Raw genomic sequence first — 121,896 nt, 5'->3', positions numbered from 1 at the left:
TAAATGCTTTGCCTACATCTGCTGATCATGTGATTTTTCTTCTTTAGCCTGTTGATAGGATGGATTCCATTAGTTGATTTTTGAATATTGAGCCAGCCTTGCATACCTGGCTGTGGTATATAATACTTGGCTGTGGTATATAATTCTTTTTTAAATTTTTGGATTCTATTTGCTAATATTTTGTTAAAGTGTTTTTTTATTTTATTATTATTTATTTATTTATTTATTTATTTTTTTTTTTTATATTCATGAGAGATGTTGGCCTGTTGTTTTCTTGTGATGTCTTTGTGTGGTTTTAGCATTAGGACAAGGCTAGCCTCAGAATGAGTTAGGAAGTATTCTCTCTGCTTCTGTCTTCTAAAAGAGATTGAAGAAAATTGGTATATTTTCTTCCTTAAATTGTTTGTTAGAACTTACTAGTGAACCCATCAGGGCCTATTGCTTGTTGTTTTGGAAGGTTATTAATTATTGATTCAGTAGTTTCTTTAATAGATATAGGCCTGTTCAAATTGTGTTTCTTTTTATGAGTTTTGGCATATTGTGTCTTGCAAGGAATTGGTCCATTTTATCTGTGTAATCAAATATGTTAGCAAAGAGTTGTTCATAATATTTCTTTATTGTCCTCTTAATGTCTGTGGCATCTGTAGTGATGGCCCCTATTTCATGTCTTTTTTAAAAAAAATTTATTAGGGAATATTGGGGAACATTGGGGAACAGTGTGTCTTTCCAGGACCCACCAGCTCCAAGTCAAGTCATTGTCCCTCAATCTAGTTATGGAGGGCCCAGCTCACTGGCCCATATGGGAATCTAACTGGCAACTCTGTTGTTAAGAGCTCACGCTCTAACCAACTGAACCATCTGGCTGCCCACCATTTCATTTCTGATATTAGTAATTTACATCTCTCATTTTTTTCTTAGGATGGCTAGAGGCATACTGATTTTATTGCTCTTTTCAAAGAACCAGCTTTTGGTTTTGTTGATTTCCTCTATTGGTTTCCTATTTTCAATTTCATTGATAGCAGTCCAATTTTTATTTTTCTGCTTACTTTGGATTTAATTTTCTTTATCTAGTATCCTAAGATGGGAACTTCAGATCATTGATTTTAGATCTTCTTTTCTAATATATGCATACCACTATCACCATACCCCAAATTTGGGTAAGTTGTAAACGTACAGGCAGAGGCTATGGAAGGCGTTTCAGGCTTTGAAAACTTCATTGAGGAAAGCCTTTTGTTGTTGTTTTTCAAAGTATTCCTTCTACTGTGTTTCCCCGAAAATAAGACTGGGTCTTATATTAAGGTTTGTTCAAAAAAGATGCATTAGGGCTTGTGTTCAGGGGATTCATCCTGAAAAATCATGCTAGGGCTTATTTTCCGGTTAGGTCTTATTTTTTGGGGAAGCACAGTAAATAGTAACACCAGCATGAAGATGGGAATGAAGAAAATAAAGCACACTCTCCTCACTAACACATTCAAGTAGAGTCACCACCATTCCATTAGGGATTTAAGACATATTCTACTCCAGCCCAATTTTACACGTGAAGAATCAAGTTTAGGTTATAATAACTCCTAATTTTCTCTTAACAAATTGAAATGTATCATGTAACATGTAAGAGAAAAGTGTGTGTGAGCAGGATTCGCTATCCTCCCTAAAAGGCTTGCTGGTGATAGGTTTTGAACACTTTTTGAGCAATTATCCAAGTGGGAGGGTGCCACGAAGTCCGGGCGCCATACACGCAGCCCGGGGCACCTCCGCAGGGAAGCCGGCGAGTCATCGGTCGGGAGGTGGGAGGGCGAGGCGACACCGCTCCAGTCCATAGAACAGAGCATCAGCTCCCTTGGAGAAGCTGAGACCAGAAACCAGCTGAGCAATTTTACTGCCCGTTTCCAGGCTGTGAACCCTTTGAGAATATCCCTCCATCAAACAAGGGGAACGTCTCGGGAAGCGCAGGGTTGTTTTTTTTTGAGAAAATATGGCTAAAATCCTGAATGAAAGAAGACTCGGAGCGTGTTGTCACAGAGCGTCAGAGCGCACGCCTTCAGCGGGACCCTGATGTGCGGATGCCGTTGGCGGCGGCGGACGACCGACGCTGGAGGCGCTGAGCTCGGGCTGCACTTCCGGCGCCCGGTGGGCGGTGTCAGCGGAAGGGGCGGTTCCGGCCGCGGCGTAAACAAGGGCCGTCAGCGGCTAGAAGCGAGCCGGAGGCGGTGCTGCGGCGCTGGAATCTGGTGCCGGCCTTCGGCGGACCCCCTCCCCGCCCCGCGCCCGTCCCCGCCCCCCGCCGGCGACCCAGCGGCCCAGCCCGCCGTGAGGCTGTCCTCGCCCGTGGGGCTGGGCGGGCGCGAGCGGCGAGGGGGCCGCCTCAACGCCGGCCGTTTCTCCGCCGTGCATTTCTTTCTTCCTTTCCTTTGTCTCTTCCCCCGTCGCGGGCGTGGATCCGGAGAGTTGGTGGACAAAAGTGGAGCCTCAAGATGGCAGATGGCAACGAGGACCTGCGGGCGGACGACCTGCCGGGGCCAGCCTTCGAGGGCTACGAGTCCATGGAGCTCGCCTGCCCCGCCGAGCGCAGCGGCCACGTAGCCGTCAGCGACGGGCGCCACATGTTCGTCTGGGGCGGCTACAAGGTCAGTGTGTGGCCGGGCCGCTGCGGGCGTCTCTCGGCTGTTACCTGGGTCCCGGCCGGCGGGCCAGGCGGGCGGGCCGGAGCGGCCGCCTCCTGCGCCCCCCGCCGCCTCCCCGCCGCGACTCTGCCCGTTGGTTCATTTTCTCTCTTTTTCTCTTGCGTGTGGGAATCTTCTCACGAGTCCCCCAACCCTCCCCAAGGCTCCCAGACTGTTGTCACGCCAACTTTCTCCTCACGGAGCCCGCTGCCCTGCACCCCACCCCACCCCGTGGCTGGCGCGGCCCGGCCGGTGTTTGGCGACGGAGCGTTATTTTGGGGGAGGGCTCGTTGGGCGGTGCCTGACTACGAGACGTGTTTTTATTTAAAAGGGTTGGGGGGGGGTGTACGACATGACGCTGTGTGGTGTCATTCTTGCCCTTTTCGGGCCGACCCAGGGCACTGTACCCCCTGGAGCCGGGGTCGGTTGACGCACCGACACCGCCGTCCGCTGACCGGTGACGGAGGTGTAGGAAAAGCCCGTGGGATTCCGGAAGGTGCGAGGAATCGCCCTGCTGCCCCTTCCCACCTGTTCCCGGAGGCCCAGCTACCCCTGTGCCGGCGCCGGCACACTGCTGTTTGAACACGTCAGGGCGATTTTCCTTTTGGTTTCAGCTGAGGAAGAGCTGAAATGTTTCAGAAAATGAATGGAAAAGCGCCACCAATAACGAAAAAAAAAAAAATCAAAAAAAAAAATCGACGTTAACAATTGTAGCTACAGGGCGCAGCTCCCTGACCCCTAGTCATAAACTGTATAGTCAGTTACACGCCAGCGCCAGTTGCATTTCTTCTCCACCTCAGGCTGCGGACTCCTACCCAGCCGGCTCCTAGTTAAACCCTGCTCGCTAGTCCTGCTCGTTTGCTTTTGAGAACTTCCCAGTCACACACCACATTCTGGAAATGTCTCATTTTATTTGCTGGGGTGGCGCTAATCGATTCCTACCCAAACTGTTCTTTCTCGTCTAAACCCTGTGGTCTTAAACATGATCCCCGCCCCCGGTGGCGTGGAGTCTGGCCCGCGGCTTGCTTTGCGACCGGCACTCCACTGCAGTGTGTGGTACAGTCAGCCGCTTTGGGGATGCCTCTCAGCACAGACGGGATAAACTGCGGGAGCCATCCTAATGACTAACCACAAGTCTTTGTGCTTTGTTTTGGCCAATCCTAATTAATCTGCAGTTTTCCCCAGCCTCCAGTGAATAGGTGTTTAGTGGGTACTTGGTAAGAGGAAGGGGATAAGTATGTGGGGACCCTTATTAAAATGTAACTAATTCCCTTGGAGAAAAGCAAACCTGTTGGTCATCACACCTCAGTCTGAACTATTGGAAATTCTGTTTGTAAAAAGCAGCAGCTTTGAGGGCGCGGGACGTTTCTTTGGGGATGGGGAGAGGGAGGGTGGTCAGGGTGTAAGATTGCTGATGGTGTTTGGGAAGGGCGGAGGCAGGATCAGTGAACTAAGGGGGTGGTTCCAGTTCAGGCTGTCCCCACATGTAGGCACAGGAAGCCCTTGGAGATGTTTTGAAGGCAATAAACCTTAGATTCCTACAGTCAGTTTTCCTCCCTAGGCCAGGCTGATGTGCTCCAGGTCAGCCTGCTGTCTTCCAGCCTTTCCCTTTGGAAGTGGTGGAGTGGAAAGCAAAATGTTTACCTTGCCAGCCACTCTATTTCTGTATGGTACTCAGGCTTATGAGACGCTGACACCCTTTCTTAGTGAACTGCAGTTATTTACTGTATGTTGACATTGTTCAGAAGGGGGCTAGAGAGGTTCAAAGGCTGGAGAGGTCAGGCAGCGGTCGAAGCTGCAAAAACTCAGGGAAAGGAGGTTGAATTTGCTAAGTAACCTTGGGCAAATTACTTAACCTCTCTTAAAAAACCTGTTTTCTTATTATAGCAACTACTTTTTAGGGTTGTTGTGAGGATTAAATAAAGCAATCCGCGGATAGCACTCAGCTAGTTCTGGCATATGGTAAAACTCAGTCTGTTAAGAATTATTCCCTGAAGGGAAATGGAGCAGAACAAGGAACTAAAATTTTACATGAGTAGTTAATATTTGCATATTGCAGTTCTAGCCTGTCTTCATCTTGGTGGAGAACAGGTGAAAGGAAAGAATGGCTAGAAAACTATACATCATGTGTTACTGTGGGTCATGCACTTTCAAGGTAGACATTTCTTTAGTCCGTTTACGGTGGCACAAGTAATCTCTCCTGAAATCATGCAGCTGACATTTGGTAGTGGTCTGTTCAGGATAAAGTGGACTTAGAGATTCCAGTGATCTCTTCACTTCCTGTATCACTGCACCTGCACCATTGCAACTGCTGTATCAAAAATTTGAATTAAGAGCTGTCTATATTTAGCATTATCTTGAGTATATGGCATGGGGTGAGGAGGATTGTGCATTTGATAGAATTATAAGATCTATTTTTCCTAACTCAGTATCTCAAATAAGATATGAAAAAGATATAATTGTGCCTTTTTAGAATACCAATTATTTTTTATATTTGCAATTTTGGTTTTGTTTTGTTTTGGTTCTTAGAGTAACCAAGTCAGAGGATTATATGACTTTTATCTGCCTAGAGAAGAACTATGGATCTACAACATGGAGACTGGAAGATGGTAACTGTGGATATTATAAGGGGAACTCCATTCAAATAAGGTTGCAAACAAAAAGAAACTATAAAACCCATTCTAATGAATAAAAATATTTTAAAGATGCTAATCTAGCGATATGTTCTGAAAACTATGTTCTGAAAACAATGTTCTGCTAGTTTAGCTTAGCAGCTAAACTTAGATACTTTAGCATCTAGATACTTTAGCATCTACTTTAGCATCTAGATACTTTAGCATAAGTAGAACTATGCTAAAGAACTGAACAGTAACTAATAGATGTTTTTATGACCTTTGAAGAAATTGTTATTCAGGGCTCTATAAAGTATCAATTATATTAAAATAAACAAGCGAGGTTTCAGATCCTGAAATGGAAATATAAAACTTCCATTTTGCATTTTGTTTTAAGATATTGTATCTTCTGTTATACGTATCTTGAATGAGAAAAACATTGCTAGAATGTGTCTGCTAGAAATAAAGGTGATACTTTATTTTATGAGCTCTAACATTAAAATTTCTATGCAGATCTCTTTGAAATTGTTGTTTCAAAACCCAAACTAACTTAAATTTGCATCCCATACAAACGGGGGATATTTCAGAAGGATCCTTGCTAGTCTCACAACAGTGGTGCTAGGAGCATGTCCTTGGCAAAATTAATGTGCTTCTCTAAAGGCTGGATGGCCATGTTTGAGGCTTTATAAAGTCGTCTTCTCCCGCGGTTGGCTGTGTAGAACTTTGTGCTTTAGGTATATTACATATCACAGATCTCAGAATCGAATAGTACTCCCACTTGATGTAAGAGTTAAACTAAAACTAAATTAGGATTGTTTCTGTACAGAGAAAATCAGTGTTAATCTGAGCTATTTGCTCATCTTTTTCCAGAGAATTGGAAATTTATGGTATTCCTTTAATAGGGAATTCTATGTATTTTGTAAAAAATTCAGTCCCATAAAGAATTTTAAAAAATAAGCCTACCAATACTTACAGCCTTAGCATAGTGATATTGTGAGCAGACCTTGAGTGTCCTGTTAATATTCTGAATCTTAGATTTCTTAATTCATTTGGATTCAGATTCATTTTTAGATTCAGAATAACTTAAAACAAGCAAAGCACTGAGGAGTGCCTGGCCTATAGCAAGCAGTCCTGCGTGTCTGTCGTATTACATAAGGTCTGAACTGGATTTGTTTGGATAGCTAAACGGTATTAATCTGACAGGACTGGGATGTTGAAGTTTTCCTTTTGGCTTCCTGCCCCACTCAAAAACAAAACCTCCACTTATGGCCATTTTATGTAAATAAAGGCAAACAATTGAGTTTGAAAACATAAACTGGTAGCTCCTAGAATAAGCTACGACACTGAGGCTGTTAGCACCTCCCGTTCTGCCTGTGATAGGCCAGCTGGCACTGGCACACAGCCCGGGGAGTGGGGAAGGGGGCGAGCTCATCCTGTTAGACCTGGCCTTAGCCAGTCAGGCTGTTTCCTCCCCCACCCCCACTGTGGGAATAGAAGAGAAATGAATAGATGTTTGCATTTCTTTTCCTTTTGGGAAGCTTATTTACATTCATTTCCCTCCCCCCCACCCCCCCAGGAGAAAAATAAACACAGAAGGCGATGTTCCTCCTTCCATGTCAGGCAGCTGTGCTGTGTGTGTGGACAGGGTGCTGTACTTGTTTGGAGGGCACCACTCAAGAGGCAACACGAATAAGGTCAGTGTTGCTGAGGACTACGGCTCAAGGCGATTTTATTCTTTTCCAGACAACTTGAGACTTTTAAGGTCAGCCCGTATGTATTCCTGTCCGGTCAACAAATACCCGGACTCGACTGGTGTGAAGGTGCATCTTAGTATTTTGTCCACCAGTCTGTGTTTACCTAGGCCTTCTGTAAAATCAATTTTGGTTGGTCCCATCTGCAGTAACTTCCTAGGTTGTTCTCTTTGTATTTTTTGCAGCTACTTGTTCTCTTAGAAACCTGAAGTGTTAGATGAATAGTAGTAAATTAGATGAAAACAAGATGTAACATCATGGGGGCAGGGTAAAAAGTAACAGGCCATCACTCAGAAAGCCTTAAGGATAAATAACACTGACAAAAGTTTATATACTAACATTCCTATAAGGCGCCATAAGATACTGTTGTTCAGACTTTGTCCATGTTTTTTCCAAATAGGAAAAAGATAGCAGCTGTCCTCTCAGGCCCGTAAGAGACAGATGAAGTCAGTCAGAAAGGTGCATATGCTCTAGGTAGACTCTTATAAATTCATTTATTTGGCAACTTAGTAAGACCTGCTATGCCTAGCACAGTTAGACATTGGACACAGATGAATGATACAGTCCACGCCTCCTGGAGCTCACATTCTAGAAGGGATACATAAAATAAGTGATTTCGGTAGCTTATGATAAGGAGCTACACAGAGCCTGGTTCATAGTAATAGCTCGGTAGATACTGCTGAATCTGAAAAAGAATCCTTGACGTTGTGTTTGGTGGGATGGAGGAACAGAAAAAGTAAAGTCTTCACCCAGGAGGTGATGTGTGAATTGAATAATACAATTCGAAGGTGTAGCCAAGATGCTGGTATCAAGATGCAGAGGTGTAAGCAAATACGCCTTGTTCGTGGGAATGCCACGTGGGTCAGTGTAGATGCAGCAGTGGCTGAGATGGTTTCAGACGGCATCGCACCAACTCGAGGGATTTCTGATGCACTGGGACACCTGTGGGAGGAGCGTAACGGGGACAGGTAGGCTCCAGGCCTCCCTTGTATAGTTCTATTTTTGTTTCTATATATTAGGTTTTTATTTAAGATTTTGCTTGAAGAAAGGGTTCTGTGCCTAAAAGATTTTGTGAGGCACAGCTGTAGGCTCTAGTTGAACCATTTATTTTTCAGGGTTACGGGGGAGAAAAATAACTTGGATACAACATGAGGAGGCTTAGGAAAGAGAGAAGCTGTGTGGCTTTAGGGGGTAGTCAGAGAAATGGTAGTAATTAATATATCAAGTGGCTGGGATTGCGTATTCTAAGTTTGATCACAAGGAAGCTTTGGAGTCTTGAGTAAAAAATGTATATATTGGTCAGATTTATTCAAGTACCTGAATGTGAATCCTTTGAAAGATAGACCAATACTCAATCTTTTAAACATTAATCCTTAGCTCCTTGAGTTAAGTAGGCACTTAAGACATATTTGTTAAATTGAATTTGAAGGTGAAATTGCCAAGTGTGGTTTTTTGGTAATGCTATCCTGATACCCTTAAATTAGATCAGTACAGCTCAAAGCACCTATCTTAAGGCATAGAATGTAAATCGATACACTGCTTTCTATTCCTTCAACAAAAAAGTGTGGCTGTGGAAAAAAAATTAGCTGAACTAAACAGGATGTTTAGTGACTTAGGTAATTTACATTCTGGCACAAGTTCCTGATCTAGACTCAGACTAGTACCAGTTTGCAGACTGGTAGCCAGTCTGCAGTCACACTTCTAGTAGCATTGAATTAGATGACATCCTTATCATAAATCACAGTAAAATGAAATGCCAAGGTTGAATTTCTTTCACATAACCAAATCTAACTGAAATCATTGCTTCTGACAGTTCTATATGCTGGATTCAAGGTCTCCAGACAGAGTATTACAGTGGGAAAGAATTGATTGCCAAGGAATTCCTCCATCATCAAAGGACAAACTTGGTGTCTGGGTATATAAAAACAAGTGAGTTAGCAGCGTTACAAGTTTGGCTTTTTATGTGGAAAGTGGTTTGCCACTCGAGTATCCTTAGCCAATAACTGTTGTAACCGTAGAACATATCTTGTAGGGCCCATGTGAGGATTAAGTGATTTATACAGCAAAGCACTTAACATAGCACTTGAGATATAACTGTTAACCATATTAGCCATTACTATTTGAATAAGTATTTTCATATAACCAAGTGTGCCTTTTCGACTTATAGCATATGACAAAGTAAGAAGAAAAATCTCTTGTATCCTAACTTGTGGATGTTTGAATATTTAGTGTCTTTTTTTTTTTTTTTAAATAGGTTAATATTTTTTGGAGGGTATGGATATTTACCTGAAGAAAAAGTATTAGGAACGTTTGAATTTGATGAAACATCTTTCTGGGTAAGTGAAATTTCATATTTGGCCTATGTAGGATGTTGAAAAGAATACATTTTGTTTGCTAGTTTTGTTCATTTTGCCTTGTTAACAAATCTAAGGCTATATAGTTTTGCAAACATTTGTGAAATAATTATAAAATAACTCAGATTATTATTTTCTATAGAATTCAAGTCACCCAAGAGGATGGAATGATCATGTACATATTTTAGACACTGAAACATTTATCTGGAGCCAGCCTGTAACTACTGTAAGTTACTGAATAATGGATTATTAAAGCAACGCTCCTTAGAGGAGAGGGGAAGTTGGGAGGCGGTGTGTAACAGACAGCTCATTCTTGTTTTCTGGAGAGAGTAGAGCCATAGCTTTCATTATTCTCCAAGGAGTCTCAGAAACGTTTAATGAATGTGTAGACCAACGCAGCATCTATTATCTAATAGACATTAAGTGTAGTACTGTTTGTAAATAAAATTTCCAGTCTGAAATCAGCCTTTAGTACTGCTGTTGACTAGAAGTCTGCACTTCAGCCTAAAAAGCTCAAGTATCTTGCATATTCTTATCCCACATCCAGGGAAAACTCTATCTAGTAGTTACCAAAAGTGCACTTATGTATCAAATTGCTCCTATACCTCAATAGGGTAAAGCACCTTCGCCTCGCGCTGCCCACGCCTGTGCAACTGTTGGAAACAAGGGCTTTGTGTTTGGAGGCAGATACCGGGTGAGTATATAAACAGTTTCAATGACCTGCTTTTGAATTATTCAAAATTATAACTATTTAATTATCCCTTTTTAGGATGCTAGAATGAATGATCTTCACTATCTTAATCTGGATACATGGGAATGGAATGAACTGTACGTATCACTTCACATAATTATTTAGAAAAGGTTTTCAAAACGTCTCAATGGCTTTTTTCCTTATTCTGTATTATTGGTATATGTACTTGCTTAAATTTTCTGTAACTGTGAATTTAAATAAACATGATCACTAGATCTTAAAGGAGGAATTTTTTTATTTCCAGTTGTCATAACTGTGTACCTGGCACATAGCATGTGTCCAGTGCTTGTTGGGGAAAAAAAGTCTAAAGTTCACTCTTCCTTCAAAGAAAAGAGTACATTCTAAAGCATGCAGTTGTTAATACCAAGAAGCCTTTTTTAATTTAAAGTCTCTTTTTTTCTTAATTCTATATAAATATTATAAGAAAACTTCAGTATTTCTCTGCATTAACTATAGTAGCTGCTTTTAAACATCGCTACTGCAACTTCATTTTCAGAATCCCGCAGGGCACGTGCCCCGTCGGCCGATCCTGGCACTCGCTCACACCCGTTTCTTCAGATCACCTCTTTCTCTTTGGAGGATTTACCACTGACAAACAGCCACTAAGTAAGTCCTTTACAAATACGGTAAGAAATCATTATGTATCATTCATATATATAAATAGTTGGAAAAAATTAGTCTATTTTAGATGTATCAGGGCTATACTGTTGGTTGGAAGTTTTGCTATTAATTTTGATCCCGTAACATACACCTGTAATTGTGTTCATACTATGATGACATAGATCCATTCTGTAAAGAAACCACCTAGAGCGCTTTAAATCCTGCTGAAGGGCAATGACATGCAAAGGGCTTATTTGGTTAATCGCAGAGACAAAAAAAGGAATTATACTTTATCTGCTCACCATCTGATTTATTACCTTTCTTGCTAAAGCTGTGCCCTTTAAATGTCAATGTCACATTGACAGAACAACATACTTCATAGCTTTTCTGTTGTCATCAGGTGATGCCTGGACATACTGCATCAGTAAAAATGAATGGATACACTTTAACCATCCCTATGCTGACAAACCAAGGTATGAGCTGTTTCAAAAGGTAATTCTTATCCTGAATGACCGAGGTCCATAGAGGTGTACAAGACTGAATGAGGAAATTTTGGCTGCATTAAATCCATCATTCTTATAATAAATATCCTAGCATTTACTAAGTTTTAACATAGCTTTGAAAAGGAAACTAATGTTTTCCTAGTATCAAATGCTTTCTTTCCCATCATCTCTATGAAAAATAGGGCTGCATTTTTAATTTCTTCCTTTATTGGAAAATTACTGATATAGTTAAAATTTATAATCAAGCTCTTTACCTAAGTGAGTTGAACTGCATCTAGGCCTGTCATTAAAAAAGAAAGGGGAACTAGAAAGGAGAGAATTTCAAAACACTAATGTATATGGGGAAAAAAGATCAAGAACTTTCGATTAGATTTGCAGTAGCACTGTATAACAAAGATTAAGGTAAACCATCATAAAAAAAGAGCCTATTAAAACACTGATAGTTATTTTTGTTATTCTCAAAGTAAAGTTTTGACAAAGACTTAAAGACTGAAAAGGAAACGATACAGTCAAAATTGGTGTTCAAAGCACATTCAGATATGTCACCCTGAATTTTTTTCTAAGTCTCTAACCTAAATACAGTCATGCTATTAAGACTTCATTTGGCACAAATATTCTTTCCATAGAATTCCCAGGCCTTCAGATACTTTGTTTACTCAGGTAGATTCAGCATCCCTCAGATGTTTTGTGTAAGGCCAGTTGGCCCTGCCTATGAAAAGAGGAAGGAGGAGAGGCCATGTACCACTCACCTTCTATAAGATTTTATTGCTAACAAAGACCCAGAGAACAGTTCATTCAGTTCAAACCCCTCATTGCATAAATTACGACTGGACCAGAGACAAAATGATAATATCCAGATAAAATAGACATTGATTTTTCTAGCTTTGGCTACTTAATTGCTTCTCACCTTGATGTTTTGGTCTGAACTAAAGATCGCTAGTGTTTATTTCATCAGTCCTATTCTGTAGTGTAAATGACAAATTGGGTGTTTTGGGTGACTTCAAATTCAAACTTTTGTTTTAAATGTAGATTATGGCACACAGCTTGTGCCAGTGATGAAGGAGAAGTAATTGTTTTCGGTGGATGTGCCAATAACCTTCTTGTCCATCACAGAGCTGTGAGTATACTACCCTCTCTTAAGGGCTCTTCATCATAGCGCTGAAGTGTATTTGTCAAGTGCTTGCTTTTTAATGTGTTCTTATTTATTCTTCAGGCACACAGTAATGAAGTACTTATATTTTCAGTTCAACCAAAGTCCCTTGTAAGGTAAAAAAAACTTTTTACTTGGTACTTAGAGTATTTTAGATTGTATTTTTTTTTTTTTAACACTTTAAAGTAGTGATCTTGAAAAACCTGGTTTATGGATAATTTAAGGGCAACAACAAGCCTTCATTGATACAACTAACCAGTTCTTATGAAAATCTTTAAAGGAAATGTGTTTTTTAAATAATTCTTCAAGTGAATGTACTTCTAAACAGTAAAGTGAAATTATCTTTCTCTTTTCCTTGTTCATTTTCAGGCTAAGCTTAGAAGCAGTCATTTGCTTTAAAGAAATGTTAGCCAACTCGTGGAACTGCCTCCCCAAACACTTACTTCACAGTGTTAATCAGAGGTTTGGTAGTAACAACACTTCGGGATCTTAAGGCTTCACAGATAACGCCTCTGACCACCTTGCATGGACAGCGATTCTGTAAACATCTGAGTGGCATTGTTGATATAATTATATGCATTGTTGTAGTTTTACAGCTTTTTGGTTTAAATGTGCATGTGAATGGCCTAGAGAACCTATTTTTGTGTCTAAAGTTTACAATAAATGTATTTAACACCAATAACTGTCTCCTAGTAAAACATAGAAAATTAATACTTGGGCTTTGTACTCCAAGGTGTGGTTATTATAGTTCCTTTTTGGTAACTTCAAGATACATTATCTGTAGAAAACATTATACTAATTATTCTTACAACTATTAAAATGGTGAAGTTATTTCTTAAAAAAATTAATATTTTAGATTTCTTTAAATGGAAAGAGTAGTCTGTTGTACGTACATCAGATTACATAATTATAGTTTTTTAAACATTAATTTCAAGTGGAAAAATATTCTCAGTAGGACTAATATGTTGGTAAAAGGAATTCTGCAAGGCCCAATGGCTGTCTAGGACTTTGGTATAGGGGCTGGGGCAGATGGTCGTGCTAACTCTGGATCACTGCTGTCTGATCATTTTGTAGCTCATAAGAGAATGGAAGTAAAGTGTGACTTTATTCTCCATTCTGTTAGGAGACAGAAGAAAGCTGGGTCAGGAGACTTTATTGGTAAACCTAAAAGTGCACTTACGAGGTTACAGGTTAAGATACTCCATAACATGCTACTGATAATTACTAGAGGTGGAAAATAAAATGGTACAGAACTGAATGAGATTACAAAAAAAAAATTAAGACGAAAAGTGACGATGTATAAATGCATGGAAATGATTGACACCGCTTTCTTCTAGGTGTTATTTCTTAAGCGGAGTCATGGTAATTATTTGTATTTTAAATTTGGTCTAATATACCTTTGACAAGTATAAGTAAAGGCAGAAAGAAATTTACTCCTTCAATACTTAGGGTTTTCAAGACTTAACCCTAAATGTTTAACTACCCCCAATCTCAACCACCACCAGAAAAAAAAACACCAAAAAGAAAACTTGTGATTGGCCTCTGAGTAATATATATTAGACCTTATATACAGTAGACTACCAAGTCAATAGTCTAAGCAACGGAGCTGTTACACTATTCAATTTCTTTACAACATGAAATGAATACTTAATATTAACTCCCCAAATTTCAAGAAAATGTAGAATAACTACAGATGTATACAATTGGTGTTTAACTATCCACAAATATTTTAGGAAATCCTATCATAAACCTCTCTATAAAACTGGAAAAACAAGAATAAGTCCTTTTAGCGAACATAGCAAGGCAATGTTTAGTTAATTTTCAAATGCAGAAGTCTTATTACATGGTAGTTTCATCTCTGAACTTCGAAAAGGCTGTAAATCGAGTATTTTAGGATTTCATTTCAGCTATTTCCTTTTTACATTCAGAAGATTGGGTGCAGACACTTTCACTTTGCCAGGAATGTTTCTTGATAAATCCGTGTCCTAAAAAAAGAGAATTGCTAAATATCTTCACATTCTAAATGGTTAATCGTATTTCTTTTTATGATGATTATGTATTCTCTAACTGTCAGAACAAAGGCATTTCCAAAATTTTCACCTAAAGTGATTTTACTTATTTTATACTGCTTCTAGGAAGACAGCCTTTTCTACCAAAACAACAGCTGCAGCTTGCAACTACTAAATAAAGCAAGAACAAAAAATAGCAAATTATACTGCTGACATTTTTAGTTGCAATAACAATCTCCAGAAAGTCCTGGAGGAATAATTTACCTTAACACTGCGGAATAAGTCTTTTTCTCTTGCAGTTGCTTCTTTGGAATGCATGAAACTATTCAAGGCTGTTTTTGCAGCTATAAATAGAAAATAGAACAATCTACTTTTGTTCAGTCAAGAAATGTTTAAAATCATAATTAAAAAAATTTAAATACCTTTCCCCTTTTTCTGAGCTCCAGGAGTAAGTTTCACTTTGTATCTTTAAAAAAGAATTGCATGTGTTACTAAATAGAGATTACAAAACAATTTACAAATCACTATTGTGACAGGTGTTATGAGTAAATTTAGTGATGACTTACTTATAGTTTGCCATGGTGGTGTAAGGGGCACATATTGGAATGGCAAACAGTAGTACATCTTCAGGATGTGGCTGTCCTGTCAAAGAGTCAAACAGGTTTTCCTAAAAAGGGAAAACAGAAACAACTATTAAAGTAATTTACATCAGTTCTAAAAAGAAAACTCTAAAACCTGTCAAATTGATATGTCAACATATTTTTATCCTTTTCTGATAGACATATAGTCTTAAGTTCTGCTTTATAGCTCCAAAGAGTTTAAGAGCAATGGTGTTTAAATATATAGTTTAGTGCTTATAATTTTTGCCTAGCTTAATGAAAAATGAGGACAATGATTTTCAAAATGGCACTTGTAATACATTTAAGAGAAAGGGAGAAAAAAACTTGGATATTACTCGAGTTGCAGAAAACTACTATGGATTAAGATGAAGCACGAGAATGACCACAAATAGATTTAAATCCATCACATGGAAATTGGGCTGATACTTTGGCTGGACTGGTGGTTCTCAACCATGGAGCTGTACCTCCCAAAAGCCACTGGGCAATGTCTGGAGACATTTTTGGTTGTCACAACTGGGGGAGAGGAATGGGTGGCGGGATAGAGTGCTAACTGCATCTATTGGGTAGAGGCCAAGAATGGGCCCCACAACCAAGAGTTATCCTGCCCCACATATTCACAGTGCTGAAGCTGAGAAACTCCTAGGCTAGGACAGCCTTCTCTTGCCCGTTCTTAAGGAGAAGACCTAGGGCTTCTTCGAGTTCCCACCTGGTGGGCTGCCTACGAGATTGACCATATTTATTTTACAACATGAGTAAATTTTAGAGACCAAATGCTTGGTGCTGAGGTAGTGTCTTTACTATGTGCCATGAACTTTTCTATATGCTTTATGTATATTATCTTAGTTCTCAAAACAACTGTCTCTTACTGGGGACAACTATTACCCCATTCTTCAGATGAGGAAACTGAGGCACAAAGAATAATGTTTCCAAGGTTGCAGTTATACGTAACAAAGCTAGGATCCAAACCCAGAATATATGGATTCCCAGAGCCTGTAGACTTGTCTTAGCCCTTTCAGTTTTAATTAGTCAGGAGTTGTGTGTAAAACGTTCTGGGAACTGAACTGCAGTCCAGAATACGGTAGTGGGAACCCCAACCCCAAATCATACCTCATTTCTCTGTTGATCCAGATCTTGCTCTTCCTGCTCCAAACATAAAATTTACAAAGTCAGCTATAACTTACATTGAAATTCTACACCATTAAAAACTGAGAAAGAAACAGTGATGTAACCAGACCATCAAATCTAACCCACAGGATACGGACCCCAAGATTGTGTTCTTCAGTGTCCTAAAGACTGAGTGAATTAATTGTGTGTCTAATATTTCAGAAAGCAATGCCATTCAAACAGAAAAAAAGATTGTTCTCTGAAGTTTAAAAAAACACACACTTCCACATAGAGTATATACTAAAGCAGTCAATGTTATAAGGACAGTTACAAATGACCACTAAGCTTGATACATTTGACAGGGAAAAAGAAAATGGGAGAATTTTGGTGACCAGAGCTTTTATATTTTAGTCTCTGTTCAACAGTTTTAGGAGAAATTTTCACATACTAAGATAAGCTTAATTTTGTTTGCTTACATTAAACCTACCGGGAGATAACCTATCTGTGAAAGAACGCTCATAATTTATCACTTTTAACGAATACGTATTGAGTCTGGGGTTTACAGAATAAATTACAAATATGAGAACAGTAAAAATCTGAGGACCAAAATTAGTTTTAGTATTACTAAACAACACCGTTCAGCAGAGAAAAAAAAACAATAATAATTTAGGTCACCATAAACATTACCTACACTGAACAGAGCACACAAAAACCAAAACTTAACTGCCATAAATAAAAATACAGGCTGAACTGAAAATGTGTTACAAATTTAGAAAACAAATCCTTTGCTCAGAATTTCAAGAAGATGTATATATTCATGCAAAAACATATGCTTAAGGCTGGGCTTGCTGTATTCAGCCGACAGAACAATTCGGCAACCACCTTAACTAGGAAATGGTTAGCTTCTCATTGGTTTTTCAACCAGGGCACTTGGCACTTGAACTGAGCAGGCACTTCTAACATTAAGGCAATACAGCATATGTTCCTATATAAATCTTAGAGAAGTGCAAATTTATTTTCCACTCATCTTCAAGACAATCCCAATTATTTGTCTTATTTTAACTAAGTCAGTTCCTGCCAGATTCAAAAAAAGCCTCTCCAAAAAGTGATTATTTTATAAAGACTTGTGATAAACTTTTTAAGATACACTTATTAAGACTAGGGTTGCCACTCATCCTGGTTTGAACACTGTTAAGTCCCATGTCCTGGGAAGCCTGGGGTAATGGGGTCACCCTAATTAAGCAAAAGCCCACAGGTGTGTGGTAGTTTTACCTTGTCATCATGTAAATCATCTACTGCCAACTCTTGTAACTCATGAGTTATAACCTCTAGGGAGGGGGTTTCTTTTTTTATGCTGTCCGAGACACTTCGTCCACCTCTAGGCTTCTGAGGCTGTTTCTTCACTGGTTCATCCTTTATTTTTCCTTTCTTTCCCTTTTTCACTTTTTCTTCTCTGTTTGAACCTGCAGACTTTAATTCATAGAGGAAAGAACAAGTAATGTCAATGTTGTCAATATTTTAACAAAAATATATTGAATGCCTAGCATTTATGATAGGCAGTGGTCTGGACACCCCTTAGAAAGTTAAGCAAACGAAGAAAATAGGTTGAGTTGTTACTTACCCCCAGCAATTTCATGATGAGTTCACGGTCTTCTTCGTCTTGGTCCTTGTATTTTTCCTTCATTTTTTTCATTTTACTCTACAAAATCAAAAGACTTTGGTTGGAAAAATTTGGCCGTAAAGAAAGGACAACAGTTTGCAAAGAAAAGGTGCTTCTCTAGTTCTGTCAAAAATGCTTATTGATCAAGATTCCATCACAGAGATAAACCATAGGCCTCACCCTCAAGGAATTGCCCATCTGATGGAAAAAGATGATACATATAAGAGTAAGGATAAATTAATACAACATATTCTAAATAGTACAGGAGAGCTACAAACAAATTATTTTTAAGATAATTTTGAGAAAGGAGACATTTCTTTCAGCTTGAGCAAGAACTGTCGGGAAGAAATAAAGCAAAATTTGGAAGTTACTCTTAAAGGAAAGAAATTTACAGTATTTGGTAATGTACGAAAAGCAAGATTATAAGGTAAAGATGGGACAGAGCAGTAATCGCAAGTCACTGTATTTGGTTGGAGTCAGGATATACATATAATAGAGGAAGAACAGGAAATCAGGCAGCAGAGCGAGGTTGGGTACTGACAATGGAAACTCTTAAGACCGAACTTTATCAAAATAGGGATTTTTACTCAGTGTACACATCCAAATTACCCCAGCAGTTTTTAGAACTACAGATACCCAGGCCTCACCTCCAAAGATTTTTGTCTTGATTATCACAGCTGGGGCCCAAATAACAAATTTCTAAAAATTTAAAGATTTCTTTGAACAGGGCACACACCACACACAAAACACTATAAAAGATGGACAAGTCAGACTTCATTAAAATTAAATGCTGTTCATCAAAAAACTATTATAAAAGTGAAAAAAAAAAATCAAGCCTCAAAATGTGAAAAGTTTTTGTAATACATGTATCCAAGAAAAGACTTGTATCCAGGATTTCAAAGAACTCATATACACCAATGAGAAAGCTGGACGGCCTAGTTTTTAAAATAGGCACTTCAAAGAGTACATTTAAAGGTCTTAAACATGAAAAAGTGCTCAAATGTCATCAACATGGACATGCAAATTAAAGCCAAAATAATATTTCAGTATATACACACTTAAATGACCAAAACTAAAGAAACCACAAACCACCAACCAAAAACCTAATAATACCAAATGCTAGTGAGGATATGGAGCAACAGGAACTCGGATACACTGCTTGTTGGGAAACGTACAAGTACTCTGGAAAACCAGTAACATCTACAAAAGCCAACCACAACCTGCACACTACAACCCAGCAATTCCACTCCTAGCTATACACACCAAAATGCATACTTGTGGATCTAAAAGACACATAAGAATGTCTATCAACAATACTGTAGACTTAAACTGGGGCAGACTCATACAATGGAATGCAAGGCAAAATAACTGTTACATACCACACAGAATGTTGAGTGAAACATGCCAGACAAAAAGGTATGCATCATATGATTGCTTTTATATAAAGTTGAAAAGCAGGCAAAATAATCTACAGTGATTAAAGTAAGAATTTTTTTGGTGGGGGATACAATTTAGAAAGGGGTAAGCAAGAGTGAGTCTTCTGGAGGACTGGAAACATTCTAATGTCTTGATCTGGAAGGTGCTTCCACAGATATATGCATGTATAAAAATTCATTGAGCTAAACACTTAAGATTTGTGGTTTCACTATATACGAGTATACATTATGCCTCAAAAAAAAAAAATCTTGAGACTACAATGAACACTATTACCAATAAATTGAACCAAATGGAAAACCTGGTAAGAACAGAGTTTCTTGGAAAATATAACTAAGGAAAACCAAGTTGAAAAAACAGGAAACCTGAATGGACCTATAATCACTAAAGAAATTTAATTAGCACTTAAAAACCTACCATCAAAACCCTAAATATCAGGCCCAGTTTTACAAGCGAATGCTATCAAATCTCAAGGAACAAATAACTTCCATTTCATACAAAGGTCTAGAGAGCAGAAAAAGTCCCAAACTTACTTTATGAAACTGGTATAACCTAGATACCAAAATCAGACGGCTTCTCATTTAACAGAGGCCAATTTAACAGATTATTCTCAATTTACCACATTAATTAGGGGAGAAAAATAATAGATGCAAAAAGCATTCAAAAAAACTTAACTCATCACTATTAAAAATAAGTTCATAAAGGATATCTACTAACAACCCTCAGGGAACATCCCACAAAGATAAAAATCTCAGATCCAGTCCCCTTAATGTAATTAACGATGAACACTATTACTTCTGCACAGCACTACTGAGGTTTCAGCCAGTGCAAAAAACGTAATAACGGATATTAGGATTAGAAAAGAAAAGCCATTATTTGCAGACAATATGACTGCCTACAGATGAAAATAAAAATAAAAATTCAGTAAGATTGCCTAATCACTAGAATATGAAAATTGTCTTCCCACACACCAGCAACTAATCACTATGAAGTGAAAGTTTTCCAAATATACCATTTACAAAAAGTAAGAAAAGTTATATGTAGTAATATAACTAAGCTAAGTAATACAACTAATTTAATAGCTAAGATGGGTAAGACTCTAGGGGAAGATACATTTTTACTGAAGCATATAAAGTATTCTTACATAATTATAGTTCACACTCAGGAATAGGAAGACTCAATGAGGTACAGATGACAGTTCTCCACAAAATAAAAATTTAACGTACTTTAATAAAAGTTTTAATGAAAAGTAGGGTATTTCATTATATAAATGCAAGAACCATATTATTTATTGTTCTTTTGTATCATTGGACATTAAAGATTATTTTCCATTTTCTTGCTATTATAAATATCAACCTGATGAATATCCTTAGTGCATACACTGATTTCTTTTAGGATCAATTCCTTAAAGTGGAATTGCTGAGTCAGAATAAATGCACTGTTAGGACTCTTGCTGGGAATTCCCATGGTGTGTACTCAAACATTTACTGAATGTCACTGAACACACATGATCTATTAATTTGACAAGTGAAAAAATTCCCCTTGTTTAGATAAGCATTTCTTTTATCACCTTTTTTTTCAGATTTGCCATTTGTCTTTCAATTTTATTGATGGTTCTCTTCTTCACCGGATTTACTTGCATATTATTATATCTTTTTAACATGACTAGCCACTAATTTTTAGTATTTCATACCTTTCCTAACAATCTGTAACATTATTTTGTCATATACTAAGTTTTTAAATATACAATTAGTGGTCCTGTATCTAGAATTTTTTTTTTTTTTAAGATTTTATTGGGGAAGGGGAACAGGATTTTATTGGGGAACAGTGTGTACTTCCAGGACTTTTTTCCAAGTCAAGTTGTTGTCCTTTCAGTCTTAGTTGTGGAGAGCGCAGCTCAGCTCCAGGTCCAGTTGCCGTTGCTAGTTGGGGGGGGCTTAGCCCACCATCCCTTGCGGGACTCGAGGCATCGAACTGGCAACCTTGTGGTTGAGAGGACGCGCTCCAACCAACTGAGCCATGTGGGAGCTCAGTGGCAGCTCAGCTCAAGGTGCCGTGTTCAATCTTTAGTTGCAGGGGGTGGAGCCCACCTTCCCTTGCGGAACTCGAGGAATTGAACCGGCAACCTTGTGGTTGAGAGCCCACTGGCCCATGTGGGAATCGAACCGGCAGCCTTAGGAGTTAGGAGCATGGAGCTCCAACCACCTGAGCCACCGGGCCGGCCCCTGTATCTAGATTTTATTGTTTCACTTTTCTATCTGCCTGTCCTTATGCTAATACCACACTTTAAAAAATTTTTTTTTTATTGGGGAATATTGGGGAACAGTGTGTTTCTCCAGGGCCCATCAGCTCCAAGTTGTTGTCCTTCAATCTAGTTGTGGAGGGCGCAGCTCAGCTCCAAGTCCAATCACTGTTTTCAATCTTCAGTTGTGGGAGTTGAACCAGCAACCTTATAGTTGAGAGCTCGCGCTCTAACCAACTGAGCCACCTGAGCCCCGCCAGTGCCACACTGTTTTAATAATTCTAACATTAAAGGTTTTACTACCTAGTAGAGAAATCCCTTCTCAATCTTCTTTTTCAAGATATTCTTAGCTATTCTCTAGTATTTACTCTTTCAAATGAACTTTAGAATTACTTTATCAAGTTAATTAAAATCTCAATTCTGATTAAAGTCATGTTGAATTTACATAATTATACTGGGAGAACTGATATTTTTCCCATTCATATGTGTAGTACAATCCTTCATTTATTTAAGATCCACTGGGGAAAAAACAGGAAATTCTGATCACTACGGATGGAGGAAAGATCATGAAAGAAGATCTTTATTAAGATTTCAAAGGAATGTTTTTTTAAAAAGGTACACTGATAGATTAGCTCACAATCCCTTCTTTTTCATACTGCTACAGCATTTTAAAAAGTATGTTCTATATCCACTACTTCTTCTTTCAATCACCCACCTTTAATAAAATATATAAGAACTCTAACCAAAAATCGCATTTAACTGAAAAAGAAACTACTAAACTAAATTACCAATAAAGACCAGCACTGCCACTTTACTAGTCCGGTGTCTCTGGCAAATCACAACCTCCCATTCCTCTTGTGCATAAAATGAGATCGTTTGTCAAGATGATCTTAAGGAACATAGAACAGTGATCTCTATGTTCCGTCAACACTATCTTTTAAACTAATTTTCAGTCAAGGGGTGTCACATAGGATTATTTTTTTGCCTACATCATCTGTTTCACTTAAATTTTAAAATATTAAGAGGAACCTCACAGCTTCATTTGTGAACCAACTTGAACAATTCACCCCAAAGTTTTTTATTTTTATTATTAGTTTCAGGTGTACAAAACAAGATAATGATTAGACATTTACACCCTTCACAGATCGCCTCCCCCCCACGTCTACTACCCCTCTGACATTGTACATAGCTATTGCATACCACTGACCATATGCTGGACTTTACATCCCGTGACTATGTATATTATTTTTTTCACCCGTAAGTTTTCTTACCTTTTGTCCTCGCTTTATGGGCTGCACAGCCTGGGCATTTTTGCTTATGTTCTGATGAGTTTCAATGTGTAGAGCGTTTTCTTTTTCTTTGTCCTTTCCTTCTATCACTTCTAAATCCCCTGAGTCACTTGGAAGCTTTTTCTTCTTCATTTCCCTAAATATAAATGAAACGGAAACATCTAATTCTTACAATTTCAAATTCTTAGTGCCCTACAAAAACTACATGGGGAAGTGGACGTGTACAATATATAAAAGACAGTGGCTTCTGCTTAACTTGACAATCACTAGGCTACAGTACACAAAGAAGTGCAAATCGTGACACAGGAAACAGCTGAACGTTTTTCTCTCATGGATTCATCATTCTTTGTCTCACGCAGGCTCAACACATGGTCACCCTGGACTTATCCTTACACAGTAGCCACACTCAGTCCCTCAAAACCCTGATGACCAGGCACTGGGATTTGTAGTCTTTGTATCACCATGGCCTTGGCAGAGCTTAGGTATTCAATAAAACATTTGTTGATTGGTTAGCTGACTAAATAAATGGATAAAAAATAAGCAGATTAAGGAGGAAAGGGAAATTCTATTACTGCGGCATTTTTCCTGTGCAAGCGCTTCTATTTCAAATGCCGCCGCCCTAGGCCAGGTCCTCATCACTTCCCACTCACTTCCTCTGTGGTTTCCTCCATAATCTGTTCTACATGAACTTCCAAATTAATCTTCCTTAATTACTTACCTATGTCACATTCCTATTTAAAATCTTTCAAAAGCGCTCATCACCTTCAAGATAAAATCCAAAATACTTATAGCTTGTCATTCTAAGTTCTCGACTTTTGGTCCGAATTCACTTTGCCAAACTTATCTACTAGTTCACAAACATGAACTGCCGGCTCCTTTCACCTCAGTCTGTTTATTTATCATTTTCTCAAAGCACAATGCATACTGCTTCCCAATTCTGGCCTGCTTTGTTCACGCTAATTCTCCTTGGGAGTCTCTGTGTTCGACTTTATTATCTTCATTTACCTAAGTCCTAATATGTTTTCAAAGTAAACTTCTGATGCGTTTCCTAAGACACCTGAACTCACAGCAATTTCTTGCTCCTCAACTACTGTATCACCTCCAGGTAACACTGAAGTTGACCCTGAACGTGACAGGCTTGCACTCGGAGGCCCCGTAGAAGTGGACCTGCATAGTTTAACCGGTGTTGTTCAGGGCCAGTTGTATTTCTGATCCTCAGTGAGGAATCCACAGATGCAGAGACCAGATTATAGTTACATGCGTTATTTTCAACTGCATGGGGGTTAGCACCCCTAAACCCTGCGTAGTTTAAGGGTCATATGTATTTATAGGTTTATGGCTAGTTCCTGAATCCAGGACTCAAAAGCTTCTTGATGGCACGAACTTTACATGGAACCTCTCTGTATACGTGGTTTCTAGCACAGGCCAGTTACGCAGAGCTCTCTAATTGTTTAATAATCATCTTTCTCAAATAAAAAGGTGTATTTTCCATCCAATCTAGGGCCTCTTCCTTGAGTGCTTTACTAGTTTAAGTCTTTTTCACCCACAGTAGTATTCCTTTCCTTCTGACTCTACCTTTCTATGTGCCTCCCAAGTCCTGCTGTATTTAAAAACAAAAACCAAAAAAAACAAGTCTTCTCTCTTGCATATAAAAAACTTTCCTAGTTAATTTCAAGTATTCCTATTTATTCCTGTCAATGTTGTCCCCAAACCAGTCTATTTAATACATTGCAAACACTACTGTATCTATTTATGTAATAAAAGCTCTGTCTCGTGTTACTTGACCTATCTCACTGATTATAGAGACAGATTAGGGCCCTAAAACACAAAAACCTATCAGAGCTGAATATTAAAAACTAAACAAGATTTCTGCTAAATCTTTGTAATTTAAAGGGGGGACTTTAGAAAAGCCCAGTGATCTGTCATAACTGAATTGTCAATAAAAAATAAAAAAAATTACATGCTTTTCAGTTAGATAACACAAATATGTTTACCTTCTTTCCTTGGCTGACAAATGTCTCCGGCTCTGTAATTTACTGTCACTCTATTCAAATTAAAACAAACCAAAAACAAAACAAAAACAAGCCAATACAACAATATTACTAACATTCATTTTTCAAAAGTAAAATTAAAAATTAGAAAATTACTCTATTCATGGAGAAGAACATGGTGTTCTTCATAACACTCTGCAAACAGCTTACCATATTAGAAGGCTCCTCTTTTGCAGCCAGTTTCTGGAGGGGCCTATGAAAACAGAGGAGCGCACCAGCCTGTAAAAAGCATCCATTTACAAAGTCCCCAAACATTCCCATAGCATACTCTTCATTACTGGCAAGCCCACACATTTTCAAATTTGGTAAAATCAGGACAAATATAATCAAATCGCTCATTTCCTCACACTTTTAAATATATTCTTTAATAGCTGACATATACTAAATGCTTCCTATGTGCCAGGCACTGCCTGATGCTTTACATGCACGTAATCTTCACTTTCACCAAGCAGGAACCTGAAGCTCAGACATAAAGTAACTTGCCCAAGGAGACACCCTGAGACTCACTTTTGGTCTGTCTGACTCCTAAGCCATTCTTAACTACTCCAATGATAATATTTTTATAACTACGGTATTGCTTACTTGGTGATCAATAAGACATTAAAGACTGAAACACCTTATTTTTGGGGTGGAATTGCCTTTTCATATTATTAGCATTTACAACCATTTACTCGTTTCTGTTTTGACCTAGGTTGACCACTTTTCTATTTTCTGTATCTTTCTACTCTGGGTCCTGGGCATTTCTTTAGCGAGATCTACCCCAAAATCAAATGGTGAAAAGATAGGAAGACCCAGGATGATGAAGGGTAAAAGTACTAAGGTCAATCTTGGTATTACATTTGTAAGGATTAACTCTTCATCATTCCCTGCTTACAAAATAAAACTTAAAAGTATGGTTTTTAAATTACCTTTGGGACTGAAGGTGGGACAAGTCAATGGTAGTATCAGGGTAATTTAATGTCTCTTCCCCGGCATCCTGTATTTCGCCACCAGGTTCCCGATCTTTCACTACGTCTTCAGATTCTTCCTCATCTTCAGAGCTTTCCTCCTGAATGAGGGCTTCAGTTAGCTCACCTCCACCACTCGGAATAGTAATCTCCTCCTGATCAACCTGAGTCACGAGTTCCACTTCCACAGGAGTTTCGTGTAATTCCTCTTTCTCCTCTTCACTGCTAGTGTCACCCCCGTCTGTAGAATTACCGTGAGGAAAGTCAGGGTGCTACCACCACAAGAAAGCTAGGTGATCTCTGTGAAAATATCTCATTGACTCCACGTCTCCAAAAATCACCAGAAGAATGCCTGATCACGCCCCAAGGGTACTCTAACTTAGACAAAGGATATTCTGTGTCATGAATTGGTTAGAATAAATGACCTCCAAGATCCTTTACTATAATCTACAGTGCATTTCTTGGCCATCACAACCATTTCTACAATAAAAACTAGAACTTGTCATTGTTAGGTATTTCCAAAAAGGAGGACAACTGAAGTAGTTCTATAAATTCTGCTGCTTTTATTCTAATTTGCACATGAGAATTGAAATGAGACAATATGTGTTATATAATTGTCACACAGCAGGAGGCGTTCACACTTTTGCAAAAGGAACACTGTCTAGTAGTTATAATATGGTCTAGTTGCCTCACCTATAAAATGATTTTGCCACCACTCATCTGACAACGATGGTTGTGAGAATTCAATAAAAAATAATGTAAATAAAGCACTTTAAACACTATCAGGAACATGGTGAAAATTCAAAAAAGTAGAAATCCTATAGTACAATAGCAGTCGTAAATGAAACAATGCAATAATACTCCTAAAAAAGAATGATTCTAGCAGAAAGAATAATTTACAAGGCATATTTTCCCTAGTTCCTTCAGGTGGGTAGGTAAATTTATTTCAGTAACCATAGTTGCTCTCTATTGGAAGCAAACATATTATTAAATCAAGCTAAATTCTCATAAAGGAAATTGTACTTGTTAGAAATTCATCTTTGTATCGCTTCTAATTCCTAAACCCAAAGTAAATGCTCATTCATATATACCTGAGCCTATCTGTTAAACACATTTGTATATTACCCATTAAATACTGAAGTTTTACTACATAACCATGTACTTAACTATATTAGATATGGATCCAATTATTTTTATAATTCACTAGAATTATAAGTATATTTAACATTTCCCAAAACAAAGTTCAGTAAAACTGATATCAAATTTTTTTTTGAAATTTCAATTATCTCAAAGGAGACGTGATCTTCTAGGTAAGAATTTAGAAGCAGAATTAGACAACAGAAAACACTATAAGCTACTTTATTAAAATCCATACACTACCTAGTTGTTCCATTTCTTCTGATATGAGTTCACTTGTGCAACTCGCCAGCGTCTCCATGTCTTCATCCTGCACTCTGACTTTTCGCTCACCCCGATGTCTCCAAACACAAGACTCATCTACCTGTGGAAATAGTTCTTTTTCATTGATGGAACTTCAGGTCAGACTAGCGAAAGTCAGAAAAACAAACAAACAAACAAAACGAAGAAGATGAAGAGTACCTTAAACAGGAAGCTAAACCCCATCATTAGATATGAGGGAGGGAGGAAATTCTTTTTTCCTAAAAAGACAATGTACATAGATGTTTTAAAAATCTGTTTTCTTCATTTTATTCTTACAAGATATCTGACATCAACGGTCACATTTGTTTTGTTGTTTTTGTCATGAAGGAACATTTCCTATTTACAGAATTCGGCATTATGTAAGAAACAGGAAGTAAGAAAGAAAAAATATGATGGCTTGCTCTCATCCTTTGGGTTAGTCAGACCCTGAATAATCCATTTTTACAAAAAAGGTCGTGCTATACTTTCTTACCCTTATACCTTTAAACTATGTAAAAGTACATTCTCATCAATAAAAATACATGTGGAGATGACATGACAAATGCAAAATTTGTCATGACAAATAAGGCAAAATTTTCCTTATTTCCGAACAGACTTTATATATGAATCAACATAATTAGTGTCTGTTCTGAGAATATTAATAGATGGTCCTCAAACCCGTCTCCATAATCCACTGACAATTACCTCTTATCATGAAGCTTCCTGTTGTCAAATATTCTCCAGTTGGTGCTGTTTTAGACACCTGAGGGGCACAATAATACATTATACTCTTGGCTTAAGTATATTTTTATTTTCACTAGAGAAAGTAAAGTCATATTCAAGTAAACAGCACTATGCCCTGAAAAGCTTATTAATTTAGCAAAAATTCTCAACGTTGAAGGGGTAGATAGCTTTCTTCACTGACAGATACACCTTTGGCAGTTATAAAGAAAAGAAGTAATGGAGGATAGATACACTACATCGATAATTTTCAAATGCCTTGGACTAGGGCCAGGACTGGTCCACATGTTTCCTCTAACATGAGGTATCAGAAAAATAAAATAGTTTAATAAGCTTATCATAAAACTATACTTACTAGAAGTATATTTATTAAATAAAACTCTTTTCTGAGATAGTCTTTTTTTAAATAATAAAATAATCTTTCATTTTAGGAAATAAAGAGGATAGCAAAATTTTTCAAATATATTCTAATTTGTCAAAATAGGAAGTTAGCAAGATACTTCTACACTTTAAAAAATTTTTATACATCTGTGAAACCCCCAAAACATATTCGTAAAAGAATTAAAGCCACTTTTATAACAAGACTGAGGTAAAATATCTAATCTTAGAAGTGATATTAATTTCCTAAAATCACAGTATTACAGCATAGGAGAAAATAATACATATAAACATAAAATGAAACTAAATCTAAAGAAGGATAATGGTACTGAACTCTTTTTACCTTGCTGTATAGCTTTAAGACCTTGTAAAAGTATATCATTTATTATAATTCATTTTTAGTTTAAATGTTTTAATTTATATTCCTCTTTTGTACACATAGATGGGTATACGTACTTCACAGAAAAATATAACAATCTCATATAGCTACGTTTATGCCCTTTGCAACTTTGGGCAGGTTTTTCCTTTTAACAGTTTAAGTTAAATTGCTCACAAATTTTTTCTTACAGAGTTAAACTTATCTGCAATGTAACTCCTCATTTCTAATGTGTGCACACCCTGCCATCTCTATTTCTTTTTTTTCTTTATTAAGTTTATTGGAGTGACATTGGTTAATGAAATTTTATAGGCTTCAAGTGTACAATTCTCTAATACATCATCTATATACTGCATTTTGTGTTCACCACCCAGAGTTAAATTTCATTATAATTCTTGAAAATGTTGTCTCAATAGCAGTGTGAAGTCAAATATGGAATAAAACATCATCAAATAAAATAACATCAAGCACAAAGGAGGGCAATTACTAACACCAAGTGAATACAAAACCACTGGCTATACCTACTTTTCTAGAAGGGCCAATGAGAATTCAGGAAATTCCAGAGACGCATAGGAGAAAGACCTTTCAGGTCAGTATGCCAGTCATAATTGGGGCACTCGTTATCCCATATAATCCCATAAATGAAGAGATCATTCTCTCTTCATTTAGGTCTCTTCTGCTCAAATCTTACCTTCACAGAAAGTCTTTCCCCGACACTTTATTCAAAATGGTGGCCCCTATCATTCTCTCACTCTACTTTAAAAAAATCTTTATAGCAATTGCTACCTGACATTATGTATGCATTTTTCCTTCACCTCCAAAATGTCAGCTTCATCAAGGTAGGAACTTAGCCTTATTCACTTCTATTCTATACCCTCACAATTTGGTACACAGTAGCTCTTGATAAATTGAGAAGAAGGACCACGGCCCTTATTACCTGATGATGGTACACCCACCAGGCACTAGTGATAATTCGGGCATCCCAGGCAGCACTGTAGCAAAGTGCCATTGTGCCAGCTTCAGTCAAGGTCCGAGGGGGAATGGGTTCTCCTGGAACAACAACGCTACAATGCTTCAGTACCCATGCAGCCTTTCTATAGAGCAAGACAGGAAAACCACAGCCTGGCAGATTCCATCTTCCTGTATCTTACATACATATTACAGTTTTATTTCAGTATTACAAAAAGTTACTACATTTATTAAACATGTATTTACACAGAGGCTTTTAAATGGCCTAAGTAAATAAAACAAGTTAGAAAAGAAATATCCCCCTTATATCAATAATTGTAACTTCATTTGAAAAAGGAAAATTTTTAAAAATCTATTTAAAGTTTAAAAACTTCCAGAATTACTACAGATTGCTTAAATCATCAAAATGAAGAGCATATTAATACATGCTCTAGTTAATTTCAGATATTTTTAAGTTGGAATATAATTCATAAAATTCACCCTTTAATTCAATGGGTTTTAGTAGACTCATAAAGCTATACAAGCATTACCATCAATTCCAGAACATTTTCATCATCCCCAAAAGAAATCCTATATCCATTAAAATAAGTCACTTTCCATTTTTCCTGCCCCTGGCAATCACTAATCTACTTTGTCTCTATGGATTTGCTGATTTTGGAATTTCATATACCGCTGACTTTTGAACACAAATTTTTTTCAATCAATACTGTATGTGTATTTTCTCTTCTTTATGATTTTAATAACATTTTTTCTCTGGTGTGCTTTATTGTTAAGGGTACAGTATATATACAAATACATATAGCATATAAAATGGGTGTTAATCTATGGTTTATGTTACAGGTCAACAGTAGGCCATTAGTACTTAAGTTTTTGGGGAATCAAAAGTTATACACTGATTTTCAACTGCACAGGGGTGGGGTGGTCTGGCGCCCCTAACCCCAACTCTAAATGGATTCATGTGTCTGGCTTCTTTCACTTAGCATGTTTTCAAGGTTCATCCATGTTAGAGCATGTTTCAGCACTTTGTTTCTTTTTAAATCTGAATAATATTCCACTACGGATACACCACATTTTATCTACTCAACCATTGATGGACATATAGGTTGTTTCCATTTCTTGGCTATTATAAATAATGCTGCTATGAATATTTGCAAACAATTTTGTGTGGACATGTTTTCAATTATCTTGGTTATATACCTTGAAGTGCAATTGGTAAATTCTATGTTTAACGTTTTGGGGAACAGCTAAACTATTTTCTGTAGCATCTCGATCATTTTCCATTCCCACCAACAGTGTGTAAGAGTTTCAATCTCTCCACATCCTCACCAACACTTGTTATTGTCTGCTTTTGTATTGTAATCATGCTTTTCATTTTCCCATTGTAACCATTCTAGTGGGTGTGAAGTGGTATCTCATTATGGTTTTGATTTGCATTTCCCTAATGATGAATGATGCCGAGTATCTTATGTGCTTGTTAGCCATTTATATATCTTTGGAGAAATGTCTATTTGAATCTACTGCTCATTTTTAAATTGGTTTTTCTGTCTATCATTGAATCTTAAATGGTTCTTTGGATGCTGGTCCTTTACCAGATAAATGATTTGCAAATATTTTCTCCCATTCTGTGAGTTATCTCTTTTACTTTCTTGATAGTGTCCTTTGAATTAAAGTTTTTTTATTTCAATTAAGTCCATTTCATGTGTTTTTTCTTTGGTGGCTTATGCTTTTTGTGTCATCTAAGCAGTAACTTCCTAATGCAAGATTATGCCTTATTTTCTTCTAACCGTTTTACAGTTTTAGCTCTTAAGTTTAGGTCTTTGATGCATTTAATTTTTATAAATGGTATGCAGAAGGGGATCTAAATTCATTCTTTTGTCCATAGATATTAGTGGTCCCAAGACCATTCTGTCTCTCCATTGTTGAAAATCAACTGACCATAAACAAGGAATCTTAAGTCTCTTCATTGATTTATCTGTCCCTCCTCATGCCAATACCACACTCCTTTGATTACTGTTGCTTTGTAGGTTTTGAATCAGGAAGTGTGAGTACTCCAATTTTATTCTTCATTTTCAAGAATGATTTGGCTAATTTGGGTCCTTTGCATTTCCATATGAATTTTGGGATCAGCTTGTCCATCTGCCAAAAAAAGACAGTTGGAATTCTGAGAGGGATCGCACTGAATTTGTAGATTAATATTGGAAGAATTGCCATTAGAACAATATTAACACTTCCAATCCATAAATACTTCTTTCCAATTATGTAGGTCTTCTTTAACTTCTTTCAATGATTTTTTTGTTGTTTCAGGTGTATGTCTTGTATTTCTTTAGTAAATTTACTAAGTATTTTATTCTTTTTAATGCTATTACAAGTGGGTGGTTTTAACTTTCTTTTAGTATTGCTGATTGCTAGTATTTAGAAATACAACATAAGTGCTATCAGTCTATAGCTTCCTTTTCTTGTGATGTCTGTGTCTAGTTTGACAGGGTAAAACAGCCTTACAGAAGAGTTAGAAAGCATTTCCATTTCTTCTGGAAGAGTTTGTGAACCATTGGTACTCAATCTTCTTTAAAAGTTTGGTAGACGTAACCAGGGAAGCCATGTGGGCCTGAGATTTCTCTTGTATGTAGGCTTTTCTTATTATTAATTCAATCTCTACTTGTTATTGGTTTGTTTTGATTTTCTATTTCACCTTGGGTTATTTTGTTAGTTTGTGTTTTTCTAGGAATTTGCCCATTTCCTCTAGGTTCTCTAATTTGTTGCTATACAACTGTACAGTTCCCTCATAATCCTTTCGATTTCTGTGAAGTTGATAGAAATGTCCCCTCTTTTGTTCCTGATTTTAGGAATTAGAATCTTCTCTCATTTTTTTGGTCAGTCTAGCTACAGGTTTATCAATTGTGTGGATCTTTTCAAAGAACGAACTTTGTTTCTACTCATTTTTCTCTACTGTTTTTCTATTGTTCCATTTATTCCCACTCTATCACTTCCTTCCTTTCCTTACTAAGGGTTATTTGCTTTTCTTTTCCTAGATCTTCATGTGCACAACCGTGTTATTGACCTGAGATCTTACCTTTTTTATTATAGGCGTCACTGCCATAAATTTCTCTTTAAGCACTGCTTATGCTGCTTCTCATAAGTTGACACATTTTCATTTTGTTCATCTCAAAGTATTTTCTAACACCCCCTGTGATTTCCCCTTTGACCCATTATTTATGAGTGTTGTTTAATTTCCATATATTTGCGAAGTTTCCAAATGTTCTCCTATTAGTGGTTTCTAACTTCCATTATGGTCAGAAACTTACTTGGTGTGATTTCAACAGTTTTAAGTTTACTGAGACGTGATTTATAGACTATCATATGGTCTGTCCTGGAGAATATTCCATGTACATTTGAGAAGAATGAATGAGAATCTACTGTTGTTAGGTGGAACGTACTAGAGATATGTGTTAGATCTAGTTAACTTACAGTGTTCTTCAAATCTTCTGTTTCCTTATTGATCTTATATCTAGTTATTCTATCCAGACTGAAAGTTAGGTATTGAAGTCTTAACTATTATTGTTGAATTACCTATTTCTCCCTTCAATTCTGTCAGATTTTGCTTCATGTATTCTAGGGCTCTGTTGTTAGGTGCATGTGTTTATAACTGTTTTATCTTATTGATGGATTCACCCTTTTATCATTACAAAGTGTTCTTTATCTCTATTGACAATCTTTGCCTTATACTAAAATATTTTAAAGAAAGGAATTAAAGTTCTGAATACTAGAAAAGTACATTACCTGTTGGATTTTTAATTACACAGCTAGTAGCTCCATGAAGATCAGCATGTACATAAATGTCCCCTTAAAAACAAGAAATGAAACTTTAAATCCTGTTTTTAAGTTAAAATTATTTATTTATTTATTTGTTTGTTTGTTTAATCAGTTCAAAATCTTAAAGGGATTAGAAGGCATATAAAAAAAAGTCCATCTCCCACTCCTGGGAGATTTCTCATAGGCCTCCTTATAGGAAGGCAATGTTAATAAGGTAGATTACAAAAATGGTCACAATTCCTCTCCCTCCCTCTATTCACACCTCTTTGCTCTGTGCTGGTGAAATTTCTCCCACCAAGAAGTAGAGTCCACTTTCCCATCCCTTGAATCTGGACCTGTCCCGTGATCTGCCTTGGCCACTCGAATGTGGCAGATGTGACCAGGTGCCAGTTCCCAGCCTAGGCCCTGAGAGACCTGTGTGTTTCCTCCCCTAGAAACTTGCTGAGGTACCATGTGAGCAAGCCTAGGCTAGACTGCTGGAAGGTGAGAGACACATGGAGCAGGTGAGTCATCCCAGCAAGTGCAAAGGCCCTGAGGACTATGGGTGTTTGACATGTATGAAGAGCAGTCAGGAGGCCAGACAAGGCAGAGTGGTCATAAAGGCAGCTGGAAAAGAAGCCAGGAGTCTTGTAAGCCATGATGAGGACTTCCTGTTTCATTCTAAGTATGTGATAGCAATGAACGAACAAAAGAGCAAACAGATAAATGCAGGTGTAAATGCTCAGCCAGAGAAAAGCAAAGGTCATAGTTCCTAATAGGAAAAATGAGCAGCCATTGTTGCTGTAGACACGTCATCTGGGATCTGAAACTCAAAGAACAAAACCCATACTGTTCCCTGACTGGCTCAGTTCACAATGAACAGTGCTAGAGAAGACAGAGGCCAAGCCCTGGATACCATGTAACCTGATCCCTGTTGCTTTCTTTCCTGGTTGATATCAGCGGACATATCAGATTAGCTCTGATATTGGTTACTGATTTCTGATACCCACACTGAGGTTTTAGCCACTGTGAGGTGGTTATAAAAATTAATAAAAGGCCTTGCACCACAGGGTTTAAATACTGTTTCTAAATGTGAAAAAAAAAGGTTGCAAACTTCAGCACCTAAAAATTAAGCTTTAAAAAATTTGATCTACAATGACTCTGGAAGATTTAAGCTATTTTGTTAATAGAGTACAGAATTAAAAGTCCAATACTGCAGATTAATTCAGCATTACTATTTAGGAATACTCACTTAAAATGAGAATTAAGTGTCAAATCATAAACCATCAAGCATCAAACACTTTCTACCAATTAAATGTGTCAAAAAGAACTTTAAGACGAAAATCTATACTTAATATTGAATGTGTCAAAAAGAACTTTAAGATGAAAATCTATACTTAATATTGAGATAACTGATCCAATTACTTAAGAGAAAATTCTTTAGAGTTTTAATCTTACTTACCTGGTGTCAAGTATCTTTTCACAATTATTTCATTTTGTTGCTGATCTCGTCCACCTATAATCAGATAGTTCTCTGAGCTAATGAACCACAGAAATTTCTCAAACCTACCAAATTGAAAGAAAAAAGTTAGCATATCTTTTCCTTTATAGTTGTCTAAATTCACACACTTTTTTAAAAAGAAAACAAAACAAAACAGGAAACTGTCCTGTGTAGGTTTAGACAGCTTGATAATTTGATTGTTCTTAGGGCATCAAGTTGAATTTTATTGAAAACTTATAATTCAAATTGCCCTAGGACATTCTTAAGACAGTCTGAGAAGAAAGCAACTAAATTCTATGTTTAAAAAAATATGTTCTCTCCTTATCTCCCTCTCATGTAGATAACCTCTTAAACTCAAGGATAACCTAAAAAAATATGTTTTACATATTTACAACAACGAATTATACAAAGTAAAAGCATAAAATGTCACACGGTCCCTAGGTATAACTTTCTTTCGGTGGGGCACTGGATATGTTTTGGGACAACCACTGGTAAGAAAGAAACATTTTCCCTGTCCTCCATTAGTTAACTGAATGTTTATATATATGACATCTTTTATATTTTTTTTGGCTGACGACCAAAAATTGCCTTCATTAATGTAAAATTTTAATTTTTCTCAAGAGACAAAGTAATTTGGGTTTTCATGATTAACATGTACCATCACAATAAAAAGTAATGAGTGTATATTTGTGTGACATTTAGAAAATGATGTGCAATAGTGATGAACATAAATATGTCCTGTACTACATATGACTTCTGAGATAATCGTTTTCATGATTTAATCTACAATTTAAAAACTTCTGGCTAAAGATGTTAGATTGAGCACAGGGATTAAACCAAAATCCCAAAATATAACAGCAAAAGGATTTTACCCCTATTTTTGAATCTGATTTTTGACTGAGTAATACATACTCGTATACATGGCTCAAAAAAATTTTTTTTTCTTTTTTTAAAGATTTTATTGGGGAAGGTGAACAGGACTTTATTGGGGAACAGTGTGTACTTCCGGGACTTTTTTCCAAGTCAAGCTGTTGTCCTTTCAATCTTAGTCGTGGAGGGTGCTGTTCAGCTTCAAGTTGTCCTTTCAATCTTAGTTGTGGAGGGCGCAGCTCAGCTCCAGGTCTAGATGCCATTGTTAGTTGCAGGGGGCGCAGCCCACCATCCCTTGCGGGAGTCGAACTGGCAACCTTGTGGTTGAGAGCCCACTGCCCATGTGGGAATTGAACCGGCAGCCTTCAAAGTTAGGAGCACGGAGCTCCAACCACCTGAGCCACCAGGGCGGCCCTCAAAAAATTTTTAAATTATATACAAAGGTATAGTGAAGATCCTGCATCACTTTAGTTCCCACCACCACGTCTGAAAGGGAGCCATTGTGATTAGCTTCCTGTTTATCCCTCTCCAGAGTTTACTTATATATGCAAAAGCTAAAATAAAATGCTTATCTTAAACCTTTTTTTTAACACAACACACACTGTTCTGCATATTGCTTTCTTTTATCACTTAAAGATATATTTTTCTAATTGGTGAATTAATGTACTATACTTATTTAACTGCTTCCCTATTAATGGGAAAGAGGTATATAAAATCCACAAGGACAAAGAAAATGAGACAGATAAATCAAGGATGTATTTTGTAATCATCTTAGTAAAGGAATGTATAACACACCAAAGATAAAAATTTTAAAAAAGGCAATAAAGGTGGCCAGATGGCTCAGTTGGTTAGAGCACGAGCTCTGAACAACAGGGTTGCTGGTTCGATTCCCACATGGGCCAGTGAGCTGCGCCCTCCACAACTAGATTGAAGGCTATGAGCTGCCACTGAGCTGCTGGAGGGGTGGCCGGATGGCTCAGTTGGTTAGAGTACAAGCTCTCAGCAACAAGGTTGCCAGTTCAATTCCCGCATGGGATGGTGGGCCGCGTCCCCTGCAACTAAGATTGAAAACGGCAACTGGAATTGGAGCTGAGCCGCAACCAGATTGAAGGACAATGGCTTGGAGCTGATGGGCCCTGGAGAAGCACACTGTTCCCCAATATCCACTCCCCCCAAAAAAAGGCAGTAAGAAAGAACATAGAACAAGTGGGACACACAGAAAGCAAACAGTAAGATGGGTAGATTTAAACCCAAATATATCAGAAATTACATTAAGTATAAATGTAGTCAATTCTCCAGGTAAAATGCAAAGACTGTCAGACTGGAAAACAAGAATGTATGAATACTCCTTTAAAACATAAGGAGATAAAAAGGTTGAAATATAATGAGAAGAAAAAGATATACCACACGAACAGCAACCAAAAGAAAGCTGATGTAGTTTTAGTATCTCACACAGAACGAAAAAATAAGTTAAAAGGCATTTCATTAAAGTTAATAAAAGGCTCAATTCACTAGGAAGATATAACAATTCTAACTTGTATCATCTAATTACATAGCCTCATATATAGAAAGCAAAAACTGGCAGAAATAAAAGGAGAAATAGACAAATCCATAATTGTGTGATATTTAACATACCTCTCTCAATAACTGAGAAAACAATTATTAAAAGAGAAATTAAATTAGTAAAGATATCAAAGATTTCAACAACATGGTTAATAAGTACGACCATGGTTGATATTTAGAGAAATGCACTCAACTGTAGAATAGACACTCTTTTCAATTCTATCTGAAACATTTATAAATGAAGCTGACAATAAATATGCTGGGCCATAAAGCAAGTTAACCAACAAACGTCAAAGGATTGAGCTAATTCAGAACACCATCAATGACCATTATGCAAATTAAGCTAGAAATCAGTAACAAAAAAATAACCAAAAAAGCCCCATATATTTGGAAATTAATAAATATATTTCTAAATAATGCATAAGTGAAGAAATCAAAATGAAAATTAGAATATATTTTGATGTGAAAAATAATTAAAATAGTATATAACAAAGCTTTTTAGATGAAGTCAAAACCAGGCTTACAGGGAAACTTATTTCCTTAAATATACATTAGAAAAAAGGCTGGAAAAAAATATCAAGGTACTAAGCTTCCAACTGAAGAAATCAGAAAGGGAACTACAAGTGAATCTCAAAGAAAAGTAAAAGGATGAAAAAAAACAATAAAATACAGAGCACATATACAATAGAGATCAATAGTCAAAAACTGGTTCTTTAAAGATATTAATACAACTGAAAATCCTCTGGTCAGACCACTCAAGAAAAAGAGAAGGTACAAATAGCAATTACCATGAATGAAATGGAGATGTCAATAAATATCCTAGGGGATATTAAAAGTTAAGTGGAATATTATAAACTTTTTTGCAATATGTTTCAAACTTTAGACAAAACAGATAAAGTCTTAGAAAAAAACTGCTAACCAAAAATAGAAAATCTGAGTAGCCATTATATATCTACTAAAGAATTTGAATCGATAATAAAAAACTTGCCCATAAAGAAAACTCCAGGACTACTCAGCTTCACAGGCCAATTCCACGAGACATTTAAGAACAATTGATAAAGGAACACTTCCCAATTTCTCTTAGGAGATAATATAACCCTGATACCAACACTGAACATGAACATTACGAGAAATGCAAATTACAGGTCAATCCTATTCATCAATAGAGATGTCAGAGGGGTTTGGGAGGAGACTATCACAACCACATTGTGAAACCTGGAAAATAAATGAGGGATCATAGTCAAGAAGCTGGCTCCTGAGCTGACAGTGGAAAAAGCCAAGAAATAAATCAATTCACACTATGTAATCCACAGAAGGCTAAAAAGTAACAGCACAAAGTACTGCTAGAGATAGGGTTTAAGATGGGGTTAAAACTAGGACTGGCTGAAAGTCTAATGAGAAGAAGTTACTTCCCAACATCTTTTCAACTCTGAACATGGCAGTAACTGCATGTTCCACAGCCTGACAAAAGGCCAGAAGTTAATTCTCTAGAAAAGGTACAAAGGGAATCAATGGGGTTGGGGAAATGTGGCACAGCTATAAGTAGGGATAACATATGTAAAACAGAGCAATCAAGTAAACGTATGAAATACTGGACACTGCGACTCCCCAGCCCATTAGTTCCAAAATGCTGGACGACCAGATCTTCACTTTACAAGGAGGAGAGGAAAATAACCTTTTCTAGGAAATGAGACCAGCTCTTCAGCTAAAAAAGCTAAAGATATCAAGAGTTCCACACAAAATGGCTCACACAGATAATTTTATAAGCACCCACAGAGAACTTCCAATCAACTTTTTAATGCTCTATTATAAAATGTGAATAGACAATCAAGGATCACTAAATATTAACAAAGTCTCTAACATGAAAGCTAGAGACAAAACCAACAAACAGAAAAAAAAAAAAAAAAAAAAAAAGAAAAAAAAACCTCGGAGAAGAGAGAGACCAGAAGGAGTCTAAATAAAATTTAATATACCCAAACTATTCTCAGTACAAAGAAAGTAGAGCAGGAAATTTTTAAAAAGTAACATTCAAAGAACCATAAACAACTTAAAATTAAAAACATGATATAAGAAGTAAAAAATAAAAAAAAAATTCAGTGGCAAGATTAAAAGATAAAGTTGAGGAAATCCTTCAGAATACAACAAAAAAAGATAAGGAGATGAAAAACAGAAAATGCAAGAAAATTGGAGGACTGTCCAGAGGCTGCTATATTTAAAAAATAAGACTTCTAGGAAGAAAGAAAATGAAAAAGAAAAAAAAATCCAAGGGCAAGCAGTTTTCTAAGAAATATTTCAAGAAAATTTCTCAGAACTGAAAATTTCCAAATTAAAAAGGCCCACAAAGTATCCAGCATAATGGATAAAAAAACATCCTCACTGACCTACATCATTGTGAAATTCTGGAAAAGTGAGAGGAGAAAAAAAAAAAAAAAGAAAAAAAAAATATATATATATATGTATATCCACAAGCTCACAGAAAGGCAAAAACAAGTTTCCCATAAAATATCAGCTATTAAAATGATATCATACTTCTCAAGATCAAATCTGGAAATTAATACAATGGACAATACTTTTAAAAGTCTGAGAAAAACATAATTTGAAACAATTCTCAAATTCTATACCCAACCAAACTATTAAGATTAAACTCATTTTTTAATACACTGAATACACTCAAAAACTTTATCTCCCATATGTCCCTTCTCATTAAGCTTCTAGAGCACATAACTCCATCAACAAAGAAAAAGGAAGTACAAGATCCAGGACAGGGATAAAGAGAACATCCCTCTAACACGGTGTATTAATCTAACACAGACAGGGATAAAGAGAACATCCAGGATAACAATACAAGGGCATCTAAAGATGCTTAGAGTAACCAATCTAGAATAAAGGTCAAAAAGCTCCAGGAAAGACTTCTGCAAGATGATACTAATAGAATTTCATTTTGTTTGAACACACTTGGAAGAGTAGAGGTGTAATTAATAATAAGAACAACAATAAAAAGAAAGCAAATGAAACAAGACAACTTCAGGGAACACAAAAAGCTGGGCAGAGAAAAAGCCCAGAACAATAACTGTGTGTCTCAGCTGTGACTACAGTTTAAACATCCATGAATTATGCTGTTTAACTATACTGGAAGGCTGGGGTGTGTTTGTGTATATAATGGAGCACAAGTGGAAAGAGTAAAATTTTCATCTTTCATAGTGGGAAATCATTAATAGAGTGTAAAATAGAAAAATTAAGAAGCAGCAATACAACCACATTACTTAGAGAAATGGAGGTATATGCTAAAAGAATCAGCTAAAAGTAAAAACGGAGTTTCTTTGGGCAAGAAGGTAGCAGGAGTAGGGGTAAAAAATTGCAAGGCTATTAGTTTTTGTAACAAGCTTTGTAGAACTGCTTGATTTTTCTAAATAATGTCTGTATAATTTTGATAAAAACAAAAACTGTATTTAAAAAAGGTGGAACACTTACCAATATACTTTTCTTGCTTTTTGAATAGAGGTAACCGTTTGAACTTCTTTTAAGGTTTGCTTCGTTTTCTTTTCCGCTGATTTGAATGCCTATTTATAAGAAAAGCGTTTTTAAATAATCTGTCAAGAATGTATCTAAATAACACCAACTAAATGATAGGGCAAGAAATAATTTTTTAAATATCACAAAATGGCATTATCTACACACACACCATACACTCATGAAAGTAATGAAGAAATGAAAAGATTTTTGCCTTAAATATGAAAATAATTTAAATCAAAGATTTACTGTATACAAATATCTGCTCAAGACCTACGAATTAAAAAAACTATCATTCATTTACCAGATACTAAATGCCTACAAAAAATAGGTTCTGGGCACAACAATGGTGCAGGGGACACAACAGGAAGCAAGAGAAAAAGTTCCAACCCCACTGGGGTCTGGAAGAAACAAATATAAAATACAAATTATTCAAGTATCATTTGGTGAGTGTTTCTACAAGTGCTATGGAGTATAGCAAGGGAACCTAATCTGTAACTGATTATGGCCAAAGAAGGTATTTCTGAGGAAACGGCATACAGGCTGAAGCCCGAAGGACTGAAGGAATTATGGAGGCAAAGAATAGAAAGAAGAGCACCGTAAGCAGAAAGAAAAGACCAGCATGACCAGCAAGTAGTGATCACAGGGTAAAATGTCAAGAAACGAGGTTGGAGAGGTAGACAGAGGGCTAAGTCATGAGGGCTACTCATTTAACAGACATTCATGTGACCATGTTCTAGGCAATTTCCTAGGGGCTGGGACACAGCAATGAACCAAACAGACAAAGATCCTACTTTCATGCCATCTACATTCTAGAGGGAAGACAGAAAAATGCACGTAGGGAGCATTGTTTTTTAAGAAGATAAATGAAGCAGAGTAAAGAGGGAGTGATGGAATGTCCTACTCTTTTTAGTACTAAGAGTGGTCAAGAAAGGCCTCTCTGAAGAAGTGTCATGTAAGTGGACATGTGAATGAAGGAGGGATCAAACCATGGAAATTGTGAGGGAAGAGAGGTCTTGGTAGAAAGAGCAGCAAGTGCAAAGGCCCTGAGAAGGCAGCATGGATTGCTGTTCCAGGAACAGCTACTATGCCAGTGTAGCTGAAAGAGTGTACCATGAGGAGTGCAGGGGATGAGATCAGAAGGAAGCAGATTATGTAGAACCTTGGAGACCAGGGTACGGGCTTTGGATTGTCTTGAGTAACATGGGAAGCTCATGGAAGATTTTGAACACAGAGAAATGACTTCATTTTTTTATTTAAAAGGATCACTAGGGCTGCTGTGTGAAGAGCAGACTGCAGTGGGGAAAGAGTAGCCATTAAGAGGCTACTGTTACAGTCCTTGAGAACACAGATGGTGGAGACCTGGGCTAATGAGAAGTGGCCAGATTATGGTTCCACTCTAAAGGAAAAGCCACAAGGATCTGCTGAAGGGTTGGATATGGTTTATGAGAGAAGAGTCCAGGATGACTCCACCATCTTTAATCCAAGCAAAGGGAAAAAATGAAGGTGCTATTTACTGAGATGGGGAAGACCAGCGAGGCACAGGTTTGGGGCAGAAAATAAACACTGGAAATACATTTAAAGCAAAATTAAGTTTAAATATTTCTGAATTAGAAAATCTAACTTAAACAGAAGAAATAATTAAGGCCATTAAATTAGATAACAACAATTAACATTCACTCTAAAAAATACTAAGTACCTTCTCGGCAGCTTCAACAGTTTTTTGTGTTTTCTTAGCAGCGTATCTCTTGTGATCATAATACCTAGAAAAACGTTAATTCTCTTAAATTTTGAGTAAAATGTCTATTCTTTAGTTTTCTATTTGGTATTTCTAATTTTATAGACTCTCAAGTCATACAGAACAGTTTTGTGCGTTATGCAACTTTTTTTTTCTATGTTCTATATGAAAACAAAGTTGTAGGATGCACAAAATGAGATTTTAAAAAAGAATTTGCTATTTGAAATTCCCAGAATTACTATTTTGAGAAACAGGAATTTCTGTATCCTTTCTTACAATATAATTTTAAAAAACACCCCCCCCAAAAGTATTTTCACCCCAAAGTATATAAAGACAAAATAATGATTTTTTTTCTTATTCTTAACACCCTGAGTTATAGCAGATAACATTTTACCTAAAATTTTTACTTAAGTTTAAGACTTACTTTTTGGCATTGGCATATGCTGATAAGCTGAGATCAACATCAACAAGTAATGGCCTATTTTTCTGAGGCTTCTGCAGCTGTTTATTCTTTTGCTTTTTCTTTTTTCCTTTTGGTGGTTCAGTTTCAATTTTCTCAACATTGATGTCACCATCAACATCGTCATCTTCATCCTCTGATAACAAGTATGGATTTCTATTAAAAATATTCAATAGTATTTCACTAATGTCAATGACATCACTTTTTTTTTTTTTTTTAAATTTTATAAGAGTTTATTTGAGTCTGGGGAGCAACATCTCAAATGCTCCCGACATCACTTTTTCATTTTCATTTTTTTCTCAATGAAATCATAAATGGATTACAGTATTTAAATAGTATTATTTTACTGTACATTAATTTTTTCTGTATTGTTGAGTATAAATTTCCCAATAAAAGAGAAAATTTTTTTAAATGAATACAGCAATTACATAACAAAATAAAAATAAGCGTTTAACTGCTTAACTAAGAATCAAACTTACCTTAGCAGCATTGTAACATGATTTGTTTGTAATTTTAATTCTTTGATAGCATTTGCAACGGGATCTCCTTGAGTTTGGGCTTCTTTCACAATTAACCCAATTTCTGTCCAGTCTATCTGGTTGGCTAAAGCACTTCGAACAACCTGAATGGCTCTGTCAACTATTTGCAGGTTCATTTCTATGAGCTCTCCTTTAAGTTTATCTATTTCCTTAAGAAATAAACCAAAAACATTTACTACAATGTCAGTTGAAGTTACCATTTTTAAAAAAGCATCTGAAAAATCCAAACACAATACCTGAGCCTGTTGAAGAGCTTCTAATCTGTTTTCGTGATCCTTTCGAACATTATCTAATTTCTTCAATGCTTGTTTTTCCTTTTGTTAACAAAACAGATTTTTAAAAAATTAGATTTCATCTACTTCCAGCACCATTTCTCTCTTACCTGCTGAAACTCACTATCCCATCCCCCTCTTCTGCCCCCTCAATGTGGCTACCTTGGAGCTAAAGTTGCCCAGAGTCCACCTCCCCAGGTCCATCCTACCCCAAAGTGTTCCGTGCTCCGAAATTACCTCTCCTGTCCAACCACCTCCCATTCCCTATATAGGAAGGTATTTTGATTACAGGTTACACTGTATGTAAGATGTGTACTTAAAGCTCTTGCATTATTCAAGAAGGTAGAATTCAAGACATTTTTTTCCTATGGCATAAAAGTAAAGTTTGGAGGAATGTATTCTTAGCATAAATTACTAAAATAGCTTCTTTTTATTTTACTGCTGCCTTGAATTTTCTTAGCATTATTTCTAGTATTTTACTGATTATTCTTTCTCTTAAATTAACAACACAAAGCCTCATGGTAGTTATTTGACCTTCTATATATCATTTTATCATATATAATTTACATTTCAAAGTTGCTGATTTTGGGCCAAATTTTCTAACACTGGTAACACCATTACCAATTAAGGAATGTAGTATTAAAATATTTAAATTATAAGAATGGTGACTATTAAAAGAATGCAAAATTATTACTAAAATCATTCCTGGTATTCTAATGTACATAAAAAACATGGGTGCAGTGTCCCTGCTAAATATATTTACTAGCTGAAGTGCTGTCACCATGTGGCAATCGCACTACTGAATTTGTTTGACCCAGCTGCTTTGAAATTGTACTTTTGTTAATTAATTTTTTACAAACTGAGGTGAGGGGAGGATACAGAGATTCACACAATTTCAAATCTTGTACCACATTTTAAGACTCTATTAATATCTTTGAGTAACCCCAACCTCTTCAAATCTAGAGTTATTGTGACCAATTTCTAAAACTGTTCTGCACTGTACACCTGAAGCTGAAGCTGAACAATAACGAATGTCAACTACAATTTGATATATATATGTGTGTGTATACACACACACACACACACATACACACAGAGTTACAAGTGGAGTACAGCATTAGGAATAGAGACAGTGGAAGGGGGGAGGGGGGTTATCACTGTGTGAGGGATATAAATGATAAATGTCCATTACATTGTTTTATACCCCTGAAACTAATAAATAAATATAAATAAATAAATAAATAAAATTGTTCTGCAGCGAACGTTCCAAAAACATAGTTAAATGTTCTGGGAAAACACAGCATATTGAAATCTCCTTGTGGAGTCATGATACACAAAGCATATTAAAGGCCTAGTTTAAAAGTCCACTTGATTTGTACACAGAAAGAACTATTTCCTCTCCTTTGGCCTATTTAACATCTCCTGAGGACAGTATTCCCTTAACAGCAAAGTTTAAGAAGCTTTGGGTTGCTATAATAAAGCAAACCATATTAGGGCGTAATATAAACAGGCCTCACCTTCCTACTGCATTTTCCATTTAAAGAATACCGGAACAAATGAGGGTATACTTTTCAACAGTGAGACCTCTCCTGGACATTCATCAATAAACCAAGAGATGGGGCTGTTCCCATACGCTTCTGAGTCTGCCCATTCCTATACCAAAGCATCATTTACCCAGCAAACCATACAAAACTAGATGGCTTAATATAAACGTTTTTCATAATACCATACCTGTTGTAAAGCTTTTAAATCTATTTTCTGACCTTCTATCTTGGAATAAAATTCATCCACGGCCTTATTAAAAACAAACAAACAAACAAAAAACAAAACGGTAACTAGATGAAAAAAACTATGGTCTCTATTTCAACTTGCACAGAATTTTAGAGTCCATTTTGTTTATACCACCACTCAAAGAACTTGAACAGATTTCCAGTAAATGTATTACATAGCTGAACAATCAAGAATCAAATTATGTTTAAATCTTTGATCGTTCACCTTGAAATAAAGTAGCAAAAAATGTTTCTAACAGTTTGTATCTATGCCTGCACTATTCTGTAATGTCCAGATTTATAGTGATTGTAAAGCAAAATTATTTTCAATTTCTCAATCAAAGCAAGTTATTAATTTAATGACTCATATCATGCTACTGGTCAAAAAATAGAATCTGAAAACGCACCTTGTCAAATGATTCAAATTCTATATATGGACATTGTGAATGTTGAGAAAACAAGAAAGGATGAAATTCCTCATACCTGTAAAACATATTTATTATATCACATTCAAGGACATTAATAAACATCCAAAGCAAACTGACCCATGCCTACATGCTTACGTGAGTATGTCTTCGGTTGGTTTATCTACTTCCAGGCTTGGTTTCATTTCTCTTTTCTGAATGATATACCCCTATAAAAATCCAACATTAAAACTCATTTCTATCATAATTAACAAAGATTTACTTTCCATGACTGACATTAATTCAACTTATAAAATTATTCCGGTCATACATTATTGACTGCATTTGTCCACTGATTGTATCACGTCTCAAAATGGTGTTTTTTAGACTCAAAGTATTATTAGAAAATACCAGTTTATTCACATGGACAAGAAAAAACAGGGAACAAAGAAAATGAAAACTAGTGATTTGATAAAATGGTGGGATTATACATGTGCAATTTGCTTTTTTCTTTCCATTTTTAGATGTTGTGCAACTTTAAAAAGCCAAAAGTACTTCCAGCAGAAAAACTCTTAAGTTCAGCTTGTTGGTAGGAGATTTTAATTCATTTTAAAAACTGGGCAGGTATATTTGGACTGAATTTAGCTATAATTTTATAATTAATAAGAACGTTTTCTGAACCTTTTTTTGTAAGTAAAGTTATACTTTGAATAGGGAAGGAAAACACTCATAAAATATACGGTAATTCAAAGGATGTTTAACTATTAGAAGAATATAAATCACCAAATTTCTGGTGAATTGAAATGTGCTTCTTTATCTAAAAACTATTTAAGAAAAAAATTTTTCAAATTCCTCAACTTTTTTCGAGTGCTCATGTTGACTTGACCTCATACTTTTCACAAAAGGCAAAAAGCAAAACAAAAATTATAAACCAACAGCAATTAAAAAACGAAACAAAACCCTAGTATACATATATCACAGATGTCAAATTTCCAAACTACAAGAAAAAATTTACATGTATTGATCTTTTAATGAATATTTAAATTCTGAAAATTTAAATAAATAAAACCACCACAGTATAGTAAGTATATGTGGTGCTACCTTTCCACTGAAGTTGGACGTTGTTTTCATATAGTCTTCTGCTTTCTGCAGACAAGCAAGTACTTTTTCAATATCTAATAGAATAAAAAGGGAAAAAAGTGCTAACTGTCAATTAACTATTATCAAACAATTATGTAGAAAACAAAAAAGTGCTTGTGAAATAATAAAGGTATTCAAGAAAACGAGATACAGTTATTTCATGTTTGTTATCAGTATGTGTAAAGAAGGATATGTTTTAACTAGCCTGCTGTCCCAATAGCTTTTATTGAATCCCTTTTGCCCCTCATGATCTGAAAGCCACTTTGTTTAGATACTAAATGTCCATATATATTTGGGCCTGTTTCTAAATTCTTTATTCTGTCTATTCCTTCTCTAAAAACTTAGTGTTTTAACTACTATGGCTTCATAATATATTTTAATTTGTGAAAAGGTTATTCTCCATCATTACTACTATTTTCCAGTTTCCCTGAACATTTTCACATGCTTTTATTCCACATGAATATCAAATTCATTTTATTTTTTTAAAAAAACCACTGCAACAGCAAAAACAATAGTACCACCTGTTGGCATTTTGATCACGACTGCACTGAAGTAGTATATTTCAGAAATCATTCACTAAAAATATTCAATCTGGGGCGGCCAGATGGCTCAGTTAGCTAGAGCACGAGCTCTTAACAACAAGGTTGCCAGTTCAATTCCCTCATGGGATGGTGGGCTGCACCTCCTGCAACTAAAGACTGAAAACGGCAACTGGACTTGGAGCTGAGCTGCGCCCCCGACAACTAGATTGAAGGACAATGACTTGGAGCTGATGGGCCCTGGAGAAACACACTGTTCCCCAATAAAAAATCTTAAAAGTTAAATAAATAAATAAATAAAGATAGATAGATAGATAGATAGATAGATAGATAGATAAAAATATTCAATTTGTATTTTTAAACAAAAAATTTAGTATAAAAATTGTCTCCAAACTTTAAGAAATGATATATAACCCAAAATATAAATAGCAAGAATGATTATTTTAATTGTACATGAGAATCTACACATAAAAACTTGTCAAAGACCAAATCTTCCATTTTCCTTACTCTTCTTCTGATGTTTTTATCATCCTAATCTGGCAGATAAGTTAGGTGCTCTTATGTAGTTACAAGTCTAATTTGTACAGTCACACTATAGTACTTACAGAATTAAAACGCATGAATGCTAGAAACACTTCAGGTGTGAGTCAGAGGGTAAGTAATTCAGCTTTTTCAAGCCTGTACCAGACACTGTCTCAAGGTCAGTAACCACTTCAAAAATTTAGAGGAAGGAGAATATTCTAAAGTTGAAAGGTAATAAGGTAGGTCTAGAGATTGAACTACGTTCTTAGGGATAATATGCCAAGTTAGAGTAGGAAGCGAGGAATACCACATGGACAGAACACTCATAGGGCCAATGTTTTTAAAGTTTCAAACTACCTTCTCACTTATTACTTTCACAAAAATAATTTTCAGAGTTTTAAAAAAGGAAATAAATGAAAATGAACAAAACTTGTACCATACAGACACACCTTTACTTTCAAATTTTTCATCCACTTTGACATTGCCAGAGAATCCATTTTCTATAAGGCAGTGTTCAATGAGAGCTGATCCATAGGCTATAAAAATAGAGGGTATTATTTTTAGTATTTTCCTATAAAATTAATGTTCAAAATATAATAAAAATTTATACCCAATATTAATAATCTACTCAATAACAGTAGCCAGTGAAAATAACAATTAGTTTACTTACTTTGAAATGTTATTAGAAATGATAATTCAATAAAATTGTAGAAGTCAGTGCAAAAGTTATAGGATTTAATGAAATTTAGCTACATATAAAAAAGATTATAAACCAGGAATGCAAGGTTGGTGTAATATACTACATTAATAAAGAAAAGAAAAATCCAAACTTACAAATTTTATGCATGCTATACTAACAGTTGGAAAGTTCCCAAAATAACTTTTTAATGCATTCTAATTTCATAGGAGAGGAAGAGTAACTTCCTAATGCTCAGTAATTAAGGGTATCTGCCTACCAATACGTCCTTTTCAGAGTCTTTAGTATAGGGATGAGTGATGATTTTCTCAAGCTTTAAAGTTCATTGGATTATCTTTACCCTGGTTATCAAAAGTACCTGGCATCCTGTGATGCTCTGAGACACACTAATTTAAAAAAAGAGAGAGAGAAAGAAAAAAGCAAGCTAAGTCGTTATTAAACTGAAAAACTGAAAAACAAAAATGATTTCTTAGAATACTACACCTAGCACTAAAGTGCTAAATTATACTTTTAGTTTACATAACTGTATTGCTCTTAAATAAAATCTAAGAAATAAAGATCAAACTTATGTGGTGTAACAAATTTCTCTCTCCTTAAAAATAAATTCTTATTTACTCAAAAGATCATTTTAAACGCCTGTGTTTCTTTTTTCTTTTTTTTCCAAGTTTCAGGTATTTATTAATCAGTGTAAACCCCAACATTATACACCAACATGATTTTGTGCATCTGGAGGGGAAATATTGCCTGGTTAAGTGGAAAATTGTGTGGATGGCTTCTGGAAGACCTTCATTCTAAGCAGCTTTTTAGTGACACATTTCATTTAGAAGTCTGGACCTTCTTTCTTCAGTTTGTTGTAATCTACATTCACTGAGTAGAACTTGTATTGCTGATTGGGACCCAGTTTGTTCCAAGGTTCTGGGTTATTCTTTTTATCACAACAGACATCTGGATTGAACAATGTCAGGTGCATGACATACAGCACTGCTCCAGTACCTCCAGCTCCAATAAATACAAAGAGAGGGATCAAGCTTGGATGCTTCTTAGCTGACCAATGATTTGGCACAGCATGGTTGCGGCAGTGGGCTCGGTTGCCGAAGCACAGAAAAATGAAACTTTGAGGCCTAGGTTAAACTCCTTCTACAGTTATCAAGTTGTTCTAATTTTCTACTCGAACTATGAAAGATTTAAATATATTCCTGAAAACTACACTATCCTGCAAACATCTCATTACTCTATGTAGGATTACTCACGAAGTATTGGGTTAAGAACTCTCTTCAGTAGTTCCCCCTTAGGAGCATTGGCTATTATTTCAGTCAATCTGTGAAACAAAATCGACACACTTCTTACTATCTTATATTTAATAAACCTTACAGCAATATTTATATTCACAATACTTTCACACACGTCAATTAGCCTGATCTTCACAATAGTCTAAAATATAAGAGGTATTAGTTCATTTTGTAGGTAAGCAAATGGGTCACAAAATTAATTTATCAAAGGTTAGTTGGTTCTTAAAACAGCAGACTGGGATGTGAAACGAGGTTTTCTAAGGAAAAAAATCCATACTTTTTCAACTAAGTCATACTGCTTATTGTCAATATTGCTTACCGTCATACTGCTTATCCCATATATGACATGACATTTTTATGGAACAGTTAATTGTTATATGTGGAGCCTGGTGATATATCGTAATGCCTGAAAGGGCTTTACCTACGTAAGCATTCAGTAAGAACTCAGGATGCAGTGGTTCCCAGACCAGCAGCACCAATAGCATCTGAGAACTTGTTAGAAACGTAAATTCCTGGGCCCTACCCCAGATCTACTGATTCAAAATGTTTTATCAAGCCCTCCAGGTGATTCTGACTCATGCTAAACTTTGAGAAGCACTGCTGTAGCCTGTTAGCCAGCAAAGCCTTCCAGCCAGAAGAGGACAGCTACAGTTTGTACCATATCCCATCCTACTCTTTTCTTAGCTAAACCACAATTTCTCTTTTTGCACTCTGCCCAAGATACCCACTTGTCGTCTCACAGAATAGCTGAAAAGTCTCCTCACTTTACCAAGAAATCATAAATATCTGAAGTAACACCAAATTTACATTAAAAGACATGTATTTGATACTCTCAAATGAGACTTAATTGCTTACATGCACATTTATGTAGTTCAAGTAGCCCAAATTTAGTTATTTTATGCAGGTAAACAAAATATTTTCTCATGACAGTTCTGCCATTCTGACTTATGACTTAATTTTACCTTTTAATACAATATGAAATGAGTTTATAAACAAACCACGTTACCTTTCCAAGGCAAGCAAAGGTTCAACAGGTCTAGCATGATCAATTGGATAGCGTTCACGAACAGCAAATTTAACATCATCTGACTCATCAGTTCGAAATCGCAGGATATTTAAAATTAGGTACTCGTAATCTGTAAGAACAATGTTCCCCTGTAATAGAACAAAATATAATTTAATGCCTTTCCCAAAGCATTCTTGAAACGTCTTAAAAATTGAGAAAGAAAACGTATTCTCTTAAAAACCTTACCAAGGCTATAGAAATAAAGCTACAGAAAGCATTCCACCTTGATGGCCACCATCTGAACTTACTATTACACTTCCATGAGGCAAGTCTACAAACACTGTGGCTTATTAAGAAAAACAGTCAGAACAGATATATATTTCAGAAGCCAAGCAAACAGTTATTTACAGGCATACCTCAGATATGGCAGGTTCAGTTCCAGACCACTGCAATAAAGCGAGTGGTAATCTTTTTTGCTTGTGTAAAGTCTTGCCTTTAAGTTGTTAAAAAAAAAAATGCAGTATCTGTGAAGTGCAATAAAGCTAGGCACAATAAAATGAGGTATGCCTGTATACTTTCACCTGTATTGTGTATTTTAATAGCAATTAAAGATAATGATACCTTTTGCCCAAGTAATTCCACACTTGGTAATGTAGCCTAATAACTCAATAAAACCAAAAGCTAAATGCTTAAAGATATTCACTGCAGTTTATTTGCAACAGAAAAAAATGGAAAACAGCCAAATGTAAAAATTGGGAAAATTGTTAAGTAAATTATTATATGTCAATATAAAATATTTAAAAGCTGTTAACTTATGAAGACTGTAAGAAAAGTAGAAAACTGTTTGTAATACTAAGTAAAAAATAGCAAGACAAAACAATTCTGTATCCTAGGAAGTAGAAGGCAAATAGAGGGAAAAGTGAAAATATTTCCTAGAGTTAGGATTAAAAAAACTTTTTAAAATGCAACATTGTTGGGATTCAGGTTAAGACGGTGGAGTGGGTAACTGCTGTGCTTACCTCCTCTCAGGACGACATCAAAATTACAACTAAACTACAGAACAACCATTGCCTGAAGTCTAGCTGAACTGAATCCCTACAACTAAAAACATACAGAAGCCACGTCGAGACTGGCAGGAGGGGCAAAGATGCAGAATGGGCTGGTCCCACCCCCGTGTGTGACCATTAAAAATCAGGAGGGATATCTCAGCTGCAGAGATCCCCTCTGAGGAACGAGGGGTCCAGCCCCTCACCAAGCTTCCCAGCCCAGGGTTCAGTGCCAGGGACATAAGTCCCCATAACTTCTTCCTGTGAATACCAGTGGAGACTGTGATAGACTGAGATGAAAGCGGCTGCAGTCCCAGGTGCTCCTCTTAAAGGGTCTGCACACAGACTTACTCGCTAATGGACTTGCTCTGAGCTCCAGTGCTGGAGCAGTAGCTCAAAAGGCACTGGGAACGTACACAGAGGAACTAAATTGTCAATCCCTTCAAAGCGAGGGCTGAAGGGGCAGGGCAGCATTCTCCCAGAAAGAAATGCTGATAAGACTCCATTAATCCATTATTTCTTCGCTGAGCCACCTTCACTCTCAGTGTGAAGCAGCAGGTGAGTCACTATCACCTGGCTAACACTATTTGCCCACCCTGGTATTCCTTGAGACCCCACCCAACTGCTGGGCAACTAATGTGGCAACTTCTAGTGGCTTTTCCATGCAAACAGCCTGTCTTGGCTCATGCTGCAGACTTTCTGGGCAGGGACCAGAGCCCTGCTAAAGTGAATCCTGCTCCACAGGTCAGCCCCTGCATCATAACTCTTCCACTGTAGTCAGGCCAGTACTCACAACCAATCAGCCCAAGGGTCAATCCCTCCTAATGACACACAAACAGCAACCAAGGCTCAACTACAATAGAAGGGCACACACAGCCCACACAAGGGACACACCTGGAGCACCAGGGAGACTGTGCCACTGGGCCTCACAGGACACCTACTATGTAAGGCCACTCTGTAAGACCGGGAGGAATAGCAGCCCTACATAATACATAGAAACAAACACAGGGAGGCAGCCAATATGGGGAGACAAAGAAACGAACAAAGAACAGAACAAACCTCAAGAAAAAGAACTAAACAAAATGGAGACAAGCAATCTACCAGATGCAGAGTTCAAAACACAGGTTATATGATGCTCAATGATCTCAGTGAGAAAGAACTTCAATAAAGAGATAGGAAACATAAAAATGGAGATAGAAAACAAAAAAGAATCAGTCAGAAATAAAGAATATAATAACTGAAATAATACTTTAGAGGGAATCAACAGTAGATTATATAAAGCAGAGGATTAAATCAGTGGTTTAGGAGATAAGGTAGTAAACACCCAAACAGAACATCAAAAAGAAACAAGAATCTAAATAAATGAGGACACTTTTAAGGGGCTTCTGGGACAACATCAAACGTACCAAAATTCACATAATAGAAGTACCAGAAGGAGAATACAGCAAGGAATTGAAAACCCATTTGAAGAAATAATGGCAAACTTCCCTAACCTGCCGAAGGAAATAGATATATGTGTGCAAGTCCAGGAAGTGCAAAGTCCCAAACAAGATGAACCTAGAGGCCCACACCAAGACAAATCATAAATACCAAAGGTTAAAGATAAAGAAAGAATCTTAAAAGCAGCAAGAGAAAGGCAATTAGTTACCTACAAGAGAGCTCCCATAAGAAATCAGCTGATTTCTCAACAGGAACTTTGCGGGACAGAATGGATTGGCAGGAAATATTCAAAGTGATGAAAAGCAAGGACCTACAACCAAGGTTACTTTACTTAGGACAGCTACCTTGAGAATCGAAGGACAAAGAACTTCCCAGACAAGAAAAAGCTAAAGGAGTTCATCATCACCAAACCAGTATTACAAGGAATTTTAGAGGGACTTCTTTAAGATGAAAAGTATGAAAAATAAAATATCAATAACTACATATCTATCAACACTTTCAATGTAAATGGATTAAAGATCCCATCAAAAGGTCAGGTGGCTAAATGGATAAGAAAACAAGACTCCCGCATATGCTGCCTACAAGAGAGACACACAGACTGAAAGTAAAGGGATGGAAAAAAGATATTTAATGAAAATGGAAAAAATTTTTTTTAAAAACTGGGGTAGCAATACTTATACCAGACAAAACAGACTTTAAAACAAAGGCTATGACAAGAGACAAAGAAGGAGCCAGTAATCCCACTTCTGGGTATTTATCTGAAGAAACCCAAAATGCTACTTAGAGGGGACGTGTGCATCCATATGTTCATTGCAGCATTGTTTACAATGGCCAACATGTGGAAGCAGCCTGGGTATCTGTCGATGGATGAATGGATGAAGAATAGATGGTACATATACACAATGGAATATTGCTCAATCATGGAAGAGAATGGACTCTTGCCATCTGCGGCAGCATGGATGGACCTGAGAGTATTGTGCTGAGTAGAGTTTAAGACAGAGAAAAACAGATGCAATGTGATTTCACTTATATGTAGAATCTAAAGAATAAAACAAATAAACAAAACAGAAACAAACTCATAGATACAGAGAACATTTTGATGGTTGCCAGATGGGCGAGGGATTGGAGGTGGGTGAAAAAGGGAAGGCACTAAGAAGTACCAATTGGTAATTACAAAGTAGTCATAGGGGTGTAAAGTATAGGGAATATAATCAATAATATGGTAGTAACTATGGAGCCAGGTGAGTACTAGTCAGGGGGATCACTTCTTGAATTATATAAATGTCTAACCACTATGCTATACACCTAAAATTAATACAAAGTAATACTGAACGTCAACTGCAATTGAAAAATTAAAAAAAGGGGGGAAAACGGTGAAGGGCAATAAAAGGTACAAATTTCCAGGCATAAAACAAATAAGTCATGGGGATGTAATGTACAGCATGGGGAATATAGTCAATAATATTGTGATAATGTGGTACAATGTCAGATGGTTGCTGGACTTATCATGGTGATCACTTCTTTAGGTAGATAAATGCTGAATAACTATGGTGTACCCCTGAAACTAATATAATATTGTATGTTAGCTGTATTTCAATAAAAACCTTTTAAAATTTTAATATTGCTACATAATATTTTCAATAAAAAAGCAGAGGAACCTAATGAAAATAAAACTGCTCTAGAATACAACCTTCCAAATTTATTACAGTGAAGACAGGGGTTGTTGTCTAACTGAAATATAAAAAGCATGCAAGAAAATAGTCACAAATGCCTTAGCAACTACTTAGAAGTTGGTCATAGAAGGTGGAGAGAGTAGCCCCAATCTTATGAGAAACAACAGGTTGCAAGATAAGTGACTTCAGTAGGTAGGGCCACCATTCACCTTGATCAGAGATATAGATGACCAGAATTTACTAGGTGCTGAAAGAGTACTACATAACTACTGCTAAATGTTGTGACTTCAAAGCAGAGGCCATGCATTTAAATTTTTAAACATGTGTTTAATTTAAAGAACAGAAAAGTAAACCAGACAAGGAAAATAGAGGGCCGGGACAGAAGTCCATAGTGCCTGGTTCAGGAGGATATGACTTGAATAACAGACCTGGCCATTGAGCCCGGCACATAGAAGGTACTCAGTAAATGTTTCTTGAATCAAATCGTGCACTTATCAAGAACATCTGGAAGATTCCGGTAAGGCAGTTACTTCCTGAAAGGGCTTTCCTTAAACCAAGATTTCCTAAAAGTACTCTGTAAGGTGGCTCCCCCTACTCCATTTTAGAAAAAAGGAAAAAAGAAATCTGTGATCAAGTAAGTTTTGGCAATTCTATACAAGATATCCTCCTCTAGAAAATGTACATATCACATTATCACATGAAAGGTGCTGATAAGTCCTAGAGTTACATTTTTTTTAATCTTATTCTCCAAGTTCCTAAACTTTTATGACTATGGGACCCATTTTTCTAGACACACCTATTATCTTATGGAAGTGGTGTCCAAGAAACGTATTTTGGGAAATACTTCACTTAACTGTGATGTACACAATAAAGCACTTTCTGATCTTCATTTACTTTCTTCAGAGTCTTTTCTACTGGAAACTTATTACAAATTAAAAAACTGACTTTCTTGAGTTTGAGTAGCAATAACCTCTTTACCCAAGGCCTGACCAACTCTAGACAAACCATACATCAAAATTCCAGACATGAAAGCTAGATGATCCAACCCTAGTGGTGAGAGAGGAAAGAGCAATCTTCAAGTTACACCCGAAGCATCAATCCACCTACCTCTCTTGGTATCACAGTGACTAGTGAAAATCCCCAACCACATTCTCTCATACATAAATCCTTAATATCTATTCCAAATTCACCACTCACTGGAAGCATTCTGTATCTTGACTGCAGTGCTGGTTACATGAATATACAAATGTGGTAAAATGCACAGAACTATAAGCATACATGGTACCAGCATCAATTTCCTGATTTTGACATTGTACTATAATTATGTAAGATGTAACAACTGAGGAAAGTGGGGTGACAACTATCCCAGACTTCTCCATTCTATCTTTGCAACTTCCTGTGAACCTATAACCATTTCAAAATTTAAAAGTTTTAAAATAATTTTTAAAAGAGTATCATACAAATTTTAAAAACTGACCACCACCTGAGATCACATACAAAAAAACCAATTCCAGGTGGGCAGCAGCTGCAAGGGAGGGGGAGAAGGGTGGTTAAAAGAGTCATTGGCACAGAGAAGTGCATAGACAGTTAAAACGCAAGGACGGGCAGCTGCTCTCACTGCCCCGTCCCACATCCAGGCCAATAACTAATACAGTACGCTCACTTCGTGCTGGTTCACTAAATTGTACATGTATGATGTGTGTGTCATACCTCTAAGAAAAGCTTAAAATTATGACAAACACGTTGTAAAAACATTCATGAGAAAGAAAAAGAAACTTACCTCAACATTATTATTTCTAAAAATTGCATAGTATTCTATTATTTGGGTTTCCCTTAATTATTTAAGCAAGCTCTTATTCAAAGACATTTAGGTTCTTTTCAAGTTTTAACTATTATAAGCACTGTGATGAATATCCTGGGTATGGTCCTTTTTTGGCATTTGTCTCATTTGCTTATGATAAATTACTGGAAGTAGGATTCCTAGGTCAAAGTTTATGCACATAAATTTAAAAAATCATGTTATGTACTGTCAAATAATCTTCTGAAAATAATGTTCTTCTAATCTGCCCTTATTCCTCTACATTCTTGCTAATACTGGTTATTGTCAAACTTTCTAATTGCTTTTAGACTGATTGAGAAAGAAAAAAAGGAAGAAAGAGAAGGAAGAAAAATACCTTTTTTCCCCCCAGTAATTCATGAATTCAGACATGTATTCATGCTTTTTATATGCAATATGTATTATTCTTTTTTGAATTGTCTACTCAAGCACTTTGCCCATTTTTCCACGTCAGTGCTTTGTGAAAATTGCATCTGAGAGCTATGCACATCTTATTTACCATACAAGTTAAAATACTGTTCCCCAGTTTTTCGTCTTTCAATAGTTCACGGTGTTTTCTATCTTACACAGTTTTAAAATTAAGTAGTCCTATCTCTCAGTATTTGTTTTCACTGTTAGGCTTAGAAGTCCTTTTCATCCCAAATTCATCAATTTTAACCCATATTTTCACCTAGTACTTCTATGGCTTCACTTTTTAAATTTTTTTAATCATCGTGGTTTGGCTGAATGGTCTGCACCCCTTCCACATGTTAGCAGCACCTTCCTGAATACTTTTCTGATACCTTCTACACAGCACATCTGCTAAACAGCACTAGAACGTGACTTCTGTGGTTTCTTGCTAACATATGTACGGCACTTAAGAACACAAATTCATTCAAAGTTGGGCAAAGCTGTGGAATTATGCATGTTGTTCCTCTAGGCCAGGGGAGTCCAAACTTTTTTCAACGGTTTTCACCAAGGGCCATATGAGGTAAAATACACAAAGAGCCGCGCCACTCACTGGAAGTGAAGTACGTATTGCCTCACCTGGTTTATTTAAGTAAACTAAATATATTTTTGAAATTTGCTGCGGGCCAATTCACAATGGATCATGGGCCACAGTTGGCACACCCCTGCTCTAGGCATTGACATACAAAGAAAGCTTGCTGGAGTTTAGGACTCTGCATTAATAGCAGCCTCTATTAATAATGCAAACTTACCTTGCCATGGAACATATATATTTCTAAGAAAGGCTTTATATATAATTATTCTTACAAGATGTCTGGTTTGCTAGCTCCACAAAATGTTTCTGGGGAAGGAAGTGATTATTATACAATTCTCTGGCCAGGTGGGAAGCCCTACAACATAATTCACTCGATCACCCGCCATTTCCAGTTTTCTGAATCACAAGAATAAAAAACAAAACACCATAAAATCATACCTACATTTCTCAAGATGAATGCCATTTTCCATTGCTTCTAACCCACTTCTCAGTAATTTGTCTTACAGAAATAGTATTCTTAGTCTTTATTTGTGTGCTAACAAAAGTAGCTGTTGACTATCTTTCTTTCATGAGCAGTTAGTTTTCCTTTCCGTTTGTTTTCTTTGTCTTCAGTGTTGTCTAATTTTACTAAACCTGGTTTAATCTTTCTATTCAGAGCCCCTATTTGCATTTTTTGCTCACCACCCCATAAGAAGATGACAAAGTAGATCTTCCTTAAATGAGACTCATTTTCCTGAAGCTATTATTTTTACAAATTATGAAGAACACAATATTCTGATACTATTTCAAGTATATGTGTTTCTCCTGACAATCTGAAAGGTTGGAAATACTAACATCACCATACAAAGGAACATAAGAGTGGTTAGGTGTAGCGTAAGCTCTGAGAGTTGGGTGTTTTCTTTTTTGCAATCCAAGTGCCTGACTTAAGCTTTGATGACACAGATAAAAAGCCAGGCCACCTCCCCCTACTGATGATCCTTGGTTTTAGAGACCTTGATTGGTTTTGATAACTGACCATCGGGCCACTTGTTTTTTTCTCTTTCTGCATTTTAAATCCTGCTCGTATATATTTAAATTTTTGATGCATATGGAATTTTTTGTGTGCTTAGTAGCTCATGATACATTTCCAAGATAGAACTGAGTGACCAATGGGAGGAATAAGAGGCAAGAAGCAAGCATTGTGAGGACATCAGTAGCCTTCCTCTTACAACTAATGAGACTATCAAAATATGGAACATTTCTGAGTCTCAACTGCTGTCTTACTTACGACACGACTGTTTGACTTTTCCAGCTGCACCACACTAGTACTGAAACGTAAAGTCCCGGATAATTTCTTTAATTTTCAGATCTTCATCTCCTACATTCACAATGCTATTGTAAATGACTGAGGTCTGCCTAGATCCTGATATCCACATAAAATGAAGGTTATTACTGGAAAATTATATTTTACGTGTTTGGCACTTGATTATTATCCTAGTGTATTAATAGTCTTCGACAGAAAAAGTTCCACTATTACATGAATGATTAACAATATAACGATGAGTTCTCCTTTACCCCATCCCCCAAATTTAACTTACCCTGTCATAGAGCTCAATGATTAAGTGATAAGCAGCTTCATCACTTCCAAACTGAAAATCTACAATTCTATCCACACCGAGCTGTTTTGCACTGACTAATCTCCGACTCTTCAAATGTTTTCGGCACTAGCAAGAAACAGAAGAAAAAGGCATTTATATGGTAAAAGTGAATTCCTAATCATTTGGTACTAGTTTATATATAAGTTTCTTCTTTTAGTACCATCAAGAATAATATTTTAGAAGCAGTAAATAAAACGGTATAGTTATAAAATAAAAGCTTGCAGGTAATCAGAGGAAAACCATTTTGTTTCAGACAACTCTTAACTCTGAAGTAGTATTTTATCTTGAATTTTTAAGTAGACAAGGATAGATCTATCGTGAATTTTACTTTGTTACTTTATACGGCTGATACGTCACTTGTTCTTGACCTGATGAGATGACCTCACTCAAAGTGGTAATCTTTCTTTTTAAGTCTCATTCTACTCTAATCTTTTAAGTATCCCAAATTTCCTTTTGTGTGCTTGTGTTCCAGATTAATTAATGGTTTCCACTAACCTTCCATTTCAAATACAAATTCTGAACCATGAGCTTATTGGTATTCTATAAATTAGTCCTCCAACTTACTCATATCCAATTACCCTCTATTTCCACAAACTTTTTTTTTTTTCAATTTATTGGGGTGACAATTGTTGGTAAAATCACATAGACTTCAGGTGTACAATTCCGTATTACATCATCTATAAATCCCATTGTGTTCACCACCCAGAGTCAGTTCTCCTTCTGTTACCATATATTTGATATTTCCACAAACTTTTAAAATATAACACAAAGAATTTTTCTGCTTTTGTTCCAAGCTTTCGATCATCATAGTTCAAATCCAAATGTAACAACGCCTATTCTTTATCAAACTGCATTCCTCATATCCCTAATCATACGGTTCTTGTTCTCATTAGCAATTAAGATAGGACAGCATGTTAAACCCGAATACAAAGTACTTGGTAAATACTTTTTGTGTTAGATTAGTTGTACCATCCTTTAGGACTAATATTTAAGTATGACACGAAACAGAACCAAGACTACTCTATAGCCCCTAAAAGAAATCTTACAATTGTTTCTAATTTTTGAATTTGAAAGACCCCTTAGTGAGGACCAGTAAGAAAGAATGTTTTCTTCAACTCAAATTTAACACAAATTTTATACAGAAGTAAATCTAAAACCACCTTTTAAAAAAGAAATATACAATCATTCTTAGAATTAATGCCAACTCTTTCATAACTAACATGACCTGATAGTTCAAATTGACTAAAATTCTCATTTTACGTACTTGTATGTTCAGGCAGTTATAAAGACTTTTCAAACTTCACAGAATAAAAAATCTCCACCTCCAAAGTTCAATAGTTCTGATTTAAGGTAACCTACATGGATTTTATTTAAACAGTGACCTACATATAAGGCTCTTTAAATCCCCAGGGGAAAATCACAATCAAGCCTTCCAGAGTACCCCAGTAATCTTTTTAGTCAGGAAAAGGAAAGTTAAAATAAAAATAAAAGGCATCCTTGACAGGCAGAGAAGTCCACGCCAGGGGATGGTGAAAAAGGGAAGATAATATACCATCAGGAATAGATGGACATACAGTGCATAAGTAAAGCTTGTGTTTTTATTTATTTCCCTATTAGCGCTTGGTGAAAACCACCTTCTGTCAGTGCCACAAAGCCATACTTAGCATCCTCAGATGTGAGAACCAGAAACAAACGCTGTGATTTACCTCATACTGGACACGACCCTGCCGGTGCCTTACGACAGACACTACCAGCTCTTTTATTTATAAAGTGCTTAACACTGTCTGCTCCACCAAATGGAATATTTCTACCTGTTTGGATTGACATATATACCTAAGTCATAAAACTCTTTAAGTTTTTTAAAAAGTGTTTGACCTCCTATTGGTGTTGCCCAATTAGGGGATGTTTACACAATCCCAGTATCATCTATCTTATTGCCTGTTACATGATCTGTAAAACTAAAATGATAATATTTGTTCTTTGTATCCACTGAGTTTTTAAACAACTTAAAATATGCACTACCCATCTACTTTGAAAAGTGCTATGAAAATATAAAGTGCCATTAATTACTATTAAGGACAATCCCCAAAAGAACCATTCTGGGTTATTATTAAGTAAATGAAACTTTTAAGAATCTGATAATTTTGTGACAGCCCTTGTGATCTGGGAAGCACTTACCTAACTTGTAATCCAAAACAGATTCTAAGTTGCTGGGGATAAGGCTCTTGTCTGTAAAGCCTCTAATGAAATAACACAATGCCAAAACAAATATATTTCTGAAGGAAAGTGAGTTAGAGAGGAAGAAGGAAATTAATACGTATGGATTCCTAATATGTGTCAGGCATTGTGTTAGGTGCTTTACGTGCTCCTTCAATGAATCCTCACCAATAACTCTATGAGGGAGATATTATTCACATTTTACATTTAAAGAAACTAAATTTCAAGAGGTTAAATAACTTCCCGGTTATAAAACGATTTTGTGGCAAAACCATTAATTCAAAGTTTGGTATATCTGATTCTAACATCTTTCCTCTGTGCCACATGAACTTCCGGTATATCTGTTATATTAATAAGCAAATTCTCAGTTTTAATAGTGAAAACAAAAGCTAAGAGCAGTAAAAAGATACAATGATTGGTAACATACTGATGTCATTGAGTATTCCAACAAAATATAGACTGGTAGCTCAAAAGTGAGCCGTGGAAGATAAGAGTAGGAAAAAGGGTTGGGGGGTTGGGGCAGTGGGGAGGAGAGATCATAGAAAGCCAAGAATGCTAGGATACAAGATGTTCAGAAATTAGGGGATCATAAAACATGAGGTAACTAATGAAAATGATGCTTTAGAAAAATTAAAGTTGATCTAATACAGAATTGTTTTAAGAGGGAGAAGTTGACTGTAGTTAAGGGACCATAAAGTTGAATGTTATAAAAGCTTGAACTGTTGACTCTGGGAACAGAAAGATTTAGAGCACAATGGGGTGTGACAGGTAATAGAGAGAAGTCAACAAACATCTACTTTATTCATCCCCATATCTATCAACTACTCTACCTTTATTTTATCTCTATTTATAACAGTAAAGGAAAACCAAACAGTTTAAACCTTCAGTTGTGAGTGACCAATCTCAGGGCCTTAAAATTTAACTTCAAGTATAACTTAAAATTTACCTTCATGGCAAAACTAGACGGCATCATATTCTTAGGCCACTCAAATTCTGTCGTGTGAATTCGTATGCCAGATTCAAGTAAAAGTGTAGCTTTAAAGTCTGGTCTGTAGAAGAAAAAAGTCAATTTTTTCTTTAGGGCGTTTGCCAAGCTAAGCCAGTGAAACAGACTAAAAAGTGCAGGTAAAATAAATTGATCGTCTCATATTTAATTACCAAAGATTAAACAAACTGTCAAATGCTCTTACTTTTGAAGACGAATAAGATATGTCTTATTATCCACATCATAAACATTGTTTACTCTCATTCCTAGCAAGCTGCAAAGAGAAAGGAAACATTAACAAATCATGTTACCATTTGAAACATAAAACTTCACACAACTTAAATCTGTAGGTGGAAGCAGAGCCTGTGAAAGGGGTCTTTCCGGACACTAAAGATATGTGTCAGCCAGGGAGCACAGTCTGAAGACCACGAGACATTGAGCCCAAAACGGAAATGGAACTATTTGAGAACAAAAGTGGTCTATCTGCCCTGGGAATACCATACAATAGCCAGCGACTTTGAAATGACCCCATGTTTTTTAGGAAATGCAATCGAATCCATTTAATTTATTATAAAAGAAAAAAAGGTGAATAAAGCACTGGGAAATAAGACAAAGTGCACACAATTAAGTCATAAAAAACCAGAGTAGAATACCGATCTCAGGCCAAATCTGTTAGGTCCAGCTAAACCCGCGATGCACCCTTTCTTCGGGGTTGAGGAAGGATGTCAAAGTAACCAGGCCTCCTGTCTGGCATCCTCTAGAGCAAACGACTATTTTGGCGTCCTGGCGTCCACCTGGCATCTAGCGTTTTCCTAAACGTCTGCTGCCAAACCAGGCGACTCAGGCCGACACAGCGAGAAGCCCGCCACAACCGGACCGTAGACCTGGCGAGACTAGCAGCCCCGCAAGAACAGGGGGGAAAGAAGGCAGGAGCTCGCCCACCCAGGCCTAGCCAGGTCCCCAGAAGAACAGCACAGGTGAGAGTACCGGGAAACAGCGGGCTGGTCTTATTTTAGCTCGTGGGGCCCCGGCCTCTGTCTCCTGCACCCCCCGCATGAGCTTGGTCACCTGTGGTACGGTACCTGGCATTCAGCTCCGCGAGTACGGCGCGGATGTCAACGGTGCTAAAGCGGGTCTTCATGGTGGGGAACGAGTGTCACTACCGCAGTCGCCACCGCGGACTGCCAGACTCTATGCCGAGAGCCTTCTGCGCAGGCGCACTTGGAGGAAAGCTACGGTGGCGCAGAGGACCCAATATTCCTTGAAGCGAAAGTGTTCCCGTCGCTTGCCGGAAAATTTTGGTTGTCAAGTCGCCATCAGCTCGCTTTTTGTTGTACCAGAACTATTCGAAATAGATCCAAACTATTCTCTTGAATAGTTTTCCTGGAAAGCTTACAGACCTGTGCGGTTACCTTGCTGTCTTGCATTTCGGGACTCACGCCGGCCTCCATAGGGACCCTGCTGGTCGTGACAATTTTCGAGGAACGAATCGAAGATTTACTCAGATGGACCGTCGGGTTCTGTGTTTAAGGGCAAAGATCCCTTTCCATTAGGTTACGTCCACGTGTAGAATTTTGAAAGGTAAGAAGCGGAACTGCTTCATTCACCCTACAATTATCCTCAACCATCAAGGAGAACCAGTCCCCCCAAAAGAGTTCCTATTTTGAGGGGTCTTGCTCTACGCAGGACTGTTCCGTAGCGTATTGCGGGATTCTCGAGCTTGGTATCTCTCGGCTCACCGCAGTCGCTGGTGTGCAACGGGGGCTCTACAAACCCTTGGCAACCTGAATATTCAAGTTCTAGATAATGAAGTAAGATAAAACCAAAAATAAGCCAAGATTCATAGCGCAGTGGGGGGAAAACGTGCAAGAATGTACATACGGCTCCTTTTGTCAAGGCTCAAGAGACGGGGTCTCGCTATGTTGCCCAGGCTGGAGTGCAGTGGCTATTCACAGGCGCGATCCCACTACTGATCAGCACGGGAGCTTTGACCTGCTCCGTCTCCGACCTGGGCCGGTTCACCCCTCCTTAGGCAACCTGGTGGTCCCCCGCTCCCGGGAGGACACCATATTGATGCCGAACTTAGTGCGGACACCCGATCGGCATAGCGCACTACAGCCCAGAACTCCTGGGCTCAAGCGATCCTCCAGCCTCAGCCTCCGGAGCAGCTGGGACTACAGGCGCGCGCCACCGCGCGGGGCAGCAAAGCCGGACTTGGGAGGATTGCGGAGCCTACTGGCTGGAAGTCCTAGCAACGAAAATTCCCACCAGCAGACGCAGCTCTAAGTGAAAAGGGCGCGGTTGTCACTTCAGAAGAAACCGAGAATTGTAGACGCTAAGGGAACTGCTGTAACATAACACATGTGGCACACTAGATCCTATGGAATAGTTCAAAATATGAAATAAACCATCTGGAGGGTTTAGGAAAGACGGGTAAGCCAAGTTGATTGCACTCCAAATTGTAAATGTGAGAGATCTAACATAAACAACATTCAAGTTCTTGTATTGGCTCTGAAGGTATTCCCAAAAGCATGCACACGAGTACATATTTTGCATAATAAAAGCAACCCATGTAAAAACGCCACATTGAAAGGGACAACACTCAGGTGCTACTTTCAACACAAAAACTGAAGTTCTTTATATAGCAAAACTCCCACTTTAGGACCCTAGACCGATAAGCTAGGATCAAGACGCTAATTTAAATTATATGTGGGACAGACAGTCAACCCATTGACGAACTCATGCAGTGCTTCTGCTGTGTCAAGGAAAATGGGCATCCGAAGAAAAATGCAAGCAAGTACCTAAGCGGGAGAGGTAGAGCAAGACAAGCGTAAAAGTAACAAGGGATCTTCACCATTTACTACTGAAGCCTATCATTTCTAGTGTTTTATTTCAGCATGGTATTCCTTAGGAAGCTAAGAATTGAACTTGACCAACTTAAATAATAGTGGGATGATTAATTAAAATAGGGGCTATCTACACACATTTTATCTTTTTTTATTTTTTAATTAAAGTTAACATTCAGTATTATTTTATATTAGTGTCGGGGTATGGCATAGTGGTTACACATTTATATACTTTATCAAGTGATTCCCATGATTAGTCTAGTACCCACCCCACACTAAACATAATTATTACAATATTATCCACTAAATTCTCTATGCTATATACTGTACATCCCTGTGACTGTTTTGTAACTACCAATTTGTACTTCTTAGTCCCTTCATTTTTTTCACCCAGCCCCCAAACCATCTGGCAGCCATCAGTCTGTTCTCTGTATCTATGAGTTTGTTTATGTTTACTTTGTTCATTTATTTTGTTTTTTAGATTCCATATATATACAAGTAAAATCATATGGTATTTGTCTTCCTCTGTCAGATTTATTTCACTTAGCATAATACCTTCTAGGTCCATCCATGTTGTCGCAAATGGTAAGGTTCCATTCTTCTATATGGCTGCATAATACTCCATTGTATATATGCACCACTTCTTAATCCAGTCATCTATTGATTGGCACTTAGGTTGCTTCCATATCTCGGCTATTGTAAATGATGCTGAAATGAACATAGCAGTGCATATATCTTTGTAAATGAGTGTTTTGGGTTTCTTTGGATATATACTCAGGAGTGGAATTGCTGGGTCATAAGGTAGTCCTATTTTTAATTTTTTGAGGAACCTCCATACTGTTTTCCATAGTGGCTGCACCAATTTGCAATCCCCCCAACAGTGCACAAGGGTTCCATTTTCTCCACATCCTCACCAATACTTGTTGTTTGTTGATTTATTGATAATAACCATTCTGGCAGGTGTGAGATCATATCTCATTGTGGTTTTAATTTGCATTTCTCTGATGATTAGTGATGTTGAGCATCTTTTCATATGCCTCTCAGCCATCTGTACGAGGTCTGACAATTAAGTTTATGAACTCATCCTAGAAAAAGTGCTACATACCTCATCACTGAATATCACTATGGTCACCTTCAAAGTACTCCCCTTGGGAAGCTATGCACTGATGCCATCACCTAGTTCACCCTTCAAAGCAATTTTGGAACTCTTTTTCTGTAATAGTCATCAGAGCTGTCATCATATTACCCTTGATGTCCTGAATGTCATCAAAATGTCTTCCTTTCAATATTTCCTTTATCTTCGGGTAAAAAAAGAAGTCATTGAGGGCCATATCAAGTGAGTAGGGAGGGTGTTCCAATACAGTTATTTGTTTACTGGCCAAAAACTCCCTCACAGACAGTGCCGTGTGAGCTGGTGCATTGTTGTGATGCAAGAGACATGAATTGTTAGTGAAAAGTTCAGGTCGTTTTTGTCTAACTTTTTCACACAGCCTTTTCAGCACTTCCAAATAGTAAACTTGGTTAACTGTTTGTCCAGTTGCTACAAATTCATAATGAATAATCCCTCTGATATCAAAAAAGGTTAGCAACATCATTTTGACTCTTGTTTGTACTAATGGAACTTTTTTGGTTGTGGAGAATTGGCTGATTTCCATTGTGCATTTTGTTTCAGGGTCATATCAGTACACCCAAGGTTCATCACCAGTGATAACATGGCCCAAAACGTTATCTTGCCTCTCCAAAAGGTCTTGACAAACTTCGACTATCCTTTGCTTTTGTTCATTGGTGAGATCCTTCGGGACCATTTTTACACACACCTTTCTCATGCCAAGATTTTCAGTTAAGATTTTCCTGTTTCTCTATCAACGTTTACTTGATCTCTTAGGCTTCTCACAGTCAGCCAACAATTTTGACGCACAATTCGATGAATTTTTGCAATGTTTTTGTCAGTTCTGCTCATTACTGGCCCCCTGACATCTCTTCATTAGTGTCGCATTCTCTCCCCTCAGAAAAACATTTAATCCATTAGTCCACTGCCATTTTCTTCATGGCATTATCCCCATTAACTTTGACTAAAATGTCCCTGATTTCACTTCCACTCTTGCCAAATTTAACAAGAAATTTAATGTTTGTACGTTGTGCTAATTTAAGCTCAGACATTCTCGCAACGGCACACGAAAACACGCAGCAACAATAATGAATGCCATTCAGCAAGACACCACCACACATCGATACAAACATAGCTGTGAGATATTGATATGCCAAGGTTATGAAACCTTACCAGCTACTTGTACAGTGCTGCCAATGTAAGCGCATGGTGGCAAGTTTGCGATTTTAATTGTCAGACCTCGTAGCAATGTCTTTTTCTCCATCTCTGTTAATAAAGACCACCAGAAGCAGTTTGCTTCCAGCTGGCAAAGCCAGCTACACTTTCACTGTTGTACTTCAGGAGTATCAACTCTCCAGCCCTATATCATAATGAGTTTCACAGGGGTCTTGATCACCTTTCCCTTCTACAAGATATCACACTGGTCCGTACATTGATAACATTGTGATGATTCGACCTAGTGAGCAAGAAGTAGCAACTACTCTAGACTTACTGGTAAAACATGGTGTGTCCCGGGGAGGAAATAATCTGACAAGAATTCAGAGACCTACCTCAGTGAAATATCTAGGAGTCCAGTGGTGTGGGATATGTCAACATATCTCTTTTAATGTGAAAGATACATTATTGTATCTGGGCTTACAACCAAAAAAGAGGCACAATGCCTAGTAGACCCCTTTGAATTTTGGAGACAACATATTCCTCACGTGGGTGTGCTACTCCAGCCCGTTTACCAAGGGACCCAAAAAGCTGCTAGTCTGAGTAGGGTCCACATCAAGAGAAGGCTCTGCAACTGATCCAGGCTGCCACGCAAGCTGCTTTGCCGCTTGGGCCACATGGCCCAGCAGAACCAGTGGTGCTTGAAGTGCTAGTGGCACATAGGGATGCTGTTTGGAGACTTCGGCAGGTCACTATAGGTGAATCACAGGGCAGGCCCTTGAAATTTTGGAGCAAAGCCCTGCCAACCTCTGTAGATAACTACTCTCTGTTTTAAGAAACAGCTTTGGGCCTGCTACTGGGCCTCAGTAGAGACTGAATGCTTAGCCATAGGTCACCAAGTTACCATGAGACCCTGAGCCACCAAGTTGGGGAAGCACAGTAGCACTCCATCATCAAATGGAAGAAGTGGTATATATGAGACTGGGCTCAAGCAGGCCCTGAAGGACAAATAAGTTTCATGGGGAAGTGGCCCAAAGCCATGCTCCCCACTCCTACTATAGTACCTTCTCTTTCCCGGCCTGCCACTGTGGCCTCATGGGAGTTCCCTATGATCAGTTGACCGGGAGAGAAGACTTGGGCCTGACGTATACATGATTCTGTGGATATGTGAACATCGCCTGGAAATGGACAGCTGCAGCACTATAGCCCCTTTCTGGGACCTCCCTGAAAGACAGTGGTGAAGGGAAATCCTCCCAGTGGGCAGAACTTCCAGCACTGCACCTGGTTGTTCATTTTGCTAGAAAGATGAAGTGACCAGCCATGCGATTATATACCAGTTCATGGGCTGTGGCCAATGGCTTGTCTGGATGGCTAGGGACTTGGAAGAAACATGATTTGAAAATTGATGATAATGAAATCTGGGGGAAGAGGTATGTAGATAGCTCTCTCTGAATGGATGAAAAATGTGAAGATATTTGTGTCCTATGTGAATGCTCACCACAGGGTGGCCTCGGCAGAGGAGGATTTTAATAACCAAGTGTTTAGGCTGACCAACCTGTCTGTGGATGCCAGTCAGCTTCCTCCCTCAGCCACCTCTATTATCCAATGGGCTCATGGACAAAATGGCCATAGTAGCAGGGAGGAAGGTTGTACATGGGCTCAGCAACATGAACTTCCACTCACCAAGGCAGACCTGGCTGCAGCCAGTGCTGAGTCTTGGATATGGCATCAAGCCAGCTACTGGTGGCAGGTTGGTTACACTGGATCACTCCACCCTGGAAGGGGCAGGGTTTTGTTCTTACTGGAATAGACATTTACTCCGGGTACGGATTTGCTTTCCCTGCCCAAACTATCCATAGACTTAAAAAATGCCTTTTTCACCACCATAGTATTCCACACAGCATTGCTTCTGATCAAGAAACTCACTGCACAGCAAATGAAGTGCATCAGATGGCCCAGGCTCACGGAATCCACTGGCTTTACCATTTCCTCCACCATCCTAAAGCAGCTGGCTTTACAGAATGGTGAAATCGCCTTTAGAAGACTCAGTTACAACACCAGCTAGGTGGCAATACTTTGCAGGGCTGAAGCAAAGTTCTCCAGGAGGCTATCTGTGCTCTGAATAAGCGTCCAGTATATGGTGCTATTTCTCCCATAGCCAACATTAATGAGTCCAGGAATCAAGGGGTAGAAATGCGAGTGGCACCTCTTACTTTTTATTACCACCAGTGACTCACTAGCAAAACTTGCTTCCTGTCCCTCACAGTCTTATAATCTGCTGGCCTAAAGGTCTTAGTTCTAAAGGGAGGAATGCTTCCACCAGGAGGCATAATAACGATTCAGTTGAACTGGAGGTTTTGACTGCTGCCTCGTCACTCAGGCTCCTCATGACCGTGAATCAACAGGCAAAGAAGGGAGTTACTGAGCTGGCTGGGGGGATGGGTCCTGACTCCCAAGGAGAAATTGAATTGCCACTCCACAGGGGAGATGAGGAAGAGCATGTCTGTAGATCTCTTAGGGCATCTCATAGCATTACCGTGCCCTGAGATTAAAGTCAGTGCAAAACTACAACAACCGAATCCAGACAGGAATACTGATTGATGGCTCAGACCCTTCAGGAAGGAAGGTTTGGTTCACTCCACCAGTTAAAGAACCTTGACCAGTTGAGGTGATTGCTGAAGGCAAAGGGAATAGGGAATGGGTAGTGGAAGAAGGTGGTTATTAAGTAATAGGTACAACTACATGACCAATTATAGAAGCAAGGACTATAATTGAGTCGTCTTTATTTTGTTACAAATAGATTTGTCTGTATTTGTGTGTGTATTTTGATATGTACATACCAAGTAAATATCTTTGTTTTCTTTTATCCTCTTATATAACATAAGATGTAATGACTTTCTATCATAGTATTTAAGTGTTGCTCGTTCTACATCATAGTACTTAAGTTATGGGATATCAAGAAGAGCAAACATCATCCAAGGACTTTGCATCCTCTTCTGGGGACAGCGTTAGTGCCTTTTTAGTTGTACACAGGATAGTTATGTCATGTTAGGCAGAAGTATGACCTTGTTGTTGTCATTATTTGAAAATTAAGTATGGTTTAAGAAGAGGCCTGTGGGAGTCTAGTGTCATGGGGTGGACTCGTGATGGTTAATTTTATGTGTCAACTTGGTTGGGTCACAGTGTCTAGATATTTGGTCAAACATTATTTTTATTGTTTGTTGTTTATTTGTATAGTGAATTAAACACTTTAGTTTTTTTCTGAACTAATATTTTCCAATTATTTTATTGTGGTAAAATACACATTATAGAAAATTTACCAACTTAATTATTTTAAGTGTACTCTTCAGTGGTATTAAACACATTAATAATATTGTACAACCATTATCACCATCCATCTCCATAGCTGTTTTCTTCTTGTAAACTTGAAACTCTATACCCATTAAACAATAACTTCAATTCCCTCTCCCCAGATTCTGGCAACCTCCAATTCACTGTCTACCTGTATAATTTTGACTATTTTGAGTATCTCATATACAGTGTTTGTGGAATCAGACCATGTTTGTCGTTTTGTGATGGGTTTATTTCACTTAGCATAATGTCCTCAAGGCTCACCCATGCTGTAGCATATATTAGAATTTCCTTCCTTTTAAAGGCTGAAATTATTTCATTGTATGTGTATACCACATTTTGTTTATCCATTCATCCATCAATAGACACTGGAGTTGCTTCCACATTTTAGCAATTGTGAATAATGCTGCTGTGAACATGGGTGTACAGATATCTCTTGAAGACCCTGTTTTAAATTCTTGTAGGCATATACCTAGAAATGGAATTGTTGGATCATATGGTAATTCTATTTTTTTTAACTTTTTGAGGAACCACCATATTGTTTTCTACATGGCTGCACCACTTTATGTTTCCACCAAAAATGCACAAGTGTTCCAATTTTTCTACATCCTCACCAACACTTCTTATTTTCTGTTTTTTAAAAAATATCTATATTAGCCATCCTACTAGGTGTGAAGTAATATCTTGTTTTAGTTTTAATTTCCATTTCCCTAATGATCAGTGAAGTAGAGCAGCTTTTTGTGTGCTTATTGGACATTTGAATATCTTCTTTGGAGAGATATCTAGTCAAGACCTTTGAAGCAGAAATTTCTAATTTTCCCCATATATGCAGTTGCTTTGGATGGCCTAGTCTTTAATTTCTGGCTCCCAAAACGGGCAAAAGAAAAAAAAATAAGATGGGGAAAAAAAAGGGTGCTAGCCCATTCAATCCCCTGGAAGTTACTTCAGCTGAAGGGGCAGGGGCTTCCAACTATGGTGGGACATGCAGCAGTAATGCCCATCTGCCTCTTTGTCTGCACCTCTGTGACCAGAAGCAGCAATTTGGAAAACAGAGTCCCTTGTGCCTAGTCTGCCTCCCAAAAGCGGTGTACAAGCTGCTCCAGGAACAGGTATACAGCTACCTGCCACAGAGCTATGAATTGGGGATGGGTGGCTGCTACTGTGTTGAGAGCTGAAACGGAGAGAAATTAACTGCAGTTTACCCTCTAGTCCTTTTCCTGGAAGCTGCAAGCCTTCAAAAGACTCCAGAATTGCCAAATAGTTACATCAAACTAATTCCTCAGGTGTAATTGTTGTCTAAGTGGAGAGACAGATTCCTTGTGCTTTCTACTCTGCCATCTTCCCAAGACCCTCTCCTTCTGAACTAATTTTAAGCCTTTTTTGTTTGTGGTCACTGAAGTCTGTTCCATTACATTAATGTGGCCCACTAATGGTTTGACAGAGATTTCCTTAAATGGTAGAACCAACCAACCAACCACACAAACAAACAAAAGAACACTCCCTCTCTTTGCAGATTGGGCTCAGTTGGGGCTCTTCTTCATTAGCCTAGAAGTTTGTAACTCTGCATTAGCTTTCACTTGCTTCTTGCTCAGACCCTGAAGGTCAGCCAGATGTGAGAACCTAAGGTCTTCTCTGAGCATTCTCTCTGCGCTATGCATGTGTTTGAGCTTCTGGATTCTCTGGAATATAACAGCGCTTTTCATAGCCCTAATTCCCCCAAATAGTTCCTTCTCCAGCTTCTTTCTTCCCAGGCTTTTTTGTCTGTTTCTTGCCTCAACTGTTACCTCTTGCCCCAGGTGGCAGCAGCTAATACAAATACATTTACCTTTAAGTGCTTTCAACAAATGATACTCATGAAGCCTCCCCATTCCCGGAAGAGCCCCTATGTACAGAAAACAAAGGCTGTCAGTCTTGAGCTGATTCCCTAAGAAGCTCAAAATACACAAGTCCAGTCCTTTGAGAATTATGCCTGTGATGCCCCTCCTGCTGCCAGCATCTTGCACATGGAATGTGAGCTGCTGTCTTCAAGGCCACGGGGAACTGAGGAGTAGGGAATGGTGACCAGGAAAATGAAAATGCCGCAGAGCTGTAGTACTGGAATTATGCAGTTTTTTCTTCATTAAACATTTCCCTCGTGGTTGTAAGGTTTTGATTAGAATCTAAAATTCTGAAAAAGCTGATTCTGACAGGTTTTCCCCCCAGCTTTTGACAACTTATTTGTTGCTTCTGAGAAGGACAGAGCCGAGGAGTTCTCTATTCCACCATAGTCCAAGCTGCCAAACTTTCACAAGGTGTGTTTATTCATGCATTTATTTATTCAATAGCCGTAAATTGAGCCCTAGGCATTGTTTTATATTGGGTAATTTAGTTTCTTATAAGCTCAGCATCAGGCAAAGAACACTCCAACTTTATCAACAGAAGTTTGGAATTTAGAATGAAAAATGAGATATTCCAGTCCTATGTTTAGATGAGAAACCAGAGGTAGAATACTATGTTCTGTACTGGAGATCATACTTTCCAAGAAAGATATATGAGTTTAAACTGGACAAAACAAAGGTGAAGTGAGATTGAAATCATGTAATGTGAGAAATGGTTGAGGTGTGGATGGGCAGAAATGATGTGTTATTTGTAACCCCAAAGGTTAAAGCTAGTACTTATGAGAGGATTTTCAGGGAAATGAATCAAGTCTTACTACAAAGAAAAAACTGCCTATCAGTCAAGACTGTTCGAAGAAGGAATAGCTATTTGGGGATGCAAACATAGGTGGTAAAGTCATAACGAATAAGAAGATAATGGCACAAAGTCAAAGTAGTGGTTATGTTTAGAAGGGAAGGTTATTTGTATATGGGCTTCCAGGACACTAGCAAGTTCTGTTTCTAGATATCAGTTATATAGTAGTTCACTTTATAAATCACTAAAACTTTACATTCCATGTATGTCTTTCATATGTATCACACATCTCACAAAAATGAAAAACAAAACAAAAAGTTGAAGGATAGATATGTGTGGCGGGGGATTAGAAATGGCCACAAATTCTTTAACGCCCAAAGGATAGGTTCTGTTCCCCTCCCGCCTTTGAGTCGAGACTACCTTGTGACTGCGTTGACTAATGAAGTACAGCAGACAGAAGGGATGCTATACTATTAGGTTGGTGCAAACGTACTTGCGGTTTTTGCAATTATTTTTAACCTTTTCAACCGCAATTACTTTTGCACTAACCTAATATTTCTTGCTCTAGCCTTTAAGAGGACTGGTAGCTTCCAACGTGGTCTCTTGAAGCCTGAGTCACTGTGTAAGAAGTCTCACAACCAGCCACAGAGAGGACTTGAGACAACGTGGAGACTGAGATGGGCCTTACTGAGTGCAGTTTTACAGCAAGGCTGTCAAGGCACCAAACACGTGAATTCAGTTATCGTGGACCCTCCAGCTTAGACTAGCCATCAGCTGCAGACCACCAAGTGACCGCAGTCAATATCACCTGAAGCAGAATTGTCCAGCAGAGTTTTGCCCAAATTCCTGATCCTCAATATAATATAATGGTTATTTCAAAGCAGTAAGTTTTGGAGTAGTTTGTTATACATTGTCTTTGTTCTTTCAGGCTGCTATAACAAAACATGCCACAGATGGGATGGCTTAAACAATAAGCATTTATTTCTCACAGTCTGGAGACTGAGAATCCAAGATCAAGGGGCCTGCAGATTTGGTGTCTGGTGAACGCCTGCTTTCTGCTTCATAAACAGCTGTCTTGTTGATCTATCCTCACGTGGTAGAAGGGACAAGGGAGCTCTCTGGGGTGTCTAATCCCATTCATGAGGACGCCACCACCTTCATGACTCCACCACCTTCCAAAGGTTCCACCTCCAAACACCATCACAGTGGGGATTAGGTTGGGGAACACAAACACTGATTCTATAGTATATATAATAGATAACACAAACAATAGGCAAATTTACACAAAAAAATCGAGAAAGAATGCAAGCGTTCTAATATTAATGGTAAACAAGAGAGTTAAGAACCAAAAGCATTGTTTTGTAGAGACAGTGTTTTTTTTAAAATCAGTGATGTATGTACTCTAAAGATCAAAGAGTTGTAAGCATTCATGTGAATATTTATACAATTTTAGGATGGCTGAGACCCTTCAAAGGAAAACACCAAAAGTAAAAACCATAAAAGATAAGACTGAGATCTGAATACATAAAATTTTATGAATGCATAAAACTTTAAAGTCTCTTCATGTCAAAAATATTCTGCCATTAACATGATTACAGGCTTAAAAAATATGGTTAACTTCATGATATACTGAACTTCTTTCATGGATGTGGTAGGAAATTGTAAAGTGTACTTGGTGGGTGGTTGAAACAGGCTTTCTCTAATGATATTGAGTAAATGCCAAACAAAGTACACTTGTAAAGATGGTCTTCTGAAAACCATGCTTTAACTCAGGACAGAGTTTTTGTTATTGCAGATTTCAGGCATTCAGGCAAGCTAAAGAATTAACTGTACTTGGCAGGGCATCATGACAACCCTTAATCATACCTTACATGGCTCATTTAAAAATGATTGTTGTTACCCCTCCCTCCGTAGATCAGAAGCTCTGCAAAGGCAATGGCTTCTCTATATTATTTCTGCTTATCTAGTATCAACATGGGATCTGGTAAATATTTGGCATGTAAACATGTTTTTAAATGAATGGATAGATAGATGAATGGATAGATGAATTGTTAAAATATTATGGTTTGAACACAAACACACACACACACACACACACACACACACACACGGGAGGGGATAAGTATTGACCCTGAAAACTTGTTCAATATGAAGTTTTAAAAAAGTACGAGCATAGTGAGGAAGTTATTGGAATGATTTCTTTCTGACCTCATAGGGTTTTTTCAGCTACAGACTAACCTCGACACCTCTCATATATTCATTTGCTACTGCTACTGTAACAAATTACCATAAATTCAGTGCCTTAAGCTACACAAATTTATTGTGTAACAGTAATGAAGTCCAGGAAGTTCCAAATGGGTCAGCAGGACGGCATTCTTTTTGGAGGCCTGAGGGGAGAATATGTTTGTTTCCTTGCGTTTTCCAGTTTCCAAAAGCTGTACACATTCCTTGGTTGGTGACCCTGCATGACTCCAGTATTTGTTTCCAGGACACATCCTGTCTGACTCTGACCCTCTTACCTCCCTCTTATAAGTATCATTGTAATTACATTGTGCCCACTGGGATAAACTAGGATAATCTCCCCATCTCAAGATCCCTAATTTCCTCACTTCTGTAAACCCCTTTGACCATGTAAAGTAGGTATTATAGGTTCCCGACACTAGGATGTACCTATCATTGGGGGAGAGCACAATATTCTGCCTACCACACCGCAGCTCCACAAAGCTGACTTCTAAAGGTGGTGGAAAAGCCTGAAGGTGGGTAGGAATCTCAGCTCTAACAGAAGCAGCTACTTAAATGCACTCTACCACTATAGCTAAGTCATTCTGGGCCAAATTCAGGGATCTGTTTAGTAAAAAAACATGACATGCCCAAAGTGTTTTGCCTCTTATTTTTTTGGGTGGAATAGGGTAAAAATTTAAAAAGTGAAAAGCATGTCCACGTATTTTTATTTAGTGAAAATACATTGATTTGGAGGTGACTTGAATTCTTGAAAAAGTTGTCCTGAGGAATTGGAGTAGGATTTATTCCATGTGGTTGTAGAAGGCAGACCCAGAAGCAACCACGTTTTATGGAAGTTATCCATTTAATTGAAGGAGGGACTTTTTTAAAAAAACAGATGTTTGTTCAAATGGAATGAGTCACCTTAACAAAATTGAAGTAGCTTTATGAAAAGCTTACGACATTGTCCCCTTTATTTTACAAATAGTGAAAATCTTCTTGGATCCTTTAAATCCCCAATAGATTATTAGATGAATGTCAAGACTGATGTGAATGTGTGATCAATTTCCACTGCTCCTAAAATGCCTGAATTTAAAAGGGAACCCTCTAAGATAGTTCTTTCGTAAAGATGGAATTACTACCATAGACCACCAAGAATGGACAATTTGACAGATTTTGTTCTTCCATACATTATTCACCTATTTGTTTTAAAAAGGAGGTAAGGATTCAAGACTTTCTCAATATGGCTCAGCGAAGCGCATTGAAGCTTTGCTGAACACTGGGTTCAAGATCCATCCTTACCGGGTCCTCCAACCTCCTTGCACTTTAATTCTGTCTCCTACGTTAGTGGTATGCAAGCAGAGAGACAAGGGTGACAGCATTCTGCCGCACTGGCCCCTCACTTCTGCTGTCACCGGGCGTCTGGGTTCCCTTTAGGTTGTTTTTCCCCCTCCGAGGAGGGAGTAGCCGGGGCCCAGTCGGAAGGTCAGCACCCTCCGTAAATCCGCAGAATTTAAATATTCCGGGGAAAAGATTGTTAATTAGCCTGATCTTACGTCTGCAACATTTAAAAACAAAAACCTTGACGACAGTGGTGAAAGAAAGAAGGTGGCAGGGTGGCAGGAGGTGGGGAGGGAAGGTCGGGTCAGGTAAAAGAAACGGCGGTAACGCAGCAGCATGTTGGACTGCTGCGGGAAGAACTTGGTAATTTTGGAGTCGGAGGTGTGTTTTTTTGTACTGGCGTCGGCGGCTTTTTCCCCCCCGTAACAGGTCGTGAGTACACGAGCATCCCCTGTTGGTTCCGAGAGTGATAACAGCTTTTCGCAGAGACGTTTTGACGATGCTCCAGAAGGGGTCAGTAATGAGCTGGCTGTGAGACCCTGTTACTTCGCGAGCTTTAACTCGTAAAGAAGTAAAATTTAAGACGAAGTGAGAAAAGAGCCAGTAATAAAGACTGGTAAACTTGAATTACGCGATTCCTTCAAAAGAGACGGGGTCTCGCTATGTTGCCCAGGCTGGAGTGCAGTGGCTATTCACAGGCGCGATCCCACTACTGATCAGCACGGGAGCTTTGACCTGCTCCGTCTCCGACCTGGGCCGGTTCACCCCTCCTTAGGCAACCTGGTGGTCCCCCGCTCCCGGGAGGTCACCATATTGATGCCGAACTTAGTGCGGACACCCGATCGGCATAGCGCACTACAGCCCAGAACTCCTGGGCTCAAGCGATCCTCCAGCCTCAGCCTCCCGAGTAGCTGGGACTACAGGCGCGCGCCACCACGCCCGGCGGTAAGATTCGGCGCTACAGGGTACTAGAGGCTGAGCCGCGGTGACGTCATCCGGGGGCGGGACGAGGGCGGGGCTCTCGTGAGACTAAACACACCCAGCAAGAGGCGGGCTGGAAGCCAAGTCAGCGTAACAGCCTCCGGGCGGGTTAGCGGTCCGGCCTTACTAGCAAGGGTGGGACGCTACTTTCATTGTTTCCACCTCATCTCCTGGTGTTTTGCTCGAACTCTGTTCTATAACAGAAATTGGTCTGTAGGCGCTTAATGCTTGTGGGTGTGGAGTCCGGACTCGTGCCGAGCGCAAAAGGAAACGCAATAACCTAGTTCCTCAGCATTGCCTGCCTTCCTTAGTCTTTAAATACGTGCTGCATTTTTTTTTTTTTTTTGCGGGGGGGGGGGGACGTTATTTACGAGGGAACCATCTGTCCCTAAATCCCCTATTGTTTACAGCAAGCATTTAGGCGGTGTCTTCACTGTGCAAAGGAGTATAACCCGTGGGAGCGGAGGTTGGAGGTCTGCAAAAGGGCTTGGAGGCCAGCTCGGTCTTCACTATTGGAAAGAAGGGAGCCTGGCGGAACTGGCTGCTTTCGCTGCCTTCGCATGTTCTCTGTCCGTTATTGTTGGACAAAAATCTGGTAGCCTGGTGCAGGAATTAATATTTGGCAACCTGAAGTCGTTTTTGGAACAAGCTTAGGTTAGGAAGGGATAGAGGGGAAGAAGGAAAAAAGAATTCCCAACCATAGCAGATCTGCAACCAGCACACCCTTTTCATTTGTCCCCTATCAGCAGCCTTTCCCGTCCACATTTTTCTCCTAGAAACTGATTGAAACTTTCTCCTCCACCTACTCCCTTGAGATAATTTTGGTCTCTTCATACATAAATTGGAGGCCACCAGAAGAACCTCTTTCAACTTTGTGTTACTCCTCCCTTCTCTAAATTTATCTTTACATCTTCAAGGAAGGACAACTCTCCGTTGTCCTTATCTCAAACCCAGTTGGTCAAAATTTCTTCATCAATCATTTCCACACCCATCCTATGTCTACCTCCTTGGAATTCCCTCCTAAACCTTCTCTGTCCTCTTGCCATGTTCTTCATAAGTTATCACATCAGTGCTATAGGCTCTCAAATCTACAGCTCTAATCTGCTGTTTTTTCCAGAGTTCCAGATCCAAATTTTTAGCTGCCTACAGAATGTCACCTTGAAATTACTCAAAACTTCAAATTCACCACGTGCACGCAAAACTGGTCATCTGATGACCTCCTCCAGGCTTGCCCAACTTCCTATATCTACTCTCTACCAATACAGTTGGTTACTTCCAAACTCTCTGACGCATCCTTGCCCACTGTTTCATTCATTTAGTACCAAATATTTATTTCTTGCCTATCCAATGCCAGGCACCATGCTAGGTGATGGAGATGTGGTGATGAAGAAGAGACATGTGAGGGAGACCAACAAAAACATAGGGAAAATTATAATTACAAGCTGGGATAAAGACCATAAAGGAAGCAAAGTGACAAGATAAAAACAATGGTGGCAAGAAGGTTGGGGGGAGGAGGTCAACTTTATATAGAAAATAGTCAGGTAAGGAGTCCTTGGGGAGGTGTCATTTAAAGTGGGGTCTCAAGAATGAGGCATCTTTTAGGGTATTTTGATTGCAAGCGATAAGGACTGTGTGTAAACTGAAGTAAACAAATTTCTCTTAAGAAGGAATTAATAGGAAGGAAATGGGGGGATGTGGCAGAATGATAGTTGTTCCTCAAAGTCTGTTCTCTTTTACCACATTAATAAATTTTTAGTTGGGCCCTTGAAACCCCAGTTAGAGACCACATTTCCCAGTTTCTCTTACAACCAAGTGTGCTCTCTTACAACCAAGTTCTCACCAACAGAATATGAGTAAAAGTGAGATGTGCAACTTCATCATTTGCTTAAAAATAAGTTAGTTGTCTTCCACTTCTGCTCTTTTGTCCTTCCCCAGAGCTGGGTGGTACCAGGGTAAACCCAGAGCAGTGCCCAGCTTTCACCATGCAAATGAGGAAAGCATCCAAGGATCTGGCAGAGTATCAAGAGGAAAGAAACCAGGGTCCATCCATGACTTAATGGAGCTAAGCTACCCTGCCAGGCTGGGCTACTCCTACTTCTGGACTGTTTCACAAGAAATAAGCTCCTATCTCTTTGAAATCATTATATTTGGGTGACTGTTTCTTATTGCAGCAAACTCTGTACTCTTAACTGATATAGCGAAGCTCACAGAGGAAAATCCTGGTTAACTGGAACTCAGGGCAGGAACCAAAAGAGCTCTAGCCATCATGTGGGTAGGGGGACCATGACATTTTGTGTTTTCGCTCCTCCTATCAGTCAGTCCCCATGCGGCTTCTTCTGTACGTCCTTAGTTGTAGGGCTTTGGTTCAGCTAGACTTCAGGTGATTCTCAATGATGGTTGTTCTGTTGTTTAGTTGTAATTTTGATGTGGTTGTGAGAGGATGCAAGTACAGGTGTTTACCTACTCTACCATCTCTATGTACTTTTTCTTTGTGAGAACATTTTTTATTCTCTTACCTAACTTCAATTATATAATACAGTATTATCAACTATCATCACCATATTATCCATTAGATCCTCAGACGTTATTCATTTTATAACTGAAAGTTTGTACCCTTTTATCAACCTCTCCATATTTCCTCACCCCAACTCCTGGCAACGACTTTTCTACTCTCTGTTTCTGTGAGTTTGAGGATTTTTTGGGGGTTATATTTTTAGGTTCCACATATAAGTGATACCGTGCATATTTGTTTTCTCTGTCTGGTCTTATATCATTTAATATAATGCCCTCCAGGTTCATCATGTCACAAATGACAGGATTTCCTTCTTTTCAAAGGCAGAATTATATATACGAATGTATATCTATAACATAATATATACATATATAACAGTTCCTTGATGCAGTTATTCATTGGTGGACACTTAACGCTGTTTCCATACCTTGGCTATTGTGAATAATGCTGCAACGAACATGGGAATAAATATACCTCCTCCTTTGGATATATATTCAGAAGTGGGATTGCTGGAGCCTATGGTCTTTCTATTTTGAATTTCTTGAAGAACTTCCATACCTGTTTTCCATAGGGGCTGAACCAGTTTACATTCCCATCAACAGTGTACAAGGATTCTGTTTTCTCCACATACTCACCAGCATTTATCTAGGTTACTTTTTAACAGTGCAAAAAGCAAGGTCATGTCGGGCTGTATGAGGTTTTGCCTGTTCAAAACATAAACTTAATGGAGGTTAACTTTGAGAAACTAAGCATTAGAAGAGATACTGCACCTAATGGGATGTCTCAGTCTGTCTAAAAAGCTCCACTCAGTGGGGGCTCAAGACATTTATAAATTAGGATGTGAAAGGAGGAAGAGCACGTGGTCAGAAGGTGAGGCTTTCTGCCCTGTTCTGGGAGAAGGCTCCTCGGCAAGTTTGTCCCGGACTTTTGGCCTCAGCAGTCAACAGGGGAGCACATCCCACAAGGCTGAAGCTAGACTCATCCGGACAGCACAGGCTCCAATTGCTGGGCCTCCAGAGAATACCCTAGGAGGAGGCCCAACGTGGCTGAAGAAAAGAAGACGCAGAGGCCACAGACCAACGAATGAAAGGGATGCACCCTGGGCACTATTGCCAGGCAGAGCAGCCAGCCAAGACTGCTGCTGGGGAACAGGAGAGATGCTAGGATGGGGTATTACCGCAACCACCGGCAAGGAGAGCCAGGGCCTCCTGGAGGGCGACAGGACTTGGAGGGGAGGAGAGAGGCCTCCAGGGCCTCAGGGAAGGTGGCTGGGACTAGGGTGGGGGTGGAGAGGGTGGTGGAAAGAGAGAGGCGGAGTTACCAGGAGAGGGACAGGCAGAGCTTTTAGAGGATGGAGAGGCAGGGCCAGCAAGGTAAGAGTGGAGGATGCCACGGGGCGAGGAGGTCAAAACACTTACCAAGATGTGGGTCCCCAGGATCTCGTGGTGCAGTCTTGGGCTGCGTCCTCCCACAAAGATCCTCTGTTCCCGCCCTTTGACATACTGCGGATTCTTCCCTGCAGTGGGGTCACTTGCTGCTGCAGCCAGGATTTTCATCAAGCTAGATTGTTGGCATTTCGGAGCCATCCCCTTGCCCCTGGGGGCTGACCTGCCTCTATTACATTTAATAAACGAACAATGGATTAATGAGAATTAACAGTTTGACATAATAAACATTTCCTTCTCGGCTGCATCCTGCATGGAGGAAGAGCCTGTAATACGGTTAATACACAATATCTCACTGATCCAGAAACTCATTTCTTGTGGCAGTTTTTTAAATACCAGAATAAATCCTAACAGTGGACACATTTACTTATCCAGTGTCATACTGTTAAACCTATAAATATAAGTTAAACGTATGGGGCAATTTTCTTCAGTTTGAATATGTTTTGACTTTCATCTGCGAGATCGGCTGAAATGTTTTAGCACTTTAGAACTTAGTAGTAGAATTCCATTAGAGCATAACTGTTTATTACATTGACGCTGATCTGACGAGGAATAAATCACATCACCAAACCAAAACTTCTTACATTAAAATCTGATATTTAACAGACTTCATCTCAATATTTTTCTCTCTCATCCCACCAATGTGGCAAAAGCTTTCTGCTGTATTTAATTTACTCATTTTGAAAGTATTAGAATGCATCAGAATGTTTCGCTTTCATCAGATAACATTTGAAAGAGTGCTTCCTTTGTTTGGGGACTCCTAGACAGGCTAATGTCACACCCAGCCAGAATAATCAGCAAATTGATTTATTTTTTATTATGAAATTCAATTCTCCAGGCTAATTATTTGAACAGCTTGGCTTTGGGTAGGAAATCAAATAAACTGTATCCACCTTTCACTGACTGAAGTGAGAGAGAATCAAGATAACATTCTTTGCTTAAATCATTCATTCACTCATCCAACAAATAGTTACTGAGCACCTGCTATGTGCTAGGTGCCCTAAAGTGTTAACTATTAATTAATACTGGGGATAAAGTTTAGTTTTGAGAATAAAAGTGTAAGCGGAAAAACAATTTACTTGACACGATATAAATAGTCTAATATGTAGGTTTATGGCTGTTCCTCTTGAACTCTGAGGAAAGGGCATGCTTTATAAGAGAGGAATGACTGGAAATGTATCTAATCTTGTATGGCTGCTGGCCTCGAGTATAACTAATAAAAAAAATCCTAAGGCTTTCCCTATGTGGAGGGAGTGAGGAGGCTAGTATCTTCCCCTAGACCTGCTCTCCTTACTATGAATCAGTGGAAGAATACTGAGGCCTTCTGAGGTTCAAAGGGCAACCTACTTTCGCTTTTACTCTGGAGGGGGACATTTTCAACATTTGTGTGTATGGTTTAGACAACTTTTCGTATTGCTTCTTGAGATTTTATGATGTGATGTTTGAATATATAGTCCCAATGGTGCTTGCTAAGGGGTGCTTTATTAGTACATTGTTATCACAATTCACATTGTTAATAATTAAAAATATGTTGTCTTATACTATGATTTCTGTGTATGACAATTTAAAATTAAAGTGATTCATAGTTTCCTCAGGGGTTGCTTTTAGGGCTAATGAGCCCTGAAAGGAGCCCTATTTGTACAAAGAATACTGAAGGCACAGGCTGCCTATGCCTCTGCCTATTCAAATGAACCCCTCACTGTACAATGACAGATTTCTAATTCATTTTGTGGCACAGCTCATTTCCCAAGAGGGCATGGCCTGGCATGTGGAAAGTAACAAAGACAGACAAAACCACTGCACATTAATTAACAATATTCTGTTAAAGGAGACAATCTATAGCCACCATGATATATGGATAAACAATTGCATATTACAAAAAGGGTGTTTGGTAGATCAGTCATCACAACTACTGTGAAGGGATGAGATTCACCTATTAAAAGACAAGAGATGCTCAGATTGGATTTTAAAAAAGAAAGAAAAAAATCTTGCTATTTCCTGTTTAAGACACACACTTGAAACAAAACAAAGAGAAATATTAACAATAAACAGAAGAACTGCAAAATAAATACTAACTAAAAAGCAGATATAGCTAATGTCAGACAAATAGAATTCACGCAAAAAGCCTTAAAAGAGCAAGTAATATTTCATATCAATAAAGAGAACAATGGATCAAGAAGATGTATTATTCATGGAAACTTACAGGTTCAAATTATATAAAACAAAAACTATGAGGAATAAAAAGAAATTGATAATTCTACACGTTTCCTTGGAATTCAACATATCAAATATGCAGAAATAAGTAAAAATACAGGAGATTTGAATAATGTAGTTAATATACTTGATCTAGAAACTATGTATTAATCTTTCTCACTCTAAATCAGAAAATCACATTTCTCTTTCTTCATCAAACTATTAATTATAAAAGTGTCCCATATATACAGAATCACAGGCCGGCTAGGTCCACCCTTCTCTGGATGTTTGTCTGTCCCTCTTCACTCTGTGAGGGGATTTCATGGACCTGGGCTTCCTACACTCCAGCTTCTGATGTATCTGCCCAGCAGCGGAGGACCAAAGGTAGAAGGAGGTTGAGGTCAGGGTCTTTCCCCTATACCCTGACTTGCAGCTCCTGTCACCCTGCCCTCTCACAGAGCTCTCCACATTTAGGGCCTGCAAACTGCCCCTCCTGTCTCCTCAAGCCCAGGAGTGTTGCCATCTCTTGCTTGAGCAACACTGACTAACGCCATCATCATTTTGCTGCTCTTGATTCATCTGCTCCCAACCCCAACACTTTTATTTGGGGAGAGAGGCTGTTTTAAAGAGAATCCCAGGTTTTTTTCACTCCTAAGTACTTCATATGCATCTCAACAAAGGGAGTTTGTTTGACATAATTACCATTCCATATGATCCTTAATAAAATGAAAAAAATTTTTTTAGATAATAAAATAAAAAATATTTCCTTGAGAACATCTAATATCTATACCATTTTCAAGTTTCCTTAACTATACAAATATGCTACTTACAAAAAAAGAAAAAAATATTATATGTATAATTAAGACAAATATATACAAATGCTGATTATGATTCATCATTATCAAAACTAATATTAATGCTTTTGTACATTAATATAATAATAATATAAACTAGAAGAGAGATTTATTGTCTTATGATAAAATTTTCTTAAAATAGTAAGACCCCTTGTGCATTCATTCATTCATTAACTCCATTCATTAATTCTACATCATTAGTCATTAAGGAAATGCAATCAAAACTACAATGGGATACCGCTTCACATCTACTAGGATTGCTGTAATTTTAAAAACTAAACAAAAATGACAACAAGTTTTGGTGAGAAAGTGGAAAAAATGGAACACTACTACATTGCTGGTGGGAGTGTAAAATCGTGCAGCTGCTGTGAAAAACAGTGTGGTAGTTCCTTGAAAAGTTAAACCTATAATTACCATATGGTCCAGCAATTCCACTTCTAGGTATATATTCAAAATAATGGAAAACCAGGACTCAGTTACTTGTATACCAACGTTTATTGCAGCGTTATTCACAGTAGCCAAAAGATAGAACCCCCAAGTGACCACCAACAGAGAATGAGTGAACAAATGTGGTATTATGAAATATTATTCAGCTATAAAAAGGAATGAAGTTCTGATACATGCTACAACACAGATGGACCTTGAAAACATTACCCTGAGTGAAAGAAGTCAGCCATAAAAAGACAATTATTGTATGGTTCCTCTTATATGAAATATCTAGGAAAGGCAAACACATAGAGACAGAAAGTAGACATTGGCTGAGGGGAGCAGGGAATGGGGAGTTATTGTTTAATGGATACAGAGTTGCTGTTTGGGGTGATGAGCAAGTTTTGGAAATATAATAGTGATTGTTGCACAGCATTGTGGACTTAATCAATGCTCCTGAACTGTACACTTAAAAATGATTAAAACGGCAAATTTTGTATATTTTACCACACTTTTTATGTATATTTATTTAAATGTACAAGATGTATTATATATTTTTAAATTATATATATATATATATATATATATATATATATATATATATATATATATATAATTACACACACACACACAAATCAGTTGGGCATATTTGTGTGGATCTATTTCTGGATTCTCCATTGTGTTTCACTGAGCTATGTTTCTATCGCTCCATCAAGATCACACAGTCTTATTACTGTAGCTAAATCAGCCTTGAAATTTGGTAGACTGATTCCTCCCCCTTTTCTTTTTGAAAATTATCCAGCTATTCTAGTTTCTTTGCCTTTCCATATACATTTTATAGAGTCGTCTTGTCTATATTTATAAAAAAATCTTGCTGAGATTTTTATAGGAATTGCATTGAATTGGAGAAAATGGACATCTTTCCCATGTTGAATCTCCCAATCCATGTATTTAGATCTTCTTTGATTTCTTAAATCAGTATTTTATAGTGGTTAGCATACATGTCCTGTACATGTTTTGTTACATTTACACCTAAATATTTCAATTTTTTTGAGTTACTATAAGTATTATTGTATTTTTAATTTGTGTCTAAGTGTTCATTGCTGGTATATAGAAATATGATGGATTTTGTGTGTTCACCTTGTAATCCTGCAACCTTGCTAAAGTCACTCATTTTTCTTTTCTGTTTTTGGTAGATTTCTTGGGATGTTCTATGCAGGCAATCATTTCTTACAAATAGGAACAGTTTTATTTCTTCCTTTCCAATCTGTATGCCTTTTATTTCCTTTTCTTGTCGTAATACACTGGCTAGAACTTCCAGCACTGTGCTGAATAAAAGCAGTGAGGGTGGACATTTTTGTTTTGTACCTGATCTTACGGGGAGAGCATTCCTTCTTTCACCATTAAGTATAATGCAAGCTGTGAGGTTTTATATAGATTTTTAAAAAATGAACTTGGGGAAGTATATTCGTATTTTTTTTCAGAGTTTTATACCATGAATAGGTGCTGAATTTTATCAAGTAGTTTTCTGCATTGACACATGTGATTGTGTCAATTTTCTTCTTTAGCCCTTTAATATAGTGGATTACATTGATTTTTCACATATCGAAACAACCTTGCATCCCTGAAATAAACTCCCATTGGTCATAGTGTATGATTTTTTTTTATGTATTGCTTAATTTTATTTCCTAATATTTTGTTTAAAATTTTTGCATTTGTATAAATGAGGGATATAGCAGTCTGTAGTTTTTTTTTTTTTTTTTTTTGGTACTTATTTGTACTATATTATTTCCTTAATAATTACAGGGCTATTCAAATAATCTATTTTGTATAGGGAGTTGGGGTAGATTGGGCTTTTTGAGGAATTGGTCTTTCATGTAAGTTGTCAAATGTATGTATATAGAGTTGTTTGTAACATTCCATTATTTTCACTTTGATAACTGCAAAGGTCTGCAGTGATAGCTCATGTTGCATTTCTAATATTGGTAATTTGTTCTCTCTCTCTCTCTCGCTCTCTCTCATCAGTCTTTCTAGAGCTTGTTCACTGATCTTTCCAATGAACAAGCTCTTTGTTTTATTTTAATTTCTCTATTGATTTTCTGTTTTCAATTTCATTGATTTTTGCTCTTATCTTTAATATTTCCTCCTTCTGTTACTTTGGATTTACTTTCCAGCTACTTGAGATTGGGATTTAGATTATTGATTTGCAGCTTTCCCTCTACACTAATGTATGCATTCAGTGTTATAAATTTTGCTCTCAACACTGCTTTAGCTGTTCCCGAACATTTTTATATGTTGTATTTTCATGTTTCATTCATTTTAACATGTTTTCCTTTCCTTGAGTATTACTCTTTGACCGATGGATTATTCAGAAGTTTGTTGTTTAGTTTCCAACTTTTTGTGGATTTTCCTGTTATTTCTCATTTGATTCCATTGTGGTTGGGGAACATACTCTGTACGCTACTCTATTTGGAGGTTTGTTCTTTAAAATTTGTTGAGATTTGTTTTATGGCCCAGGATGTGGTCTATTTTAGTATATGTTCCATGGGCACTTGATAAGAATGTGCGTTCTGTGTTGTTAGGTGAAATATTCTGTAGGCGTTGATTAGATCCTGTTGGTTGATGCCGTTGTTGAGTTTGTCTATATCCTTGATGATTTTCTGTCTAGTTTCTTCTATCAGTTATTGAAAGAGAGATATTGAAGTCTCCATAACTAATTGTGGATTTCAATTTATCTAATTCTTCTTTCAGTTCTATCAGTTTTTGCTTCACATATTTATGTTCTTTTGTTACTTTCTGTTTATATTATATCTGCCTTTAATATTTTCTCTACATACATTTAGAAGCACATCAGATAGTGTTATAAATTTTTGCTGCAATTATCAAACATAATTTAGAAAACTCAAGAAGAAAAGGAAAATCTATTGTATTTACTTATATTTTTGCTTACCATGTTCTTCCTTCCTTCCTGATGTTTTAAGATTCCTTTTTTAAAAAATTCTTTCCTTTCTGTTTAAAGAACTTGCAACTTTTTTTGGCCATTTTTTTAAGGATAGGTCTGCTGGTGAAATTCTTAGTTTTTCTTCATCTGAGATTTCCTTGATTTTCCCTTCATTCTCAAAGGATATTTTCTCTGGATATAGGATTCTGGGTTGACAGTTCTTTCTTTCAGCACTTAAAAAATGCTATACACCTTCCTTCTGGCCTCTATGGTTTCTGATAAGAAATCGACTGTCATTTAAATGGTTTTTTTCCCTCTTGTAGGTAAGGTGCTGTTGTTCTCTGGTTACAGTCAAGATTTTTGTCGTTAGTTTTTGGAAGTTTGACTGTGATGTGTCTTGATTTATTCTATTTGTAGGTTTGTTAGGCTTCCTGAACCTGTAGTCCCTGAGGTCTCTGAGGTTCTTCTCAATTATTATTATTTTTTTTACTCTACTTGCTCTCTGTTGCTCAGATTGGGTGATTTCTATTGTCATACCTTCCAGTCCACTAATTCTTTCTGCTGTGCCTTTCATTCTGTTGTTGAGCCCATCCATTGTGCTTTTCCTTTCAGTCATTATATTTTTTCAGTTCTAAAATTTTCATTTGGTTCATTTATATATTTTCTATATCTTTGCTGAAACTTTCAACTGTTTCAAGCATGTTCATTGCTCATTGAAGCATTTTTACGATGGTTACTTTACCAGCAGTCTCCTGAAGCATACTTTAGCAAAAAGAAAGGTAATTTTGTATAAAGATACAGGATGTCTAATGAAATTTAAAGGTTGGTATGCAGACCTCAGGAAAGGCCTAGAACCATAAAATGGAATCTGGGGAATAATCTGGTTCATCTCTGCTCCTTTTGGTACATCTGATTTTTTTTTCCTCTCTCCCTGAAGACTAACTTCTGTCTGCCACCCAGTTCTCAAAGCAGAATATGATTGTGACATAGTCCCTAGTTTGTAGGACATGGATCCACCAGGAAGGGACAGACCCATATAATCTTTCTTCAAATCTGATTTTAAATTCTCAGGAATAGGAATCCAATTAGCCAGTTGGGATAATGAATCTACCTGGTATGGACAGAGATGTATGTGTTCAGGGGTCACATGGAAAAACCAGGATTACCAGGAATCTACTCCTATGTTCCTGTGGATGGCAACCATTGACCCAAGTTTACGAAACTGTACTGTTACTCTTGAAGCCAGTCTTTAGATCAGCAGGATTATGTTATCTGACTCTTATTTGTAGACGTATAACCCAGTAGGTGTCTTCCTAAGCCTATTGGAAAATAAATCTTTCTTACTTGAAATGGAAACACACTTATAAATTTTACCCAATTAAGATGTTGTTCAATTCATTGTAGTGTAACATTTACCTAGGGTTTTACAACCATTTTCACACCCATAAGTATTGATGACTGTGCTCAAAACTGTAGGAGCTACTAAAGACAATTATATACTGATGGTCCAAAAGTACTGAACAGCAAAAACTGTTCCACTGTTTGTTCTTGATACACATACCATGTGTACATAAAGCAAAATTTTAAAAGGTTATGGAGGAGGAAATCTCATATGAACCTACCTGGTTATCCTTTTCTAAGGAATTTTTCCTTTTTAACCCAAAACTGGGTTTTGGATTCGATTAGGGTATCTATTTATAACATTGTCAAACTCTACTTATAGATACAATCCTTTCATTTTTTCCTTTTCTTCCTTCCATTTTTCTTTCCTCCTTACTTCCCCCTTCCCTCCATCTTGCCCACCTTCCCTCCCTTCTTTCCTTCTTTTTCTTCTATCTTCCTTCTTTCCCACTCATTTTTTTAAATTTATTTTTTAAGTGTGTTTTTCCAGGACCCATCAGCTCCAAGTCAAGTAGTTGTTTCAATCTAGTTGTGGAGGGCGCAGCTCACAGTGGCCCATGTGGGGATCAAACCGGCAACCTTTTTGTTAAGAGCACTGCTCTCTAACCAGTTGAGCTAACCGGCTGCCCCCCCACCTCTTTTTAATATTCATTTATTTTTCTCTCTTTGAAGCAGGTCTGTGTGGCAATCAAAGTTATTTTATTTATTTATTTTAATCTATAAGCAGTTGTAAAATTACTGGCTTACGAACTTTTTCTTGAAATTTGAAAGATTAATTTTTTCCCTCTGAATTCTGTAACATGGAAAGCTCTCCCACCTTGCTTTTACCATTAACCTAGCCATTAGAAGGATCCCCTTCAGAAGCTATATCTCTAAAGAGCAAGTCAGGAAGTAAGGTAGATGAAAGGCAGAATACTATGACGGAGGCAAAAAGTAACAGAGAGAGCTAGCAGAGAGATCTATTTGTTTAGTACCATTGTGACTCGTTCACCGATTACAGGCCAATGTTTTGCTTATATGCCATTCCCTTCATATAGCTCTAACAACAGGGGGAAACAAAAATAGAACCAAGACAAGACAAAATCTAAAAATTAGGAGATTTAAAGCTGGAGCTACTACAAAGACAGGACAAGGATTTAGCCTTGTCCTTTGAATGTCTTCATAAAGCGCACACCGTCTGCACCAACACACAGTACACAGCATGGTACATACCTATAAACTATGTTATTGCATGATAACAGCACATCTGAGTAACTCATTAGCACAGGGCCCAACAATTGTTACTGGAAACATGCACTGTTGCTTTATTGCTTAATTACAAGTTTTGGAATATTCAGCCAATTAAGCAGTCTGAATGACTTAGCCTCTCTGTTCTTAAAAAACAAAACAAACAAACAAAAAAACCACACGCACACAAAAGCTTTTTCAGAGCACCAATATTGTAAATTATTTGTTAATTTGCCAAAGTAATAATCTTGCTTCAGCTTAAAAATACCCTTTTGATATTGAAAACCAAATTTCTGAGATTGTATACCTCTTCTTAACAGAGGATGTTATGCATATCTCCAGGATATGAACTATTTCTCACTCTAACAATTTTAGTGATTCATGTGGTTAATGTAAAAACAATACATTCATAAACTTCCATGAGAAGGAACATAATTTTAATAGATTGGTAATGATGATGATTCTAGAATTCTTGTCTGACACCATGTTCAAATGACTATCAAATGGGAAAATAATTAACAATCACATGTCCAATTTGTACGATGTTGGTAGAAGATTTCTTTTGCATTCTTTAAGTTAAAATGTGTACCATTCAGGGTTCTTACTTATACAACCAATGGAAACTGATCCTGGTGAACTTGAGCAGAAAATCATTTTTTCTTTTTTGTAAATGTATCATGAGGCCCACAGAATTGTCAGGAAGGCTGTAGAGATGGGAGAAAAGGCACTGCTAGGGCTATGCCACAGAACAGTTGGCTTCAGAACATACTGCTGGTGCTTTCACTATGCTACTGATGCCACTGGCCCTTCTGCCACTGGATAGCTGCCATCAGGCTGCTGGACTCAGTCACTCTGGACAATTATCCCAGCAATTCTAAAATTTTAACTCTTGAAGTTCAAAGCCTGGACTAGGACATTGATTAGTTAATGCATTGAGCCCAGTTCACTTACCCAAATCCAAGCTACCAGGGAGATCGAAAATAAGGAATTTCTGTTTGCCCACTTCATTTTTTCTTCTACCTTATTTGGGATCAAATGAAATAGGAGGGGTGTTTTCACTCTGGGCAGCCAAACGGCAAGGATTCATGGACCAGTTTTACTCTGGAACTTATAAGTCTGATCATCCCTTGGTTGCCAGGTGTTCTGCCTTACTTTCTCTTCATTAATGGCACAGACCAGTTGAAAGTGGTTCTATTAATAATTCAATACATTTAGCTATAATCATAGTATATTTTCACAACATTTTTTGCAAGAATCTCAAAAATATTTATGCCTTTGTCTGACGGATTTAATGTCTTGGTACATTATAGCAGTGATTAAAGTATTATTGCACTGTATACTATGCAAAACTTGTGTGTGGGGTATATATCTTGGGGATGAGGGATAACAAAATAGAGGAGTTAGAATTAATAGAATTTTTAACATGAAGGGAAGTTAAACAATTACTTCAGTGGTTCTCAATCTTAGCTACACATTATGATCATTCAGGGAGCTTTAAAAGCAATACTGGTGAGTCCACCTTCTACCCCAGATATTTTGGCTTAATTAATCTGAAGTGGAGCCGAAACATTTATGTGATTTAAAAAAGTCCAGGGTGGCCGGATGGCTCAGTTGGTTAGAGCAAGTGCTCTTAACAACAAAGTTGGCGGTTCGACTCCCACATGGGATGGTGGACTGTGCCCCCTGCAACTAGATTGAAAACAGCGACTGGACTTGGAGCTGAGCTGCGCCCTCCTCAACTAAGATTGAAGGACAACAACTTAACTTGTAGCTGATGGGATGGGTCCTGGGAAAAACACACTGTTCCCCAATAATAAAGTCTTAGACATACACACTGTTCCCCTTCCCCAATAAAATCTTAAAAAGAAAAAAAGGTCCAGGTGATTTTAATGTGCAGCCATTGTTCTAGTTCAGCTTCCTGAGTTCACACAATAATTTGGTACAATAGAGAAAATAAAACACCAGATTTGGATAAAAAAAAAAATCTTAATTTGAATCACTCTTATACCATTTATTAACCTTAAAAAAATTCCTTACAATTTCAGTGCCTCAGTTCCTTCAACTGTAAAGAGCAATAATATATTCTGCCCTAAACAATTAAGAGAGATTTCCCTATAGCAGAAATATAGAAATTCATAATCAATGAGGATGAATAACTTACCCAAGTTAAACCTAAGTCAAGAAGTGTTGATGCCCCCAGGTTGGTTGCATATATATATATATATATATATATATATATACATATATATATATATATATATATATATATATATATGTATATATATATAGATAAGTATACATATATGTTTATATATAAGCTTATATATATATACATATATGTGTGTGTGTGTCTTCTTGATGTATGTCTCCCTTTGTCATTATAAAATGTCCATCTTTGTCTCATTATCTTTTTCATCTTCAAATGTTTTCTCTGATATAAGTACAGATACACCTGCTTTTCTCTGGATGCCATTTGCTTGGAGTATCATCTTCTACCACTTCACTTTGAGTCTCTGTTTGTCCTTCAACAGAGATGTGTCTCCTGAAGGCAGCATGTGGTTGGGTTTTGCTTTTTTGATCCATCCCTCTAACTCTGTGCCTTTTAATCAGTGAATTCAGTCCATTTATATTTAGGGTGATTACTGATATATAAGGATTTCCTATAGCCATTTTATTTGTTTTTCTGGTTGCTCTGTGTCTCCATTGTTTCTTTACCTTTGTGTTTCTGTCTGCTATTTTAGTTTGGTGGTATTCTATGATTCTTTTCCTCCATTTCCTCCTCTTTTTCTTTTTTTTTTTAACTCTATGTCTCACTTCTAGATTTTCATCTTGTGGTAACCATTATGTCTACGGAAAATAGTTGCATATGTACAAATTGTTCTTTTTCTTCTGACTGCATCTTATCTTCATTCAGTCCTTTTCCCTGTCCCCTTTTTGTTGTCACAAATTATCCCTGTTTAGGCTGTGTGCTCATTTCCAAATTGCAGTACCTATTGCCTTTTTCTGTTTTTTCAATATATGCTTTTACCCTTATAATCTTTATGTTATATTGAAGTGTTTAATACTCTCTTCTGAATGAGAGGTGTAATTTCTGGCTTCTGTCTGTCTGTCTGTCATCTTACTCACAGTTTTGTATCCTTTTGCCTTTTTTTTTTTTCAGGTAGAAGAGCTCCTTTCAGCATTCCTTGTAATGCAGGTCTTGTGGTGATAAATTCCCTCAGCTTTTGTTTGTTTGGAAAAGCCTTTATTTCTCCATCATATCTAGAGGATAACTTTGATGGATTTTTGGCTGGTGATTGTTCGCTTTCAATATTTTGAATATTTGATTCCCCTCTCTCCTAGCTTGTATGGTTTCTGATGAAAAATCTGATGATAATCTAATGGGATTTTCTTTATAGGTTACCATCTTCTTTTCTCTGGCTGCCTTGAGAATTCTTTCTTTGTCATTAACTTTTTTTTTTTTTTTTTTTTATTAAATTTATTGAGGTGACAATTGTTAGTAAAATTACATAGATTTCAGGTGTACAATTCTGTATTACATCATCTATAAATCCCGTTGTGTGTTCATCACCCAGAGTCAGTTCTCCTTCCATCACCATATATTCGATCCCCCTTACCCTCATCTCCCACCCCCCACCCCCCAACCCCCTTACCCTCTGGCAACCACCAAACCATTGTCTGTGTCTATGAGTTTCTGTTTCTCATTTGTTTGTCTTGTTCTTATGTTGTTTTGGTTTATATACCACATATCAGTGAAATCACATGGTTCTCTGCTTTTTCTGTCTGACTTGTTTCGCTCAGCATTACACTCTCAAGATCCATCCATGTTGTCACAAATGTTCCTATATCATCTTTTCTTACTGCCGAATAGTATTCCATTGTGTATATATACCACAACTTCTTCATCCATTCATCTATCGAAGGACATTTTGGTTGTTTCCATGTCTTGGCCACTGTAAACAAAGCTGCAATGAACATTGGAGCACACGTGTCTTTATCTCTAAATGTTTTCAGATTTTTTGGGTAGATACCCAGGAGAGGGATTGCTGGGTCATATGGCAATTCTATTCGTAATTTTTTGAGGAACCTCCACACCGCCTTCCATAACGGCTGCACCAGTCTGCATTCCCACCAACAGTGTATGAGGGTTCCTTTTTCTCCACAGCCTCTCCAACATTTGTTACTATTTGTCTTGTTGATGATGGCCATTCTGACTGGGGTGAGGTGATATCTCATTGTGGTTTTGATTTGCATTTCTCTGATGATTAGTGATGTTGAGCATTTTTTCATATGTCTATTTGCCATTTGTATGTCCTCTTTGGAGAAATGTCTCTTCAAGTCCTCTGCCCATTTTTCAATTGGGTTGTTTGTTTTTTTGTTGTTGAGTTGCATGAGTTCCTTGTATATTCTGGATACTAGCCCCTTATCGGAGGCACTGTTTGCAAAAATCTTCTCCCATTCAGTTGGTGGCCTCTTTATTTTGTCAATGGTTTCTTTTGCTGTGCAGAAGCTTTTAAGTTTCATATAGTCCCATTCGTTTATTTTAGCTTTTACTTCCATTGCCTTTGGAGTCAAATTCATAAAATGCTCTTTGAACCCAAGGTCCATAAGTTTAGTACCTATGTTTTCTTCTATGCAGTTTATTGTGTCAGGTCTTATGCTTAAGTCTTTGATCCATTTTGAATTAATTTTGGTACATGGTGACAAATAGCAGTCCAGTTTCATTCTTTTGCACGTGGCTATCCAATTCTCCCAGCACCATTTATTGAAGAGGCTGTCTTTGCTCCATTGTATGTTTTTAGCTTCTTTGTCAAAAATTATCTGTCCATATTTATGTGGTTTTATTGCTGGGTTCTCAATTCTATTCCATTGGTCTATATGTCTGTTTTTCTGCCAATACCATGCTGTTTTGATTATTGTGGCCCTGTAGTACAAGCCAAAGTCAGGAAGTGTGATACCTCCATTATAGTTCTTTTTTGTTAAGATTGCTTTGGCTATTCGGGGTCTTTTGTGGTTCCAAACAAATCTGATGATTTTTTGTTCTATTTCTTTAAAATATGCCATTGGGATTTTGATGGGGATTGCATTGAATCTGTATATTGCTTTGGGTAATATGGCCATTTTAACTATGTTGATTCTTCCAATCCATGAGCACGGAATGTCTTTCCATTTCTTTGTGTCTTCTTCAATTTCTTTCAGAAAAGTCTTATAGTTTTCAGCATATAGGTCTTTCACATCCTTGGTTAAGTTTATTCCTAGGTATTTTATTCTTTTTGATGCAATTGTAAAAGGAATTGTTTTTTGTATTTCTTTTTCTGAGATTTCATTGTTGGTATATAGGAAGGCAATGGACTTTTGTGCGTTGATTTTGTAGCCAGCAACTTTACTGTATTCGTTGATTGTTTCTAATAGCTTTTTGGTGGAGTCTTTAGGGTTTTCTATATATAGCATCATGTCATCTGCAAAGAGTGATAATTTAACTTCTTCGTTCCCAATTTGGATGCCTTTTATTTCTTTCTCTTGCCTGATTGCTCTGGCAAGGACTTCTAACACGATATTGAAAAGCAGAGGTGATAGGGGACATCCCTGTCGTGTTCCTGAACGTAGAGCAAAGGGCTTCAGTCTTTCTCCATTAATTATGAGATTAGCAGAGGGCTTGTCATATATGGCTTTTATTATGTTAAGGTATTTTCCTTCTATACCTATTTTATTAAGTGTTTTAATCATAAATGGATGTTGTATCTTGTCAAATGCTTTTTCTGCATCAATTGATATAATCATATGATTTTTGTCCTTTATTTTGTTTATATGATGTATCACATTGATGGATTTGCGTATGTTGAACCATCCTTGTGCCCCGGGGATGAACCCCACTTGGTCGTGATGAATAATCTTTTTAATGCATTGTTGTATTCGATTTGCTAGAATTTTATTTAGGATTTTTGCATCGGTATTCATCAGAGATATTGGTCTGTAGTTTTCTTTTTTTGTGCTGTCCTTACCAGGTTTTGGTATCAGGGTAATGTTGGCCTCATAAAATGAGTTGGGGAGTACTGTTTCTTCTTCAATTTTTTGGAAGAGTTTGTGCAGAATTGGTATTAGATCCTCTTTGAAGGTTTGGTAGAATTCACTAGTGAAGCCATCTGGTCCCGGACTTTTGCTTTTGGGAAGGTTTTGGATGACTGATTCAATTTCGTTACTGGTGATCGGTCTGTTTAGATTTTCCAGTTCTTCATGGTTCAGCCTTGGAAGGCTATATGTTTCTAAGAACTTATCCATTTCTTCTAGGTTGTTGAATTTGGTGGCATATAGTCCTTCATAATATTCTTGGATGATCCTTTGTATTTCTGTGGTGTCCGTGATAACTTCCCCTTTTACGTTTCTGATTTTGTTAATCAGTGTCTTCTCTCTTTTTATCTTAGTAAGTCTAGCCAAGGGTTTGTCAATTTTGTTAATCTTCTCAAAGAACCAGCTCTTTGTCACATTAATTTTTTCTATTGTCTTTCTGTTCTCTATTTCATTTATTTCTGCTCTAATTTTTGTTATTTCCTTTCTTCTGCTGACCTTGGGTTTTACCTGTTCTTCTTTTTCTAGTTCTTTAAGGTGTAACATGAGGTTATTTATTTGGGAATTTTCTTGTTTCTTGAGATAGGCCTGTAATGAGATAAATTTCCCTCTTAAAACTGCTTTCGCTGCATCCCAAAAATTTTGGTAGGATGTATTTTCATTGTCATTTGTTTCTATGTATCTTTTGATCTCTCCTCTAATTTCTTCTTTGACCCAGTCCTTCTTTAAAAGTATGTTGTTTAGTCTCCATGTATTTGTGGTTTTTCCCGCTTTCTTTTTACAGTTGATATCCAATTTCAAAGCCTTGTGATCAGAGAATATGCATGGTATGATTTCAATCTTTTTAAATTTGTTGAGACTGATTTTATGTCCCAATATATGGTCTATCCTTGAGAATGTTCCATGTACACTAGAAAAGAATGTGTAGTCTGATGTTTTAGGATGAAGTGCTCTATAAATGTCAATTATGTCCATTTCATCTAATGTGTCATTTAGGGCTACTATTTCGTTATTTATTTTCTGTTTGGATGATCTATCCATAGCTGTCAATGATGTATTTAAGTCCCCTAGTATAATTGTGTTTTGGTCAATTTCTCCCTTTAGTTCTGTTAGTAGTTGCTTGGTGTATTTCGGTGCTCCCTGACTGGGGGCATAAATATTGATGACTGTTATGTCTTCTTGTTGTACAGTCCCCTTCACCATTATAAAATGTCCATCTTTGTCTCTTGTTATCTTTTTCACCTTGAAGTCTGTTTCATCTGATATCATTATGGCTACACCTGATTTTCTCTGGGCACCATTTGCTTGGAGTGTCAATTTCCACCCTTTCACTTTGAGTCTATGCTTGTCCTTGTTGCTGAGATGTGTCTCTTGGAGACAGCATATGGTTGGGTTTAGTTTTTTGATCCAATCTGCTACTCTGTGCCTTTTTATTGGTGAGTTCAGTCCATTTACATTTAGGGTGATTATTGATATGTGAGGATTTCCTGTCATTCTATCTTTAGTTTTCTGGTAAGGCTGTGTCTCCATTGTTTCTTTGCCTTTTTGTTGTTGTCTATTACTTCTGTGTGGTGGTATTCTATGATGTTTCCCTCTGTTTCTTCTTTTATTTCAGTATATATTTCAGTTCTGGATTTTTTTTGAGTGGTTACCCTTAAGTTTATGTAAAAGTAAGTTTGATATTTAGAGTATTCCATTTTCTTCAGCACGCTTACTTTCTCCATTCCCATATTCCGGTTCAGGCCTTTACTCTCCCCCTTTTTGAGTTTTGGTTGCCACAAATTGTCCCTGTTGATGGTGGTCGAATAGCCTCCTTTAGTATTTCTTGTAGTGCAGGTCGTGTATTAAAAAATTCCCTCAGCTTCTGTATGTCTGGAAAGGTCTTTATTCCTCCTTCATATCTAAAGGATATCTTTGCTGGATATATTATTTTTGGCTCATGATTTCTCTCTTTCAATAGTTTGAATATTTGGTTCCACTCCCTCCTGGCTTGTAGAGTTTCTGCTGAAAAATCTGATGATAATCTAATGGGCTTTCCTTTGTAAGTTACCGTCTTCTTTTCCCTGGCTGCCTTGAGGATTCTTTCTTTGTCGTTGATTTTAGACAGCTTCAGTACAATGTGCCTTGGAGAAGGCCTGTTGGGATTGAGGTAACTAGGTGTTCTATTTGCTTCTTGGATTCGAGGGTCCAGTTCTGTCCACAAATTTGGGAAGTTCTCATCGACGATTTGTTTGAATATATTCTCTGTTCCCTTCTCTCTTTCTTCTCCTTCTGGTATGCCCATTATTCTTATATTGCTCTTTCTGATGGAGTCAGAAAGTTCTTGTAGAGTTCTTTCATTTCTTTTAAGTCTCAAGTCTCTTTCTTCTTCTATCTGTGTCATTTCCAGGTTTCTATCTTCGATGTCACTGATTCTTTCCTCCATCTGGTCAACTCTACTACCTAAGCTGGTTATTTCATTCTTAATTTCTTCTATTGAGTTCTTAATCTCCAGAAATTCTATTTGGTTCTTTTTTAAAATTTCAATCTCTTTCGTAAAATGCTCATACTGTTCTTTAATTGAGTTTCTGAGTTCATTTAACTGCCTATCTGTGTTTTCTTGTATCTCGTTGAGTTTTTTCAGAACTGCAGCCTTGAATTCTCTGTCATTTAAGTCACATATTTCTGTATCTTTAAGTGCCTTTTCTGGAGATTTTTCACTTTCTTTCTGAGCTATCTTGTTACCTTGGTTACTCATGGCGATTACTGGTTTACTATTTATCTTCCTAGACATCTACAGGAGTGACTTCTGCAACAAGTTGATAGGAAGAGGTCTTTCTTTTGTTCAGCAGTTCTGTTTACTCCTGCAGGGATCCACCCAGATAGGTGGGGCCAGGGGCGGGGTGAGCTGTGAGAGGTGGCCCAGAGCAATGGCGGCGACCACCACCACAGCCGGTCCTGCTTCCACAGCTCTCTTCCCTTTGCCGGAACTAGTTGGGCTGTGGATTTGTGTTTGTGGGCCACAGTTCTCAAATATAGCAAATTTTCTGTTGTTTTGATCTGACACTGCTACTGTTTCGCTTCTAGCACCGGGCAGGTGGGGGCGGGGCGAGCTCTGGGAGGGGAGGGAGGGGGCGGCTAGTCTCAGTGCCTAAGGCTCCGTTCTCTGCTCGGCAGTGCAGGCTTAAACCACCGTTTTCAGCCTTTTTCCCTCAGTCTTTTCTCCGAGGTCTCTGCCGTGAGCGTTGGGTTCAGCCGTGTTATATGCTGTCCCCTCAGCCCTGTGGAGCCCTGGCGGAGCCCTAGCAGTCCGATCTCCTGCAGCTGCGGTAGTTCCGGGAAGCAGCGAGCTCGGCGCACTGAGCCAGGTCTGCGTCCTGCGCCCGCGGAGCTGCGTCTCCGCGCACTTCTCACTTTCCTCCTCCCCTGCTCGCGCGCGCGAATCTCCCACCTGTAGGTGATTTCAGTCGGTAGTGGGCCTCTTCGTCTTGCCTGTCTGCTGTGCAGGGAGTCCTTTGTGGAGTTTTTGTTGTTCGATTCTTTGTAAATTCCAGGGGAGCTTTACAGAGGCTCACCTCACTCCGCCATTTTTTCTGTCATTAACTTTTGAGAGCTTAAATATAATGTGCCAATCTCATTTTGCATTGAGATAATTAGGTGTTCTGCTAGCTTCTTGGATTTGATAGTCTAGCTCTTTTCATAGGTTTGGGAAGTTCTTATTGATTATTTGCTTAAATAGGCTCTCTGTTCCCTCTCCCTCTCTTCTCTTTCTGGTATACCCATTATCCTTAAATTGTTCTTTGGTGTCGTGGGGGGTATCAGGTGGGGTCTCTGCTCCTGATCCCCACATAAGAACGCAGGACATGGTGAGGCCAAAAAGGAACACCCACGGAGCCATAAGTAGGGGAGTCATACTAGTATATTCTCGCTGGCGGCACTATACTCTCACTGGAGGCTGGATCCACACTGTCCGCAACCCGCCATCCTAACTGCAATCCGCTCTTGCTAGCTCAGCCACCATCTTCTTGCTAGCCCCCATTTTCTGCTAGTGTAGCCATGGGAGTTATATTAGTGGCCAATGGCTCACTGGTTACAGCTGACGGCCAACTAGTCACAGCTGATGGCCATCCAATCACAGTTGATGGCCATTTACTATCTGAGCCAGCAGCTTTCTATGTGAGGCCGAGAGCCTGGAAACTGCTTTCTGGGGCTCTGTCAGGTAGTTCTCATAGAGTTCTTTCTCCCCCTACCCCTTCTCTTTCTCGCTCTCTCAATTCGCTCTTCTTCCACCTGAGTTATTTCTAGATTTTGATCTTCAATGTCACTAATTCTTACCTCCATCTGGTCTGCTCTATTTCCTAAGCTCTCTAATTCATTCTTCATCTCATTTATTAGTTCTTCAGCTCCAGAATTTCTGTTTGGTCCTTTTTGTAGTTTCAATCTTTGATAAAATACTCCTTTTCTTCATTGATTTTATTTCTAAGCTCATTGAACTGCTTTTCTGAGTTGTCTTGTATCTCGTTGAGTTTTTCAGAACCACAGCCTTGAATTCTGTCATTTAAACCACAGTCTTCCATGTATGTAAGTTTATTTTCTGGAGATTTTTCAATGTCTTTCTGAATTACCTTGTTACCTTGGTTATTTATAGTGCTTGATGGATTATTTCTCTGTCTGGGCATTGAGGGAGTGAATTTTTGTTTTGTTTTTTGTTTTTCTAAGTATTGTCTTTTTTTTTTTTTTTTTTTTTTAACTGTTTAGCCGCATGATAAGTAGAAGTCTTTATTTTGTTTTCCAATAGGTGGTGCTATAGCTCAAGTTTTTGTTTTCTCTTTGCATTGTTGGGACTTCAGGGATCTCTGAGGGACGATGTCACCTCAGCCAGGCAAGGAAAATGCTCCATATTCCCTGAGGAGTTGGGTGTCCTCTTTATGGCCTGGTCACCTCTGTCTCAGGGCACCACCTCCGTGGTGGGATGTGGCAGACTATAGGTCTCCTGGCCTGTGTGATACTAGTATCACTTTCTTGGAGCCAGGAGGGGCCAGCTATGCTGCTCTGTCTCAGCTGTTTTACCAGGCCCTACAGTGATGGGTGGGCAGGGGAGGAGGTTCAAGTGTCTGTGGCTCTGTTCTTTCCAGTGGGTTCAACCACAATCAGTGAGTTTAGACCACTTAGGCTGGAAAGTTGCTTCTCCCTTTTCACGATCTGCTGAGTGAAGATTGTAATGTCAGGCAGGCCACAGGATGGGGCGGGGGAGGGGCGGAGGTTCCCAGAGTGGTGATGGGGCTCGTCCACAGCTACCACCCTTTGCAGTGCTTCTCGGCCCCTACCCCGGAGCTCAGCCTCCATGTGTACTGCCCTCTTAGGTAGGATTGCTGCTTCTGTCCCGCTGCTCTGCCAAGTGGGGGTGGCATCCTGACCCTTCACTGCTATCGCATGGACTGCGGCTGTGGAAGCGTCTGCTATTTCCGTCTCTGTCCTTTCCTCCCATCCCATCTTCCCTACTCACTCACATACGCCCACCTTCAGATGTCTCAAGGTGGATGTCATGTGGGGGACCCTGCTCGCTGCACCATTTGTCGTGCCGGATGGCCTGCAGGGTCTCTGCTCCCGCTCCCCATACAAGAACGCAGGATATGGTGAGGCCAAAAAGGAACACCCACGGAGCCATAGGTAGGGGAGTCATACCACTATATTCTCTCTGGCGGCACTATACTCTCACTGGAGGCTGGATCCACACTGTCCGCAAACCGCCATCCATGCTTGCCAGCCCAGCCGCCATCTTCTTGCTAGCCCCATTCTTTCTCTTCTCTTCTCTTCTCTCTCCGTAGCCGCAGCAGTTATATTAGCGGCTAATTGGCTAACTGGCTACAGCTGACGGCCAATCAGCCACAGCCGACGGCCAATCACCACCCGAGCCAGCACTCCTCCACATGAGGCCGAGAGCCTGTAAACTACTTTTTGGGGCTCTGCCCCCACAGTGGAGATCTCTCAGATGTGTTTGTGCACTAAGCAGGTAATTTTTTTGTTGAATTATAGCTGTCGAACTTGTAACTTCAAGGGGAAAGACCCGGAGGTCTTCTCACACTGCCATGTTGCTTCTCTTACTCTTTTTTACTTTTATTAGTTTCACACTTAACTTTTTTTTTTTAACTACCATGATTATATAAACAAAGTAAAAATTTTTCACTGTCTCTGTTTATTTTTTGGCCATTATGTTTTATTACTACTTAAAATAATTTTATGTATAATTTGTTGTATAACAAGCCACTTTAGATATCCAATACTCTAAGACATGCCACTGTATGAAAAGCTTGTCAATTAACCTATTAGTTAAACTCTCCAGATAAATATAATATGTGCCTTTCCTTTTTTGTTTTATTTGTGGCATTCATTCATTCATTCATTCATTCATTCAAATAATGACTGAGCTCCTGATACTCCATGCTGTCTTCTAGTCACTGGGGACATTGTGTTGACAAGACAAAGTCTCTGCCTCCATGAGTCTTGCATTCCGGTGGAGTAAAAATGGAAGATGGCTTTCAAAAGTAACTTATTAGCCTTAGCATAGCCTCAATGCCAGGTACATGCTAGTGCTTCAAGTTGCTTCTGTTTTTAATTTTCAATGGCTTCCATTGAAAAATAAATCCCAGCCTAGCAGACTTGGAAAAACTGGAATCTGCCCTGAGAGAACTATTATGTTGGAATGAAACAAAATACAATACTCACCTCTACCTGTCATATATTAAAAGATTCCTTCCTCAAATATAACAATAATTACTATGGCACTTTGTAGTTATAAAGCATTTTAAGAAATACTGTAATTGAGCTTTAAAACAACTGTGTTAGGTAGTCAAGGAGATAGCACAATTTGAGGGTTAAGAGAATGAGTGTGGATTTATTACTTAATCTCAGATCTTCAAAAAATTACTTAACCTATCTGACCCCCAGTTTCCTCATCTGTGAAATATTAACACTCAAAGCTACTTCATATGTGTGGATTAAAATAAAAATTTTAAAGCATTTAGTGCAGTGTTTGCTATAGCAAACAATCCATCAGTGGTGACTCTCTTCATTTGTGATGATAACCATTCTTCATCAGATTTTGCAGATAAAGAAAATGAAGCTACAAGGTTGAGACTCCAGGATTCACAGCTATAAAATGGAGGGGCAGCACTCTGAACTCCCATCTTCTGAGTCCAAATCCTTCTTTCAGGACATAATTCACACAAAGCACTTAGTACTGTGTGTGGTCTATACAGACACCCAAGAAATGGTGTGCAACACCATGACAGTTCCAGTTCCATCATGCGTTTTCTCTCAGTTCCTGTGAGGCAGGAAACACCCCCAAAACCCAGACAGGGCAATGGAGGGCGGCCAGGCCCCTCGCCACCAGCCACTCGGACTGCTGGACCCTGTGACATGGTGAGATGTGGCTTAGCCCCCACCTCCTCCGGGAAGTCTGCTGACTCGGATGCAGCTCTAGGAGACTTCCCATTATGGCCTCATTTTTCTAATTACTACTTTTCCTAATTTCCCCTCTTCCATATCTCCTCAGCCCTGCACAGACTCTGCACATTTCATAGTACATGAGGCATCTTGCTTCTGGAAGGCACTATGACAGGGTGGTTATGAGCCTGCTCAGGTTGGAATCCTGGCTCCATATCTTGCCAACTGTGTGAATTTGGGCAACTTGCTTCACTCTTCCGAGCCTCGATTGCCTTATTTTATCTCATGAATTACTGTGACAATTGAGTAAGGTAATATAGGTAAAGGCCAGGTACCCAACAAACATCAGCAGATGCGGAAACTGAGGCTTAGAAAGGAAAGGAGCTCACTGGGTACTTGTCTTATACTGGACTCCAGACATAGCCCAGCAGAGAGGCAGGCACTTCTGTCTCCATTTGGCAGGTGAGGGAACTGAGGCTCAGTTTACACGTCTGCTGGACTATGAAGAATTGGAGTTGGGGGGCTGACCTCCAGTGTCTGACACAAAGCCCAGAGTTCCTCTTTGCCTGCTCTGTAGATGTGGGGTTTGGGGGCTCCTAGGCACAGACTTCATAACCCAGAAATAACATTCTCACTTTTTTCTCTGCTTTGTCCCAAGCCCCAGGAGACTTTCAAGAAGATAGGGTATTAGAAAGTGGGGTTCTCATTTGGGAAACCCTCAGAGTCTCCGTTAACCAGCAGCCCTTTGGCGTTAGATGATCGTGCAGGAGAGTGGGACTGAGCAGCAGGGGTCGCTATGACACCGGAGGAGAGCCGTGCTTGCCTGGGAAACAGACCCAGGGCTCTGACTGCTCCTGAGCAAAGCTCAGCCCCGTTAGATTGGCCACAGACCAGGAACCCACCGTCCCCCCAGGGTTCTTTTACCTGAGAGCTGAGAACTAGAGGCCTCTTCCGAAAGCAGTCAGTATGGGCATTCGGACTGGCCTTGGAGTTGGTGGACTTGGATTTGAAAGCCTGCTTAGCTCTTTCCCGTTGTGTGATCCAGAGTAAGTCACTTGAGCTCTTGGAGCCTCAGTGACCTCATCGAAAGAAATTGACATCCATCTCATGGGGCTGTCAGGAGGAATAAGCCAATGATGCACGTACATTTGTTAGCATGGGGCCTGGCACCTAGTGAGTGCTCGATGAACGGCTGCTTTTATTGTTATTAAGACATAAGTGATTTGCGGGGTAGTCCCAAAGAGGTGAGGCCCTGGCCTTCCAAGGTGTGGGGCTCTCGAGCTGCTTTGCCTCCTGCTATAGCCCTTCAATTAGCTTACCCTCTGGGATACTGACCTTTCTGCTTACGCAAACTGCCCATAACCCAAGGGTCCTGCTGGTAGAATCCCATTTAGGGCAACATGCTCTCCGGAGGGCACTGGGAACTAGGAGGGCAGTGTCGTCCCTGCCCTGCTGTGGACTCGCTGTTAAGTGCCTTGTCCTCTCTGGGCCTTGACTTCTCCATGTACAGCTGGAAGGGCTGCAGGAGATAAGCACCGAGGTCCCTCTCAGTCTAGCATGAGCCATCTAGGAAAGTGTCCCCATCCTACAAACCTATTCATGTTTTAGCAGGGCACTTTGCTGCAAACCCCAAAAGGCCAGCCTGAGATAGGGAATGGACAGACTCCCAGCTATGGTCCATGAAGGAAAGAGCTTCTAGTGACTTCCCACAGCAAAGAGGTGACCTGGGTCGTCCTCTCTGTCCAGCTTGCCTCATCCCCCATGTCCCTCTACCCACATGGTACCTGCCCAGGCTTCAGGGTCCCTACACTCTCTCTACATCCTTGGCATGGTCTGCTTTTAGGGAAGGGTCCAATAGCTTCGTTTTTCACTAAGGTATGAGTGACTGGTAGGACTGGTGCTATCCATTCTGAGGGCATTTGGACTTGGGCAGGCATAGAGGTTTTATCCAGAGAAATTCAACTCTTTATGGAATCTCAGCAAAAGGCTTTGAAGCTGGAAAGATGCCTTCATTCAAAATCACAGCAGTCTCCATTCCCTGTCCTTGCTCTGTGAGGTGGAGCTGCTGGGACAACTGGTTCAAAAGTCCATGGTACACAGTAACCAAAGAAAAATAAATTGGGTTTCATCAAAATTAAAAAATTTTGTGCTTCAAAAGATGCCATCAAGAAAATGCAAAGAGTTAGAGCGTTCAATTCCCGCATAGGATGGTGGACTGTGCCCCCTGCAACTAAGATTGAAAACGGCGACTGGACTTGGAGCTGAGCTGCGCCCTCCACAACTAGATTGAAGGACAACAACTTGGAGTTGATGGGTCCTGGAGAAACACAGTCTCCCTCAATATTCCCCGATAAAATTTATAAAGAAAAAAGAAAATGCAAAGACAACTGACAGAATGGGAGGAAAATTTGAAAATCATAGATCTGATAAGGGACTTGTATCCAGAATATATAAAGAACTCTTACAACTTAACAACAAAAAGACAAATGACCCAATTAAAAATAGGCAATTGACTTGACTAAACATTTCTATAAAGAAGATATACAATTGTCAATAAGCACATGAAAGGATGTTTCACATCGTTAGTCATTAGGGAAATGAAAATCAAAACCACAATGAGATACCACTTGACATCCGCTAGGATGGCTATTATCAAAAAGGCAGACAGTAACAAGTGTTAGGACGTGGAGAAATTGGGACCCTCATACATTGCTGGTGGGATTTTGAAATAGTGTAGTCACTTTGGAAAAGCAGTTTTGTAGTTCCTAAAAAAGTCAAGCATTGAGTTACCATATGACTCAGCAACAACTAGGTCTATACACAAGAAAATTGAAAACATACATCCAGACAAAAACTTATACACAAATGTTCATAGCAGCATTATTCATATAGCCCAAGATCGCCATTATTCAACTGCCCATAAACTGCTGAATCAACCCATAAATTGTGGCATACACATATATAACGAAATATTTAGCCATTAACTGTAGTGAAGCACTGATACACACCACGACATACTTACAGGTGAACCTTGAAAACATTATTTTAAGTGAGCAAGCCAGACACAAAAGGCCACATGTTGTATGATTCCATTTATATGAAATGTCCAGAATAGGCATATCCATAGAGATGGAAAGTAGATTAGTGGATGTCAAGGCTTGGGGGACAGGAGGATGGGGAGTGATTACGAATGGGTACAAGGTTTCCTTTGGAAGTGATGAAAATGTCCTGGAATTAGACAGTGGCGATGGCTGCACAACTTTGTGAATATACTAAAAAACACTGATTGTGCTTTAAAAGGGTGAATTTTATGGGATGTGAATTATATCTCAATTTTTAAAAAGTCCATGGAAAGAATGGTGGGGTCCTTGAAACCTTTGATAGATATTAAGGGCCCTACCCTCATGCCCTTTCCTACCCCCGCCCTCAGTGTATGTGGTGACTGTGTTTCTCCAAGAAGGTGGGAAAGCCCTAGGGGGTAATGAAAACATGTGGGGGTATTTAGGGGGTCACAGTGTTGAAGGGGTGCTGCTGGCTTTGGGAGGTATGTGAGGAGCCATGGATGCTAAACATTTCGCAATGAATTGTCTTGCATTCCACATGACTTCACAATGTCTCTCGGGACATTGATACAGATGATTATCTGAGCTAAGACCTGAACATTGCCTTACATAATAAACACCACAAATATTTGCAAAGTTTTAATATACACGGAATTTCCCGGGAATACTGCTACCATTAAATTTGGAAGAATGCGCGGTATCTCCCGCTTCGTGTCTGTAAGGTATCCCTGAAAATGAGCTGTTCTGTGGAAATGCTCCTGGGAACTTCTTTCCTTTCCTTTCATTTATTTTCGTTCCATTATTTTTAAAGGAGAAAAATTATATCATTGTGTCAATCCCAATCCCTTAACCAATTTCCTAGATCTAACTAAAATACAGTGAAATGCTTATATAGGTAACAAATGATCATGTTAGGTTATAAGATGCTTAAATCTTTGCATCCTGGTCACCCCATAATTAATATGGACATTAACAACCTGCTCTGTACACTGGAATCCGGCCTCTCTTAGTGCCAGTGACAGCCAAAAGGCACCATCCACTATCTACTTTCATGTTTTTTCAAAACACCCTGATTTAGACCTCCTGCTAATTGTATTTGGAATGTATTTTCATTCTGTTCCCACATCCTGTTTCATTAAAAATGTTGTATTTTTAAATTAAAATTTATTAGGGTGATATTGGTTAATAAAATTATATAGCTTTCAAGTGTATAATTCTATAATACATTAATCTATGTTGTTGCAAATGGCAGTATGTCATTTTTTCTTATGGCTGAGTAATATTCCATTGTATGTATGTACTACATCTTCGTTACCAATCATCCATTGAAGGATACTTCGGTTGTGTCCATGTCTTAGCCACCGAGAATAATGTTGCAGGGAATATAGGGTGACATATATCTTTATGGATAAATGTTTTCAATTTTGGGGGGATAGATACCCAGAAGAGGGATTGCTGGGTCATATGGTAGCTCTATTTTTAATTTTTTGAGGAAACTCCATACTGTTTTTCATAGTGGCTGTACTAATTTACATTCCCACAAGCATTATAAAAATAATGTGTTGGACTTTAGAGACATACACATCCATTTCCCCCCATGCAATTACCAGCCAAAAAGCATTGTACTGAAGATACCTGTGTTCCACAAAAGAGTGAAGTGTTAACTCAGGAGGTTGTCTGCAGGGCAGACCTGCTTCATCTTCTCTGGGCACTAGGGGGAGCACGATTCTCTGGTCGGAGCTGAAGGACCCTGGAGAACGTCTATCCTTCCTCAGTTCAAAGGGAACAGACGAAGGGGCCCAGGACTTGTCTAGGGTCACATAGTACCCAGGGCAAAATTGGACTGGGAGCTTAGGCTCCTGGCACCCAGGCGGTAGCTCTGGATGCTACACCAGGACGTCAGACTGGCATTGGAGCCACCATGGAAATAGAGGCCACCCGACAAGTTTGGTGGATCAGTCTCTTTGCCTTTGAGCAGGCAACCTCCAAACAAGTAAATAAAGGATCACGTTATCCCTGTCATTAGAAAGGAAGGGCCAACACATTCTTGGTAGCATGCCAACTGGCTATTTACAGAACTCGGCACGGGGACCAGACTAGACCTTCAAACACCGTGAAGTCAAGGGAGGTGGCAGCTGAGCAGAGAGGCTCGGGGCTTGAGGCCCGGTGGTCTGCAAACCCATCTGTGCTCCTTTGCTGGAGATGGGGAGAGTTTGGGGCAGCCCCCGCTTTAGAGAGAGCCAAGGCCGTGGTCACAGGCGGAGCTCCTTCTCCGTCAGGATCGTGTTGCTCTCTGCGATCTTAATCTCTCTGGCAGGCTGTGCTGGAAAAACCATTCAGGGGAAACCGGATCTTTCTGAGCAAAGCCAGGGCTGTCTCCCCACCCGCTCCCTCGCACACATGGGTGCGCCCTGCCTGGGAGGAAAAGCGCCTCCTGACGGCCGTTGCCAACGCCCAGCCCGCAGCCCCACAGTGGAGAGAGCTCGCGAGTGCTGTGCGCTGTCCTTCCCTTGGGTGCTCCCTTGCTCCAGTCCTGGGCTCTGGGCCATCCAGTTGCAGTGAAGATTCTCAGCTCATCCTCCTCGCAGAGGAGTACTGTGGGGAGGAGGGAAGAACTGGGCTTTGAGAGCAGAGGATTTGGGTTTGCATTCCCACTTCACCAGCAGCTGCCCAGGCTGGGTGAAGCTGGCAGCGTGACCTCAAGCGAGTCTTCCAACCTCTGGGCCTCAGTGTGCTAATCTGTAACCCGGGCATAATGAGAGTGCTGCCGCCTCACAAAGCTACAGTGAGCACTAAGTGAGGGGAGGTTGGGAAAGTGCTCAGTGAACTGCAATTAGCCATCCGGTTGCTCATTGTTAATAGTCCTGACTCTCTGTGTGACCTTGGGAAAGTCACTCCCCTCTCTGGGCCTCAGTCTCCTGATGTATAAAGTGAAGGGGGTGGATAACTGAGCTCAAGGAGGGCCTTTGCAGTGGACAATGTGTTGTGCTGATTTTTATATCAACTTTATTAAGCTATAACTATTTAAGTTGTAACATAGATAAAAAAATGCACCCAACCTACGTCTACATTCAATGAGATATACCGTCATCAAGATTCATTTCAGTCTCCCCAAGAAGTTCTCTTGTGTCCCTTTACAATCATCTGCTCTCTGTATCTATAGCTAGAATGTCATATAATAGAAGCCCACAGATAAACTCTTTTGTGTCTGCTTTCTTCTAGAAGTTAGTACAATGTCTGTGACATTTACACATGCTGTGGGGTGTATCAGTTGTTAGTGCTTTTGTAATACTGAGGAGTATTTCATTGCATGGATAGACCACAGTTTGTTTATCTATTCACCTGTGGTTGGACATTTGGGCTGCTTTTGGCTTTTCCCCAGTTTTCAGCTATTATGAATAAAGCTCTTATGAACACTGTGTACAGGATTTTGTGTGAACATAAGTTTTCACTTCTCTAGAGTAAATACCCAGGAGTGGATTGCTGAGTCATGTGTTAAGTATGTGTTTAACTTTGAAAGAAGCTGCCAAACTGTTTTCCAAAGTGGCTGGAGCACTCTGCATTCCACCAGAAGTAGACGAGGGTTCCAGTTGCTCCACATTCTCATCTGGTATTGTCTGTCTGGGTTCCGGCTCCTACAGGTCTCCACTCCCTCCATTCCCTGAGACCCAAGGCCTGCCAATGCCTCCTATCCTCGCCGGTTCTCCCACCCTCTCTGCCCCACTTCTCAGGCCTGGCTTAGGCCAAAACGGTGGGAGGAGGAGGGCTTGGGAGAGATAGAAACTTTCAGGCTCAACTTGTTTTGGAGACCTGGCCTGAGATGGAATTTCAAATGCAGCCTTTCACTCAGCAAAGCAGATAGTTCAGGGCATTTTCCAGAATCACTGACTTCCGTGGGGCCAAGAATGTTGTTTGTTCATTATAATGGTTATTTTCTGCTTATTCAGGTCTATGTTCAGATGTCACCATCTTGGAGAGGCCTTTCCTGAGCAGCAGTAGCAGAACCAGATTCTGTGGGGCCTGAAGCTTATCTGGTTTTTGAGAGCACTCTTTAGGAAAAAGAACCTGTGATTGTGGACACAAAATTTGGTGGGGAAATATTTAGAATGGGAACAAGAAGGGACGTGGTCACGCAAAGTGCCCTGAAGTTTAAGCTTCGTTAGCTTTGGGGTAAGTCTACTTTTGCTGGCTCCACACGATGAAACAGGGGCCCGCCCTGTCTCTCTAGTCTAGCCCTGTGCCTCAGTTTCTTTTTCTTGACTGTGTGTAATGCAACTTGATGTCATATTCTGCTATTTGTTCACTGTCTGTCTCCCTCACAGGAATGCATGCTCAGCGAGGGCGAGGGGTCATTGGTTCACTGCTGTATCCCTAGAACCCATGACAGTACCTGGTACGTGATGACCACTCCATAAATATTGACTAAACAAAGGAATAAATGTTTGCCAAGTGCTGCTAGTTTTCTATTTGCAGAAGTGAGATTGAGTTTTAAAAGGGAATCAATGTATGAAAAAAATATGAGGCTCGTGTCAGTGGTACACAGAAATGGCCAAGTCCACTGGGATGGAAGTGTGGGATGCTATGGGATGATGGGACAGGAAACACATTTATTGAGCACCTGCTGTGGGCAGGGTACTTTCTACACATCATCATATTAAAGACTCTCACAGAAAACTTTGAGGCAGGTACCATTATCCCCATTTTGCAGGACACAGATGCACAGCGAGGTGAAGTCACTCAACCAAGTTTTCCACTGCCAGTGAATAGGCAGCAGGGATGTCCACCCAGGTTTGTCTTCGTTTTTGTTTGTTTGTTTGTTTGATTTTTTTTGCCTCATAGTGCTTCTCAGCAAACCCCTCTCTGTCTTCTGAGCCCCTCGAAGCTCTTCACTCCCTGTTCCAAGGTGAGGAAGGGGTTTCTGAGGGTCAAGTACTCAGAGCTGAACCCAAGGCAGCAGGGTTACAGGCCTGGAGAAGAGAGGGGCATGTCCTCTGACTGAACAAGGCAAGGGAGGGAATAGAGAGGCTCTGTCTACCTCCCAAGCAACAGCCCTGCCCAGGTCAACTAGAACCAGGCCAGTCTGGAATGAAACCATGTTTGTTGTTAAACAAAGGCACAGGGATTGGGCCCCAAAGAGGGTGAGCTTTGAGCTGCTTCCAGGACTTGATTACATTTAAAGAGAATAGGGAGAGTATCTGGAGCCCAGACACTTCCTGCCTCAGATGCCAGAAATTCCACCAGTTACCGCCCCTGAGAACGGGGGTGCGCTACTGCACCTGTCTGTGTCGCTGTTTCCTCCTTCCCTCCTGTAGACTTACGTGGGCACAAAACCATCCACTTCACAGGTTGACATGAGGATTAATTAAAGTCATGGCATATAAAAGTATTAAATACCTGTGAATTCTCTCTCCTCCCTGACTGTTATTAAAAGATTATGAACTTTTCAGCTAGTGTCAATCTAGTAACCCTCGTTGCCCCTGCTTGGAACACTCACCTTTGTGCCAAGTCAGCATCAGATGTCTTTATCCCAGTGTCATCGTGTTAGTCACAGCAGCCTTCTATTTAGCACCTACTATGTGCCAGGTACTGCACATCTATCATTTCTCTTCTTCACCACAACTCTGCAAAGTAGTTTATTATTCCCATTTTGTTGATGGAGAGACTGAGGCCCCACAGACAATAAGTAGTGCAGCTGGGATAAGGAGCACAGATCTTGCTCCATCTCCCAAGTCACTTCTCTTCTCTCCTGTTTTCTCCCCACTGCCTATACTCCAAGCTCAGAATGCTACACAGTTTGACTTTTAAATCATCTAACATTTATTTATTGAGTGCCCACTCTGTGTGGGGCAGGGTCTCAGCCCAGAACAAAGAGGGACTAACACCATCCTTGCCTTCAAGGGGCGCAGAGGGCAGCTGGGGAGACACAGGAGTAGGAAGGAATTCGATAATAAAAGAATGTGACCAGTGAAGACTGGTGGGGTGGATGCAGTGCTCTGGGGTACTCGCTTCTGCTGGGGAGGCAGAGAGCTTAGAAGCATGACTGAGCCACACAGGATCCATCAACACACTGCTGGTGTTTTGTGTGTGTGCTTGTGTGTGTGTGTGTGTGTGTGTATACACCAGTGTGAAGTGATTGTCATGCAGAATAATTAAATGTAGGTGCTGCCTCAGTCTATGGTGGGATTATGCAGTGCACCTAACTACACTGAATCTCAATTTCCACTTGAAATGAGGCACTTTTAATTTCATCTTTAAAACAAGAACTTTGATAGAAGCAGGGTGTGCAGACTGGAGTTTGTTGATGGTAACTTGACATTGCTTTTTTAACCAGCAGCAAAATGTTTATGATGGAAGGGCCTTACTTCTGACACTTATTTAAGAACCAAACTTAAAAATTATACATAGTTTTAACTTTTTATTATGAATATTTGAAAACATACATAAAAATAGAGAAAATAGTATAATAAATCCCCATGTATCCAGAAGCCAACTTCAATGCTTATCATCATTTGGACATTCCTTGAAGAAATGCTTTCTTGATAAGTTAAATAAATCAGAATTTTGCAAGACAGTTAATGTAATTCATTTAATGCCTATTATTGTTTTTCTCTGATAAAAGAAGTAAAAACGATTTTAAAATATTTACAGTGTTTGTTGAAGAAGCTAATAAAGACACACTTCACTTTTAACAAAATGTTGGCAAACTGGATTCAACAGCACACTAATATACCATGACCAAGTGGGATTTATCCTAGGGACACAAGAATGGTTCAGTCAATCAATCAATCAATCAATCAATCAATCAATCAATTAATGTGATACATCACATAACAAAATGAAGGATAAAAATCATAGGATCGTCTCAATAGATTCAGAAAAAGCATTTGATAAAATTCAACATCGTTTATGATAAAAAATCAACAGAATGAGTGTATAAGGAACATACTTCAACACAATACAGTCTGTATATGACAAACCCATAGCTAATATACTCAATGGTGAAATGTTGATGACATGATACTATACACAGAAAATCCGAAAGACTCCACCAAAAAACTATTAGAACTAATAAATTAATTCAGTAAAGTTGCAGGATACAAAATCAATATACACATATCTGTTGTGTTTCTATATACAGTAATGAATGAATCCCATTTACAACTTCATCCAAAAGCACAAAATATCTAGGAATAAATTTAACCAAAGAGATGAAAGACCTGTACTCTGAAAACTATAAGACATTAAAGAAAGAAATTGAAGAGGATGCAAATAAATGGAAGGATATATCATGCTCATGGATTGGAAGGATTAATATTGTTAAAATATCCTTAGTACCGAAACCAATATACAGATTCAATGCAATTCCTATTAAAATATCAATGGCATTCTTCTCAGAACTAGAACGACTAAGTCTAAAATTTATATGGAACCACAAAAGATCCCAAATAGCCAAAGAAACCTTAACAAAGAACAAAGTGGGAGGTATCATACTCCCTTATTTCAAACTATACTACAAAGCTACAATAATCAAAACAGTATGGTACTGGCATTGCTATAGATCAATGGAACAGAATAAAGAGCCCAGAAAGAAATCCTCACTAATGTGGTCAGTTAATCTATGACAAAGGAGGCAAGAATATACGATGGGGTAAAGACAGTCTTTTCAGTAAAACATGTTGAAAAACACTGGACAGATAACATGCAAAAAAAATTGATATTAGACCACTTTCTTACACCACATACAAAAATAAACTCAAAATAGATTAAAGACTTAAATGTAAGAGTTGAAACCATTAAACTCCTAGAAGAAAATATAGGCAGTAAATTCCTTGACATTGGTATCATTTTGGATATGGCTTCCTGGGCAAGTGCAACAAAAGAGAGCGATAAACAAATGGGACTACATCAAACTAAAAAGTTTTTGCACAGCAAAGGAAAGCATCAACAAAATAAAAAGGCAACCTGCTGAATGGGAGAAGATATTCACAAATGATACATCTGATAAGGGGTTACTATCCAAAATATGTAAGGAAGTCAACTTAACACCAATGAAACAAACAATCCAATTTAAAAATTGGCAGAGGACCTGAATAGACATTTCTCTAAAGAGGACATACAGATGACCAAGAAACACATGAAAAGATGCTTAACGTCACTAATCATCAGGGAAATGCAAATTAAAACCACAATGAGATATCATTTCACACCTGTCAGAATGGCTATCATCAAAAAAGCAATAAATAACAAATGCTGGTGAGGATGTGGATGAAAGTGAACCCTCATGCACTGTTGGTGGGATTGTAAATTAGTGCATCCACTATAAAAAACAGTATGGAGTTTCCTCAAAAATTAAAAACAGAACTGCCAATTATGCAGCAATTCCATTTCCGGGTATTTATCTGAAGAAAACAAAAACACCAACTCAAAAAGACATATGCACCTCTATGTTCATTGCAGCATTATTTACAATAGTAATTATAGAGAGGCAATCTGGATATCCATCAACAGATGAATGGATAAAGAAGAAGTGGTACATATATACAATGGGATATTACTCAGCAATGAAAAACAATGGAATGTTGCCATTTGTGACAACATGGATGGACCTAGAGAGTATTATGCTAAGTGAAATAAGTCAGACACAGAAAGACAAATACCATATGATTTCACTTATATGTGGAATCTAAAGAACAAAACAGATGAATAAACAAAACATGACAGAAACAGACACACAGATACAGAGAACAAGCTGATGGTTGTCAAAGGTGAGGGAGCTGGAGGAATGGGTTAAAAAAAAGGATTAGGAATGAGATACACTCAGATGTTGCAGGAAAAAAAGACACATTGCTTCTCCGTCTAGGGAACAATAAAAGTACATGGTAGAGCATTCAGACTTAGGCTGCAGGGCGTCTGGGCAGGGAAACACCTCACTAGCCCATCTCCTGCAAACTTGACATCTGTGGTTCTCTTCTCTATAGAGAAAAAGCCCATTTATAACTTTTCTACTCTGGTTTTAAATGTGGTGGCAACGATTCAGGAATGTGTTTGCTTGGAGCTCATAGCCCTGGGATAGTCACTTAGAAAACAAGGCCTCCTTGTCTCCTGTTCTGACTCCCAGGACGCGTTTTGATGAATTGCCTTCAAACCCAAATTGGCTCCAGCCAAACTCATAAGCAGCTGTGGTACTTTGGGGAAGAAGCCCAAACCTGGGGAAATAAGAAAATAAGCCTTAGCTCTGCATCCATCAGCTGTGTGGTCCATCTGTAAATGGACTTTCACCTTGGTTATCTCCACGGCCTCTGCAGCTCTGAGTGACCGTGATGTGTGGCCAGTGCAAGAAAGGGATGCAGAACGCCGTGCGAGACATGGTAGGTCTACATACTTATGCATGGGTTTTGAGTAGATGATATGCTAGAGGGCTTGGATGCACTTTGGAAAGGCAAACAGTCCTTTTTAAAAAGGTTGCTAGATACTGTGCAGGTAACAGGAGAGATCCAGATCAGAATATCTTGAATCCCCATTCCGAACCCCTCTCCGCCTCTCGGATTCTGTGGAGACCACGGTCTCCAGGTGCAGATCCAGGAAACCTCTCTCTCTTTCACCCCACGTGACCCATCACTCCATCTCCACACCTAAGAGACCCAGGTACACAGATATCCTTGAACATGGCCGACGCTTCCACCCACCTGGGAGAGGCCGCACGGAGCATGAGCTGGCACGTGATCTAGGATCGTGCAGCAGTGCTTTTTTATTTTAATGTTCTGACTCGCCTCCTCACCCCTAAATGCCCACTTACTAGTTTCTCCCTTTTCTTTTTTTTCCCCTTTTCTGATGCTCGCCTCCTCTCTCCCATGGATGTCCATGTTCTTTTCCTTCTATTTGGCAGAGCAGTTCAGCACTGAGCTGCTCCAACCTGCGAGTGCACACAGTGTGCACCCGCCAGCGTGCTCAGCGGGCAAAAAGATTTCCACTTAATAGGCTCAGCCTTCTACAGAAAGGAGGTGTCGTCATAAGGAGTTAAAAAACATTTTACGAAGTTACATCCCTGGCACCACTTTGGCAGGGTCAGGGATGGCAGCACTACTTTTGATCCATTATCCACAAGGTTGGATAATGAATCTATCAGACAGACCCGTCCTATGAGAACATTCAGTAGCGTCTGAGGCGCCCCTTCCTCCCTGGCTGCGTCCAACCTTGCTTTCCTAGTTGTCCTCTTTCCTCTGCAGTCCAGGCTCCTTCTCCTTGGCTGGTTCTCTGGGCTGTGCATGTGGGAAAGTGGAGGACACAAGAGTTTGGCTTTGAGCATCTGCTCAATGGCTCCTCCTGGGTAGGGCCCGGTGGGGCTCTCTCCCACGAAAGCTCTCCCATGAGGAACACCATGCCTCCCAATGCGGAGCCTGCATCTTCCGACTCTGGTGGTGAGTCTTCAGTGCTGGTGGCAGAGTGTGAACTCAATGCGGGGATGTGGAGGAAGGAAGGAGAAAAACAGCCACAGGAACGGATGCAGTTTGACAAGGCTGGGAAGGAGCAGCGTCTAGGAGAGAGAACTGGCCTCTCACCCCCGTCCAGAGCTTTCCTGCACACTCTAGCCTCCATGAAAAGCAAGAACAAATGATCAGTGCTGTTACGTAGGGGTGGTCCTCGGTTCTGAGTGGGAAATGATTTGCCTTGGTTCCCACTGAGAAGCGACTCTGGTCTTGTGCCTGGAGGTGTGGCCAGAGGGATCGCAGGAGAAAGCAACAGAGTGGGCAGAGGGTGCTGTGGGTGTGTGTGGGCACTTGGCAAAGTCTTTGCAGAAATTCATGAGCTGAGTTGTGAGTATAGACACTTGCAGATTGATCCACTTTGCCAGGTGGATCAGTGCAGGTGGGAGGGGGCTGAATAAAGGAAAGTTCACTTTGGGCAAAGGGAGTGAGTCACATGAGGAAGGCATGACAGCTGAACAGCTGGCAAGTCTGATGAACCATGAACAACCCCGTGAGGCTGGATTGGAAGGGTTGGCGGGACTTTTGCGGGTTCTGCTAAAGCACGTGGGCTTTATCTTATAGGCCATTGAAGGGTTTTAAGCAGACAAGTGACAATGTGAGGTATATGTCTTAGAAAGATGCCTTTGTCTGCTAGATGGCTTCCAGGGGCCAGTGTAGAGCAGGGCGTCTGTGGCGTCATTCAGGCAAAAACGATGGCAGGGAATCCTCAGGGCACATGGAAAGGAGTGACTAGACCCTGCAGACATCAAGGAGGGGTTTTGTTGGAGTTCTTTACATATCCTGGATATTAATCTTTTGTTGGTTAAAATACCTTTTGTCAATCTGTGACTTGTCTTTTCCATTTTATTTATAAAAGTTTTGTCAGAGACAGAGAGTTTAAATTTCAATATATTCCAACATTTCAAAAATTTCATTTAGTTTGTAGTTAATGTGTCTTTTTTTTTTTTTTAGTTAATGTGTCTTGATTAAAATTTTTCCTACACTAATGTTATGAAAATATTTTTCTATATTTCTAATTTTTCACATTTAGATCTCTGGTCTCCTTGGATTGTGTATGTGTGTGCATGTGTACAATGCATGTGTAAATTTCTTAATTCATTATAGTCATTATTTATAGAATAATTCATTACACTGATTTACACTGAATTCCACCTCTGTTACACATTATCTATGCTCATGGATCTATTTCTGGGCTCTATTTTCTATTCTACGCTTTGCTTATTTATTCCTGTAGCAACATCACACTGTTTTAATTGTAATAGCTTTATAATAATCCGTTATATCTGACAAGATAAGTCCCCCAATTTTGGTTCTTTTTTTTTTCCAAAATTGCCTTGGCTATTCTTGAACCTCCTTCATTCTATATTAATTTTAAGATCATCTTATCAACTTCTATGAAAAAAATTCTTTGGGATTTTGGTGAGAATGGTATTGAATTTATAGACATAATTTTGGGAAAATGTCGTTTTTAAGACAGAGAACGCCCATCTATGGATGTGCTCTAATACTCTGTTATTTAAATATTTTATGTCCTCCAATATAGTTTTATATTTTTCTCCTTACAGTATTTTTGTTAGATTTAATTCTAGATAACATGATTTATCATTTTAAAGAAAATATATCTGATGTTTCACCACTGAGTACGTTTGCTGCATATTTTTCAAAGATACTCTCTATTAAGTTGAGGAAGTCCCTACTATCCCGAATGTTCTAAGAGTTTTTGTTCATTTTTAACATGAGGCTTTGAATTAAAATATAAAAAGATTTGAGTTTTATCAACATTTTTTTCATGTAGTTTTTCTTCATTTTATCTGTTAGTATAGTGAATTAAATTAGTCATTTTTTTATGAAGTTAAACATTTCTTGCATTTCTAAGATAAACATCACATTGCCAAGATAGAGAGAGATAGAGATAGTGAGAGAGAGAGAGAAAAAAAAAAAGAGAGCGAACATATGCAATCTGCAGAACTGTCTGGGGCAGGACTGTCTGGCTGTCTTGGGTGGGGGTTCTAAGGGAAAGGGCCCAGTTTTAAAAGACAGGTGCATTTATGTGGGTTGGTGCTTTCTGGGCTTGCAGAAGTCTAAAGGTTTTTTTCTACTTAGCATTTCATGGATTTCTCCGAGCCCTTCACTCCGTTGGGACTATGGCATGGTGACGTCTTAACTCCAGCTGGCCCTCTATTCTTCCCTAACGGACCCTCTCTGTTTGGTTCTGTCCCCCAGAGGGCAGACACCTTTCCCCTCATCTTCTTACCTCTTGCCTTTGGTAAACACATGTTTCCTTGCTCACTGTCAGTAGAGTGCTGCTCCCCTAAGATAGCCCTTTCTCCTTACTCTCCACTCCATTGCAAGGCAGCTCATTGAGAGTTGTCTTTAGATTTTTCAGGTACATGTAAGTTTTTATGACCCTCAATCCTGGGGACCCTTCAAACCCTCTGAGTGGTTCTCCTCAAGCTCCTCTCACTTGGTAAAGGGGAAGCACCTGCTTACATGCCCGTCTCCAAAATGATCCTCCTGTCTTCCAGGCCTCTCCAATTTGTACTTTGTAGCAGCTAGACCTGGTAAAGGCTAGTGCGGGCAGAACTGGTTTCACAAAACCTTAGCTTACCTTGTGGAGGTGAGGTGGTTTAGCATATTGGCTAGGAATGGGGAAGTATTTGGCAATTGCGTCTTGGTCTGTGGAGCTTCAGCTGAAGCTGAAATGTAGAGAGTCCCATTTTATGCGTTTTTTTTTCTAGTGCATTACTTATTTTGTCTGTTTTAAAATTTATTGGCATAGACTTGGTCGTAGTATTCTCTTAAGAGTTTCAAATCTCTGCTGTATCTATAGTTATATCATCTTTTTCATTCTGACTATATGTGCCTTCCCTATTTCTTTTTGGATCAATCTTGCCAGAGCTTTGATTATTTATTAGAGGACACTAAATTCTCTCTATTGTTTCTTTGCATTCCATTTAATCTGTGCTCCTATTCTTCTCGTTTACTATTTAATTGTGAACTAAATCATCCATGTAAAGTATGTGTGTGCTTCAGGAATAATAATAAAATGAACAACCATGTATCCACAACAGAGTTTAAAGAACTGTGTGCCAGGATCAGGGAAGCCCCAAACACATCCCCCTTTTCACTCCAGAGCAGCT

General features: G+C 38.6%; 2 protein-coding genes, 2 non-coding genes and 2 pseudogenes across 5 annotated transcripts; 2 read left to right on the top strand and 4 right to left on the bottom strand.

The window, feature by feature from the left end:
• The first annotated feature begins 1,766 nt into the window (after positions 1–1,766).
• KLHDC2 (kelch domain containing 2) lies at positions 1,767–13,063 on the top strand. Of its 2 annotated transcripts, XM_074328200.2 has the most exons (13): positions 1,767–2,624; positions 5,190–5,269; positions 6,849–6,966; positions 8,837–8,952; positions 9,278–9,359; positions 9,520–9,603; positions 9,991–10,071; positions 10,147–10,205; positions 10,625–10,734; positions 11,129–11,201; positions 12,261–12,348; positions 12,445–12,497; positions 12,751–13,063. In XM_074328200.2, exons 1-13 carry the CDS (start codon positions 2,472–2,474, stop codon positions 12,872–12,874), a joined length of 1,221 nt encoding a protein of 406 aa, XP_074184301.1. In that variant the 5' UTR covers positions 1,767–2,471; the 3' UTR covers positions 12,875–13,063. The 2 variants fall into 2 exon arrangements, with proteins under 2 accessions (XP_074184301.1, XP_074184302.1); XM_074328201.2 differs by lacking the exons at positions 5,190–5,269; positions 6,849–6,966 and having other exon boundaries at positions 2,274–2,624.
• Positions 13,064–14,165: 1,102 nt separating this feature from the next.
• NEMF (nuclear export mediator factor) lies at positions 14,166–65,157 on the bottom strand. Its single transcript, XM_019735957.3, has 33 exons — positions 64,128–65,157; positions 63,251–63,319; positions 63,007–63,109; positions 59,784–59,909; positions 51,229–51,377; positions 50,184–50,251; positions 48,686–48,772; positions 47,137–47,210; positions 46,195–46,265; positions 46,039–46,114; positions 45,594–45,656; positions 43,827–43,904; positions 43,531–43,739; positions 43,016–43,207; positions 42,553–42,616; positions 40,815–40,903; positions 34,872–34,975; positions 33,398–33,460; positions 29,589–29,701; positions 27,862–27,919; positions 27,337–27,395; positions 27,118–27,238; positions 25,699–25,978; positions 24,941–24,983; positions 24,734–24,783; positions 22,722–22,875; positions 17,736–17,813; positions 17,387–17,584; positions 16,118–16,150; positions 14,957–15,057; positions 14,813–14,856; positions 14,655–14,734; positions 14,166–14,366 (listed from the first exon to the last, which is right to left on the bottom strand). Exons 1-33 carry the CDS (start codon positions 64,184–64,186, stop codon positions 14,289–14,291), a joined length of 3,234 nt encoding a protein of 1,077 aa, XP_019591516.2. The 5' UTR covers positions 64,187–65,157; the 3' UTR covers positions 14,166–14,288.
• On the bottom strand, positions 49,648–50,129 carry LOC109449592 (cytochrome c oxidase subunit FA4 pseudogene; annotated as a pseudogene).
• LOC148758545 (signal recognition particle RNA) lies at positions 64,947–65,246 on the bottom strand. Its single transcript, XR_016020972.1, has one exon.
• A 540-nt stretch (positions 65,247–65,786) lies between these two features.
• On the top strand, positions 65,787–70,386 carry LOC141570771 (uncharacterized; annotated as a pseudogene).
• A 7,994-nt stretch (positions 70,387–78,380) lies between these two features.
• LOC148758544 (signal recognition particle RNA) lies at positions 78,381–78,680 on the bottom strand. Its single transcript, XR_016020970.1, has one exon.
• Between the last annotated feature and the right edge of the window lie 43,216 nt (positions 78,681–121,896).

The sequence above is a fragment of the Rhinolophus sinicus genome, chromosome 3 (genome assembly GCF_057876585.1).
Source record: "Rhinolophus sinicus isolate RSI-liver-muscle chromosome 3, RSI-T2T, whole genome shotgun sequence".
NCBI classification, from domain to species: Eukaryota; Metazoa; Chordata; class Mammalia; order Chiroptera; family Rhinolophidae; genus Rhinolophus; species Rhinolophus sinicus.
The sequence above is the reverse complement of the archived record's forward strand: the minus strand, read 5'-3'. Positions and strand labels throughout refer to the sequence as shown.

Bases quoted from the DNA above. Each gene is read 5' to 3' on its own strand.
- KLHDC2 (XM_074328200.2), top strand. From the start codon at position 2,472: ATGGCAGATGGCAACGAGGACCTGCGGGCGGACGACCTGCCGGGGCCA. The intron at 2,625-5,189 runs GTCAGTGTGTGG...TTTGGTTCTTAG, and splicing joins TCGTCTGGGGCGGCTACAAG to AGTAACCAAGTCAGAGGATT. The intron at 9,604-9,990 runs GTAAGTTACTGA...ATACCTCAATAG, and splicing joins GGAGCCAGCCTGTAACTACT to GGTAAAGCACCTTCGCCTCG.
- NEMF (XM_019735957.3), bottom strand. From the start codon at position 64,186: ATGAAGACCCGCTTTAGCACCGTTGACATCCGCGCCGTACTCGCGGAG. The intron at 59,910-63,006 runs GTAAATTTTAAG...GTTTCTTGCTAG, and splicing joins CGTCTAGTTTTGCCATGAAG to TGCCGAAAACATTTGAAGAG. The intron at 33,461-34,871 runs GTAAGTAAGATT...CTTGTTTTTAAG, and splicing joins GAAAAGATACTTGACACCAG to GGGACATTTATGTACATGCT.